Source organism: Bos indicus, chromosome 4, assembly GCF_029378745.1.
Source record: "Bos indicus isolate NIAB-ARS_2022 breed Sahiwal x Tharparkar chromosome 4, NIAB-ARS_B.indTharparkar_mat_pri_1.0, whole genome shotgun sequence".
NCBI classification, from domain to species: Eukaryota; Metazoa; Chordata; class Mammalia; order Artiodactyla; family Bovidae; genus Bos; species Bos indicus.
This window is the reverse complement of record NC_091763.1, coordinates 25,572,740-25,716,918: the sequence shown is the minus strand read 5'-3', so window position 1 is coordinate 25,716,918 and position 144,179 is coordinate 25,572,740. Positions and strand designations below refer to the sequence as shown.

Sequence of the window (144,179 nt, the reverse complement as noted above, 5' to 3'; positions counted from 1 at the left end):
CACGGATCAATGGGACAGAATAGAGAGCCCAGAAATAAACCCACAATTAATCTATAACAAAAGAAGAAAGAATATATACTGGAGGAAATACAGGATCTTCATTCAACAAGCGGGGCTGGGGAAGCTGGACAACTACATGTAAAAGAATTAAATTAGAACTTCTCTAGCATCATACACAAAAATAAACTCAAAATGGATTAAAGGCCTGAATGTCAGACTGGATGCTATAAAACCCCTAGAAGAAAACATAGCCAGAAACTTCTTGGACAAAAATCACAGCATTTTTTTTTAATCTGTCTCCTAAAGCAAAGGAAATAAAAGGAAAACTAAATGAGACTTAATTAAATTTAAAAACATTTGTATAGCAAAGAAAATAAACAAAACGAAACACAACCCATAAATGGGAGAAAATATTTGCAAATGACATGACCAATAAGTGGTTAATATCCAAACTATATAAATAGCTCATACAAAAACATCAAAAAACTAAACAACTCAATTTAAAAATAGGCAGAAGACATATTAATAAATAGACATTTCTCCAAAGCAGATACACAAATAGCCAAGGGGCACATGAAACGATACTCAACATCATTAGTCTTCACAGCAATGTAAATCAAAGCCACAAGATATTGCCCCATATCTGTCAGAATGGCGATCATCAAAAGGAGCACAAATAACAAACGCTGGTGAGGAGGCAGAGAAAAGGGAATTCTCATACACTGCTGCTGGGAATGTAAATTCATGCAGCCACTGTGGAAAACAGTATGGGATCCAAAAACAAAAAACAGAACTACCATATGACCGAGCAATTCCACTCCTGGGTATATTTCCAAAAACACTCATTCAAAAGAATACATGCACCCCAATGTTCATAGCAGCATTACTTAAAACTGCAAAGGTATGGAAGCAACCTAAGTGTCTATCAACAGATGAATGAATAAAGAAGATGTGCTATATATACATTACAGAGCTGTTAGGCATAAGGAAGAAATATTATGAAGGCAAAAAGGCAAAATGGTTGTCTGAGGAGGCCTTACAAACAGCTGAGAAAAGACAAGACATGAAAGGCAAAGGAGAAAAGGAAAGATATATCCATCTGAATTCAGAGTTTCAAAGAATAGCAAGGAGAGATAAGAAAGCCTTCCTTAGTGATCAATGCAAACAGAGGAAAACCATAGAATGGGAAAGACTAGAGATCTCTTCAAGAAAATTAGAGATATGAAGGAAACATTTCACCCAAAGATGGGCATGATAAGGGAAAGAAATGGTATGGACCTAACAGAAGCAGAAGATATTAAAAGGTGGCAAGAATACATAGAAGAAGTATACAAAAAGATCTAACCCTGTATGCGAGACAGCAAAAGAGACACAGACGTATAGAACAGTCTTTTGGACTCTGTGTGAGAGGGCGAGGGTGGGATGATTTGGGAGAATGGCATTGAAACATGTGTAATACCATATATGAAACAAATCGGCCAGTCCAGGTTCGATGCATGATACAGGATGCTTGGGGCTGGTGCGCTGGGATGACCCAGAGGGATGGTATAGGGAGGGAGGTGGGAGGGGGGTTCAGGATGGGGAACACGTGTATACCCATGGCAGATTCATGTTGATGTATGGCAAAATCAATACAATGTTGTAAAGTAATTAACCTCCAATTAAAATAAATTTATATTAAAAAAAAAAAAAGATCTTCATGACCCAGTTAATCACGATGATGTGATCACTCACCTAGAGCCAGACATCCTGGAGCGTGGAGTCAAGTGGGCCTTAGAAGCATCACTACAAACAAGGCTAGCAAATGTGATGGAATTCCAGCTGAGCTATTTAAAATCTTCAAAGATGATGCTGTGAAAGTGCTGCACTCCATATGCCAGCAAATTTGGAAAACTCAGCAGTGGCCATAAGACTGGAAAAGGTCAGTTTTCATTCCAATCCCAAAGAAAGGCAATGCCAAAGAATGCTCAAACTACCGCACAATTGCACTCAATTCACATGCTACCTTCCCTGGTGGCTCAGACAGTAAAGGGGTAAATCATCTGCCTGCAACGAGGGAGACCCAGCTTCGATCCCTGGGTCGGGAAGATCCCCTGGAGAAGGAAATGGCAACCCACTCCAGTACTCTTGCCTGGAAAATTCCATGGATGGAGGAGCCTGGTAGGCTACAGTCCCTGGGGTCACAAAGAGTTGTACACAGCTGAGTGACTTCACTTTCACTTTCACATGCTAGCAAAGTAATGCTCAAAATCCTTCAAGCTAGGCTTCAAGAGTATGGGACCCGAGAACTTCCAGATGTACAAGATGGATTTAGAAAAGGCAGAGGAACCAGAAATCAAATTGCCAATATCCTCTGGATCACAGAAAAAGCTAGAGAATTCTAGAAAAATATCTACTTCTGTTTCATTGACTACACTAAAGCCTTTGACTGTGTGGATCACAGCAAACTGTGGAAAATTCTCCAAGAGGTAGGAATACCAGACCGCCTTACCTGCCTCCTGAGAAATCTGTATGCAGGTCAAGAAGCAACAGTTAGAACCGGACATGGAACAACGGACTGGTTCCAAATTGAGAAAGGAGCACAACAAGGCTGTATATTGTCATCCTGCTTATTTAACTTATATGCAGAGTACATCATGAGAAACGCTGGGCTAGATGAAGCACAATTTAGAATCAAAACTGCCAGGAGAAATATTAATAACCTCAGATATGCAGTAACACCACCCTTACAACAGAGAGCAAAGAGGAATTAAAGAGCCTCTTGATGACTGTGAAAGAGGAGTGTGAAAAAACTGGCTTAAAATCCAATATTCAAAAAAATGAAGATCATGGCTTCCGGCCCCATCACTTCATGGCAAATAGATGGAGAAACAATGAAAACAGTGAAAGACTTTATTTTCTTGGGCTTCAAAATCACTGTGGGTGGTCACTGCAGCTATGAAATTAAGACACTTGCTCCTTGGAAGAAAGGAATGACCAACCTAGACAGCGTACTGAAAGACATTACTTTGCCTCCAAAGGTCTAAATTCAAAGCTGTGATTTTTCCAGTAGTCATGTACAGATAGAAGAGCTGGACAGTAAGAAAGGCTGAGCACCGAAGAATTGATGCCTTTGAACTGTGCTGGAAAAGACTCTTGAGATTCTCTTGGACAGCAAAGAGATACAACCTGTCCATCCTAAAGGAAATCAACCCTGAATATCATTGGAAGGACTGATGCTGAAGCTGAAACTCCAATACTTTGGCCACCTAATGTGAAGAGCTGACTCAATGGAAAAGACCCTGATGCTGGGAAAGATTGAAGGCAGGAGAAGAAGGGGACGACAGACGATGAGATGGTTGGAGGGCATCACTGACTCAATGGACATGAGTTTGAGCAAGCTCCAGGAGATGGTGAAGGGATAGGGAAGCCTGGTGTGCTGCAGTCCGTGGGGTCACAAAGTGTGGGACATGACTGAGTGACTGAACAACAATAACAATTCCAAAAATCATATATCAATAAAATTGATGTAAATTATATGGTCACATTCCTTGAAATACACAAATTACAATGACTGACTCAAAAGATAGAAAACCTGAACAACATTACACCAATTAAACAAAACTGATTTTGTAATTAAAAAATTTACATTCCACTTTTGGAAACATGGAGTAGAAATACTCTTTTCCATTATTTCCACTAGGCACAACTAAAAACTGTGCATATTATAACAGATAAGCTAATGAACTCAGGCCCTGAGAAATGACATGGTAATACGTTTTTCGGATTGTCTCTTTGCCTCTTGTATCGCAGACTTAGTGCCCAAGAAGCTGGCAAGCAAAAAATATCAAAAGGTATAAAGCAAAAAGAGTCTCAACAAAAGACAGTTCACTCCAGCCAAAAGCAGTAGAGGGGAAACCTGGCTAGGGGGAAAATATCCATTTTACTCCAGCCAAACATCACAGAAAAAAAGGAAAAAAGAAAAAAAAAAAAACTACTCCTACCAACAAAAGCTGAGTGAGGAATTAAACCATGCCAGATGGGGAAAAGGTACCTCACCTCACCTATCAGAGTGATGTTAGAGAAAGCCAAGTAGGGACCTGGATTTTGATATCCATGAAGTGAGAATGAGGCTCATTCCTACAGTGTTGGTGGATATCACACAGGGAGTGTGGACCTCCATACCCACCAGGTGGTAATGAACTACTCCTCCCACTCCCCGTGGGGTTAGCATCAAAGGCCTACAGTTAGGACATTCACTGTCACCCAGTGATGATGAGCCCATCTCCCCTGGGGCGTAACTGAAACCCACAGGCGGAGGCGTAACAAAGACCTCCCGCTCTTCCCAGGCAAGATGCTGTTAGTGGAGGCGTTACAGAGAGCTGGTCCTCTCAACTCAGTTGTCAACTGGAGAAACTGGATTTCCATCTTTCCCTGGAAATAAGGGGCATTATTCCTGAACTCCTGCCCCCTTTTGGAATGGAGTCAGAGAAAAACAGCTAGAGCAGAAAATTGAATATGGTGAAGGTTCTCAAATACCAAATACCTCCGTGTTTCAGAAACAGGGAAATATCAACCTGAATTGAAACAATCCAAAGACATCACTGAGATGACAGATGTTAGAATTATCTGAGAATGATGTTGAAGCACTGAAAATTATTCAAACTGCAATAGCATGAGAAAACAAGTGGAAAAAGTAGAACTACCTAGCAAAGAAAGAGAAAGCCTCAATAGACAAATGGAACAGAGAAAACCAAACCCAAATGCTACAGTTGAAAATTACAGTAGTGCAAGTAAGAACTAACTGGAGAGCCTAGTAGAGCAAACTGGAGAGAAAGAGGAAAGAATCAGTCAACTTGCTGACAGACTAAAAGTAACTACTTAATCTGAAATACCAAGAGAAAATGAACTGGGAAAATAAAAATGAGCAGAGCTTAAGAGATTGCTGAGACCATAACAAAAGATCTAATATTCATGTCACTGTAGTCTTGGAAGAAGAGGGCAAAGAGAGTGAGGTTGAAAAGTTTTCAAAGAAACAATGGCTGAAATTTTTCAAAAGGGGTCAAGACATAGATTCAAGATAACATTGAGTGAACCACAAACATAGCAGACCAAGAGAAATCCATCCCAAGACATATTGTAGTCAAAGTTCTATACAGGGACTTCCCTGGTGGTCCAGTGGTTAAAATCCACCTGCCAGTTTTCCCATACAGCTTCAATGGAAAACATCAGCTGTTCCCAAAGGAAGCTCTGAAACTGGGGTGACCCCTCTGTCCCATGCTGGAGTAAGGAGGCTGGGCCTTTAATCCTCTGTGTAGAACAGTTATGTGATTCTGGTTGCCAGGGAATAAGGATGCTAGCAAGCAAGCAAGTGAAAGTTGCTCAGTCATGTTCAACTCTTTGTGACCTCATGGACTATACAGTCCATGGAATTCTCCAGGCCAGAATACTGGAGTGGGTAGCCTCTGCCTTCTCCAGGGTATCTTTCCAACCCAGGGATCAAACCCAAGTCTCACACATTGCAGGAGGATTCTTTACCAGCTAAGCCATAAAGGAAGCCCCTCAAGGATGCTGCTGCTAAGTTGCTTCAGTCGTGTCTGACTCTATATGACCCCATAGACAGCAGCCCACCAGGCTCCCCCGTCCCTGGGATTCTCTAGGCAAGAACACTGGAGTGGGTTGCCATTTCCTTCTCCAACAAGGATGCTAAATTTGGCAAATAAAAACACCAGCAACATACAGTTTAATTTGAACTTCAGATCAACAAGGATTCTTTTGTTTAGTATAAGTGTATCCTATTTAATATTTGGGGCACACCTTTATGAAAAATTATTTCCTGTTGATCTGACATTCAAATTTAACTGGGTGTCCTTTATTTAATCCAGCAACTCCTCCTGAGGTGGGAGCATGGTCATTCAGAAAAGGAAAGAATCTGGAGAGCCCTCTGGAAGAGGGTGGTATCTGAGCAGGGCCCTGATGGGCCGGCTGGATTTGGACAGGCAGAGAGCACAGCAGGGGGAGCCCGGGGGTCACTGCACACTGGGGCCAGGCACACATTGCCTCAGTGATTCCCAAAGAGGCTGACAGTTGAGGCAGGAACATGGGCAGCACTTCCAGGAGAAGAGGGGCATAAATCCTTCAGCCTTTAAGAGGATCTAGGGGCATGGTCAGAGAAGGCAATGGCACCCCACTCCAGTACTCTTGCCTGGAAAATCCCATGGGCAGAGGAGCCTGGTAGGCTGCAGTCCATGGGGTCGCGAAGAGTCGGACACGACTGAGCGACTTCACTTTCACTTGTATGCATTGGAGAAGGAAATGACAACCCACTCCAGTGTTCTTGCCTGGAAAATCCCAGGGACGGGGGAGCCTGGTGGGCTGCTGTCTATGGGGTCGCACAGAGTCGGACATGACTGAAGTGACTTAGCAGGGGCATGGTACAGCATCCACCACAGACACACGTCACTTCCCACTGTGTGCTATTGGGAATTATTTGGACCTGAGAGTCAGGTTGGTGGGCACAGGCTTTTATGAATCAAATCATATTTGGCAGGAGTAAAACAGAGAGGTTTTATTGTTCCTCTCACTTCAAAAAAGAAAAAAAAAAAGGACCCATTCAAGTTGAGATTGGTGAAATGACATCCCCAAATCCAAGCACTAGAAAAAGATAATCTCCTGGATGCTCAACATATAGTTTTATTATCAACAACCATGACTGACTTTAACTGACAACTGATTCTGTTATATAATAGTTTCAGGAAGAACTGCTACAGAGCATTGTTTATCAAATTAATGTTTTTAAATACAGAAACATCTCTCCACATTTAAATTCCTTATGGAAAACATCTCTATCTAGCCAGGTAACTCATTTGCTTATTTAAGTGTACATTTTGTGATTAGAATATACTGAAAGGTTCTCTCACTTTCTGGGAGTCTTACTAAGATGTCATATGGCTCAGATGAACATATGGGTATCCTGCTTTAAATTTTTTCCAGGTGAAGTCTTTTAGGGCTATTAATCTATACATTTGGGGCCAACATCATATTTCTGTTCAGTCACTCAGTTGTGTCCAACTTTTTTCAACTCCATGGACTGTAGCACATAAATGTCTTTATGTTTACATGGGCACCTAATCTCTTTCAGAGAAAAATCTTGGCTCTGGATGGGGTTTATCTCTTGGCCTGTCTCTGCAAGTATCAAAACTTATTTTCAGGAATACCTCATTTTTAGACTCCTTGTTCTAATCCCTAACTCAGCTTAGTTGAAACAAACCATATTGCTGTATCCTTCACAAGAACATAGAGGGGCTGTTTGCAACCACTTTCAGGAAATACAACCCCAACTTGTAGCTTCATCATAAATCCTTATTTAAGAAGGGTTGTCCAAAAACATGCAGTTTATTGATTCCTTTAGGTGTTTTGAAATTCATATCTTGACTGCCGAAAGCTACATTCTCATGCCACATTATTTTGACTTCCATAAAACTGCTTTTACAAAATTGTGTTTTAATTTTATCCTCTGTTCATCTTGAAGAATATAATACAAAAGAGTTCTGTGAATTCTGCTAATATCAATGATATGTTGATAATAATGGTAATACTCATTATTAGTTATATGATGACAATTCATGAATTCACTCAGTCAATAAATATATATCAAGCAAAAGAAAAGAATCCACCTGTCAATTCAGAGGACATGGGTTTGAGCCCTGGTCAGGGAAGATCACAAGTACTGAGGGACAATTAAGCCCATGCACCACAACCACTAAAGCCTACGTGCTCTAAAGCCCTTGCTATATAACAGGAGAAACCACTGCAATGAGAAGCCCCCGCACCACAACTTAGAGTAGCCCCCACTCGCTGAAACTAGAGAGAGCTGCACAGGGCAACGAAGACCCAGAGCAGTCAACAGATAAATAAACTAAATACAAAGAAAAAAACCTTGAAAGGAGAAAAACATTACATAAAGGTTAAAAAAACTGAAATGACAGCAGACTTATTATCAGAAACCATGGAAGTCAGAAGGAAATGGACATCTTTCAAGGTAGAAAAGAAAACTATTAGTCCAGAATCCTGTATCCAGTGACATACCCTTCAACAATTAAGGAGAAATCAAGACTACCTCAGATAAAAGCAAAGTAAGAGAATTTGTTGCTGGTGGACTGACCTTAAAAGAATGGCAAAAGGAAGTTTTTCAAACAGAATAAAAATGATTTAAAAGAAAAAAAGGAATATTAGAACATCAGGAAGGAAGAGAAAACAACAGCAAGAGTAAGAATACAGCTAAATTCAATCGACTTTTAAATTGAGTTTTCTAAGTTACATCTGAAGGTTAAAACAAACATTACAAAACTCCTTGCAGTAATTCTCAATTTACTTATAAGATAATTATTAAATTAATATAAGTAGGGAGGGGAGAATAAAGGGCTATAAAAGGAGATTAATGACTGGATACAGACAAGGAGAGCCCTCTGTGACTACAAAAGGGCAGCACAAGGGAGATTTTTCTGATGGGATATTTCTGTGTCTTGACTGCAGTAGTAATTACACAGATATACACGCATGATAAAAGCACACAGTACTATACTGCACACTTTATAAGCCATGTCAGTTTCCTGGTATTGACACTGTACAAAGTAAGTAAGAAAGAAGATGTGACTACTACGCGAAATGGGATGAAGCCTACACAGAAACTCTCTGTACTTTCTTTGCAATTTCCCATAAATATATAATTACTTCAAAATAAAACCCTGAAACATTCTTAAAACTTTCCATTTCAAAGTTCCAGGTTCAGGAGGATTTATGGTGAGTCCTACCAAATATTTAAAATAGAAAAACAATACCAGTTGTTTGCAAATTTTTTCCAAAAAAAATAGAGAAGGGAATATGTTGATTCTTTTCTATGTTTTACTCTACACCAATACTAAAAGGAACACAAAATTACTAATCATTACATCTTATAAGTGATGCAAAAATTCTTTAAAATATATTAACAAATTGAATCCAACAATATATAAAAATAATATATCATGACCAAGTGGAGTTCATACTAAGAATGCAAGGTTGGTTTACCATTTGAAATTCAGTGTCACATATTTAATAGAAGAAAAAACAAAACACTTAACGATCATCTCAATAGATGCAGAAAAAGGTATGTGAAAAATTTCAACACTCATTCCTTATGTAAAAAAGTTCTCAGGGAACTAGTAATAAAAGAGTAGTTTCTTAATCTGATAAAAAGCCATCTATAAAAAATGTATGGCTAACATTTTAATTATGAAAGCCACTATGTTCTACCTTAGATAAAGAGCAAGATAAACATATCTGCCTTCACTACAACCATGCAAACACAATAAAAACTAAAAGGAAATAAATTGAAAAGGAATAAGTAAATCTGTTTTTTCATAAATCAAATATTTATGTGGATAATTGAATTATCTACCAAAAAGCTACTAAAATTACTAAGTGAATTTGGCAAGGTCACAAGGTTATAAAGCCAATATCCAGAATCAACTGTATTTCCATATTCTAACAACAAGTAATTGGAAAGTGAACTGATTTTTAAAAATTTTTTTCAATGTCTCCCACAAATATGATATATTTTATATGTGTAACAAAATACATACAAGATCTGTATACTGAAACCTGAAACATGAGCAGGTAAACTCATCGAGGTATTTTATATGATGGAATAATATGCATCAATAACAATCACTCAGAGAAATGAAGGAAGAATTGAGGACACAGAGATGAACAATGTTTCTAGATTAGAAGATTCACTTTTTTTAAATGCAAATCCTTCCCAAATTGACGCACAGATTCAAGGCATTCTCAATCAAATCCCCACAGGTTTGTTTTGATTTGAAGTTTTGCTTTGCTTTGTTTTTCATATGTGTGAAAATTGACAACCTGGTGTTTATATGGAGAGGTAGTTTCTAGAAAGGCCAAAACAACTTTGAAAAGAAATAAGATTTACAGTGCCTGATTCCAAGACTTCCTGTATAGGTACTGCAATCAAGAGTATAAACATACAGACCAGCGGAGCAGAACGCAGCGTCCAAAGACGCACCCGCGTCTATATGTTCAATCCATCTGTGACAAACATGCCAAATTCAACAGAGAAAGATTAGTCTTCAACAATGATCCTGCACCAACTATGTGAAGAACAGAAACCTCCACACGTCCCTCACACCAACTCAAAAACCAACTCACAATCGGTTATGGACCTAAACATAAAAGTCAAACCTACATAATTTCTAGAATACAGAAAAAAATTGCAATAATGAAGTGGACAAAAGATTTCTTAGAAAAAATATAGAAAACAGAAAAATTTAAATAATAGATTAGAATATACAAAAATTAAAACTGGTTCTAAGTATGACATAGGAAACTGAAAATGCATCTACCCACTGGAAACAGTACTTCCTCTGATAAAGAAGCTATATCCAGAACATAAAACTACTCTTTACAACTCAATATTAAGAACCTAATTTTTTTAATGGAGAAAATATTTTAATAGACTTTTCACCAAAAAAGACACACAATCAAAAAAGTACAGGAAAAGATGTTTAACATAATTATTAGAAAAATGAAAAGTAGAAATACAGTGAGACATCATTAAATATCCGTGGAACATATAAAGTTAAAGATCCACAAATGTTGACAAGAGTATGCAAACTAGTTCAACAATTTTGTAAAAACCGTTTGGTAGTTTCTTACTAAGTTAAACATACTCTTATCCATATAACTCTGCAATTCCACTTGCAGATATCTGTCCAAGAGAAACAAAAACATATCCATACCAAGCCCAATACTGGATAGTCATAGCAGCTTTATTCACAATAACCCGAAACTAGAAACAACCCAAAAGTTCAGCAACAGATGAGCAGGTAAACACACCGAGGTATTCTATATGATGGAATAATATTCAGCAATAACAAGGAGTGATTTGCTGATGTACTCAAAAACATGGATGAATCTCAGAACCATGGTGGTTAGCAAAAGAACCTAACCTATAGTGACAGAAAGCTGATTAGTAGTTGCCTAGGACTGGTGGTGGGATATCAGCTGTAAAAGGGCATAAGGGAATTTTCTGGGCAGATGGAAATGTTCTGATTTAGAGAAAAACACTTAAGTGAAAGTGGGTAAAGAATGCTAAATGGTGGGATTAAAAGTAATTTCACATAAAGAGAAAAAAATACACTTATTGTGATATCAAAAGGTGTGCACGTGGGGGAGACAAGGTCCCCAAACACCATGATAATCATTAACTCTAAGAGTCATGGTGTCACAGTTGAGGTTCATACTTTTTAAATTGTATGACACATCCATATTTTGGCAGTGAACATAAATGTTGAAACAGGTTGGCAGAGACAGTGTGAGACATATGGAGATAAGTCACTTCTCCCTTTTATGGAAAATTATGTTTTAAGTCATGCTAATATAAAGATTAATGGAAACTGGCTATTTTAGCTGTAACTTTGCGTGTGAATCATCAAGATAATGATACAAGTGCCAGAAGAACTAAAATACTAAATACTAAAATCACTGGTCTATGTCATACATTCATTTCTTTTCCAATAAGGACAATCAAAAGAAGCAAAAGTATCAGTTTTCAAATTGATTGTCCAATTGTCCAACAATTGGACAATTACTGTGGACTCATAAACTCACCACTGCAAATGAGGCAGAAACACCTTCACCATGACTTCTGCCTGCCCACCAAGGCTGTACAAATTCAGACGTCTTTCCTGTCCATCCAATATAAATGCAACAGTTTGTATATGATACAAGCTAGCATATTAGTTACCAAGTGGAACAAAGAAAAGAGATCAGTGTTGAAGACATTTTAGGACAAATGAACATGTTACCAATATTATACTGACGGAATCCCGCACCTGTCCCCAATATTAGCATACTCCCTGCGAACATCAAGGTAGTATGGTTATGTCAGATTTTAATCATGATGCCCTTCAGAATCATGACAGAAGATGAATCAAGGCCTTGATCACAACTTGGGAAAGGATGATGTTGTAGAAATGTATAGACTAAGCTTCTTCCTGTGTCTTTCAGTTTTTCCCCAATTGCAACCTGACCAATGCTAACGCCATTCCTATGCAAGGCTAGGGACCTCTACCAAAAGAGAAATGAGACTTAACTTTGATACTTGTATTGTGAGTCTAACCCAGAGATCTTATGGGCCCTTGATAAGCCAAGTTATTAATGCATATGTGTGTGGGAGGGGACTTGATAGTGACCAATGGAAACAGCGCCTGTTTATCAGCTAAGGGAAGAGGTGTTTCAACAATTTAACAACTGAAGTGACTGTATGAGTACCTACTAGTTGAGTATCAGCTTTGAGTGTATGTATATATATATACACATTATATTTGTATATTTGTGTATATATATGTATATATATACACACACATTAGATTTGTCAGTGCCTGTGGTGTATCAATTGCTAAATACTCTGAATCTATTCCAACAGTGTGTGCCAATTCATATACATGGAAAAATACATTTAACGCATCTTTTGGGAGGATGGACAGCTCACTATGTGCTCTAAGAATAAAAGCAAACGAGGTGGGCACCATGCTCTCCAACTGTTTGCATATATTTTGTTTAAATAAACACGTATGAACACACCTGGTAACTACACTTAACACCCAAATGTCAGTAATGTGGAAGAAACAAAATAACCACTTCTTTCCAAGCATGAAATAAATTTCTAATTTAAACTCACTGAATCTGTTGATTCTTCACATTTTTATGAAACAAATGACTAGGGAAACATCTGGTAAATTCTATAATTTTAAAAATATTTAAAGTTTAAGCTTAAGTTCATCAGAGCTAAACTCTCCATGAACTAGTCTGTGAAAATCTCATTTGTAACCTTTTGGGGTCATTTCACTTTAAAAACCCTTGGAGGCCCCTCTCAGTTTTAGCATTTTTAGGGGGAAAAAAGCAAGATATGACAAGTAGTTATTTGTTGTTTCTAATCAACATTTAGGAAAATGGATGCTGTTGCCATACATGTATCAAGATGTTCTTTTTCACCAAGGCAATGTAGTCATGTAGGTTCTTGTCCAGGTACTTCCTACCACAATTGAAATTTGTATTTTTTCTTCCTGCAGGTTCAAGGTCCACTTCACTGCTCATTTGCATGCTCTGTTTTTCTTTGATTGTAGTGACACCTAACGTCAGAATCAGAGAGTACCTTCAGCTCAGCCCAAGCTTCCCAATTCACAGGGCTCTTCAGATTACAACCTTACCTTCTCCACAGATGGATTTTGCTAGAATCATCTGTGGGGCCATGAAAAACATGAGTAAGGGTTAAACTTGTTTAAAATGAAAGTACAATTGTATGTGAAACTGTAAGAATCACACATCCTCAAAATGGGCCATTTCTTGAGGGACGCCTCCCTTTTATAAAAGTGTACATTTTTGGAAAATACCTAAAACATGACATCAGTTCATCCTACTGATAAAGCACTGTCTTCGTTACTGGGCTTAGTGGGCTCATGTGAATATAGTTATAATAACAATGGAACTAATACTAATGGGGAAGTCATCAAACATCATTTTAAAACATTTATTTTTTCTTCCAAAAAAAAAAAAGAAACTCTCATTGACATTATACATTGCCATGGATAAAACAGACAGCTAGTAGGAAGCTGCTGCACAGCACAGGGTGCTCAGCTCGCAGCTCTGTGATGACCTAGGCGGGTGAGACTGTGGGGGTGAGAGGGAAGCTCAAGAGGAAGGGCATCTATGTACACAGATAGCTTATAGATTCACACTGTCGTATAGCAAAAAAAAAAAAAAAAAACCTAAACATTGTAAAGCAATTATATTCCAAATTGAAATAAATTTTTAAAAATAAGAAAAAGAAAGCAACTCTCTATACTGTCTTATTTCCAGTAACTATAAGAAAGTCCGATAGCCACATGTTTGGAAAGATACTATCTATTTTTCTGTCCCTTTTCATGTTTTCTCTAATTTTCATAACTCTGTAAGATGAACATTATTTCTATTTACATTAATAATTCATTTGGCTACTAATCAAGTACGTGAACTCAGACACCAGGTCTCTAGAGTATAAGGGCAACTAGAGGCTGTTCAGGAGAGGACAAAGGGTCCATGATCACTGATCCTTAAGTGACTCCTCTAAGTAATATACTAAACCATGACAACTGCTAAGGAAATGTGACAAGGTTAGAGAGCACATTATAAAATACATGATTAAAAATCAAAAAAAGAAGATTCCCCTCTCAAGTTCTTGCTTTCCCTCCGTTAGCACTGGAGAACCAGTTTCCCATTCTGCCTCCTCATGAGATCCCTGTTTCAAGCTGTTAGAACCAGCCTCTCCTTCGGTAGGACTTCCACTCTTCACCTCCGTGTATGACGCCTCCCCGAGTGGGAAAAACACATCATCTATATTCAAGAGATCAAAGTTTGAAACCAGGCTCTGTCACCATGAGCTTGGGCAAGTCACTGAATCTATCTTGGGTTCAATTTAAGTGCAGTAAACTGTAGCTTTTGGCCCAAGATGGCAACCTAGTAAGTCCACATTCTTCTAAACTCTCCTTTGAATGGAGTAGGGAAAAGACTATACCTCCTTGTAAACCAGCAGTCCCCAGTCTTTTTGACACCAGGGACCAGTTTCGTGGAAGACAGTTTTTCCATGGACCAGGGTAAGGGGGTATGGTTTTAGGATGACTCAAATGCATTACATTTATTGTGTATGCGTGCTAAGTCGTTTCACTCACATCCGACTCTTTGCGACCCAATGGACCATAACCCGCCAGGCTCCTGTATCCATGGGATTCTCCAGGCTAGAATACTGGAGTGGGATGCTGTGCCCTCCTCCAGGGGATCTTCACAACTCAGGGATGGAACCTGCATCTGTTATATCTACCTGCACTGGCAGGCAGGTTCTTTACCACTAGCGCCACCTGGGGAGCCCACATTTATTGTGCACTTTATTTCTATCATTATTACACCAGGTCCACCTCAGACCATCAGGCATTAGATCTCAGAGGTTGAGGACCTCTGTTACAAACTATAGAAAGGCATACTTACTCAAACTGAAAATTCAAAGAATCTAAGGTAATACAGGCAGGATCAGAGTGAGAAAGGACTGGTATGCCCATAATCTAAAACATATAAAGCAAAGCTTTCAGGGGCAGAAGGGAAGGGCCCCCTCCAGCAGCTCTGCAGTGGGGCCTAAAAATAAGGCTAAGTCACGGGATGGTGGGTGGGAGTAACTTTCAACTTTGCTGGAGTTTCTAGGAAGTGCAATAAAACATGGAGTCTTCATAGAGTGGGGGGCCCCAAAGGCACTCACAGTATAAATCAGGCAAGACACTGACTTCAGAAAGTGACGTCATTCCCAGGGTTTAGTATCTGGCTGCACACACCTCTGCAAAGGCATCTTGGCTTGTATACACTGCAACAAGATTTGCAGTCATACACAGAACACTTTGAAAACAGAAAGGAGGTTTATAATTGAAAAGTGTGACTGCTAACTTTTTAACTGTAATAGAAGCAATAAATAATAAATTGAATACGACAGGAATCAAATCAACAAGTTAGAAAGCAATCTTGAGAAATTCAGGCCTCCGAGGAAGAGGCTAAAGAGATGAAAATCATCAAGGACACATGGGTAACAGTATCTGAAATTCAGTATGTGCAAAACAAGTTTTCCAGAAAGAAAAACATAAACAGAATGAAAAGCAATACCCAGCTACAGAGCAAGAGAAAACACTTCTAGGAACTCAGTGCAGGCTTAGGTGTTTACATTAAACAAATTTATTGAGTCCTCAGCAAAATTAGGGAGTAGAAATTTATAATACTCTTTTTTTTTTTCAATGTTAAGAACAAGCAAAAGACTCGCACAAGTATCTGGACAGAAAAATAAAGTCAGACAGTACAGTCAGACTGGCCTCAAATCTTTCCTCTACATGTAACAGAAAATGCTGTACACTAAACAAGCAGAACATTAAACAGCTACATCTAGAATTTACTAAACCACCAATAACTCAACATCCAAGCAAGCTCTCATTACCATAAGAGTAACAGACATTTTAGATTTACACAGATCAGTAAATATCACCCACACACCATTGCTCTAAAATACCACAAAACAAAGAATTCTGATGAGAAAGATAAGACAAAACAGAAACGTCATAAGAAATGAAACCAATATAACTAAATGTCAAAAATGGTCAAAAGTTTTCCTATAAAACAAATAAATGCTAAATAATTTTGTCAACTAGGATGCTGTTGACTAAAAGTAACAGGACACTGACTCAGCTATTTTAAACAATAAGATATATATATCTAGAATGAGCCCTAAATTTCAATGGCTCCAAACTGGTTAAAACAGTGATGATGATGTTTACACACACACACACTTTCCATCCGTATCAGGCTCTTTTAAGATATAGCCACTTTGTCCTCCTTAACCACCCTCATGATACCAAGTCGGCTGCCACAGTTCCATGTATTACATCCAAATGTGATGATATACAGTGAAAACAGGAGACATCTTTTTTACATTTATTCATTATCATTAATAAAAAAAAAAACTTTCCCTAGACTTCCCCTCCTAGTTCTCTGGCCAGAATCCCGTCACAAGTTTATGCTAAAACCAAGGCTGGTTGAGAATGGGACCACCATGACTGGGTTAAAACAAACTTGGAGTTCTCAACATCAGCACTTTCGCCATTTGGGGCTGGATAAGTCTTTGCTGTGAGAGCCATAGTGTGCATTACAGGGTATTTCAAATCATCTTTGGCGGTTACTCACTAGATGCCAGCAGCAACCCCTCTCAGTTCAGTCGCTCAGTCATGTCCGACTCTTTGAGACCCCATGGATTGCAGCACGCCAAGCTTCCCTGTCCATCACCAACTCCCAGAGCTTGCTCAAACTCATGTCCATTGAGTCAGTGATGCCATCCAACCATCTCATCCTCTGTTGTCCCCTTCTCCTCCCTCCTTCAATCTTTCCCAGCATCAGGGTCTTTTCCAATGAGTCAGTTCTTCACATCAGGTGGCCAAAGTATTGGAGTTTCAGCATCAGTCCTTCCAATGAATATTCAGGACTGATTTCTTTTAGGATGGACTGGTTGGATCTCCTTTCAGTCCAAGGGACTCTCAAGATTCTTCTCCAAGACACAGTCCAAAAGTATCAATTCTTTGGTGCTCAGCTTTCTTTATAGCCCAACTCTCACATCCATACATGATTCCTGGAAAACCATAGCTCTGACTAAATGGACTTTTGTCTGCAAAGTAATGTCTCTGCTTTTTAATATACTGTCTAGGTTACTCACAGTTTTTCTTCCAAGGAACAAGTGTCTTAATTTCATGGCTGCAGTCACCATCTGCAGTGGTTTTGGAGCCCAAGAAAATAAAGTCTGTCACTGTTTCCATTGTTTTCCCATCTATTTGCCATGAAGTTATGGGACTGGATGCCATGATCTGTTTTTTGAATGTTGAGTTTTAAGTCAACTTTTTCACTCTCCTCTTTCACTTTAATCAAGAGGCTCTTTAGCTCCTCTTCGCTTTCTGCCACAAGAGTGGTGTCATCTGCATATGTGAGGTTATTGATATTTCTCCCAAAATCTTAATTCCAGCTTGTGCTCTTGCTTCTTCAATATTCTTGCCTTGAGAACCCCATGAACAGTATGAAAAGGCACCCTCTCCAGCTGTGTCAATGAAAAATGTCTCTAGACAGTGCCGATGGTTTAAAGTCACGGGAATAGAGTAATCAAAAGTTCCCTTTGGGGCTACTTGTGAAGTCTACCCCTCCTAAATATATAGCCATACAGAGCCAAGGCAATATCTGAACTAACAAGTTTCTTTCAGAAAAGAGACTTGTATTAGAGAAAATAACCTTAAGTAAGCAATTAACAGTATTTAGTTCAGTAATCCTATAAAAGGGATATGTGTGTTAGTCGCTCAGTCACGTTCAACTCTTTGGGACCCCATAGCCTGAAGCCCACCAGGCTTCTCTGTCCATGGAATTCTCCTGGCAAGAATACTGGAGTGGGTAGCCATTCCCTTCTCCAGAGATCAAACCTGGGTCTCCTGCATTGCAGGCAGATTCTTTACCATCTCAGTCACCAGGGACATAAGCAAATGTAACACAAAATTAAAATCTTGTATTATCTGAAACAAAACAGAGGAAAGATGAACGAAGAGCTTTAGCAGGCCTGAGGATGCTAGTACCTTGTTTACTCATCAAGCACACAAAATATCAGTCCCTATTAGAAGAACTATAATATGCAATTTACTTGCCTTAAAGAAATTTATCTTTGAATATTAATTTTCATTGTGGATCTGTATGTACAATATTTAGCCCTAAGAACCGTGACCAAGAACTGGCTATGTGAAGGGGAAGATCAGCTGTATCCTTTTCAGGGAACACGCCTCAATTAATTCCTTTTGAAGTTATACTCAAAGATGTATACTTCCCCTAGAAACCTAATTTATTGCTTGTCTTGGTGCTTTCACCACTGCAGCTTATAAATATAATTTAGATTTTACAGATCAAACCATAAGCTGTGAAACTCTTATTTATCCTATTACAAACATTATGTTTGCTGTCTTAAGACCCTTCGTCCTCTAATCTCATGATAATAAGGCCATATCTGCACTTTCTCCAGTTTTTCAAATGAAGCCAGCTCTCCTAATATGATCCAAGAGCTCTGCCCCCATCCACCCCAGACCCATTGGTTACTTCTCTCCTTCCCTGGGTCTGTGACTCACTCACTCCTCTTTCTTCTTCCTACTCTCTGTATCTGTTCTTCATCCATTTGAAAACTCTTCTTAGATTCCTCTGAAGTCATGCCATGGCTGCCTCCCAATTCCGCACATTCCACTATAACTTCATCCACAATTTCCAAAACAGGTTCTCTCCAAACTAGATCTGGGGACCCAAGCGGCCAGTCTAGGTCTCAGATCTCCCTCCATCAGAGGAAAAATGTGTTGTCTCTTTGTAGGCGGAGAAGGCAATGGCAACCCACTCCAGTACTCTTGCCTGGAAAATCCCATGGACGGAGGGGCCTGGTGGGCTGCAGTCCATGGGGTCGCTAGGAGTCAGACACGACTGAGCAACTTCACTTTCACTGTTCACTTTCATGCACTGGAGAAGGAAATGGCAACCCACTCCAGTGTTCTTGCCTGAAGAATCCCAGGGACGGGGGAGCCTGGTGGGCTGCCGTCTATGGGGTCACACAGAGTCCGACACAACTGAAGCGACTTAGCTGCAGCAGCAGCAGAACATTTTTATGGATGATAAGGAAAAAGGTTGCCTTCAAAGGTTACAGGTAAGAGCCTTAACTGAAGGACTGAATGGTAATGCAAAAGCAACCTTTGTAATTTTAATCTTATGTAGCCCACAGGACAAGTACTAAAGAATAAATCCCATTTATACCCGTACTGTGAAAACACTGCGTGTTTATCAAGTGTTTAATTGTAGCAGCCTCCAAGTTCAGAGACTTGAGATACTTAATGGAAATGAAAGGGGTATTGTTTTGCATTGGGAAATGTAACTGCTCTTGACAGAGCAAGAATCTGCAGACACTGACCGTGAGAAGTTCATAAACACACTATGCTTTTAAATGTCTGACATAAATTAACATGGCTCAATAACAAATTCTGGAGATACCTATTCCTTTAAAGTAAAGGTGCTTTTTTCTAGAAATCAATATTTTTAAAATAAATATTTGCCTCTACAGGATTTAGAACATAAAGACATATAAACATTTTCCACAGTAGATTCTTTTCTCTTTGAAACTGGTTTCAAAACTTCCTCTTCTTATATGGCACAGTATTCAGTATTATTAAATGAAAAAGAGAGAATTAGAAATATTGATAGAATGGCAATATTTGTTCTAAAATAAAAAATACATAGATATATACAAAGATGATAGATAATAAGTGGAATGGGGACATGCTTGAATATTGAGAAAATACTTCTAGAAAAAAGCTGAAGAAGCTGATAATAATTATTGCCCTAAGAAGATGGAAAATGGAGACCTACTTCCGACTGTCAATATATTTGTACTGTTTATTTTTCATATATCCTCAGAGAAAGACAACTGAAACACAGAGAGACCGACACACAAATGCATGTGCACACACACAAAATAGACAGATATTCCTAATTCTAAATTCAATTTATGATTTATGTGACCTATTAATCTTTTAAAAATATAGGTCACTGCCCTTAAAAGAATTAACAAGGGTAGACTATCTTGACTGATTAAAGTCTTTTAATTAGATAAATGTATATACTATTCCCAAATGGAATGAAATGGTGGTGAAGAAATGACTTGAAACAAAACCTAAAAAAAGGTATTTAGGATTTTTCAACAAAACTAAATTATAAGATTAAAAATATCACATGCCATTGAAGTAAATCTTCTCAAATTTAACAGATAACCAAGCAACAACAGAAAGAGTTATTTTCTTAAAAACAGTATGGTCTACAGAGAAGTAGCAGTTGAAGCTGATGACAATCCTAAATATACTAATCATAAGGGCAACTTTAAAGATGATTGCAGGCAATGTTATGAAAAAATATAAGATCACACTGAAAAATAAAGACCAATAATACCAGAAAAACCTTCAGAAAAATACCAACCACCTGGTATATGAGACAAGTATACTTAAGAAACTGATTAATGTTTATTAAAGAATTTTTAAAATTTTTGCTATAATGTACATACATTTTAAGTATTTTTACTTTAGAGAAAAATCTTCAATAGAACTATTTGTGATCTACTGTACAATAAAACCAATTTTGGCTGAAGTGTATATGTTTCAAAATATCATCTAAAATTACCTAATTCCAATGACCTTTATTACCTGCTTTTACTCTCAACGGTGGCCTAGTTTACAAGATAAACTACATGGTCACACTCGTAGGGAAGAAACAATGGCACTGATCAGCTCACACACCTTGGGGCCTCATTCCATTACTCCTCAAGTAGCTGACTTTCCTATTCTCACTATTAAAACAGATCATCTCTGAGGCATTTAACAGCGATGTCCTCAGAATGTTTTAAGATTTTTCTATAAACCACTACCAGTCAAGAACAAGGTGAAAGCTCTCCCACTCTACTAAGAGGAAAACTTAAGGATGACTGCCCAACTGTTTCTCTGCTTGTAAGTACTGGATGTAAAATGAACACTATACCTCAGGTTTCTGGATCTTCAGCAGGAAGGGTTCTATTTCAAAACCATGTTCCAAGGAAGGTTCCCTTTGAGGATTCTATAGAAAAAAGAAAGTACAATTAAATGAATACATGAGTCAGAAGTATACTAAAAGAATAATAGAACCTGGCTACGTGGGGTTTCTCTTAGGATCACAAGGAAAATTTAGCAGGAAAACTATAAACTTACTATACAAAAGGAATACATTTACCATATAAATTTACTATCTCATATACATACATACGTCTTCATAAAATAAAACTGAACCTTCCTGCCTTTAAGAGACATGATGTAGGAACAATGACTACTTTCTTAACATAATAAAATCAAGCCAGTACTATATCCAAAGTTAAAATACTAGAAGGACACTCTTTAATGTCAGAAGATAACCACCACCTCCACTCTTTAGCAGTACATTTATTAATATAAGTGAATAATCAAAAAAAAAAAAGAGAGAGAGAAAGACAGGGAGGGAGGAAGGAAGACAAAAATTTGTTGAACAACCACCTAAAGATCAGCCAACTTTTTCTATAAAAGACCTGAGAGTAAATATTTTAAGACTTCACGGGTCATACAGTCCCTGTTTCAGCACTGCACTTCTTTGTTAGAATGCAAAAGTAACCAGACACAATAGCAAGGCAATGGACACGGTTGTGCTTCATCCAGTCATTTCTATTTATAGACACTGACATTTGAATTTCATACAATTTTCACATGTCACAAATTATGATTCTTTGGATTTTTCACCCAAAAACATTTTAAAATGTAAAAACCACTCTTAGCTCTTGATCTGCACAAAAACAGGTGGGCCAGGTTTGAAGACTCTGCCCTAGATCACTTTAACAACGAAAGTCCAAGAAGTAGAAAGTGGCGGGGTAGGTAGATGTGTGTCTGTTGGGGAGGGGGTGAACTGAGAAAGACAGGCAGTACTGGGGAAGGGCAAGAGATGCTTTTCCATAATCATAGATTAATTACAAGAAAAAATTTTAAACTATTAGATAAATATAGTATCTAATTACCTGCTTTCCTTTTTTTTTTGGGGGGGGGGCATGGTAAGGTAAGGGATTTTATACAGAGTCAAATTATTAAAATGTTAAATTTTAAAACAGCATATTTCTCTTTTGCTCTTCTCAGAAAAGAAGGGGGGATCTGCTCTCTTCAGCTATCAATTCCAGTTCTGTAAAGAGAGTAAACCTCAGGAATTCCTCTTTGTTTTATATCTAATCTCAAGCCTCACTGACCTTTCATCGAGAACAATAGTGTGCACACAGTTCCGACATTCAGACCAGTTCCTCCCCGCTCGCCACCCCCCCCTCCTTTTCCTGGTGCTGAGCTCTAGCCAAACATTAAATTACGCTGGGAAGTAAAAGGTAGATGAAAAAAAAAGTACAAAGGTGGCATTTGGCCTCATTCTATCAGGACACTCAATCTCAATTTAGAGAAAGAAAGAAGACACTTTCTTTCTTAGTGTGAGAGCATGAGAACTGGAGAACTGCACAGATTTTTCAGACAAGCCCATTTTTGTAAGTTTGCAGGTGGACTGTGCTCTTGTTTCAAGGCAGGTGGGGCTCTAGACCAGGTGTGTGTGTGTCTATAAATCCACACCCATTTTTAACCAGAAACATCCAGAATACACTTCCAGCAAGAGCACTATTTCAGGTAAGCAAGCAAAATTTCCAGATTATTTAATCAGTGGTCAAGCTCAGTTATATTTAAAGGATCACCTTTTCACTGCATAAAACTGAGGCCTTCAGTAAGTCAGAGGGAAGTTCAATGAAATTTTTCTTCTTTTAATAAATGACATTTTCTTTGTTGGCTTCATACTTTTGTCAGGCAAGTGTAGGCTCCTCGGTTTTTGTCTCGTCACAGCAAAAATTTGGAGTGACACTTTTATTCTCTACTTGTATTAATGTTACTATAATAAATTAACATTGATCAAAAGCGACCCTTTAAAAATTATACTGCAAGTAACAATTGTTCCTCTGTTTTCTTTTTTTAATTTTCTTATTGAAGTATAGTTGATATACAGTATGCAAATTTCTGCTGTACAGCAAAGTGATTCAGTCATAAAGGATATATATGTAAGGAATATAAAGAATATATACATATATATATATATACATTTTTATTTTAAATATTCTCTAAGGGGCTCTCTTCCCCAGAAAAGAGAACAGAGGGATAGAGTGAAAGTTTGGGGTTAGCAGATGCCAACTTACATATAGGATGGAATAACAACAAGGTTCTACTGTTTAGCATAGGGAACTAGTTTTAATATCCTATGAAAAGAATGTAAAATTTCACTCCCTCTTTTCTTTTACAGAGACTTTTTAAATATTTAAGTAAATGACATATGTTAAATTACTTTTGAAAAGTAAAGTACTGTCAGAAAATGCTGCCAGTGTTTATAACACCTAATTGTAGACATGTGGCTATTGGCCTCTGAGTGCAGAGCGAGCTGCTCCCGGCACATGACCACATCATGTTCATCTGTGTCCCCCAATTAGATTAACCCAGGCATCTGATACTGGAGGACTGTAAGTCATTCATGTTCTATTCACCAGGGAAATTACTACTCATCCAAAACAGTAATATATAAATTGATTGTCTTCATTATAGAATATATTTAATACCTCTTTTACAATTTATCAGTGTCAGACAGAAAACAAATATTTTTATTTTTTTAAGTAGAAGTCTGACAATCATACCTAATAACTTGAAATCTGAAAATAAAAAGTCAGTTCCTATTTAAATTTGGCAGCTTTAAACCAAGCAAAAGGTGAAGTTATAACTTCTTTTGATAGAGATTCTACCTACTTATCTCTGTCTGTATCATAAAGAATTTTTTCTCATGCTTCCTCCAGATTAACTGCTTCTTAACTCCTTGCTTCTAAAGATACCTGGAAGAATCCTAAGGCACCTGGGGGCTTTCTTCCCCAGAAAAGAGAACAAAGGCTCACAAAATTTTACAGTCAAATTCAGGGATTTTGAGACTTCAGGAGCTCAATCACAGATCGTCTAGAAGCTCCCTGGACCCAAGTTAAGACCCCGCCTTAGACGGTTGCTTCCCTTTCTCTACAGCCACTTCCACCCCCACAAAGCCTGCCCTCCCCACACTGGACCCTGTGTTCCAGATTCAACTGTCTTTATCCCCTACTGAAATCTACCCTTTCCTTGTTCCAGCCCTTACAGTACACGATGACATCCGTAAGGTAAAAGATGGCATTCTGAAATGTTTTACAGTATCACCAAGTTATAAGAACTTAAACTGTGATATTTATCAGCATCATGATTATTGTTTAACAGGGTTTCTCAATAGAAAGAAATTTACAAGTGTGTCCTTTCCAGATTAGGAAAGAAAATACTTTAAATAGAACCAAAGCAACCATTTTCAATCCAGGAGAGAATCAAAGGGATGCACCACTGGCAAGAGAAAGATACTGAAATGAGAGGCCTGGTTTTTAAATAGGGCAGGGTTGCACACAGAAGAGCAAAAGGCTGAGTAAATGATGGGAGGATAAAGATAAATGACTATCAAAGAACTGAAAAACAAGAACCTCCGTATTCCATTCCTCCTCCCATTTCCATTTTCAGCACTAATTGTTCATGCCTCATCTTACTGTCTTGGCATAAAGTTAAAATGGTGTTTTAATCAAAAGGCAAAGATTATTTATGCATGACACTTGTCACCTTCCCACTGCATTCCGCAGGGGCAAGCCCTTTAATCAACATGATTTTATCTGAGATTTAAAGCAACGCTGTAAGCACTCAAATGCTATCAGAAATAGGCTTTGGGTGCCTATTTGGGTGTCAACGTCATTGTACCGCCCCCAGGAAGCCCAAACACTGTGGCTTTTCATCAAGTGGACTTTTATTGAATTGACTGCATTTTTACAATAACTTACAAATAAAATGTGAAAGTTCTAGATGGTTGTACCATGTCAACTCACACAAGCAAAGCAATCTGTCAGCCTAAATTTGGTCTAACTCTTAACAAATGTCTTGATGACAGCCTGAGGTAACCTCCTAGATTCTGACATTTTTTACCATCCAGTTCTGAAGGATTCTTGAGAAGACATGATGTCACACTCAGTTCTGGTCCTCTGCCTCTTATCCATCACCGTTTCTTCCAACCTTGCCATTGCTATCAAAAGGGAAAAGAGACCTCCTCAGACACTTTCAAGAGGTACTGGAATTTTATTTTATTTTCTAAACTCAGTCATTTGGATTGTTTTAAAGTTATTCATCTCTTGCCCACAGTCTAGTTATAAAACCAACTCAATTAACTGGAATTTTTTGTTGTGTGTCATTTGAAAACAGGGGAAAAAGAATCCCAGAAAGTATCAGTTAATTTTAAAGAGTGAGCCAAATCAAATGAAAAAAAAAAAAAATTGCTGCATCTTCTATAGAAATAGTGGGAAGCTAGTTTCATTGCCTATAACTTTGGTAACCAGAGTCCTAGAAAATTCTGGAAAATTCTATTGATTGATATGTCATATTGATATCCTAAATGCAATCAGGATTTCCATAGAATCTGTTCCAGTGCTCTGTCCAATACTTCTTCAGGCAAGAAAATAATTTGGAATGATTTTATACTGGGATCCCACAAAAATTATTTTATCTCCATCCTTCAAGAATTCTGGTTAACCAAGTGTTTGCTATGCTGACTCTGGGAAACCGCTATAGTATTTTTAGACAACACGATCTACATTTGCCATGGGCTACACTGTTTAGAAAACATCTATTTTGTACCAACTGCTTTACTTCAGCCTAAGAAACAATTATATCTTTACCTGTAAAGAAATATAAATAAGATTCACAAAATTGATTCCTACATTTCCAGTTATCAGAAGTGTAAAGAAAATCATTCATCTGCACATCAGATCAGATCAGTCGTTCAGTTGTCTCTGACTCTTTGCAACCCCATGAATCGCAGCACGCCAGGCCTCCCTGTCCATCACCAACTCCTGGAGTTCACTCAGACTCAGGTCCATCGAGTCAGTGACGCCATCCAGCCATCTCATCCTCTGTCATCCCCTTCTCCTCCTGCCCTCAATCCCTCCCAGCATCAGAGTCTTTTCCAATGAGTCAACTCTTCGCATGAGGTGGCCAAAGTACTGGAGTTTCAGCTTTAGCATCAGTCCTTCCAAAGAACACCCAGGACTGATCTCCTTTAGAATGGACTGGTTGGATCTCCTTGCAGTCCAAGGGACTCTCAAGAGTCTTCTCCAACACCACAGTTCAAAAGCATCAATTCTTCGGTGCTCAGCCTTCTTCACAGTTCAACTCTCACATCCATACATGACTACTGGAAAAACCATAGCCTTGACTAGACAAGTCAAGTTGGCAAAATAATGTCCCTGCTTTTGAATATGCTATCTAGGTTGGTCATAACTTTCCTTCCAAGGAGTAAGCATCTTTTAATTTCATGGTTGCAGTCACCATCTGCAGTGATTTTGGAGCCCAGAAAAATAAAGTCTGACACTGTTTCCCCATCTATTTCCCATGAAGTGATGGGACCAGATGCCATGATCTTCATTTTCTGAATGTTGAGCTTTAAGCCAACTTTTTCACTCTCCACTTTCACTTTCATCAAGAGGCTTTTGAGTTCCTCTTCACTTTCTGCCATAAGGGTGGTGTCATCTGCATATCTGAGGTTATGGATATTTCTCCTGGCAATCTTGATTCCAGTTTGTGTTTCTTCAAGTCCAGCGTTTCTCATGATGTACTCTGCATATAAGTTAAATAAACAGGGTGACAATATACAGCCTTGACGTACTCCTTTTCCTATTCGGAACCAGTCTGTTGTTCCATGTCCAGTTCTAACTGTTGCTTCCTGACCTGCATACAAATTTCTCAAGAGGCAGGTCAGGTGGTCTGGTATTCCCATCTCTTTCAGAATTTTCCACAGTTTATTGTGATCCACACAGTCAAAGGCTTTGGCATAGTCAATAAAGCAGAAATAGATGTTTTTCTGGAACTCTCTTGCTTTTTCCATGATCCAGCGGATGTTGGCAATTTGATCTCTGGTTCCTCTGCCTTTTCTAAAAGCAGCTTGAACATCAGGAAGTTCACGGTTCACATATTGCTGAAGCCTGGCTTGGAGAATTTTGAGCATGACTTTACTAGTGTGTGAGATGAGTGCAATTGTGCGGTAGTTTGAGCATTCTTTGGCATTGCCTTTCTTTGGGATTGGAATGAAAACTGACTTTTTCCAGTCCTGTGGCCACTTCTGAGTTTTCCAAATTGGCTGGCATATTGAGTGCAGCACTTTCATAGCATCATCTTTCAGGATTTGGAATAGTTCAACTGGAATTCCATCACCTCCACTAGCTTTGTTCATAGTGATGCTTTCTAAGGCCCACTTGACTTCACATTCCAGGATGTCTGGCTCAGTGATCACACCATTGTGATTATCTGGGTCACGAAGATCCTTTTTGTACAGTTCTTCTGTGTATTCTTGCCATCTCTTCTTAATATCTTCTGCTTCTAATTCTAAATTAGTAGCGCAACCCAAAAAAACACTTGACCACTACTTGGAATGGCAATGGGAACTAAGTAAGAAACAAATAGAGATAACTATAGCATAATTTTAAATTTGAAAATATTGCCTTTCTTTCCAAGTTAATTTATCCCTTAATAAATGTACAGGAGAAGGCAATGGCACCCCACTCCAGTACGCTTGCCTGGAAAATCCCATGGACGGAGGAACCTGGTAGGCTGCAGTCCATGGGGTCACTAAGAGTCGGACATGACTAAGTGACTTCACTTTCACTTTTCACTTTCATGCATTGGAGAAGGAAATGGCAACCCACTCCAGTGTTCTTGCCTGGAGAATCCCAGGGATGGTGGAGCCTGATGGGCTGCCATCTATGGGGTCGCACAGAGTCAGACACAACTGAAGTGACTTAGCAATAAATGTACTGGATGCCAGCCAACTGCTCACCAATATTCAGCCAAAATAATTAATTCTACATTAGTTTAAAATCACAGAAAGCCGAAAAAAATCCATAAGCTTTTGCAAAATAAAGAGGGAAATATTTTCATTAAGTGTAATTTATCATGTTATCTCCATATATACACATAAATAGTCATAAAACAATGAACTCATTAGCCTTAAATTGCCAAAGACCAAACTAGTCACTGCCCTTAAAGACCCTCAAGGGCTGAATTAAACACCACGTGTAACATCAAGTAGTATATGGAGCTGCTTGGAGTGGGGAGCAGCACCAGTTAAACACAAACACTGTTAGGGAGAAGAGGGAATATTAATTGGAAAAAGTTAAGAAATGGTTCAATATAAAAGTGAACCCCAAAACCTTAACTTTCTTTGGAATCAAAAGAACTGCTCTGCAACCAGCACCTGGCATACAGTAAGTACTCAATAAACACATTTTGAAGATGAATGAAATCTCAGATGACAAGTAAACATAGCCAGTACTGAATTATGAATTATGGTAACTAAGATCAAAGTAATGCTCAAAATTCTCCAAGCCAGGCTTCAGCAATATGTGAACCATGAACTTCCTGACGTTCAAGCTGGTTTTAGAAAAGGCAGAGGAACCAGAGATCAAATTGCCAACATCCTCCGGATCATCAAAAAAGCAAAAGAGTTCCAGAAAAACATCTATTTCTGCTCTACTGACTATGCCAAAGCCTTTGACTGTGTGGATCATGATAAACTGTGGAAAATTCTGAAAGAGATGGGAATACCAGACCACCTGATCTGCCTCTTGAGAACCTATATGCAGGTCAGGAAGCAACAGTTAGAACTGGACATGGAACAACAGACTGGTTCCAAATAAGAAAAAGAGTACATCAAGGCTATATATTGTCACCCTGCTTATTTAACTTATATGCAGAGTACATCATGAGAAACACTGGGCTGGAAGAAGCACAAGCTGGAATCAAGATTGCCAGGAGAAATATCAATAACCTCAGATATGCAGATGATACCACCCTTTAGCAGAAAGTGAAGAACTAAACAGCCTCTTGATGAAAGTGAAAGAGGAGAGTGAAAAAGTTGGCTTAAAGATCAACATTCAGAAAATGAAGATCATGGCATCTGGTCCCATCACTTCATGGGAAATAGATGGGGAAAACAGTGGAAACAGTGTCACACTTTATTTTTTGGGGCTCCAAAATCACTGCAGATGGTGATTGAGCCATGAAATTAAAAGATGCTTACTCCTTGGAAGGAAAGTTATGACCAACCTAGATAGCATATTCAAAAGCAGAGACATTACTTTGCCATCAAAGGTCCGTCTAGTCATAGCTATGGTTTTTCCTGTGGTCATGTATGGATGTGAGAGTTGGACTGTGAAGAAGGCTGAGCGCCAAAGAATTGATGCTTTTGAACTGTGGTGTTGGAGAAGACTCTTGAGAGTCCCTTGGACTGCAAAGAAATCCAACCAGTCCATTCTAAAGGAGATCAGCCCTGGGCGTTCTTTGGAAGGACTGATGCTAAAGCTGAAACTCCAGTACTTTGGCCACCTCAGGCAAAGTGTTGATTCATTGGAAAAGACTCTGATGCTGGGAGGGATTGGGGGCAGGAGGAGAGGGGACAACAGAGGATGAGATGGCTGGATGGCATCACTGACTCGATGGACGTGAGTCTGAGTGAACTCCAGGAGTTGGTGATGGACAGGGAGGCCTGGCGTGCTGCGATTCATGGGGTCGCAAAGAGTTGGACATGACTGAGCGACTGAACGGAACTGAAGATCATGGCATCCAGTCCCATCACTTCATGGCAAATAGAAGGGGAAAAAGTCGAAACAGTGACAGATTTTATTTTCTTGGGCTCCAAAATCACCATGGATGGCGACTGCACCATGAAATTAAAAGACACTTGCTCCCTGGAAGAAAAGCTATGACAAACCTAGACAGGATATTAAAAAGCAGAGATACCACTTTGCTGACAAAGGTACATCTAGTTAAAGTTATGGTTTTTCCAGTAGTCATGTATGGATGTGAGAGTTGGACCATAAAGAAGGCTGAGTGCCAAACAATGCTTTCTAACTCTGGTGTTGGAGAAGACTCTCGAGAGTCCCTTGGACTGCAAGGAGATCAGACCAGTCAATCCTAAGGGAAATCAGACCTGAATATTCATGGGAAGGACTGATGCTGAAGCTCTAATACTTTGGCTACCTGATTCGAAGAGCTGACTCATTGGTAAAGACCCTGATGCTGGGAAAGATTGAGCACAGGAGGAGAAGGGGGCAAAAGAGGATGAGATGGTTGGATGGCAACATCGACTCAATGGACATGCATTTGAGCAAACTCAAGGAGATGGTGAAGGACAGGGAAGCCTGGCATGCTGCTGTTCATGGGGCTGCAAAGAGTTGGACACGACTGAGTGACTAAACAACATCAATGAACAGAGACCCTGAAGACAGTTTAAATTCTGTACCACCTTTGGCCTATTGTGATTATGGGGTAAAGTGTATAAAAACAATTATAATACAATATGACTACCTTGCCAAGCTATGAACAAACTGAGAACAGGGACTATACTCCCCCACCTTTGTACACCCAGTGCCAAGTGGAGCAAGGCATATAGCAGATGTTCCTTTAATGTTTGCAGAACTAAGTTCACCAAGGGCAGAGACCAGTAATTTTTCCCATTGCTGACATTCTGGCATTGAATGGTATTTGCAACCATTCAATAGGGAATAGGGAAATTAAGTAGGAGCCTAGTCTCACTGGCTGATTTCAAAGCAACTTTTATCAAATGCTAAACATAGCATAAAGTCACTACATATGCTCAAGCAAAGAAAATCCTTCAGGATTACTACAGACAGGAACGATTCTTGCTAAGGTGGGGGTACTAAGCTAACATAAGGTGTTCTTCCAACGCCCAGCTTCTATAATCAGGCAAAACAAACCAACATTTCTGGTAAGGGAGTAAAATAATGCAGTCACTTTGGAAAAAGTCTGGTAGTGCCCCCAGAATGGTAAAGGTACAGTTACCATTTGGTCCAGCAATTCCACCTCCAGGGATAAACCCAGGGAAGATGAAAACACATGTTCACACACAAGTCTTGTACCCATGCGTTCACAGCAGCAGTATTCATAAAATCCAAAATGTAGAAACCACCCAAATGGTCATCAAATGATGAATGGATAAACAAAATGTGGTATAGTGTTACAATGGAATGGCCCAAGAATGAAGTCCTAATACACGCAATGACATGGATGAACCTTGAACACTTTGTACCGAATGAAAGCATCCAGCCGTAAAACACGTCACATCTTATATGATTCCATAGACACAAACATCTGGAGGAAGCTAACCTACAGACTGAAAGTGGATTCGGTGTTTCTTAGGGTTGAGCAAAGGAAAGGATTAGGTGGTGATAACTGAATGGTAAAGGGTTTCTTTTTTCAGGTGATAAAGATGTTCTCTAATTACTGCAGTGATGGTTGCACACTATGTAAATATACCCAAAAAAGTATCTACTTTCAATAGATGAATTACACTATTAATTATATTTAATAGTCTCTATTAACAAACCAACTAAAACCTGACAAAAATCATACAATCATATTTATCTTGCTCCATAACTCTGCTTCATAAGTCCTGGCCATCTTCTAAGCCATGGTATCAAAACAAGAAACTCCAATCTGACACAGTTGAAGCATACCAAAAAATCTGAGTACAAACTAGACTGCACATATTTCTATTTTCAAATTAATTCAATCTTTTCCATCTGTAGACGGAGACATTTCCAGAAAATACTTTGAAGTACTTTGTGCATTCTCCTCGACAGTCATTCTTCAGTCACTGGTATACATCCCCAACTCCTCCCATCGCCTCTTTAAGGACCAGTAGGTTCTCTCTCTGGAGAGGGCGATGGCAGCCCACTCCAGTACTCTTACCTGGAAAATCCCATGGACAGAGGATCCTGGCAGGCTGCAGTCCATGGGGTCGCTAAGAGTCAGACACGACTGAGCGACTTCCCTTTCACTTTTCACTTTCATGCATTGGAGAAGGAAATGGCAACCCACTCCAGTGTTCTTGCCTGGAGAATCCCAGGGACAGGGGAGCCTGGTGGGCTGCCGTCTATGGGGTCGCACAGACTCAGACACGACTGAAGCGATTTAGCAGCAGCAGCAGCAGCAGCAAGTTCTCTCTCTACTCCTTGTGTTCGGTTTCCCTCTCCTCCACTTCTGGATGCTTCCAAAACAACTGTGTTTTATTAGTTTATCTCTCAACCATGAAATTTCCACAGCAGAATTTTTTACCTGTTAAAACGCAAAAGCAAAATGTGAAATTCTGTTTTTTCCTGATGTATTCTGATTTTAAAGGCATCAACATCTCTCAGTACTCAAGCTTCAAGGGCACCAGACAGTACAGCCCAACATATTCCTAATAGATTTACAAAGTATGCATGGGATTCCCAGGTGGTGCTAGTGGTAAAGAACCCACCTGGCAATGCAGGAGATGCAAGAGACTTGGGTTCAATTCCTGGGTCAGGAAGATTCCCCTGGAGGAGGAAAACAGCAAACCACTCCAGTATTCTTGCCTGGAGAATCCCATGGACAGAGGAGCATGGTAGGCTACAGTCCACAGGTCACAGTCAGACATGACTGAAGCAACTTAGCACCAGCACTTACAAGGCATGCAGATTAACTAGTCTTCTCCTGTACAATCTGAAAACCAGAGTTTTTGCGTGGTCCGAAGATATCTTATCAGTCACCACTAAGCATAATAGCATCTACTGAACATTTACTAGGTTCAAGGCCATGGGTGTTGAGATGTGAAACAGAGTTACAAAACCTCAGCACTCCATCTAAAAGGATACAACCTCTTCCTATCTAGTTATAATCATGTATCCTCTATACCAAATTTCACATGTACATTTCAGAACTCTTCAGGGGTCTTGAGTTGATACACTGATTTCCCTCTTCTGTTTTAGGGTGGGGAGATGACATCACTTGGGTGCAGACTTATGAGGAAGGTCTCTTTCATACTCAAAAAAGGTAAAATACCTCTCATTCAGCTTTGACAGATGATACACATACCTCATCAAGAGCCAAAAAACTAGCAAGTTAGCTTTTGAAAGGACACAGTAACAATTTTCTCTGATATTGAGTGCTGTTTAACCTAAGAGTTGCTATTAGAATTTTTTATAAACAAGAGTTCTAAATATCCTTGTATTAATTCTTTAATAACCCAGCCAAGCTTTTATACTGAGGAATAACTGACTTAACATTATAGTAGGAGAAGGCAATGGCACCCCACTCCAGTACTCTTGCCTGGAAAATCCCATGAACGGAGGAGCCTGGTAGGCTGCAGTCCATGGAGCTGCTAAGAGTCAGACATGACTAAGTGACTTCCCTTTCACTTTTCACTTTCATGCATTGGAGAAGGAAATGGCAACCCACTCTGATATTCTTGCCTGGAGAATCCCAGGGACGGCAGAGCCTGGTGGCTGCCGTCTATGGGGGTCGCACAGAGTTGGACACGACTGAAGCGACTTAGCAGCAGTGTCAGACATACAAAATAATGATTGGGTATTTGTACATATTGCAAAATGGTACAGCAATAAGTCTAGTTGAGACTTATTAAAGACTTATTTAGACTTAAACAACATCCACCAAGTAAACTTTTGAATATAAGCTGCATATACAAAACAGCTTTACACACTGGGTATTATACAAGCTTAAAAAGAAATCTGGTTGACAGCAGTGCTTCTTAAGGCTGTCTGATTATCAGAACAATTCAGAGAGCCTTGTTTAAAATCCACATTCATGGTCAGTCAGTCCAGTACTTACTGAGTACCCACTGCCATGTGCCAGGCACTGTTCTATACTCAATGACCAAGAGTGACATGCTTTTTATCCTTGACGATCTACTGACTTTGAGGGGATAGAGCTGAAGACACTTATGTTTTTAAAAGCACCCCAAATATTTATCAAATATCAAAAGAACATTCAATTCAACTCTTCAAAGAAAAAGGAAAGATGCCAAATAATTGAGCAACACACTCTCAACACTGGACAAACATTACCAAAAAACACAGAAAAATTTACAGAATAATCTTATTATCAAAGAGAAATGCAAAAAGTAAACAACATATTAGCAAAGAGCAGCCAGCAGAACACTTAAAAAATATACTCTGATAAAGTGAAATTCAGTTTGGGAATGCCAAAAGATTCAAGATTTAAAAACCTATTAAAATAATCTAATATTCATAAGGACACAAATCATACAAGTGTCTCCTATCAACATAAATGGTGAAGGGGCATTTACAATAATGCCAAATCCATACTGGAGCTTTTTAAACTTTTATTTAACAATATCAATTTATTTTTATTTATCCTAACAAAGAAATATCCATCCCAGTAAAAACAAAAAAAACAAACCTAAAATCCCAGTATCATGCTTACTGGGAAAATCAATTAAAGTATCCCACTGATGGGATTCTTTAATCACCACAATGACTAACATTGTTCTCAAGACACCAATCAATGCAATTAGATGAGAAAAACTTAAGAAGAGTGTGAAAGTATCTTCATTTGCAGATGTTGACTGTGTACATGAGAAACTTGAGAATCAACTCTAAGTATTCAGAAGTATGAAAATTAAGTTAAATGTGAAGTCTCTCAGTCGTGTCCGACTCTTTGCGACCCCATGGACTGTAGCCTAATACCCAGAAACCAAAGGCATATATATATATAAATAAAATTAAAGGACTTCCCAGGTGGTGCCAGTGATAAAGAACCTGCCTGCCAATTCAGGAGATGTAAGAGACATGGGTATGACCCCTGGGTCAGGAAGATCCCTTGGAGGAGGGCATGGCAACCCACTCCAGTATTCTTGCCTGGACAATCTCATGGACAGAGGAGCCTGGTGGGCTACAGTTCATCGGCTGACAAAGAGTCGGACACAACTAAAGTGACTTAGCACACATGCATATAACATTAAAATGGTTAAATAGGAAAAAAAGACAAAATATCTCAGGATAAATGACAGAAAATGCACAAAATCTATATGAACTAAATGTACTACTGAGAAAATTACAAACCTATGACACGAGTTCTGTGTTCTTATATAGGAAGACTCATTATAAAAATGTCAATTCTCTTTATACTTCAAATTTTTTAAAGACAATCACAATATATTAGTACAATTTTTGTTTAAAAAATAATTCTAAAATTGAAATGGGGACATAGACACAAATAGTTAGGAACATTCTGAAAAAGAAACCAGTGGGGACTAGCCTTTAATCAATATGTAACATTTTACCAAACTACAATAAAACAGTATGTTACTGGTAAATGAACTGAACATTCTGAAAGGAGAGAATAGAAATAAAACCAGATACAACAGAAACTGTATGTGATAAAGTAGCATTTTAAATCAGGAATAGGGGACACAGCCTATGTAAAACAATTATTAGAATTTTAGAATCATGTGGAAAATAAACTTGGATTCATACCTCATATTTTACACCAAAACAAATTACAAAGACTAATTATAAGGATGAAAGCATTAAGGTACTAGAAGATACTATTGCAAAATTTTATCTCTTTAAATTCTTGCAGTATGGAAGGGCTGATATCAACGGTGAGGCATGAGGGACGTCTAGGATGCAGAAACAAAGCACTTAATTTTTTGCCCTCGGTGCTACTGTTGCCTCACTTTTTTATTTCTTTAGGCTTGAATATCTCCCAAGTTAAAAAGGAAAAAAAAAAAAAAGGAGACGTGAAGTTGGTAAATATTAGCTTTATATGTTATAAATTTTAAAAGTTGTAGGATTTATTTTACCTAAAATTAATGTAAATTCTAAGTTGGAGGATTAAATGAAATTATTAACAGCTCAAAGTTTGTTATTTTCTTTGAGGTGTATTTCATATAATTACCTCTGTTCTTTTAAAGATTTATGATTTATATTTTTACATTAGTCTCTTTTTGGACCCAACATTCTCTCAAAATTAAACATTAAAAAATATCTTATGTATCCAAATCATAATTCATTTATCTTTTACTATAGTCAACATTCTAACTTTTCTCTAATTCTAAACAGCAGTCAATTAACTACCATAAAAAAAATTTTTTCCAAGAGTGAAAATCAAAATGACACTGAAAAATATAAAGGAAGGGAACTCTCACTGAGATTGCTTATAGAATTATGACAAGAGTGAAAGTTGGTAAAAATAACCAAATATTAATAGCCTTTTTGCAAACTAAAAACAGAAGAAAATAAGTAAAAACTTTATTCTCCTACAATTTTATACCACATGTTCACTGGAAATGAATGCCTTGTTCATATCCTTTCAACTTTGGAGACAGAATTGACTCTTTCTAACTGTACTACAGTATATGTAAGAATGACCTGGTCAACTTCTTAAGCTGTGATTCCTGGACCCCAGCCCCAGAGATTCTGATTGAGTGGACCTGGAGGGAGTCAGAAAATTAACATTTCTAATGAGCTACGTTTCTGGTGAGACTGATGCTTCAGTTCTGAGGTCATTTTATGACTAACACTACTACAGATTACAATGCTGTGATGTGTCAACCTGTGAATTTTAATGTCTTACAGAAAGTATGAAAACCTTAAATCTAATTTCCCTGTACAGTTTGACTCGAATGAATCACTTGACTCAATTTCACCCTCTCTCTGTTTAGTAACAAGCCACTGATGGTTATTCATCACTTGGAGGACTGTCAGTACTGCCAAGGTAATTTATGCTTTTGAGATCGTACTGTATTTTCAATATGAAGTAAGAAAGTGACCTAGTTAAAAATTAAGAAGGCACTCGAAATTAAAAAAAAAAAAAAGACAACTGATGGAGTACCACCGTTTTACTAAGGAGCTTACTGACTACAACGATTGTTAGCAATCTACTGAATATATTTATATTATGTGTCCTTCAGGATTTTATATCCCTCTGCATCCTCTGCCCCCCAGAAAGGTGGGAAAACTGGCTGAAAAGATGATGCTTTAACCAATGAGTCAATGAATTAAGTAACATTATAAAACTGGTGATTTCAATGCGATTATCCCTTGATGTTCCCCCCGACCTTGGATAGACTGTGTCCCTCATTGCTTTCCAATGAGAGACAGAGTAGCAATGGGCCAATCAACTATTAACATCCAAGTTATAGAAGCAAACAAATGCAAAATGTTAGCTTTATTTTGCTACATTATTTTAAAGTAATCTTAATCCATGAAACTAACTGGCATTATATCTTTCCCCACAGCACTAAAAAAAGTGTTTGCCCAAAATAAAGAAATACAAGAAATGGCTCAGAATAATTTCATCATGCTGAATCTCATGGTACATGATCTCTACAATTTTTTTTTAATATTTCAATTCAATGGAAAAGTTTAATCTCTTTTAGTCTTTATTTCAAGGCAAAAAGAGCTATATAGTATTAGTGGACATAGAATGTTATATAGAATTGTAAGAGGCTAAAATATACAATTTACTGAAAACCTGTTTATGTAAAGTATTTTTAAATCAACTGTTAAAAACAATCCAATCCAATAACATTTTTTTTTCTTCTTTTGCTAGCATGAGACCACAGATAAGAATTTATCACCTGATGGACAGTATGTGCCTAGAATCATGTTTGTGGGTAATTGTGTAATCTCTTTCCATCAGATTTACAAAATCAGTAGCCTTCTTGCTTTTATTTACTTTCAAATGTTAGTTCATTTGAAACTATTCCTTTTAATACTATTTGAAGTACTATTCCTTTTAAAGGGGAGTCATTAGTAACCCAGTCAACAACAGCTCTTGTTCAACAATCAAACTCATTATATCTATATTTGCAACTTATAAATATTGAAGTTTTATTTTTAAATTAACTCATGCTATTAAATCAATCCCCAAAATACTTTCAGTACAGTTCTCTAAACTATGTTGATAGAGAGCTGTAGCACACTAAAATGGAAATTCTGATTAACTCATCATGAATTAACATGTATGAAAACTGATTTAGTTTGTAAATATGCTTAACGTTTGTTTCAGAGCTAGAGGCATGAATGATTTTCAGAACTCTTAAAAAAATATGTAAGTACCTTATTTTTTGTGGGCAGATCCTTCTTTAACAGTCAGAGCTGATATAACTGGAAGATACTCGAACAGATTATATACATATGAACCTCAGGATTTACCACTATGTAAGTATTTTCAAATTATCTTAAACAGTGATGCTAGCAACACTTGACAGTTAGAAGGGTGAGTGATGCCCTCCATCAGCACTTTCCCTCAAACAGTGATTCCCACCCATCACAGTTCCTGGGATTGGCAGTGGTGGTTGTGGTTAAAATGCAAACTCTTAGCTCCAATTGACATCAGAATTTCTGGGACAACTTGGAATCTATTTTTTTAATGGGGATCTCTAACAGTCCTTGTGATCACTAAATGTTAAGACCATCAAACAGGATAGAGTACACATTAAAATTACACTTTAAGAAAGCCAGTCCATTCTTCTCATATCAAAGATCATATGTGATTTCCTCAAAGTGATTAACAATTAAATCTCTTCCTCAGTCTGACTTGGGACTTTCATTCTTAACAACATTCACAATCAATCAGCTATGCTTAATAAGATAGCTATGCTTGCCATGGAGAAGGAAATGGCAACCCACTCCAGTAGTCTTGCCTGGAGAATCCCATGGACAAAGGAACCTGGCGGGCTACAGTCCATGGGGTTGCAAAGAGTCAGACACGACTGAGCGACTAACACACAACACACACACATGCTTGTCATATCCAATGAAACGAACACAAAATAATCAGTTAACAAAACAGATACCCCCTCAAATCCCTCTGATAAAATTCTTTAACGTAAAGTTAATTAATCAGCTCTTAAAGGTCTAATCCCTAAATTTATGCGTACACATTTATATAATAGTTTTTAATATTGCAGATAAATCCCCACATCTTTATAGTTGTTAAACAGGTTGATTTTAGATTCACAGTTAATTGTAAAATTTTATACTCTCATTTACTAATAATATATATTTACTTTATTACAGTGATAGAAAACATGAAGAAAGCATTAAAACTTATTCAATCCGAGTTATAATATATTACCTCTAAGAGGTTAAAAGTCATGAAGAAAAACTTCTGGTTAACTGACTAAAACTAAATGGGTGGGTACATGAATTCTGTAACATTATCATTTAGATTCTTAATGTGCTTGAATATTCTTATGAAGGTAAAATGATATTTCAATAAAAGTCAAAACCTGAGTCAATGTTGTGGTTTGCCTGCACTGGTAGCAAAGAAAGCCTTTCACGAGCTGATAGTTACAGTGGAGACCTAAGAAAAAGGCATCTACATTGGTTGTTTCTATTTTCTGATCTATCATTCCTTCCACCAAATAATCTAATCTTATTTCTGACCCTTCTATTACATAGAACATGCAAGCTTAGGTCATGCCTGATCTTCATGTCCCCAAAGCAAACAGATTCATCTCTATCCATTTATTGTTTAAACTTTTAGCAGCGCAACTCTTAGAATTAACCATTTACTTCTTTTTATCTCTAATTATAATAAATTTAAATAATATTTTAAAACTTTAAATATATTTTTTATTAGGTGGATATTTAACACAATAATTTTAAGAAGAACAAAACTGTCTCCAGAATATTAAAGAATTCCTCCAGCTAACTAGCTGAAGAGGAATCTATACACTCTGAGATTATCAAACATTCAACCACCAACTTAATTCTTCACAGGAAGCTCCTGGAGGATCATATCCATGTCTTCTATTCCTTCAAATAACAGTCCCCCTAAATCCTAATTTTTTATGAACAAAATTTCCATCATCAGTTGGAGTAATTCTAATTACTGATGAAAATCTCTTAAGCAGCTGAGATTAATATTCAGAAAGGTGAGAATGTTTGAGATGGGCAAAAATTATCCTAATCCACAGGATTTTGCTGCATTTAAATAACTTGAATTATTTTATATACAAAGGTACACTATCTTATGAGATAGATATATATTTATGATATTGATATCTAACTAATTCCAATATTTCATGAGTCAGAGAAAGAAAAGTTTCTTTCAGATATTACTTGATCATTATTCAGTTCATTTTAAGCAGACTTTTAGCAACTTATCTATTTAGATATAAATAGGTTACTCTTCAGTCAGTTGCTCAGTCGTGTCCAACTCTTTGCCATGGACTGTAGCATACCAGGCTTCCCTGTCCATCACCAACTCCCAGAGCTTGCTCAAACTCATACCCATCGAGTCAGTGATGCCATCCAACCATCTCATCCTCTGTTGTCCCCTTCTCCTTCTGCCTTCAATCTTTCCCAGCATAAGGGTCTTTTCCAGTGAGTCAGTTCTTCGAATCAGGTGGCCAAAGTATTGGAGTTTCAGCTTCAGCATCAGACCTTCCAATGAATATAGAGGACTGATCTCCTTTAGGATGGATTGGTTGGATCTCCTTGCAATCCAAAAGACTCTCAAGAGTCTTCTCCAACACCACAGTTCAAAGGCATCAGTTCTGCAGTGCTCAGCTTTCTTTATAGTACAACTCTCACATCCATACATGACTACTGGAAAACCATAGCTTTGACTAGACAGACCTTAATTGGCAAAGTAATGTCTCTGCTTTTTACATAACCATCAATATTAGATATCCATGTATCCTCTTTGCAAAAGAATATTAAATATCCTATTTTTATTTTGGATCAAAGTCTGGAGTTGTTTTTTTAATGCATTCTAAGAAACCAAAGTATATGTGTATTCTCTATAATAATTTAATATATGAAGAATAATATAACGATTTCATTGTTGCATAAATAGTACAGAGGCAGAAAATGTCAGTGGTTATTTGCAGTGAACTAAGAAGGAATCAGTTGATAGTTGCAGTCTTAAGAACTAATAAAGTAGAATATTCACTTGTTTTTCTTCAAGTAGTGTAAAAATGTTACTAAATGATAAACTGATTATTCTTTACCATGAAAATATACGTGCCTTTATATGTTTTCATATATATTTAAATTATATAAGTATGCATATAATTACACATACAAGAACATTTACTATACATATAATGTAACTTGTTTTCAAATAATGTGTATAATCAATGTAATCTTGCAACCAATTTAGTCTCCTTCTCTAACAATTAAAATTCTATATCCTAGCTGATATTTCTGATTTCTTCATTTTATAAACTCAGTGTTTTAGACTCCATCATTCGTGGTTGCCCCAGATTTGAAATGCAGGACTAAGCAGAGAACACATGTGTACATGTAACTTTACTTCCATAACTTTTAGCCTTGTAACCTCTAAAAAGGTATATATATATTCCATCTTTAATACACCCAATGTTAAGAATTATACTACTTATGCTAACTATCTGAAACAATATGCACAATTCCTTGTGTACAGGCATTTTCATAGAGGAGTCTGGCGAACTTTCATTTACATTTCAAAGAAATATAAGAGTTTTTAAAAGTTACATATTCAAAAAGAGATTAGGATTGTCAGTAAAGAACATCTAGTTGAATTTAAATGAGGGATTAGCAACCTTTTTTAAAAAATAAAAGTATATCCTACTCAACATGTAGGACAGTTATACTAAAAGCATATTTGTCGTTTATGTGAAATTCACATTTAACTGGGTGACCTGTACTTTCATTTCCTAACACTGGCAACCCCTGTCTAGAGTTACTGTACAAGCTGCCCCTTCTCATTTTTTGCTGAAAACAGCAACATTCCTCTTTTTTTGCAACATTTCTTTTATATTTCAAGTCAATCAATTTCTAAGTTCCAGAAAGTAACTTCAATTATTGTATAGCACTTAATCTGTCCCAATTAAGCTTCTACTCTGTGCCATACACTGTGTTTGATATTATGGATCCAAAGATAAAATAGATAAAAATAAGGCAATTCTGTTCCTGAGAGTTCCTAATCTAATGGTATGATCCATCATGAGGATGGCCCTGACTCCAAGTGGGGCTTCACACAAGATGCAGCATCCATGAATCTCTGAACAAGAATATATCCCACCATTACAGAAATCGACATGATTAAAAAATAAAGCACATTATAGGGGCTAAAGAAATTCTGGTCATTGGTTTAACTTTAAAATACAGAAGTGCCCAAGGTTTCCTTAGTAAAGTCCTTCAGAATTTTAGATTAGGTTAAGATTCTGTGCCAAGCTTCAGACAAACTTTAACATCAGATCAGATCAGATCAGATCAGTCGCTCAGTCGTGTCTGACTCTTTGCGACCCCATGAATCGCAGCACGCCAGGCCTCCCTGTCCATCACCAACTCCCAGAGCTCACTCAGACTCACGTCCATTGAGTCAGTGATGCCATCCAGCCATCTCATCCTCTATCGGCCCCTTTTCCTCTTGCCCCCAATCCCTTCCAGCATCAGAGTCTTTTCCAATGAGTCAACTCTTTGCATGAGGTGGCCAAAGTATTGGAGTTTCAGCTTTAGCATCATTCCTTCCAACGAAATCCCAGGGCTGATCTCCTTCAGAATGGACTGGTTGGATCTCCTTGCAGTCCAAGGGACTCTCAAGAGTCTTCTCCAACACCACAGTTCAAAAGCATCAATTCTTCGGCACTCAGCCTTCTTCACAGTCCATCTCTCACATCCATACATGACCACAGGAAAAACCATAGCCTTGACTAGACGAACCTTTGTTGGCAAAGTAATGTCTCTGCTTTTGAATATGCTATCTAGGTTGGTCATAACTTTCCTTCCAAGGAGTAAGCGTCTTTTAATTTCATGGCTGCAATTACCATCTGCAGTGATTTTGGAGCCCAAAAAAATAAAGTCTGACACTGTTTCCACTGTTTCCCCATCTATTTGCCATGAAGTGATGGGACCAGATGCCATGATCTTCGTTTTCTGAATGTTGAGCTTTAAGCCAACTTTTTCACTCTCCACTTTCACTTTCATCAAGACGCTTTTTAGTTCCTCTTCACTTTCTGCCATAAGGGTGGTGTCATCTGCATATCTGAGGTTATTGATATTTCTCCTAGCAATCTTGATTCCAGTTTGTGTTTCTTCCAGTCCAGCGTTTCTCATGATGTACTCTGCATATAAGTTAAATAAACAGGGTGACAACATACAGCCTTGACGAACTCCTTTTCCTATTTGGAACCAGTCTGTTGTTCCATGTCCAGTTCTAACTGTTGCTTCCTGACCTGCATACAGATTTCTCAAGAGGCAGGTCAAGTGGTCTGGTATTCCCATCTCTTTCAGAATTTTCCAGTTTACTGTGATCCACACAAAGGCTTTGGCATAGTCAATAAAGCAGAAATAGATGTTTTTCTGGAACTTTCTTGCTTTTTCCATGATCCAGCGGATGTTGGCAAGTTGATCTCTGGTTCCTCTGCCTTTTCTAAAACCAACTTGAACATCAGGAAGTTCACAGTTCACATATTGCTGAAGCCTGGCTTGGAGAATTTTGAGCATGACTTTACTAGCGTGTGAGATGAGTGGAATTGAGCAGTAGTTTGAGCATTCTTTGGCATTGCCTTTCTTTGGGATTGGAATGAAAACTGACCTTTTCCAGTCCTGTGGCCACTTCTGAGTTTTCCAAATTTGCTGGCATATTGACTGCAGCATTTTCACAGCATCATCTTTCAGGATTTGGAATAGCTCAACTGGAATTCCATCACCTCCACTAGCTTTGTTCTTTGGTCATAGTGATGCTTTCTAAGGCCCACTTAACTTCACATTCCAGGATATCTGGCTCTAGGTCAGTGATCACACCATTGTGATTTTCTGGGTCGTGAAGATCTTTAACATAGAGGATCACATACTATAAAGACAGACAGATGTGCTTGAGAATCTACAGTAGCACTCCTTGAACACTACTGCACTGAAAGTCTCATAACAGGAAATCTGTGCATTCACAAACATCCTTACTGTGTAACAAAAGATAACCTCCCCTCTGCCCACCTAGGTTTTAAACATTGTTTCTAATGCAACGTTTATTTTTTCACAAAACTAAAAGCACTTGGCTGCTGAAAGGCAGCCTCTCTCACATCCCTGCATGCACACACCCCCATAAAATACATCGTGACTGCTTCAGGGGGAGGCAAGACGGTGGCAGTCACCTAGAGTACGATGCCATTAAATGTGTAATTCCCCTGTGGTTACAGTGCTGAACTTTATGAACATCAGTTTATGAGCATTTGTTCTTAAAAGATGAAATGAATCCACTGCCCACAGCTTTGAAATCAGGCAATTGGATTTTTGCTGAGTAGTGACTGACTCCTGCAACTTCTTGAAGTACCTTACAGTGTTTTCAAGGACAAGATACTGTTACAGGTTGTACTGGGTTCCCCCAATATTCAGGGGTTGCAGTCTTAAATCCCCCAGTTTCCAAATGTGACCTTATTTGAAAACAGAGTCACTGAAGGTATTATTGACCAAGATGAGGTAAGACTGGAGGAGCGTGGGCCCCTAAACCAGTATGGCTGACATTCTGACAAAAAAGGGGACTTTGAACACAGAGTCATGCACAGAGACAGAATATCATGTGAAGAGGAAGGCAGAGATCCCGGTGATGCTACCGAAGCCAAGGAATGCTGCAAGTTACATCAAACTGCTAGAAGCCAGATGAGAGTGAACAGATCACCCTTCACAGCAATCAGAAAGAACCAGTCTTGCCAATACCTTGATCTGGGACTCTAGTTTCATCTGTGAGAGGATAAGTTTCTGTTGTTTTAAGTTAGCCTGTGTGTGGTCAAGGTTGTCAGGACAACCCTAGCAAACCAATCCGCGTGCTGTCCCCTCCCCCACCCCCAGTCTGGGGGTAAGGAAACACCAAAGCTTCTACAACTGAAAAATCATTTCTCCCTGTAAATTTGCCTGTTACTCACCTAACCTCCCAGAGAAGGCAATGGCACCCCATTCCAGTACTCTTGCCTGGAATATCCCACGGACAGAGGAGCCTGGTGGGCTGCAGTCCATGGGGTCGAAAAGGGTCGGACATGACTTAGCGACTTCACTTTGACTTTTCACTGTCATGCATTGGAGAAGGAAATGGCAACCCACTCCAGTGTTCTTGCCTGGAGAATCCCAGGGACGGGGGAGCCTGGTGGGCTGCTGTCTATGGGGTCACACAGGGTCGGACACGACTGAAGCGACTTAGCAGCAGCAGCACCTAACCTCCAAACAAATTTCTGCCCAGCAAAATGTTACTTTAGTACACAAAGACCTTTACATAATTGGTCAAGTCAGGTTTATGAAATATGAAAACTAACGCTGCGGTTTTAATGCAGAAGCAAAAGTCACACCGAGATGGAGCTGATAAAGCAAACATACTAAACTCTCTAGTTCCGGGCACTGAGCTGAGATCTTACTCATTAATACCTCACCACAAATGTGCAATACCGTGCCCCTCACTTTACTTATGATTAGCTGGGGCCTGAAGATGTTCAATAACTTGATGGGAAAAAAAGAAGAAAAGAAAGGTCACAAAGCTAATTAGCAGAGCCAGTGCTCAAACCCAGCAAGTTTGGCCCCAGGGTCAACACACTTAACCACCATATTATTCTGCTTTAGAGCTGTATGTTGTGAAAAACAGGATTTAATCAAAACTGACAGTGTGCAATAACGGAAAACATGTAGTGTGTATTCTTTATAAAAGAAGGGCAGTGCACATTGATTCCAATTAACATTTTATAGAAACAGTCCCGCTATTCTCGGCTTGGAGATTTCACCCCCAACAAACCAAAGAACTCGCTTCCACCAGCTCTCGGTGATTCTGCAATTCATTCCCAACGTGGGCATCTAAGGGAACCAAGAGAAATGGACAGGACGGTGTGATTTCCGGTCCCAAACACACCACCCCGTGAACAATGGCGGATATAAATGACAAGCTATTCCTACTTTATCACACTACTGCACCGTACCCACAGGAAACTTTCCAAGAAAGCAGCTTCCTTTTGGCAGAATTCTTCATCCTTAAAGACATCCTTCCAGGCACGACTACCACCGAGAGCGCAGCTTGCGGGACCAGCTCTCCGTCAGTTCTGACGTCACCAGCGTTTTCTCCCCGCCCCGCCCCACCCCCCGCCCCCAAGACGTTTGTGGTTAGTATTCCCACCTGTCGTTTCCACCGTTAACCCTGGAACAGAGGCTGTTGAAGCATTAGTGCTTCCAGGTACTAACAATAAAGGGGTTTCAACGACTTAAGAACACCTGTCTACCTGAAACCTAGAAACTGTATTGAAGCTCTCTCTTCTGACTTCATTAGCCCTAAGAGGAACTTAAGAACTGCGTTCACATCCATCATATAACTTTCTCGTATCCTAAGAAAAAAATGCTGATTAAAGCAACACAGCCCAAAAGAGCCGATATATGTAGCTAGAGTTGATTTCATACCTAGATTTGGCAAATAACTTGTATATATCACAGAGGAGTCTTAGCCAATCATGTTTCTTAGGTCAGACCTGCTAATACCACTCTAAAACCTTCATAAAAATTACACGGCTGTTGGTTTGTTTCAAAACCTTCAACCTCTAAAATACAAAAATCAGTCATCTTTCTGTATCCATTTTGTATTAGAGTCTTTTCCAAAGGAGGACAACCTCAGAGGTAAGCCCTTCAGGGGAATACTATGCAGTGTGATCATCCTGAAACTTTTGTTTTCTGGGGCGTGGGCAGGTGGGTAGCTTTTCTTTAAGAAAGCAATGGCAATGTGCTGTACATCTGAAATTAACGTGATATTCTAAATCAATTCTGTGTCAATTAAAAAGGGTATGCAAAAACGTTAAAATAAGAGTAAAAACAAAGCAATGACAGCTGCTTCAAGGAAAAACCACTCCACTACAAATTCATTTTCTAGATTCTGTAAGCTTATTGTTAAGTAGCAAGAGCAAGCTTTTCAGGAAGAACTCTTAAGGTCAAGTGTCAGCCAAATGTCTGTAGTTAAAATGAGGACTTCTGCTCATTTCAAAAGATAAACCACTGTGAGTAGAGGGTCCTTTTTTGCTGTCATCCTCTCCACCAAGGATGATTTCTTTCTCTCAGCTAATGTGGGCCATCACACCTGTTGCTACTCAGAACAAGAGGTGATGTATTTGTTGATTTTATCCCTTGCACATGAATGATCTCCTGAAGAATTCACAAATGCACTCACATACCCAAAGCCGAGGGTCTTTTTTAGCCTCCGTTTGACCCCACTCCTGTAAAAACATTTCTCTAATAGAACCTGAAAGCAATCTTTATGGGTTGCAACAAACAGTACACACCCTTTGTAACTGGATCAGGCAATCCTAGCATGGGGCAGCGCAAACAAACCGGGGCTCCACAGCGTCAGCGGCCTCCACTTAGGAGCTGGAGGAACAGGATGCCAGCCTGCATCCGTCTCCTTACAGGTGGGTGTTGGCTTACTTTAGGCAGATGGTGGGTTTATGAGTCTAATGTATTATATATTTCTCAATAGACAAATATTTGCACTGGACCAGAATGAATAAGAAAAAATTCCTCAGTTTAGTTTCCAAAGTATATCCGAAGTTTTAGGACACCTCAGCATTTAAACTACTGTAGGAGGTGGGGGAGGGCTTCCCTGATGGCTCAAGCGGTAAAGAACCCGCCTGCCAGTGTAGAAGCAGGTTCGATCCCTGGGTCAGGAAGATCCCCTGGAGAAGGAACTGGCAACCCACTCCAGTATTCTTGCCTGGGAGATTCCATGGACAGAAGAGCCTGGTGGGCTACAGTCCAGGGTTGCAGAGTCAGACACAACTGAGCTACAAAACGACAGCAAGAGGGCAGGGGAACGAGTCACAAGCCCTGGCTTTCTTTTTCCTTCTGCTTAAACCTGACCCAGTCAATAAAGGAGTGGAAGGGAGCCATGTAGTGAGGTCTATTGGGGACTGACTAGATTTTTCCCATTTGGAGAGTTCTTTGATATGTAAGTACATACTAATTAATAAAAGGGTACTAATCAGGTTCCCAACTTGAATCAGAAAGTGTGGCCTATCTAGTTGTCTTTCTCTAGTAATTTATGTTGTTCCTTCCACAGTATGATAGGGTCATTTTTTATCTTAAATGTGAACTGCACTGGTGAAGAAATCTGAGTAAATGTTCAACAGGTTTAACAGAATATTAGTTTCACATTACACCTCTAGAGCAGGAGTATACGTACCTGTCTCTTCCCTATAGGCCTGTTTTTTTTTTTTTTTCACTTTTGTTTTTTCTATACTTACTGAGAAGATGGAGGTTAGTATTTAATTTGGCTTCCCTGCTGAACCTGAAAGAGCTGCCTCACTGCAGGGACAAGGAGACAGATGGATTTCAATGGATGATGGCATTATGGAGAACACATCACCTTCTCCAAAGCAGCAACCCAAGGAAAGCCGGAGTTGGCCACTGGAATGAAAATTAATTTCATAAATGCAGTAAATGTTTTATGTCCTCTAAATGTGGTGTTTTGACTTTTGAAAATGAGTCACAGTGGGAAAACTTATTTAAAAGAATACTCCCCCAAAAAGCAAAATAGTTTGACTCATAAACTTTTTCATATAGCATGACTGGAAAATTTGATTTAAGAAGGAAGATAATTTGATTCATCTGATTTTTCTCCACAAGGAAAAAGCAATCAGAGTAAGATAAAATTTCCAAAGAACTTCTTGCATTTACTTCCAGAAGAAAGGTTCAGAGAAATACAGTAATTGAGTTTTCCAATTATGCAAGAGTGTCCTGATATGGCTTGGAGTAGGACCACAGACGAGTATCTGGGGGATATTTAGTGAAAATATCAAGGAAGGACTATTTTTCTCTCCCTTTTTTTTTTCTCTCTCTCTCTTATAAATTTAAAATAATTAGAGGAAGACAAAAATGACTTAAAAGAAGTGTCATGACATAAATATCCATTAATGTTCTTTAAGAAGTATAAGTAAAAAATAGGAATAATTTTAAATTATTTTTGTTGGATGGAACCTATACAGCCTGAGAGTTTTCTGAGTTAGAATAATTATTTTGATCAAATACTCTGGTTAATTATGACTCATAATACATGAAATATCTTCAAAACATAGATTTTTAAAACTGTCTTAAATAAATAATAAAATTAATCTTTGACTATTGAGAGCCTTCTAGTATCTCCGATTTTCATCATACCCAAACAAATAGTTCCTTCTCTCCCTATTGCTCAACTCTCAGGAGGCTTCCACAGGCCTGAAGCCTCTCTTGAAATACTTCCCTACTTTTGTTACGTCAACCCTCTATTGTTGTTGCTCAGTCACTTAGTCGTGTCTGACTCTTTTCGACCCCGTAGACTGCAGCATTGTAGGCTTCCCCATCCTTCACTATCTCCTTCACTAACTTGCTCAAACTCATGTCCATTGAGTTCTATGCCATCCAGCTATCTCATCCTCTGTGATCCCCTTCTCCTCCCACCCTCAGTCTTTCCCCACATCAGGGTCTTTTCCAATGAGTCTGCTTTTTGCATCAGGTGACCAGAGTGTCAGAGCTTCAGCATCAGTCCTTCCAATGAGTATTCAGAGTTGACTTCCTTTAGAATTGACTGGTAACTCCATACTGCAGATTTTCTACCTGCCTTTCTAGTCAACTTTTTCTAATGTACTCCCTAAATCTCTGATCAACCTCCTACTTGGCAAGCACAAGGGCTCCATCCAAGGACCTTCTTTACTTTTTATGTATAATCTCCCCATAAGTGATCTCATCTAATTCTATTTATTTAAAACCCACAGATAAACTGATGACACACATTTTATCCTGACCTGATTTCTCCACCAGACTCCTTATTAGTAAATAGCACCATCTTAATGGTTCAAACCAAAAACTTCCCATGACTTTGGAAGACTCACCCATGACTATTCCTATTCCTCATTCCCCTCAACTAACCCTTCAACAAGTCCTATTGACTGTACTGCCGAAATATATTTCTTTGCGTATGATCTTTCTTCTGTCTCCAGTGTCACCCTCTGGTTTATTCATTATAAACCTTTCACATAGACAACTGCAGTCGCTTCTGAATGATTCTTCTTGATCCAGTTTTTTTTTTTTTTTTTTGTAAGTCAATAAATCTGCTTTCTTAACCTAGAATAACCTTTTTAAAAAAATGGAGCAAGGGCAAACCACTCCCTGGCATAAACCGACTTAATGGTTTCCCAATGGGCTATGTCTCTGCATGTTAAGATAAGAAAACCCACTTGAAATTGACGTAAATGATAAAGGGAATTTACTGACTCACACCAGGAAGATCCAGAAATAGGGCATCTCAAAAATGTCATCAAAGTTCCTCTTTCTGCTTTCTTCTGCCATCTATGGTGTTGAATCTCTCACAATAATGGCTCATAAAATGTCTGTCAGACACAATCAGGATAAGAAAATTTTTGTTCATGTCCAAAAGGAGGGAACAAGTGTCCATGATCTCCCCTAACTGGATGTCTTGGGTCACAGACACACTCCCGACAAAAATGACTACAGACAGAGGACTGGGAAATGCTGATTGGCCTGAGCCAACAAGGACCCATTCATGGAGCTGGAGATGAGGTCAGCTTCTCACTGAAGAATAAGGGCAATGCATGAAGATGTGTAAAGATTCACACATTCAGAAAAAAAGGATGTCTTAGTTTGGGTTGCTGTAACAGAATATCATAGTCTCAGTGACAATAATCATTTATTTCTCACCGTTCTGGAGGCTAGAAATGTGAGATCAGAGTATAGGCATGGTTGGGTTTTTGGTGAAGGCGCTTGTCCTGCTCTGGGCTTCCCCAGTGGTTCAGTGGTGAAGAATCTTCCTACAATGCAGGAGACCCAGGTTTGATCCCTGGATCAGGAAGATCCCCTGGAAGAGAGCATGGCAACCCACTCCAGTATTCTTGCAGTGAAAACCCCATGGACAGAGGAGCCTGGCAGGCTACAGTCCATAGGATTGGAAAGAGTCAGACACAACTGAAGCGATTAAGCATGCACACACACTCTACAGAGAGCTGTCTTCTCCTTGTATTTTCACATATGAGAGACAGACAGACAAAGAACTCTCTTGGTCTCTTCTTATAAGTGCACTAACCTACTCATGAGGATTCCACCCTCATGACCTAATTACCTCCCAGAGGCATGCATGCATGTTAAGTCACTTCAGTTGTGTCTGACCCTTTGTGACCCCATGGACCATAGTCTACCATACTCATCTTTCCATGGGATTCCCCAGGCAAGAATATTGGAGTAGGTTGCCATGCCCTCCTCCTGGGGATCTTCCTGACCCAGGGATAAAACCTGTGTTCTCTTATGTCTCCTGCATTGACAGGTGGGTTCTTTACCACTAGCGCCACCAATCTCCACATTCTAATACTATCACATTTGGGAGTTAAGATTTCAACACATGCATTTTTGGAGAGATGCAAACATTTAGTCCACAACAAGGAGAAAAGGAAAGTAGGCAAGCAACAATGTCCATGATTCATGGCCTATAAGGTGCTACTGATCCATTTCTGCTCTCCCAGCCTGCTCTCCAGCAGTCTTGTACCAGTCTTCCTTTTGTTTGCTGTGTCCACACAAACTGGCACTTATATTACTCTCTCATGCCAAGAATCTCTTTCTCATTTCAGATTATTTTAACTCATATCTCCTGCCTGAAACAGGCTTCTCACTCAGCTTTTCAATTGGTTCCTTTTAATCCCTCTGATCTTAACCCAGAGCACTACCTACTGCCTCTTCTGCTCTGGGCTGTTTAAAACCATGGCAGTTGTACACACCCCCATTCTAACTATTGAGCCTTAGATTTCACTACATCTCTGAGGGATTTCATCACAAGCAGCATAATGGCCTAAAAATTCATTTTACCTTTAATTATTACAATTTGTATGTTATGAATTAAAATAGAGGTTTCATTTAATTTAAAAATAGATACTTGTTACTTTTCCCTTTGAATCAAAAGGAAACTCTCAGAGGAGTATCAAAGAAACCAATCTGGAAACCTTGCTTCCTCAGCAGTCAAGAAATCCTATTATTTGAGAAATAGCCCCAATCAAGAAACTAGCATATCTGGAGTTCCTGAGTCAGGGATCATATCTGCAATGGCCACAGCAGGCGCACCAGTCCTGAATACACGCAGCTGTTCTGCCAACCTGGTCAGTGCATTGTCTTCCTTTGAAAGCACCTTCTCCAAGAATCCCAGCTCCTACTGCACTATGATCATTCCTCCAATGAATATGAAGCTCTTAGACTGGTTTGTTGGAGTGTATAAAATCACTAAGGCTTTAGGAACACGTCTGATCTTTGAAAATTAGATACTGTGACAATAACCAGCAATATTTAGCCCAGTTACCAAAAAAAAAGAAATATTTAGCCCAGTTACTACTACAATGAGTTCAAAAATACAAATTGACATAAAAGCTTGCAAACATACTGTGATAAATTAGAAAAGATAACTGTATGATAACTGATTTATAAAACATAAATTTGATAAGAGAAATGTCAGGATGAAGTGAGGTACTGGAGCTCTTGAATGCAAATGATGCCTTTATTTGCAGAAGAGGAAAATATTTGGCAACACCAGCAGGTACCCTAGGAAATTTCTCTGGATTCTGGTTGTGAAAATCAAAACCAGTCGTGCGTGCAACTTAGCACGCACGTAAGGGCTGAATTTTGGTTATGAAACCTTATTCCAGCAGAGACCCAATTAAATACTGATTACCAAGTGTCTATCTGTGATGACAGTTCTCTGGGTAAAAATACATGTATTTCCAAGACAAGTATTAAAAGGCTAATGCTGGCCTCATTTCAGAGCCTGTTAGATTTTTGACAATCCTTGACTTTTCAGTTTAACACTGCATCAATCATTTAGAAGGATTCTTGGGTTATTTGTCATTTCCTGTGTGTGTATGCCCTTGTTACAACAATAATGTTTGCCAGATTCTATCATCTCATAGGTTGAAAATGTAAAATACATACAATTTACTAAAATAAAACAATCTGTTGTAAGATCATTATTTTATATAAAACACTAAAAATGATTTAAAGTGTTGCCAATTTAACTATGATACATGATCCATTGTAAAAGCATTATCATTTTTAAGCTGTTAAAATGCTGAAAAAATGTGCATCTTAGAGGAAATGTGTTTGTAAAAGACATAAGGTAATAATAAATCTTGGTTTTTAGGGTTAGATTTACTAATTCAGAGTTCCCTGAATCCCAGCAACTAGTTAAGTTACTAAAAGAATACGTAACTTCTTATATTTTCTTTAAAGTTCAAAAGGAAGTAGTCTTAAATGAATAAAATGTTTTTCGTGTGTTTGCAACCTATTATTTTCAATCTATGTACCTATGAAGTAAGCCAAGCTCTCTCTGACCTAGAATTATGATTACTACTTTCACTTGCCTCTGTAATTTTAAATGTAAAATGAGAGGTTTGGAGCCAACAATTAATAGATGTTTGACCTTGGACAAATTATATAACCTCTGGATTTTTCTCCTTTATAAATTCAGATAATAATAACAGTGGTTCTCTTATAGTATCATTGGCATTGTTACAGTATTCTCCTAGAGTATCTAAGTAAGATGAGTATTATGGCTGTTTCATGTTGTACAGCAGAAACCAACACAACATTGTAAAGCAGTTATCCTCCAATTAAACATAAATAAAACGTAATCAGGAAGAATGCTCACACACACACACACACACACGAGGTGTAAAGTGCTTGGACCCAATGGTGCCCAGCACAGTGCAAGCACTGAATAAATTATCATTTCACATCTACTCAAACATGTAAGTAATACAGAATTAAGTTCTATCGACATGCCCATGGGAAGGGGAGTAGGAAAGGAAAGTGTTCTAACTGCTACTGCTAATTTATAAATCACCTCAAAATTTAATATCTTAAAAGTACTGTTTTATTATGTGTACTGATTCTATGGGTCAGGACTTCATACAGAGCACAGATCCATAATGTTGAGAAGACTTGAAGGTAGCCAACAACTATAGCGCATGGCAACCCTCTCCAGTATTCTTGCCTGGAGAATCCCATGGACAGAGGAGCCTGGCATGCTACAGTTCACAGGGTTGCAAAGAGTCAGAGACAACTGAAGTAACTTAGCACACACCTAAGGGCTGTGATAATCATCTTAAGGTGTCTTCATCTGGAAGTTGATGCTGGGCTCTGAGCTGGTGGTCAACCAGAAAATGTGTGTGTGTATTTCTCTCATGGTCTGGAAAGGTTAGGGCATCCTACACCATGGTGGCTGGGTTCCAAAGGCAAGCATATTCAGAGACAGGCAGAAGTTGTATTGCTTTTCTGACCTAGCTTTAGAAGCCACATAACATCACACAGTATCACCAAATTGACAAAGTAACAGAACCAATGATTTAATGGGAGGAGTGTCAGAGTTACATTGAAAGAAGAGTATGTGGAATGGGAGATTTTGTTGCAAAGTATCTGGAAACAGTCCTTCAGAGAGAGTGAGAGAAAGTAAGAGAGAGAAATTTTCAAGACAACCTGAAGGATGAAAACCTCTTATGGCATAGCTTTGCAGCAAAACAATTTGGAAAGACACTTAATTTTGAAGTGCCAAATAACTACTGCCTAAATATAGAAACTCACTGAAAACTGTCAAAAGTTTATTAGGCTCATATACTTTGAAAGAGAGCAGACTATAACAAAAAAATTTTCCAAAAGTTTCTTCTTAAACTGAGCAGAGCAGAGATAATGAAAAAACATAAAGTTATTGTTAGATATATAGATACTCAGGATTCATCATAAACTAGGTGAGAGCAGAAATTCAGTAGTCAGCATATGCCTGGGAAAAAGAGTAAACAAAAACAGCTCAGTTCATAAAAATTCTGTTAATTTTTAACATTAAATTGTAGAATTCTTATGATTTAAAATTAATTGACCCTTTATTATACAGATGCTTGCTTCTTGGAAGAAAAGCTATGACCAATCTAGACAGCATATTAAAAAGCAGAGACATTACTTTGTCAACAAAGGTCCGTCTAGTCAAAGCTATGGTTTTTCCAGAGTCATGTATGGATGTAAGAGTTGGACTATAAAGAAAGCTGAGTGCTGAAGAATTGATGTTTTGAACTATAGTGCTGTTCAGAGTCTTGACAGTCCCTTGAACTGCAAGGAGATCAAACCAGTCAATCCTAAAGGAAATCAGTCCTGAATATTCATTGGAAGGACTGATGCTGAAGCTGAAACTCCAATCCTTTGGCCACCTGATGCAAAGAGCTGACTCATTTGAAAAGACCCTGATGCTGGGAAAGATTGAGAGCAGGAGGAGAAGGGGATGACAGAAGATGAGATAGTTGGATGGCGTCACCAACTCGATGGACATGAGTTTGAGCAAGCTCTGGGAGTTGGTGATGGACAGGGAAGCCTGGCGTGCTACAGTCCATGGGGTCTCAAAGAGTCAGACACCACTGAGTGATTGAACTGAACTGATGCAAAGTACCAGATTATTTACTTCATATCTGAACTTTGCAACGTTATGAAGTTGGTATAATTGCCCCCCTTTTACAGGTAAAAAAGTTGAGGCTCAGAGAGAGACTAAAAAAATTTGGCCTATTTTTTCTGATTTCTCACTGTATGCGTTTTCTACTACCACACAATGCTTTTGACTTGCTTATAAAATTAACTTCTTGAGGACATTAAGTTAAAAGAACCAGACAGACATTTCTGGCCAGAACTGGAAACAGGAGGAAATCCCAAGTATCACAGTAAGCTTTTTACTTGAAATAGACTAAAAAAAAAAAAATCCGAAGAAGAGGGCATTTAAGGTTCCCAGCCAGCCACAGACCCAACGGCTCTGCAGAGCAATGTGCTTTAACAGGAGCCCCATCACACAAGGCCTAAGTTGATTTTAAGTATTTCTGCAAAGAGTATGAACCAAGAGGAAAAAATAAACTAACTTCAAACAGGAAGAAAGTAGAAATCTTCAGGGAGATGTCTTAATGGGCCAAAACACAAATTTTGAACAAAAAATTATAAATGTTCCAAAGGTAGTTCCAGAAATCAATAGGGACAAACAAATGACAAAATACAAATCTGAAGCTGGCTGTGTTAATTAGCTAGAAAAATAAACATAGATGTTACATCAATGTTTCTGGAGCTTACTACAGCCAGTAAAAAATAGACTGACAGGAAACTGTTCTGGAAGCTTTAACGTGACAGTTCCCCTAAGCCCACTTTCCCGCTTATTCTTCGTAGGCTGTATCCTGGACTTTCCTTAGGGACATTGTTAGATTTGCATTTTTCTCACTGTCTGGACTAACATGCCCTTCCAGACTTCTCTCAGAAAATAAAGTAGTTTATTGAGCTACTGAAACTTTTTTAATTTGGAAATATTTCTTTTAAGATAGTGTGATAAAGTCATTTTATTGAGGTTTGTTACTTGAGACAAAAAGAATCCTGGGTATTTTTTTAAAATGTGTGTCACAGCACAAAACCAATTATAGGACTGAACTTTATAACTGATAATCTAATATTGATACTTTCATCTAAGCAGTACATCAAGTTCTCATATGAAGTTCGCTGTTTACCTGAAATCTCACAGAAGAAGGTAGGGGAAAATGTTCATTCTTAAATTGGAAAGTGAAAACAACTCAATGTATTGGCCCTAGCAGAAAAATGTAAAAGCAAATTAAGAGTATTCAACTACATTCTTTCCACAAATAAGGAAGTTCTAACTATTTAGAAAAACAAAGCCCTTTGTTGGAACCTCTCCCAGTAAGTTTATATATCACCATTTATAATAAAATTCATTCCAGTTATTAATTGCACATGAGTAATTTTAAATTCACACACACAGACATACATAGGCACATAGACACAGCAGAATGGATCAAGAAACAAAAAGGACTGGTATCGTCCCTGTTTAAGTGTCTTTCTATGGTACCTAAAGCTAGTTACTGGTGGTTTAATTCCTTTCCTATTCAGAAGCATCTATATCTGAAACCTGCTTTTTTAAGTGTTAAACTAAAAAGCCAGAATAAATCATTAAGACTATGTTTCCTACCACTTTACCAGAGTGAGAATTATTATTTAGAGATAATTTAGAGAAAAACTACATTTAGAATATTTCTGCAGCTCGCAAGGGATTCCAGGAGATCATCTTAGCATTCATCTCTAGATTATCTGACCCAGGATGGATGGGCTTGAACAAAGCCAGAGACTAATCCAATGTTCCCTGGCTTATGTAAATGAATTGGCTGCTGTAACCTCATCCCTAAAATGGGAGATAGTTTCAGACCCTGATATTTCATAAACATTCACCCTCCTATAAATAATGACTACTCAAAGGGCCACATTTTAGCATCTTCAACTTATCTTCACAAATAGGAAAAACACTCTCTTTGAAAATGAACATCATTATTCTTTTGCACCTAAGGATCTAGATTTAAATTCATTATTGAGTAGGATGTAATTTGAGACTTTTCCCTCAAGCTTTGATTTGGAACTATAATTAGGATCCTGAAGGAAGGTACCTAATTAGCAGAAATCCATCCTTATATACCAGGAACAGCTTCATAGAAGGCTAAGGAGTTTTTAGAAGGAACTGTATAAACTAAAAGGATATGGAAAACCCCTTTTAGAAACAATCCCATGCCTTCCAACCCATTCCCTACAAACAATATTCGATGTTGTTTTGTTACCTTCAAAATGCTCCAAGCCTCATAGAAGCCCATCAATACCATTAGAATCTAGACTGGTATAGATTGTTAAGCTGGTTAACAGAACTTCAATTCCCCCAAATGCTCAATGAATACCCCAATGAAAGAAATACAGTTTATTTTCATATTTAGACAGTAACTGGATAAGTTTCAGTGAATGGATAAAAGTGATCTGTTTTAAATATATAAGACAAACTGCATAAGAAGCATTTAGAAGCTAGTGGTAAAGAACCCTCCTGCCAGTGCTGAAGACATAAGAGACCTGGGTTTGATCCTTGGGCCGGGAAGATCCCCTGGAGGAGGGTATGGCAACCCACTCCAATATTCCTGCCAGGAAAATCCCATGGACAGAGGAGCCTGGTGGGCTACAGTCCACAGGGTCGCAAAGAGTCAGACACGATAGTAGTGACTTGGCATGTATGCATAGTAAGTTTTATGTCAAACTGATTAAGTTTTTTATTAGCTTGTTGTCTTAAATAAGTAAATATTCCCACCTGAAATCTTATTTACACCACTTTTTGGCACAGACCCACACTTCCAAAGTCATATCAAAGTTTAACGTCAAACCAGCCGGATATCCACTATCATAAAGTCACAGTCAGTGATAACTGACAGTGAGACTCCATGCAACAAAAAAAGGCACTGTTCCAAAGTGGTACTTACCATCTACACAGTTGCATTATTAAAAATGTTGAAAGCAAAGTTAACATTCTTTTCCCTCTGCTATACCAAGAAATTCAGACTCATCAATGGCAAAGATTTGAATTAACAAAACAAGAAGGGGCTAGACAGAAATAATGTTATACAGTAATAATTCCCTCTTCTCGGGAGTCATAAGGCTACCCCTAGGGCTTTCCAGAGAGAATGAACAAACTGGGTAAACTTGGGGCAAATGTCTTTGAGTCTAAGGATCAAGACAAACCAACAGCACCCCTAAAACGGCAGACTTGAAGGGCCTACCTACACGGCTCCACTGGCAGGTTTAAGTAAAAACATAATTCGATCTTTGATTCAGATAAAGGACTATTTACAGGATGCTTCTGCTCAATTCCCTGGTGCCTCAGGCAGTAAAGCATCTGCCTACAATGCTGGAGACCTGGGTTTGATCCCTAGGTTGGGAAGATCCCCTGGAAAAGGGAATGGCAACCCACTCCAGTATTCTTGCCTGGAGAATTCCATGGACAGAGGAGCCTGGCTGGCTATAGTCCATGTGGTCACAAACAGCTGGACACGACTGAGCAACTAACACACTTCTGCTCACTTGTTCCACCCAAGCAGTCAGGTTCAGTTCAGTACTCCTTGGCTTGTGGTCAAGCACCTAGGCTTTGAGTGGTGCTGGACTCAAATCCTAATTCAGTCATTCAAACCTAGACAGCATTTTAAAAAGCAGAGACATCACTTTGCCAACAAAGGTCCATCTAGTCAAAGCTATGGTTTTTCCAGTAGTCATGTATGGATGTGAATTGGATCATAAAGAAGGCTAAACACCAAAGAATTTATGCTTTTGAATTGTGGTGCTGGAGAAGACTCTAGAGAGTCCCTTGGACAGCAAGGAGATCAAACCAGTCAATCCTAAAGGAAATCAACCCTGAATAATCACTGGAAGGACTGATGCTGAAGCTGAAGCTCTAATATTTTAGCCTAGAACCAACTCGCTGGAAAAGACCCTGATGCTGGGAAAGATTGAGGGCAAAAGGAGAAGAGGATAGCAGAGGATGAGAGGTTGGATGGCATCACCGATTCAATGGACAAGAACTTGGGTGAACTCCAAGAGATGGTAAGATACAGGGAGGCCTGGTGTGCTATAGCCCATGGGGTCACGAAGAGTTGGAGAAGACATAGCAACTGAACAACAACAACTAATCCTGGCTGCTTGAAAAACATATTTATAGATTCATTGGCTTCTGGGTTATTGCTCCATGTTCAGAAATTTTTGCGAAAGTAAACACAACTTCACAATGACCAATCTCTATCATTTTTTTCATGCTTTAGTGTTATTTCAACTGCTAGAACACACATGACTACCTCTGTTTTCTCCTAGTGTTTCTTTTTCTATTTTCAGTTCCATAGCCATTAATGTCTCTTTCCACATCAGTCAGACATCTTCCTAAGACCATTAATGGGAACCACTGCAAAGGAGGTTGTTAGATCAAGCAAAAGCAATCACCACGATGAAAAATAAAACTCAAAGCCCCAGCACCCCTAAATGATTCAACACATTTGTGGAACAAAGCAACAGCCATCAGCACAGCTCTGGGTATCTGAGGAGCTAGAGTGACTTCTACATTTTCGAGCCACATTCTTATGTCAAGTGGAATAAGTTTAGCTGCCCTACTTTATCTCACAGCGGTTTTAAGAGGCAAATGATGTGATGTGCATAAAAGAAACTTGTGCCCACAGAAGCACGTTGCCGTGGAAATGTGGAAGTAGCTCTATCTTCCTAGAAATAGGTTGTACATTATCATCTCAACTAAGCAGTGGTCTGATTTTCCATAAAATATCTACCTTGGTGAAAGATTTTTTTGAGATTTCCTAAGGTTTGTTCCATGGAATATTAATAGATATTATGCAAATGAAATGACAATGAAACCCCTTCCAAATTTTTTTGATCAGATAGTCTGAAAAAAATGCTTGGTTAAGCAAAATTAAACAGACTTCATTCCTGCAGAACTTCTGAATGCCTTTAAGATGCTAATATGCAATACTTTGTGGGTGCTGTATAATGTGATTTCTAAGCCTCTTTGACTATAAAACTGTTTTCTTAGGGAACATCTCTTGGCAATAATGCCCAGTGAGTATCATTAGGAAACAGAGCACTAATAATTTTTTTTTTTCTTGTACAACTTGCTGAACGAAGCAGAACTTATTCAGCATGTATCTCAAACCTCCAATTCCAGACAGACACATAGAAAGAAGCCAAGGGAGTTAACACTGATTCCAGCTGAGTTCATCCCTTTTCTAATAACATTAAGATAAATAGGATTCTGAACATCAGATATTTTAGAAATAAGTCAGGCTTTTGCTTGCCAGGTTTCAAAGTAAAATCATTGGTAAGCGGATATCATTAGGCCTAAACTCACCCACCTGCATCACCAGAGCCGTTCTTCCACCCCACCCACCCCCACAACCATATTCTAACATTCTAGGTTCTAACTTTGTCCTTCTCTTTTCCATTCAAAACTTAAGGTCCTAAAATTTCTGGGACACAACTAGGGGTCCTAGTGAAAGAGAAGCTGGATAGCCGTAGGCAAGTTACTTCACTTTTCCCGGCCTCGGTTTCCTCTAGTATAAAGCAGATATAATAGCATAGACATCCTTGTTATTTAAATTTAGGAAGTGAAAAAATTTGAGTAAGTCCCTTGCTATGGAAACGCACTGGAGAAGGGACTGGCAACCCACTCCAGTATTCTTGCCTGGAAAATCCCATGGACCAAGGAGCCTGGAAAGTTATAATCTACGAGATTGCAAAGAATCGGACACAACTGAGCAACCAAGCACATACACACACGGAAACTCCCACTACCTGCCGTCTGAAAACCAGGAACCAAATCGTTTTAAACAGTGTAATATGCCTTGTTATCCAACTTTGCTATCCACACTTGCTAAACTAAATAGATGTGAGACTAAGGAGTATTTGTGGTACCCACATCACAGAGTCATTGTGCAAACTAAATCAGTTAATATCTGTAAGGCATTTTGAGGCTGTCTGGCAGAGTATTTGCTATTGTTATTATTTTGGCTACTATAACATAATATTCTATGAGTATTAATAATAGGCCTCTTCTAGGGAATTTATTTTTACTTAACAGAAGCTCTCAGTGTTTTAATCCAAAGTTTTAACAAAGGACTGACCCTCAAATTTTATTTATGTACTCATTTGTTTTTATCAGATGATCTTTTGAGGGGAAAAAAAGAACACAAAGATATGAATCAGGAGACCTCATTTCTGGCCAAACTAATTTCTAGCAAAGTACGAATCATAACATATTAGGTCAGGGCATAATCTGTGAGGTTTCAGTTTCTCCTTGAGAAAAGTGGGACTAATGCTTATCCTCCTTACCTCATGGAATCAAGAGAAAATGAATATAAAAGTATTCTGCAGGAACTTCCCAGGGGTGCAGGGGTTACCTTCACCTTCCAATGCAGGGGGCACAGATTCCATCCCTGAGTAGGGATCTAAGGTTCCGCACGGCTCCTGGTCCAAAGACTGAAACGTGACACAGAAGCAATGCTGTAACAATAAAGACCTCAGAAATGGTCCAAATCAAAAAATATTTGTAAAAAATAAGTACTCTGCAAATGATAACATGGAGCACTCAGGAGGGGACTGCTTGCCATTCTACTTACATCCCTGCTCACCATGTTTCTGGGATGTAACCTCAGAATTCCAGTCCTCAAACCCATATGAAACTCAGAGTCATGAACAAATCTGCTGGAGAGGAAATCAGAGCATAGTTCACACCGATTAGCAGACTGTACAGCAGATTAGCAGGCTGTACATTCTGGAAACAACATTCTATCAAGCAACAAACATTCATGGAGCACCTATTAGGTTCCAGAAGGTGTTCTTAGTGCAGCTCTGGCTGAATCACGGGGTATGTGACTCTACCTACCGAAGTAGGTGCTGATGTAAGTTTCCCCTCTCTCCTGCCATATTGCTGATCCTTATCAAGTCACTTATACTACTGGCTCAAGCTTCCTTCTTTGGAAAAATGGCCTCTTGCTTCATGAGACTAGAACTATTTGCAAGCTCACGTTACTAAAGTGTTTGCATTTCTTCAAAAGGAAAGTCTGACTGAAAACCAGTCTACTTATCAGGAAAGTATCAGGGGACTGATTTCCAACTGCAATGCCTGCTTTGTTATTCATTTATTTTCTTCCCTTGGAAATTTAATAAACTTTATCTAAAAGGTCATGAGTCCTTCCTGAATAGCACTCCAAAGGTATTTGTATAGCATTTAATATTTAGCCAATCCTTTACGATCAGACTGTTTATTTTCCTCCTAGCAACCTAAAGTAGTTCATTACTATCACATTCTGTATAGAAATGAAGAAGCTGAGGCCCCAAGGCATATACACTTTATTATACTTACTCTATCAGTCAAGTGAGAATCAAGTCATCAAGTTGAATAACACTTTTAATTTCTTTTTTATTTTATCTCCTAAGTATAATTGACCATACAAAGAAGATTTAATCCTAGCAGGAGGGGAAAAAAATCTGAGATAAAATACGAATCTGGTGCTATACAATAAAAAATATTACTGTGCTTTTTTCCTTTTCTCTCTTCAATAACCTTTCCCTTTATCCCAATTATCTGCTAAATTACCCATAAAATATGCTATCAGCTTATTTTAGACTAATAAAATATTGCAAAAAGAAAAACCCACAGGTGACTAAAAACCTTAGGTTAAAAAGAAAGGGTAAAGTCACTGAGATTGAATTGCAACTCCAGAGCCTCTATCCTGTGAACTTCTCTAGTTCAAAAGCAATTTGTTTTTCTAAAGAAATAGCATAAACCCTGACTGTCTGAGGAAACTTCAAAGTCATGTTCTCCAACCTCAGCTGGGCCGTTACTGTCTGACGATTCTTTCATACATCTTTATTAAGACTCTTGAGAGTCCCTTGGACTGCGAGGAGATCCAACCAGTCCATTCTGAAGGAGATCAGCCCTGGGATTTCTTCAGAAGGATTGATGCTAAAGCTGAAACGCCAGTACTTTGGCCACCTTATGTGAAGAGCTGACTCATTGGAAAAGACTCTGATGCTGGGAGGGATTGGGGGCAGGAGGAGAAGGGGACGACAGAGGATGAGATGGCTGGATAGCACCACTGACTCGATGGACGTGAGTCTGAGTGAACTCCGGGAGTTGGTGATAGACAGGGAGGCCTGGTGTGCTGAGATTAACGGGGTCGCAAAGAGTCGGACACGACTGAGCAACTGAACTGAACTGATTGAGTCTCAGCCCATTCACAACTTTAGCTTCATCTTCAACACATAGATTCCACAAGTTATTTTGATTTTTGGTAAATGGATCTATTACCATTTATGAATGAATGAATGAATCTTTTCCTTTTTCAATTCCCAACTTCACTTAAGCAAACAAAACTATCTTCTCCTTTAATTCTTCTCACACTTTGGGGCCCTTTTCCTGTTATCTCTAACAAGCTTAGATGGACTCCATTCTAAAGTGAACTTTCATCAGCCCTGTTATTTCCTCAAATTATCTCCTCTCTTGATCCTAATTTCTTGAGCTATCAGTATTTGGTTTTCCATAGCTTATTCTCTCTCCAACCATAACCCCAACCCCTAAAAACTGGCTTTTGCTTTCAATTACCTCCTTTTATGTCATACACAGGGCACATTTATTCACTCAGCAAATTCTTTTGGAGCATCATTATACTTGGTGCAAGAAACACAATTGTAACTTGGATTTTACAATCTAGCAGGGAAGACAATTAAGTAACAGGTGAACAAAAAATACTTGGAAATAACAAGGTATGCTACAAAGGAGATGAACAGGTAGACTGCTGGGTGAAAGCAAGGGAAGATTACCTACTGGGGTACCGTGGTCAGGAAGGCTTTTCTGACATGGTGGCAAAAAAATAGCCGGTTGTTCCATAGCCTGTAGAATGACCCTTTAGAACAGACCAATCTATAAAGATCTGAAGCAAGAAAGAACTTGGTGCCTTTGAAAAATGAATCAGTTCAACACAGTAAGTAGGATGTAAAGTAAGGGACGATGAATCCTGGAAACAGACCCACCGGGGTCAGGAGTCATTGCAGGCTCAGATTCTGAGGCTATTTCTAGTAAAACTCCAGACTGCTAGGCAGAAAACATTACCTGGAAATGGCAGTTCAGTTTAAGCAGACACTTCCAGCAGAGAGTTCTATCATGAATGATCAGGATGCCCTAACAAATAAACAAGGCATGCAAATATCCAGAAACAGGCCACATTCAGAGATTCCAACAGCTAGCATGAGGGGATTCTCTGAGCAGAGCTCTGAGCCCCAGTTATCAAAAGCCAGTTCCAAGATGGCTCTAGAAGAGGAAGGCTAGTGCCCTATTCTGGGGGTCAGGGGAACCAAGGCAGGAGGTGAACCTTAGGCAAAGGCACTTCAGTGAAGATTCAAGGATAGACTATAACACAGAAATCCATACACCAGAATCAAGGCAACTTGCAGAATGGACGTGTTGGTGATGAAGCACGGGTCCAGTCATCATGGAGGACACAAGACAAGGGACCTCAACAGCAATGTGACTTGATTCCGAGTGTCAGTGTGCTCAGCTCAAACTGTTTTCCCTCGCATTTGAGGCCAGGATTTCTCCTGGAAACCAGGGTGCGGCTGAGCTCCCCACTCTGAGTCTTTGAACTGCAGAGAGCAAATATAAGCAAGTTCCTATAAAAGAAACTGTTCTTTCAAAGATTTCCTTGCTGCCAGGTCTCATGGTCAGTTTCATCTTTTTTCCCCACCACTTCTTGGACCCAATATGTCCATCCCATATTTACTGCCTTTCTCTTAGCTTAAGGCTCAAAAATCTTTTAGTAAAATCCATCTCCTTCATTTTCACACCAAAGCAGTTGCCAATCCAGTCTACTCTACCTCTTCTGTTCCCCTTCTCTTCAATTCTACCAACATAACCCAATTGAGCTGTCATTAAAGCCTCATCTAGAATCCCAAAGTGTCTTCTCTATTTTTAAAATAATATAACTGATTATTTGTCTTGGTTAAAGCCCATCTTGAACCATACGAGCCTCCCACCAAATGGCTTGCATGCATGTTTCCATCTCCTCTTAGTCACTCACTGCATATTTATTGCATTTCTTCTGGGTGCCAGGTACTGTGCTAGGTACTGATCATTCAGTAGTGGACAAAACAGAGTAGCAATGAAAGGCTTGGCTTACACCAGTGGCTTTCAAACATTTAGTCCCTAAAATCATTTTGTCCAAAAGAAATTTCTACTTGGAAGCCCAGCGTGTAAGACATACAAAATGAGAGTTGTTCTGACTGAGACAGGAACTGCCTACTTTTCTCTCACATCACAGGATCCTTCAGAGACTCTTGCAAGATATCTTAGACTTCCTTGGTTTTCACATACTATGCTTTGAAACACACACACGCCTGTGCACACACGTGCACACCCCCATACACACACATGCAAACACCTCTGGTCGGAAACCATAAGTTTCCCCAATTTTTGCTAACTGCTTTCTGTGTTTTGCCTTCTTTCAATCACAAGTCCCATTATGCAAACTCGACCACATTTTATTTGACAGTAGTTGTGCTACTGCGAAGGGTTTAATTTTTGCAAACTCAAGCATACGTTGAATCAGCGTATTCATAGACAGATGATTTAGTGATTCTCACACTACAGATGCAGTGCAAGTGGAGAAGCCTACAGTGGTAACGTAGCTTCTGAGCCAATCACACATTCTCAGCTTCCTTTTATGCTGTATATTACAGATTGTAAGACAGACTCTAAAAATCCTCTACTGATGTGGGTCAGATGGAGATAAAAAATTAAGTTCTAATTTACAAATGAATCGAAGGCATGACAAATATTATTTATATACATTATAAAGATATTCTTCAGGCACTCTGTCTATCAGATCTAATCCCTTGAATCTATTTGTCACTTTCCCTGCATGATTGTAAAGGATTTGATTTTGGTCATACCTGAATGGCCTAGTTGGTTTTCCCTAGTTTCTTCAATTTAAGTCTGAATTTTGCAATAAGGAGTTCATGATCTGATCCATAGTCAGCTCCCAATCTTGTTTTTGCTGACTCTATAGAGCTTCTCCATCTTCAGCTACAAAGAATATAACCAATCTGATTTCTGTATTGACTATCTGGTAATGTCCATGTGTACAGTTGTCTCTTGTGTTGTTGGAAGAGGGTGTTTCCTATGACCACTGCGTTCTCTTGGCAAAATTCTGTTAGCCTTTGCCCTGCTGCATCTTGTACTCCAAGGCCAAACTTGCCTGTTACTCCAGGTATCTCTTGACATCCTATTTTTGCATTCCAGTCCTCTGTGATGAAAAGGACATCTATTTTTTAGTGTTAGTTCTAAAAGGTCTTGTAGGTCTTCATAGAACCGTTCAGCTTCCTCAGCATTTGTGGTTGGGGCATAGACATGGATTACTGTGATATTGATTACTGGGTTAGCCTTGGAAATTAACAGAGATCATTCTGTCATTTCTGAGACTGTACCCAAGTACTGCATTTTGGACTCTTTTGTTGACTATGAGGGCTACTCCCTTTCTTCTAAGGGATTCTTGCCTGCAGTAGTGGATATAATGGTCATCTGAATTAAACTTACCCATTCCAGTCCATTTTAATTCACTGATTCCTAAAATGTTGATGTTCACTCTTGCCATCTCCTGTTTGACCACATCCAATTTACCTTGATTCATGGACCTAACATTCCAGGTTCCTATGCAATATTATTCTTTACAGCATTGGACTTTACTTTCACTACCAGACACATCCCCAGCTGGTCACTGTTTCCACTTTGGCTCAGCCTCTTCATTCCTTCTGAAACTATTTCTCTGTTCTTCTCCAGTAGCATATTGGGTACCTACTGACCTGGGGAGTTCATATCTCAGTGTCATATCTTTTTGCTTTTTCATACTGTTCATGCCAACAAAGGTCCGTATAGTCAAAGCTATGGTTTTTCCAATAGTCATGTATGGATGTGAGAGTTGGACCATAAAGAAGGCTGTACACCAAAGAACTGATGCTTTTGAACTGTGGTGTTGGAGAAGACTCTTGAGAGTCACTTGGACCATAAGGAGATCTAGCCTGTCAATCATAAAGGAAATCAATCCTGAATATTCATTGGAAGGACTGATGCTAAAACTGAATCTCCAATAGTTTGGCTACCTGATGCAAAGAGTTGACTCATTAGAAAAGACTCTGATGCTGGGAAAGATTGAAGGCAGGAGGAGAAGGGAATGGCAGAGGACGAGATGGTTGGATGGAATTCCCGACCATCATGGACATGAGTTTGAGCAAGCTCCAGGAGATGGTGAAGGAGAGAGAACCTGGCATCCTGAGTCTATGGAGTCACAAAGAGTTGGACACAATTGAGTGCCTGAACATCAACAATATATATTCTGGCTTATAATAATTTTTTATTTACTAAAATATTTCCTATAAATAAAGACAGACTGATAGACTGTCAAATAATACCCATAGAAGTAAAATTTTAGAAGATACAGAAATCCAGACATTTCTCTTGCACTTAACCTCTGGGGAATAAGAACTTTTTTCCCAGGGCTTAGAGGTTCTCCCCATATATTATCTTTTACAGCCTCCAGATTATTCTTAAGGGGCAGAAAGTTGCGTTATTTGTTTAAGCAAGTATCATTTGTCAATAAAGATAGTGTGCCGGAGAGAAGGAATGGCTAGAAGAGCAGAATGAGTTTGCTCCTTAGGATAATATGTAACATTTGCCGAGGACTGATTGTGTTTCAGATGCTGTTCTTGGTACAAGTTAACTCATTTCTCTTAAAACACCCTGTACCATAGCTACTACTTTTTCCATAGTACACCCACTAGAAAGCAGAGCTATAAAAGATTATGAAATTTGCTTCAGGTGCTTCAACTAGTAGACAAGATTCAAAGCCAGGCACTTTGTGGTTGGCTCTTGGTGGTTCATGCTCTTAGCACTGCCCCCCGACTGTTCAGCAGTGCTGCAGACTGTCCAGTGTGAGCGGAGGACTGATGGTCACAGCTCAACACCAGACTGATTTTCACAGTTGCTATAATCTTACATTTTAAAAATTACCACTCAGCTTCCCCTCCCCAACAATATCTCTTCCCTCCGCACTTTATTTAAAGTACAGACGCCCACCACCAACACCCCAGGACCCCCTCTCACTGGTTTTGTTTTCCTTTATCCTACTTACCTCCATCTAACAAACTTTATGTGTTGCTAACTTATGTGATTAACTGTCTGCCTTTCTGTCAGTTCAGTTCAGTTCAGTCGCTCAGTCATGTCCAACTCTTTGTGACCCCATGAACTGCAGCACACCAGGCCTCCCTGTCCATCACCAACTCCCGAGGTTCACCCAAACTCACGTCCATCGAGTCGGTGATGCCATCCAGCCATCTCAGCCTCTGTCGTCCCCTTCTCCTCCTGACCCCAATCCCTCCCAGCATCAGGGTCTTTTCCAATGAGTCAACTCTTCGCATGAGGTGGCCAAAGTACTGGAGTTTCAGCTTTAGCATCATTCCTTCCAAAGAAATCCCAGGGCTGATCTCCTTCAGAATGGACTGGTTGGATCTCCTCGCAGTCCAAGGGATTCTCAAGAGTCTTCTCCAACACCACAGTTCAAAAGCATCAATTCTTCGGCACTCAGCTTTCTTCACAGTCCAACTCTCACATCCATACATGACTACTGGAAAAAACATAGCCTTGACTAGAAGGACCTTCATTGGCAAAGTAATGTCTCTGCTTTTGAATATGCTATCTAGGTTGGTCATAACTTTCCTTCCAAAGAGTAAGCGTCTTTTAATTTCATGGCTGCAGTCACCATCTGCACCGATTTTGGAGCCCAGAAAAATAAAGTCTGACACTGTTTCCAGTGTTTCCCCATCTATTTCCCATGAAGTGATGGGACCAATTGCCATGATCTTCGTTTTCTGAATGTTGAGCTGTAAGCCAACATTTTCACTCTCCTCTTTCACTTTCATCAAGAGGCTGTTTAGTTCCTCTTCACTTTCTGCCATAAGGGTGGTGTCATCTGCATATCTGAGGTTATTGATATTTCTCCCGGCAATCTTGATTCCAGCTTGTGCTTCTTCCAGCCCTGTGTTTCTCATGATGTACTCCGCATATAAGTTAAATAAGCAGGGTGACAGTATACAGCCTTGACATACTCTTTCCCTATCTGGAACCAGTCTGTTGTTTCATGTCCAGCTCTAACTGTTGCTTCCTGACCTGCATATAGGTTTCTCAAGCGGCAGGTCAGGTGGTCTGGTATTCCCATCTCTTTCAGAATTTTCCACAGTTTTTTGTGATCCACACAGTCGAAGGCTTTGGCATAGTCAGTAAAGCATAAATAGATGTTTTACTGGAACTCTCTTCCTTTTTCCATGATCCAGCAGATGTTGGCAATTTGATCTCTGGTTCCTCTGCCTTTTCTAAAACCAGCTTGAACATCTGGAAGTTTATGGTTCACATATTGCTGAAGCCTGGCTTGGAGAATTTTGAGCATTACTTTACTAGCGTGTGAGATGAGTGCAACTGTGTGGTAGTTTGAGCCTTCTTTGGCATTGCCTTTCTTTGGGATTGGAATGAAAACTGACCTTTTCCAGTCCTGTGGCCACTGCTGAGTTTTCCAAATTTGCTGGCATATTGAGTGCAGCACTTTCACAGCATCATCTTCCAGGAATTGAAATAGCTCAACTGGAATTCCATCCCCTCCACTAGCTTTGTTCGTAGTGATGCTTTCTAAGGCCCACTTGACTTCACATTCCAGGATGTCTGGCTCTAGGTGAGTGATCACACCATCGTGATTATCTGGGTCATGAAGATCTTTTGGTACAGTTCTTCTGTGTATTCTTGTCACCTCTTCTTAATATCTTCTGCTTCTATTAGGTCCATACCATTTCTGTCCTTTATCAAGCCCATCTTTGCATGAAATGTTCCCTTGGTATCTCTAATTTGCTTGAAGAGATCTCTAGTCTTTCCCATTCTGTTGTTTTCCTCTATTTTTGCATTGATCGCTGAAGAAGGCTTTCTTATCTCTTCTTGCTATTCTTTGGAACTCTGCATTCAGATGCTTATATCTTTCCTTTTCTCCTTTGCTTTTCACTTCTCTTCTTTTCACAGCTATTTGTAAGGCCTCCTCAGACAGCCATTTTGCTTTTTTGCATTTCTTTTCCATGGGGATGGTCTTGATCCCTGTCTCCTGTACAATGTCACGAACCTCCGTCCATAGTTCATCAGGCTGTCTATCAGATCTAGTCCCTTAAATCTATTTCTCACTTCCACTGTATAATCATAAGGGATTTGATTTAGGTCATACCTGAATGATCTAGTGGTTTTCCCCACTTTCTTCAATTTAAGTCTGAATTTGGCAATAAGGAGTTCATGATCTGAGCCACAGTCAGCTCCATGTCTTGTTTTTGCTGACTGTATAGAGCTTCTCCATCTTTGGCTGCAAAGAATATAATCAATCTGATTTCAGTGTTGACCATCTGGTGATATCCATGTGTAGAGTCTTCTCTTGTGTTGTTGGAAGGGGGTGTTTGCTATGACCAGTGCGTTCTCTTGGCAAAACTCTATTAGCCTTTGCCCTGCTTCATTCCGTATTCCAAGGTCAATTTTGCCTGTTACCCCAGGTGTTTCTTGACTTCCTACTTTTGCATTCCAGTCCCCTATAAAGGCAATGGCACCCCACTCCAGTACTCTTGCCTGGAAAATCCTATGGACAGAGGAGCCCGGTAGGCTGCAGTCCATGGGGTCGCTGAGGGTTGGGCACGACTGAGCAACTTCACTTTCACTTTTCACTTTCATGCATTGGGGAAGGAAATGGCTACCCACTCCAGTGTTCTTGCCTAGAGAATCCCAGGGACGGGGGAGCCTGGTGGGCTGCCATCTATGGGGTCACACAGAGTCGGACACAACTGAAGTGACTTAGCAGCAGCAGTAGCCCCTATAATGAAAAGGACATCTTTTTGGGGTGTTAGTTCTAAAAGGCAATGGCACCCCACTTCAGTGCTCTTGCCTGGAGAGTCCCATCGGCGGAGGATCCTGGTGGGCTGCAGTCCATAGGGTCACTAGGAGTCGGACACGACTGAGCGACTTCCCTTTCACTTTTCACTTTCATGCATTGGATAAGGAAATGGCAACCCACTCCAGTGTGCTTGCCTGGAGAATCCCAGGGCAGCGGAGCCTGGTGGGCTGCCATCTGTGGGGTCGCACACAGTCGGACACGACTGAAGCGACTTAGCAGCAGCAGCAGCAGTTCTAAAAGGTCTTGTAGGTCTTCATAGAACCGTTCAACTTCAGCTTCTTCAGCATTACTTGTTGGGGCATAGACTTGGATTACTGTGATATTGAATTGTTTGCCTTGGAAACGAACAGAGATCATTCTGTCGTTTTTGAAATTGCATCCAAGTACTGCATTTCAGACTCTTTTGTTGACCATTATGGCTACTCCATTTCTTCTAAGGGATTCCTGCCCTCCAGTCCATTTTAGTTTGCTGTTTCCTAGAATGTCGACGTTCACTCTTGCCATCTCCTGTTTGACCACTTCCAATTTGCCTTGATTCATAGACCTAACATTCCAGGTTTCTAGGCAATATTGCTCTTTACAGCATTGGACCTTGCTTCTATCACCAGTCACATCAACAGCTGGGTATTGTTTTTGCTTTGGCTCCATCCATTCATTCTTTCTGGAGTTATTTCTCCACTGATCTCCAGTAGCATATTGGGCACCTACTGACTTGGGGAGTTCCTCTTTCAGTATCCTATCATTTTGCCTTTTCATACTGTTCATGGGGTTCTCAAGGCAAGAATACTGAAGTGGTTTGCCATTCCCCTCTCCAGTGGACCACATTCTGTCAGACCTCTCCACCATGACCCGCCCATCTTGGGTGTCCCCACACGGCATGGCTTAGTTTCATTGAGTTAGACAAGGCTGCGGTTCGTGTGATTAGACTGACAAGTTTTCTGTGATTATGGTTTCAGTGTGTCTGCCCTCTGATGCCTCTCGCAACACCTACCATCTTACTTGGGTTTCTCTTACCTTGGACGTGGGGTATCTCTGCACAGCTGCTCCAGCAAAGCGCAGCCACTGCTCCTTACCTTGGACAAGAGGTATCTCCTCACAGCTGCCCCTCCTGACCTTGAACGTGGCACAGCTCCTCTCGGTCCTCCTGCACCCGCCTTTCTGTACTAGAATATAAATTCCAGGAAGATAGGAACCCTGGTATTTTTAGTCACTTCTGGAAATGCTAGCAAGTCACAACTATTTTTTGATTGAGTGAAGTTTCCTTCACCTTTACTAAAGGTTCATTACCACCAAAGATACTTAAACATCTCATAGTGTGTATACATACACAAACAGAGAGGTATCGATATATGTTGTTGTTGTTGTTTAGTTGCTAAGTTGTATCCGACTCTTTTATGACCCTGTGAACTGTAGCCCTCCAAGCTCCTCTGTCCATGGGATTTTCCGGGGGGGGGGGGGGGGTGGAGTGGGTTTCCAATTCCTTCTTCAGGGGATCTTTCCGACCCAGGAAGATCCTTCCTGAACCTGCATCTCCTGCATTGGCAGGCAGATTCTTTATCACTGAGCCACCATGGAAGCCCATACAGATATATACACATATGTGTAGATATACGTTATATATGTACACTTTCACTGTATATACATGCACATGCACACACATACACCTGGAGGGTATATTAAATATTTTAAGATCATGGTTAATAGTAAACACTGGCTGTTCTTGGAATAAACATGGCACATCCTGGGACGTTCACACTGGATCCTAACTCACCCTCTATCCCATTAGCTTATTTTCTTAGATGTTTACACTGGGGCATGTGCATCCTGAATGTTATCACTTCTCCCTGTAAGGATACATATATAGATGCAGGAAATAGAGGCCTTTTCCTATTTCTCCGGAAAGAATTAAGTGGCCCTGTCGTTCTACCCACCCCAAATCAGGCCTCTGTTGGGGCACCCATCTGCTGCCACTGCAGTTATAATCACCACCTGAACCACCCCAGGCTTGCTGCCAGCTCCCCACCTCACCAGTTTCCCTTCCCTGGTTCCCCTCTCACCAGTCAATATGAGTAAAGCCCAGGGCCGGCTCCACCAGGACCTTAAATAAAGTCACTCCCACATCTCCATGGCAATAATCACCCCTTGGACAACACTCTCTATGCTGTTTCACTGCATCCTCACTTGCAGGAGGCGAATGCTGTGTAAAAAGGAATTCCACGAGCTCACACAAATACAAATCAACTCAGACCTGGATGCTGCAGGAGACTGGGTTGATTTTATACCCTGCTCAGCTCCCACTCACAGCTTCAGGAGCATCCAGGAGTGCCAAATGGGTTTAGGAAATGTGGTTTTGGTACAAGGAAGAGAGCTAAAAGTTGAGACTCTGCTGAAATGAGGGCCCTGGAGAAAGTGGTTCAGAAAACTCAACCCTGTGGCCAAGAAACACAGGAAAGCAACTTTTTTTTTTTTTTTTTTTGCAGAGATCTGGTAGAGAAAATGCAAATAAAACAAACCTGGTCTTGTACAAAATAAAAACTCCACACCTGTCCTATGTGTGGGTGTGGAAATGAAGCTGACACATCCTCACTGCGCTGGAATCTTCCAGAGGAAAGCCAGTAACATCAAAACGGTCCCAGATCAGAGATACCACTCAGGCACCTGTCAGACACACATTCAAAAATCCTCCCTAGAAACTTGTCACCCACCCAGCACACTGGACTCCTACAGAAGAAGAATGTCTAGAAAAGATGATTTCACAAAGTGTATAGATCACTGGAAAAAAAGAATCTGCTCCCCACAAAGAGTTAGCAAGCAAACCCAGTAGGTTTGTTTAGTACTACTAATTCAAATAAGTTTAAAATTGTTAAAGAAATGGTTAAAAGGAAAGACTCAATAAGGGTGGAATGCTAGGAAAATAAATGGGTAGATCAAGAAAAATGCAGTAAAACTTCTAGAAATGCAAAACAAAACCATTAAAATTGATCAGAGCATCCTAGCTTTATGAAATCGGGCAGAAAAAGGGATGAAGCACCCCAGGGCTCTCTGAAAGGACTGGAAATGATTGCATTTACATTAAAGGGAAACGTAACCAGGATAGCACTTTGCCCTGGTTCTAGGGACAAGAAGACACAATAATTCTCTCAAAAGCCCCAGGGCATTATGCTAACCCAAGAACAACACAGAAGGATCCTAACTCTTCTGATTTACACACCTTCCTGTCATAGTGCTTCCCTGGTGGCTCAGAGGGTAAAGCGTCTGTCTGCAGTGCAGGAGACTTGGGTTCAATCCCTGGGTGGGGAAGATCCCCTGGAGAAGGAAATGGCAACCCACTCCAGTACTCTTGCCTGGAAAATCCCATGGACGGAGGAGCCTGGTAGGCTACAGCCCATGGGGTCGCAAAGAGTCAGACAAGACTGGGCGACTTCACTTTCTTTCTTGTTGTCAGAGTGCAGTGCTCTGTCTAGAGGCTCCCTGGCGGCTCAATGGTAAAGAATCTGCCTGCAATGCAGATTCTTGGTGACTAAACCACCAGCCACCACCTGATGAACACACTGGCATCCTTGGAAGAGGTGCATAGAGACAGCAGAGAGTATAAAAAGGGCAGAGGGTTTCCTGGGTCATGTCATTAGGTGGAGGACGCACTATTTTATTTCTTTTCCTCTTACATTAAGCACTGAAGATAAGTATGACCCTGAACTACCTTTTTCTTGGATTTTAGATAACAATATAGACTCAACAAGGCATTTTGAGGCCATATCTTTGGCATTGACCTGTGGTTGGAAGTAGAATATAAAACTCTTTGTTCCTATCCAGTGCTCCAGAATTCTAGCAATTAGCGAGCACTGACTGGCCCCCTGGGCTCCACTTTCCTATCGGTAACTTCCTTCTTCTGAGCTTAATAAATCTTTGTTGCATTATTACCTAACCCGAAACATGCCTCCAGAATGCCTTGTAAAAGGAAAAATGGCCACAAAATCAGAATCTGAGAAAGGGTGCACAGAGCTCTTTCATGAAATTTATTTTAAAAAAATTATGAAATAGATCTCTCTTTAGTTCCCCTGAAACTGGTAGTGTTTCCAAGGGACAAAATCTCAAAGGGTGTACTCTTTTTTTCTGAAATTGGTTTCTGAAGTTTAATCTTTCTTGGACCACATGTGCCAGAATAAATATTCTATCATTTCATACATGATTGCTGGTTTACTCTAGCTCAGAACATGGAGTCAGTCAACAAAGGGAAGCAGCTTTGCCAAAATTCGGTAACGTATACTGTTTGCAACAGTAACAAAAGTAACACCCAAACCACCAGGAATAAACTTTTACTTGTAAAATTTTTGAGAGTGATAATTTTGTAGGGAAAAAAAGTCTCCGTTAAAATTCATGTGTTAGTTTAGAAATCGCAACGCAGCTATTTTAGGCCCTTTTATCCACTTCTCCATCTTTCAGTAGCTCTGAAGTATCTAAATACCTCTAACAGGCAAAACTAAAGAGGAAACTGCTAAGTCGCTTCAGTCGTGTCCAACTCTGTGCGACCCCACAGACGGCAGCCCACCGGGCTCCCCCATCCCTAGGACTCTCGAGGCAAGAACACTGGAGTGGGTTGCCATTTCCTTCTCCAATGCGTGAAAGTGAAAAGTGAAAGTGAAGTCGCTCAGTCGTGTCTGACTCTTACCAACCCCATGGACTGCAGCCTACCAGGCTCCTCCATCCATGGGATTTTCCAGGCAAGAGTACTGGAGTGGGGTGCCGTTGCCTTCTCTGTAAAGAGGAAAGACTTACGATAAAAATTGACTAATGGTTTTGGAAGGAAAGTGCAATTTACTACCAGTTTACTACAAGGCATAAAGAGGATATAAAACAGGAATGGCCAATTACATTTTCAGGGTATTGTGCTTGATAAATCAGCACTATAATAAAACTTCAGAAATCACAGCGAGAGTTACCAATAATAAGACATACACCGGAGTGAATGATTTTAGAAATTTTAAATACTTTCACAGTTTTATTTTCTCTCCCCATCTTTAAGAATTCATTAATCTAAGTGTTCTAAAGGAATCTGAGCTATAAATGACACATATTTTGGACATGTCACATAAAACTTGTTTGAAAGCACTGTGAGGAAATGAAGATTTTCATTTAAGACCATTATAAAATGAGCCTGAGTAGGGCAGCTAGTGAGGTGAATCAGATGAGACTAATCTTTAAATTAAAATAAAATGTCCATGCACATATTTTTAAAAAAAAATCCTATTCCTATTTTCATGCTTAAAAAACAAAAATCATCCCGGTACTAATTCTAATTCACAAAGTGACCTGAATGATTCCATATGGAAATCTCTGTATAGAATACCTGCATTTCGTGCCCTGGATACATTCAAATATCCCTCAAACCACCTGGATAGCCTCAGGAAATTTACCAAATTCACCAACTGCTTTAACATTTATAGTAATCTATTGGTAGAATTTCTTGTATTGGGAGACTTTTATTTAGCAATGCAATATGAAATAGAAAAAATAGAAAACTGATTTAACTGTAATTAAGATACACTTCTAAAATTACATCTTAAATCTCACTGAATTGGAACATTTTTCCACATCATGCAGAGTCTAAAAGCCTATAAGTAATGAGCAAATATGATCTTTTCCTATAAGCACGGATTAGACAAAAGTGTGATATGGTGAACACAGCCACAGCTTAGTACTGAAATGATGACGAGGCCTTACAGAAATCAGGAAGAAAGTGAATGTGACAAGTTTCCTTTCTGTTTGCTTTCAGGGCTGACCTATTGCTCCGGACTAGGAGAATAATTATTACAGAATGAGTCACATAGAAAACACAGGCAAACAGAAGAACACTGAGAATGTAAGTACGTGTTATTCTTTCATTGGTACCTAACTTTAAAGCAAAGACATAAAAATTGTATAGTAAAAACTGTCCCCAAAAGATCAATTCCTGAATGTGACTGTATTTCCTTAAATAACAATCACAGAAGCTTTTGGAAAGCCCCCAAATCACTCAAACCCTGATTTTTTAAAGCAATTATTCCATTATATGGAAAAACCATATAATGGAGTTAATTGGTATAAAACATATACACAAGCAGACTCAAAGTAAATTTGGAATCATACAAAGATTATTTTCATCTTCCAAGAAACACACTCAATTATATGCACAAAAAACGGAGGTCTTAGGAAGTTACTTAGTAGTATTTATCAAATGCAAAAATCATAAGCAAAACAACACTTATTTGGAGCTCAATTGCTAAATAATAAAGTATGTTTTATACTGTGGATACAAAATATTAAAATGTATACTTTTTTCTTATTAAAGAAAACAAACTTTGTAGTGTTATGTTACATAACAGAACAGTATATTGTGCATTATATTTACCAAGATGATATTAATATGTATTTGTCATTTCCACATTACTTTGGTATTCACTTACCACTGTCCTTCACAAAACAACAGCCACTTCAGTATATAGATGGCTGGATAATAAGACAGAAAACCTAGTCATGACCACAAGACAATCCTTTCCTACCCTTACATTGGGTAGGAAAATAATGATGTAATGGTGTTTAAAGAAGTAAAGGTTTTCCCAAGTGCCTCAATGGTAAAGAATTCGCCTGCCAATGCAGGAGATGAAAGAGACAGAGGTTTGGTTCCTGGGTCAGGAAGATCCCCTGGAGAAGGAAATGGCAACCCACTCCAGAATTCTTGCCTAGAAAACTCCATGGACAGAGGAGCCTAGCAGACTGCAGTCCACGGGGTCACAAAGAATTGGACGTGGCTGAGTGACTGAGCACACACACATACACACAAAGAAGTAAAGGAGAAAGAATTACTAGAAGAAATTTATAGAATTTAAGTCAAAGTAAAGCTACCTCAGAAGGTAGGACTAAGCTTTTTCTTTTTAAGTCACTGGCATCCTTAAGGACAGACAAGCTTTTGACAGCATCTCTGCTTGTTCAAGGCTCCACCCCAAGGAGTGTATTTGTCATGTAACAATATTGACTCTAGGTCAGACTCCAACCGCTAAGGACACGTCTCCTTAATGCACGTGAAACCCTTCTTTCATATATAGCCAAAGTAGTTGCCAGATCCAAACATATTTGTTTAAATGACCCCTGTTTCCCACCTTCCAAATTCACTAGCAGCAAATCACTTCAACGGCAAGTTCTAAGGATTCGTGAGATTATTCCCTTCAGACTCCAAAGAATGATGTCCACGTTCCCTTTAAAAATACCCATCTTCTTTCCGGGTTTCCTGGGTGGCTCAGTGCTAAAGAATCTGCCTACCAATGGAGGAAACATGCGTTTGATCCCTGGTGTGGGAAGATCTCACATGCCACGGAGCAACTACGTCTGTGCACTACGACTTCTGAGCCTGTGCTCTAGAGCCTGTGTGTTCCGCAGCAACGGAAGCCGCCGCAGGAGAGAGAGTAGCCCCCACTCTGTGCCACGAGAGAAAAGCCCACATGGCAACGACAACCCAGCGCACTCAATAAACAAGCAAAACTTTTTTTTTTAAATACCCATCTTCTAAAAGATAGAGTTCATGGGGAAATAATTTATCTACTTTGGATGTTCATATATTATAAATTACTTTTTGTATAATTCTTATGTTCTTTATTCTCATTTTCATACCCAAATTCTCTCTCTTTTTTTTAACCCCCTCCCTCTGGGCTTGCATGATCTTAATTCCCCTACTGAGGATTAAACCTGGGTCCCGGCAGTGAAAGCACCAAGTCCCACCACTGGACTACCAGGGAATCCCCATCAATTACTTTTTATTCCTCCTTCCCTCTAAGCTCCACTTCCACTAAGATCTGAAAGGACTTCCGACTGTGGGCCTTTATTCGGGACAACAAAAGACTTGAATGACTGTGAGACTAGGACTCTTTCCAACTTAGGCCACGGTATAATATTTCTGATGGGAAGAAATACAAGGTGCTGCTATAAAACAAGGCAGAGAGCTAAATGCTAAATTCTAAAGCTGGGGGTCCTTGAAATGGCCACACTTAGAAGCTCCAACATTCAGGCAATATTGTTTTTAACCTCAGTCTATGGGTCCCACAAAGGGGTCCTCTGATTAAGTTCAGTATATAAGTGAGACCTCTGTTAGTCACTCAGTCATGTCCAAACTCTTTGAGATCCCATGGACTGTAAACCGCCAAGCTCCTCTGTCCATGTGATTCTCCAAGCAAGAATGCTGAGTGGGTTGTCATTCCCTTCTCCAACAGATCTTCCTAACCCAGGCATCTTGCATTTCAAGCAGATTCTTTACTATCTGGGCCACCTAAAATTATATGTGTATAAGCAATTATTTTCCTACAGAGAACATTGGTAGATTTCATCATCGAGGCTATGTAATTTATTCCCCAAATCACTAGAGTTTTTAAAGTAAAGGGGGATGTTCTCAGTTAATATGCTCAACAACAGGCTTAACCTGAGAATTTTCTGGGCAAACTGAGAATATAGTCACTTTACTCATGACCCAAGAAAGTAATACATAGCTGCTTAACATAAACAAAAGATAATTTGGCTTGTCATTACTTCCACCCAAGTGCCATTCATGAATTTTGATTGAAGGCAATCAAGTGTATTCTACAAGTGTCTTGGCTACATGTCAGAGAGCTCTGGAAACCATTCAGCTGCTTCTCTTCTCCAGTTCTAAGCCCTACCAACCTGCATTTGATGCTGGTTGTTACTTTGTGCTCTGCAGTTACTACTAACCCTGGATTCAGGAAATGGTGCGGTCCTGGAAATGTATGTCTTTATACAAAAAGATTCTTTCTTGTGCTTTAGAAGCACTTCTTTTCCTCATCTTCCTAAATGGATAAAAATTACCAAGGTTTGGTAATGAGTCTTCCTCTCTACACTTTCCCTTGAGATACATCTAACTGTATCTATAACATCAAACATATCAATGATTGGGTCACAGTCTTTGATCCATATCAAAGTCCCTAATCCTAGACTCAGGAAATAGGTCCAACCTAGAGGTAAATCTGCTTCCTCTTCACTAGTCCCTAGAAGGAATAGAAAAAAATGTTTCTATTGATGAAGTAATTCAAATCTGTAACTGATGAAGTAACTCAAATCTGTAGTATTAAGACTTCCAGGTGAAGCTGAAGAATAAGTTTTGAAAATATTGGAAAAACCTTTATGTGTTTGTTAGTGAAGTGCTTGTATGATATAACAGAAACCTCTTTTAGAGAAGCTGAATATTGGTCTGTGACTCTAATTAAGAATGTGACTAGAATTAGGATTTTTAATTTAGAATTATAATGTATTTGGCTGTGATAAATATGTGTAAGATTAATATAACCTGAATTGCTAATCAGTAACTTTGATTTGTGATATTTACAAGAATTGCTAAAGTGCTTAGAAAAGTTTGGGTAATTATGTTGGCAAATGTACCCTGTTAAACATTTTAAAAGTTTAAAAGAATTAGATGTACTAGTATTAACTCTGGCCTGAAAAATCCCATGGACGGAGGAGCCTGGTGGGCTGCAGTCCATGGGGTCTCGAAGAGTTGGACACGACTGAGCGACTTCACTTTCACTTTTCACTTTCATGCATTGGAGAAGGAAATGGCAACCCACTCCAGTATTCTGGCCTAGAGAATCCCAGGGACAGCGGAGCCTGGTGGGCTGCCGTCTATGGGGTCGCACAGAGTCAGACATGACTGAAGCGACTTAGCAGCAGTAGCAGCAGCAGCAGTATTAAATTTGTAAATGTAGGTTAAAAGAAGAATTTCATTAAAGAAATTTGTAAAAGGGGCTATTTCATACATCAAATTTAGCCTATTGAAATGTAATCTGTCTGATTTAGGTCAGTTTAATTTGATGGTACTTATTTTACTTAAACAGCAAGAAACAAGTTCTAGGACTTCCCTGGTGGTGCAGTAGATAAGAATCTGCCTGCCAATGCAGGGGACACGGGTTCCATCCCTCGTCCCAGACGCTTTCACCTGCCACATGAACAACTCAGCCTGTTCACCACAACTACTGAGCCTGTGCTCTAGAGCCCAGAAGCGGCAACCACTGAGCCGATGAGCACACCCCAGAGCCTGTGCTCTGCAAGAGAAGCCATGGCAATGAGAAGCCCACACACTGCAACAAAGTAACCCCTCCTCAGCGCAACTGGAGAAAGCCCACCCAGAGCAACAAAGACCCAGAGCAGCCGGCTGCTGCTGCTGCTAAGTCGCTTCAGTCATGTCCGACTCTGTGTGACCCCATAGATGGCAGCCCACCAGGCTCCCCCGTACCTGGGATTCTCCAGGCAAGAACGCTGGAGTGGGTTGCCATTCCCTTCTCCAATGCATGAAAGTGAAAAGTGAAAGTGAAGTCGCTCAGTCTGTCCGACTCTTAGCAACCCCATGGACTGCAGCCCACCAGGCTCCTCTGCCCATGGGATTTTCCAGGCAAGAGTACTGGAGTGGGTTGCCATTGCCTAAGCAAATAAAATTCTTTTAAAAAAGAAACCAGTTCTAGATATCTGATTACAGCATTATGCTTATAGTTTAAAATATCATCTTGTACACTTCGTTGATTAAGAGGATAGCTATATTTCATGTGATTTTTTTTCTCACTATAATAAAAAAGAAATTAAAATAGATTTTGAATTTTATGCCAAACTTCTCTGTGCTCAGTCGCTTCAGTCGTGTTTGACTCTTTGTAACCCCATGGACTACATAGCCTGCCAGGTTCCTGTGGCAGGAACCTTGCCTGATTCTCCAGGCAAGAATACTGGAGTGGGCCACCGTTTCCTTCTCCAGCCAAACTTCTCTATTCAAAACCAAATTATTTTTGTATACTTTATACAAAGAAACAAAATTTGTATATTTTTAAACAAACTTTTAGATCTAGGAAGAACTAGGTGTTTACATTTTACTTTTAATACAGTATCAGTTAAACCCCAAGAAATGGGAAACAATTGTATTTGTACACAAAAGCCCCCATTCAGCTAAGTGACTTTCATAGAGAAACAAGTTCTGTACCATCGATAGTATATTCCAGTGCTTACTATACGCTATGGACCATTCTAAATATTTTTTCTCAATTATTTTATATAATGTTCCACAGATCCTATAAAGTGAGTCTTACTGTTTCCACTTCACAAGGAAGACGACTCAAGTACAGAGAGGTTAGGCAATTTGCAGGAGTTAGAAGTGTATGTAGTAATCATCCCACTAAATTTGAACTCAAACCAAAGGTGAATCTACAAAATGCCCCCTTCTCCAGCGCAGGACACTTCCTCTTGAGGATGAAGTCTAAACTCCTTAAAATGGTATTCAAGGTCCCAGGTAAATCAAATAGCCCCCAAACAACTTTTCAAACCTATTGTTTATGAGTTGCCCAGATGTATCTGACTCTAGCCAGGGGTGGTTCCACTAAATATCCAGCAAACATATTTTGGAAATTCTTTATCACTGTCTCCATCTGGAAACCTTGCTGTCTAGCATCAATCTGAGCATTTTCAGGACTAGCAATCTCTATTTCCTCTGAAAAATAATAACAGCTGATACCTGTACCACTTGTTGTTCAGTCGCTCACTCGTGTTGGACTCTGTGACCCCATGGACTGCACCATGCTGGGCTGCCCTGTCCTTCACCATCTCCTGGAATCGCTCAAACTCATGTCCATTGAGTCGGTGATGCCGTCCAATCATCTCATTCTCTGTCACCCCCTACTCCTCTTGCCCTCAATCTTTCTCAGCATCAGGGTCTTTTACCCATCCATTATGGCATGTTCTTCTCATGCAGATGATTAATTTTTAGTGTGGGTTAATCTTAACTCTTCAGTCAGATCATTAATAACCTTACAGCAGAGGTAATGTATTCAGTGTCTTTGTTTTCCCATGGTATGGCTTACCATCCTGAATTGCAACTGTCCATGAAGGTGTCTGTCTACCTCCATAACTGACCATGTCTTTTTCATTTTCCTATCTTTAATGTCAGGCATAGTGTTTGCTACATAATCAGGCTCAATGAATATTTGGTGCAGTGGGTGCTCAAGTGTGTCCAACTCTTTGCAACCCCATGGACTGCAGCCTGCCAGGCTCCTTTTCCATGGGATTTTTCAGGCAAGAATGCTAGAGTGGGTTGCCATTTCCTCCTCCAGGGGATCTTCCTGACCCAGGGATCAAACCCGTGTCTCCAGTGTCTCCTGCATTGGCAGGCAGATTCTCTTCCACTGAGCCACCTGGGAAGCCCATATAAAAGCCTTACTGGTTTTCAAAGTCGAGCTCAAATCATTATTTTTATTCAAATTCCTAAAGAAATTATTTCTGTGAATTAATTTCAAATGAAAACTCACCATTTTTGAAATCACTTCCTATTTTGCCCATAGAAACTCAGGCTTTATCAAAAAATTCACCTACTTGAAAATATTTTGAAATAGTATGATCTCAACTCATTTCAAATTTTATTTTTATAGGGCTTGCATCTCATTAGCTAATTTTCTGTTGTTAAAGATTTTTCTGTTCTGAACTTTTAACGATTACACATAGTTTTTACAGGATTAAATTTTTTTTACAGAAAACCCAAGTCCAGTCTTAAAATGTTGAGTGAATTATTGCATAAATTTAAATGAGAAAGTAATTGCACATCTTAGTTTATAGGTCTGAAAAATGATGGAAATAGCTTCCTGCTTTGCCTAGCAGTAAAGTTTGCCATTGAATGAGAGAATATCTGCGAAATACCTTTGAATTCTTTGGAGGGGAGTTCCTGCAAGACAATTAATAAAAACTCAGTGTTAGGATATCTTTTTTTCAATAACTTCCTTAGTTTTAATATATTATAGGAATTCTTGGTTTGGATTACTTTTGTACCTACAGTGAATACACATTTTGTTTGCCAAGAAACGGAAGTACATTGTGTGAAATAATTTATACCATAATAGAGGACAGCACCTTATATGAGTGTAGGGGTTAGAACTGTGAATCATCTCTTGTGTGTTTCTAACTAAATAGAGGCAATCTGCCCAAGAGAGAGAAAAAAAAAAAAATTCTACAAACCACAAATTCCATCCAATCACATAAAGACAAATCAGCCTTCAGGCAAATCAAATGTCTTCATTTAAACCGTACCTGGATTTGGCACTCTGCCCACCTTTCTCAAATCTCTTAACAATATGCTTTCACAAAGAGTTAAAGGCATGCATACTGAACGGTACTCCCTCTGCAACATTATTTTAAAAAGTAGGGAACTCTTTAGCCCCGGGAAGACCTGGGGAAAGAAAAGTTCCTTTCAGAGTCTGCACCGTGTGAATACAGGATTAGTGGGTGGGATTGAGGTGTGCCCAGGCGCATAAATAGAGGCGTGGGCTGAGCCAGCATACTAGGAAGCTTGGACTGCATCGAGGCCGCCTGGCTCACACAGACAGGTGGGTGGGGAGATCCAGGTAAGGCTCCTGACAGCATTGTTAGACGGGCACCTGTTAGAATGAGCTTTGGCCTCTGGTTACCATGTAAAGGTGTAGGCAATCCACAGGCAGAGGAGTGTGGGGCAGTTCCAGGAGCAGCAAAATGGGATTTGGAGAGGGAATTGATGGGATTTCCACCAGAGGCTTCCTGGAACCTCTCTGTGAAGCGATGTTCCTGAGCTGATTCAAGGTAATGCTTTCTCCCCCAGAAAACAAGAGGCTTAAGAGTGAGCCAACTCCTGGAGTTTTCAAGCCTGACACACAGCCCAGGGTCTCCTGTCTTGGTTACTGAGCCCTGATCACCATCTAATGCTTCTTTCTTACTGGCAAAGCAAAGACCCGCAGGACTGTGAAACGTCAGCTCGGATTAGCTGCTGGGGATTACAGATCAGAATATTATTGCAAATCAGGAAATAGCTTTCCTTCTGTGTCTGATATAAAGATATCCTTATTGCTTATTCAGTCTTTAAATTCATAAGACAGAATGTAAAAGGAAAGATCTGGTTACTTTCCTTATGAACAAGGACACTGAAACCTCCTGCAAGGCATTCATTGATGAAGACAGAGATATAATGACCAGTGAAAAGTGCTTGTTTCATAGTGTGTGTGTCTCCAAATTATCAATGTCCTCCATGGTTAGCTTTCTGTTTTGAGGTGGTTTATGCATGCAATATGCAGATCACAGTCAATTCAGGACTAAAAATTGATGTGTTGAAAACAGTACAGTGAATCTCAGAAAATCCTGTTTGTACAGCAGGAGTTATATTCGGCTCCCTTGAGTCACCCTGCCATAAAACATGTATAAGGTATCAATAGTTCCAATCTGAAAGCTGCAAAGCTATAACAGGAGGTCCTAATGGCTACTTGCACAAGAATTGTCAGTGGCTTACATAAATACTTCACCACCTGTTTATTACTTTTTTTTGCTAATATACATTTGTTGCCATACGTAAAATATAAAGTCAAACGTTTGTCGATAAATTTCAAGTCATTACTTGCATGATATTTTCTGAATCAACCATAATCCTGAATAGTGTAATTATTCTCACATAAGGGTTCTTGGTTTTTAGTGTTGTTGACATGAAAAAGAAGTCTTTGTAACAAAAAGGCTAGAAGAATTGTAGCACAGTTGGGGTGCTTGTGCAAAATACTGGATACAAAAATTGTTACTGGCATTTCTGTATCTTTATGAATATTGAAAATGAAGACAGTGTATCCCTGTTTTTTGCTTATGTCTTTTTTGTGAGACATTGCCTGGCTACTACATACTATGACATAGACAATAATTGGTCATATTAATACAAGGCATCATCTGGATTTGGTAACTTAGCAATACCTTTTTTTTTAATTGGCTAATGCTTAACAAGGGCTTCCCCAGGTGGCTCAATGGTAAAGAATCCACCTGTCAGTGCAGGAGATGTGGGTTCAATCCCTGGGTTGGGAAGATCCCCTGAAGAAGGAAACGGCAATTCAATCCAGTATTCTTGCCTGGGAAATTCCATGGTCAGAGGAGCCTGGCAGGCTACAGTCCAAGGGGTCTAAAAAGAGTGGGACATGACATCAATGCTTAACACAGGTTTTCCCTCAAGCTATCAGAATATGAGAAAGTTTAACCCTTAAAAACACTGAACATTGATGGTCCATCCCATTTCTCTTGCAGAGTTCATTTAATTTGAAACACACCAATATTAGAGTTAGGTGTTTCTTTTTAACCAATTTCAGTCTTTGGCTTTACTAGCATTTACAAAGCTTTTACTAACAGCTTTGCATGTCATGGTCCCTGGATAGCCCTAGTGATTTGCTAGTGCAATTCACTTTGCTAGCTCGCTTACTTCCTCACTCACTCATGGACCTTACCTTGCTATTTCTCTTTCCCACTCAAAAGCATCTGCTTCAAAATAGTACAACATTTCCTGATATTTAAATTTGGAATACTGGAAAGAAAAAAAAATCAACAGAGACATTCACAAGGTTGGTCTCTCTGTGTGATGAGTCCCATAGAATATTTTATGGGATAAAATAGAAATATTTTGTGTACAACCACCTACCTATACAGGCCCACACTAAGGGTCAAACAATTAGTTCACTGGAAGAAAGTTCCACTGATGTATTTTAACCAGTTCAGAACCAATATAGCTAGAGTTTGAGTAAATGTTACACTAGGGAGAGAGCTGTGTGTGTGCAAACCTTTAGTTAAAAGATAAAGTTGGTAGTTTCTAAATGAAATACATCATTTCACTCGGATCTTATTTTTCAATGGCAGTGTCCCCATTTTAACAAAATGTTAAAGAAATATGTATGTTTAAGGCAACTTTTTCCAAATGGGAAGATGGGAGCCAGCACTGCAAAATGGCAAGATCCAAAAGCCTTGGTTCTATGCCCATCTCATTGGTCTTCATTTCTCTGAATTTCAGATTCTTCATATACAAAATGAGACACTGGGGAGGTGGGGAAAGAGGATATAACCCCTAAGTTGTCTTCTACTATGACGTTTTTTAGAAAAATATAAAATTTAAAAGCAAATTCCTTTAACTGTAAGAATATATACATCTATCTCCTTATTTTCTTAAAATATATCTGTATCTATTTCTACATTGTATATTTCTATGGAGATCTTCATCAGTATAATTTTTTTCTATACAGATCTTATATAGAGGTGGATAGATAGAAATTTATACTATGCATTCTTAGGAAAGTTCTGTGGAAGGTATTTTTCACTCCAATTGCATGTGTTCAATCCCATCTAAGCCTCAATTCTCGAGTTCCACAGTTGTGTTGCAACCTAAAGATTTTGAAAAATTTCTAATTTCTTTTTGTTTTACTGGCTTCTTGCTAATTTGTTTTCCATATCAGATTTGCCATGGAGAAGATTCCAGTGTCAGCATTCCTGCTGCTGGTGGCCCTCTCCTACACTCTGGCCAAAGACACCACAGTCAAACCAGGAGCTAAGAAGGACACGAAGGACTCTCAACTCAAACTGCCCCAGACCCTCTCCAGAGGTAGGAGTCACATTCTCATTGGCCTCCTATTATACTTAACTGGGAAGGATTTAACTCTCAGAGCTGAGATCTGTGTGAACATATTTTTGTACGTGTTCTTTCTACATTTATCAAAGTTTACCATTATTTCTGTTTTCTCTGGAGGTTTTTGCTTTTCTTTAGTATCAAGTATATAATGATCCCCGTTTTACAACTGTTTTTCAACAGCTCTGGGTCTGAAAACATAACAGTTTTAGATACACTGGGTTTTTTTGTTCTAGGTTGGGGGGACCAACTCATCTGGACCCAGACATATGAAGAAGCTTTATATAAATCCAAGACAAGGTAAAGACAAGCTTTAGGGAACTCTCTCAAAGCTCTCAAGAGAGCCATCTAGCGATCTTTAGTGACCCACAAAATTCTACTCATTAAACATGATCCTATATCTCTTTGTCTCTTGAAGCAATAAACCCTTGATGATTATTCACCACTTGGATGAATGCCCACACAGTCAAGGTAATTTATACTTCTAAATATAATTTCTTTTATAGATTTATAGCTTTAGGGGTGGGTCCAGATCTCTCATCTTTATACCCTTAGTACCCAGCACAGTTGAATTAAAAAGAATATTTTATGTAGTACACACATATTTTGAAGTAACTTCAAATATTTCCACATTTTGTGATAACCATTGGCTCACAGTTTGAAAACACCAGCTCTAGAATTCATCCCTGACTTCTTGCTTTGTCTTTTATCCCACATTCAATACATCAACAAATACCACAGCTTTACCTTCACAGTATGTCCAAAGGCCAGCACCAGCCTCCTGCAAACACCACCTGTGCAATCACACAGGACACAGTGCTTCGAAGGCTCCTGTGCTTGTTGTAAAGATCAGCTGTTGTCATCTTAAAAGTCATAGTAATTTTTGAACAAAGGGCTCCATATTTTCATTTGGCACTGGTGACGGTGGTTTAGTTGCTGTCTGACTCTTGTGACCCCATGGACTGTAGCCTGCCAGGCTCCTTTGTCTGTGGGATTTCCCAGGCAAGAATACTGGAGTGGGTTGCCATTTCCTTCTTCAGGGGGATCTTTCCAACCCAGGGATCAAACCCAAGTCTCCTGCATTGCAGGTGGATTCTTTACCTCTGAGACAGGCACTGGGCCCCATATATTACATAGCTGCTTCCCAAATGCAGCCACTTCCTACTACCTTACTACTACTGCCCTGGTCCAAACCTAGATGAGATCTTGCCTAGATCTGTGACAGGCACCTACCTGGCTACCCTAGGATGCATCCCTAATATCTTTGAACGCATCTGCCTCTCACTTCAATGTCATTTCCTCAAAGAAGTCTACCCTGAACACTCTATAGCTTTTAAACCTCTTGTTTTGCTTTATTTTTCTTCAAAGTGCTTATCTCCACATAAAACTACTTGCTTATGATCTGTCTCCTACACAAGCATTTCAGTCCTATGAAGAAAGCACATTTTATTTTTTTCCCACTGCTATATTCCAGTACATGAAACAGTCTTGCCACATAGTAACCACTCAGTAGAACTGAGCAGTAGAAACAAAGCTGGTCAATAGTCTAGATATTTCTTCGTTAATCATTTGCAGAAAGGGTGGGGTTCAATACTGTATTAAAAATACAGTTCAGTTTAAAATCTAACAGAGAACAATGGTTTTACCTGGTGATGAGATGAATGCTTAACTATTTTTCTTTGCCTTATAGCTTTAAAGAAGGCATTTGCTGAAAATAAAGAAATCCAGAGATTGGCAGAGCAGTTTGTCCTCCTCAATCTAGTTGTAAGTTAGCTCTTCATCCTCACTACCATTTCTCTCAGTATTTGAAGTGGATGGTTCCTTTTTCCTATGTCTTAATCATACTACTTTAACGGGGATCTGTTCCGAATACCACATCTCATAGACTACAGAGAGAAGAGATTTTCCTTTGCATCTATCTTTCATGTCTACATTTTTGTTTATATATGTGCATATATATGTGGTCACATCATGCCCAGTTGCTCAGTCATGTCTGACTCTGCCATCCCATGGACTGTAGCCTGCTAGGCTCCTCTGTCCATGGAATTTCCCAGACAAGAATACTGGAGTAGTTGCCATTTCCTTCTCCAGGCAATCCTCCAACTCAGGGATTTTGTTTAGTGACTAATAATTTTAAACTGTCTGAATAACACTCTCCTGTGGTCCGGGATTTCTTTGTTGCTGTAATAAGTGGGAAGTTTTTGTCATTTACCAATTCCTTGCTGTGCCCCTTTCCCCTGCAGTCCTGGCTGCTCTCCACCCATTCTTACTCCCTGTGCCCTCTCTCTCTCCGGAAGAGACAGCTTTCTGGGTGGCCAAATCTAATCACTTCACCACAGCTTCCCTATCCTAATTGGCCATCACCACCTCTCTTCATGGTAAAGCTTTCTGTTTTTATAAGTTCTACTCGGTGTAGAAACAGGATCCACTTCTGTTTCAAAGGCAAGTGATCAGTAAACAACTCAGAAAACTCTTTCATAACCCTGTGTCCCCGGGGCTTCTCTCTCTCTCTCCTCTTTCTGGGTTGACAGGTGGGCTTCTTCAAGGAGCATCCACACCAGCCATTCTTCTTCACCTCCTTCCACAGGCTCCTCTTCCTCCATTTACCCCTTAGTATAAGTGACTTCCTGATATCTATTCGACCTACTTCTCTTTTCATATTTTATATTCTCTATGGACAATTTCATCCAGACCTGCTCACTGGTAATTCTGTCTTCCTTGAATACACAACAGCTTCCAATCTGTGTCCACAACCAAATTTCAGAAATCTTGCAATCAGCTTTAACTTGGTATGTTCAACACTGAATTTATCAACATAATAGGTTTTCAAAAAGCTCTTTTTTCTCCATTCCCTACTCCGTTAGAGTGCTATTCTAGACTTGACTCTCTGGCAGTCATGAAGGCCTGTGGTTCTGACTTGGAAATAGTCTTACTATTGGTCACTTCCCTGTAAATCCAGGACCGCTGTTTTAGTGTAAGAGTTTTTCACTTTACTAGCTTACAGTAAGTGGCTCTCTGACTGCAAAGTAAATCCTGTCTGATTCCACATAATTGTCAGGGTAATTACTCTAAAAACTAAATCAGGATCATGGTTCTTCTACCATCCCTCCAGTGGTTCTCTATTTACGGGCAAATCTAAACACTGTGGTGAAGAGTGCAAGGCCACTCGCGAGCCGCCCCTGAAGGAACTTTCTAGCATCATCTCTCACTACAGCCTCAGCATCCCTATCCTTTGTATGTGTGCTCAGTCACTCAGCCCAACTTTTTTCGACCCCATGGACTGTACACCAAGCTCTTCTGTCCATGGAATTCTCCAGGCAAGAATACTGGAGTGTTTAGCCATTCCCTTCTCCAGATCTTCCCAACCCAGGGATAGAACCTGCGTCTCCTGCATTGCAGGTGGATTCTTTATCACTGAGCCATCCAAAAGCCATCCCTACCCTTTAGTCTCATCCAAATACTTGATTATAGAAACTGCTAGGTCTTTCACCTGCCTTTGTATCATCGTCCCCCATCCTCTGCCCAGAATGACCTCCTTTTCTATGTAACTGACTCTTATTCATTTTCTAAGGATTTCTCTTCACCCGCTTCAGAAAGTTCTATGGAACCTGCAGACAGGGTTAAATGTCCTACTCTGGGCACTCGATGTGCCTGCATATCCTTCATCGTAACATTTCACCCACTGGATCCCCAATATTCCTTCTCCTTCTCTGTCTCCCAGTGTGTGCTAAGTCACCTCAGTCGTGTCTGACTCTTTGCAACTCCATGGGCTGTAGCCCACCAGGCTCCTCTGTCCACGGAATTCTCCAGGCAAGAATACTGGAGTGGGTTGCCATTTCCTACTCCAGTGATCTTCCCGACCCAGGGACTGAACCTGTGCCTCCTGCATTGGCAGATGGGCACCACTAGTGCCACCTGAGAAGCCCCTATCTCCCAACAGACATGCATTAATTCAAGAGAAGTGCAATATACTGCTCAGTAAAGTTCTGAATTAAAAAATGATAGATGAATTCTCAAGACAATCCTGTTTGTTTTGTAGTTTCTCCAGAAATGACTTCCATTTTTTTTTTTCATTGATCTATTTCCTCCTACCTCATCCAAGATGGCTTCCCCGAACACCATATGCCTCCCGAATTCTCCCTTATTGAATTCTGGGGCTCCTTATCCATCAGCTCTTTACCTCCTGTTCTGCATCACATTCTCCTCTAGCTTCTTTATTATTTCATGCATGTAACTAGCTTCTACATCTGTATCACAAACTCTCTGTGTTAGAGATGTGCCTTACAGTGTTTTAAAGTCCTTAGTCCAGGAATGGACATGTTTTTATAACAAGTTTGAAAATAACTGAAGGATAAACAAACTGAAAGTTGCTTTTTTTCATCCTTAGTATGAAACAACTGACAAACACCTCTCTCCTGATGGCCAGTATGTGCCCAGGATTTTGTTTGTTGGTAAGTAAAAGTGACGATGCGATAAAGCACACTCTGAACCCTACACAAACACTGCCACACCTTTTCCTCTGTCCTGCACACCCTCACCTGTTGTTTCCCCACAGCCAAGGAAATGACAAAGCTGGGGTGGCAGGTGGTGGGGGTGGCGGGCCAGCTGTTAACTTTCAGTTTCACAAACTATTTTCATTAGAAAATGCAAGCTCCTACCTATTTTCATACATGACATTTTTTTCATCTGCTAATTTGAACTTCTCATTTTCTGCCATAAGAACACCTGAGATGGAAGTACCCTATTCATTGTTTAAATGTATTTCCCCGAATTATATCATGCCTGTAAATATTTAATCAGGCATCCTTCTGTTTTGTGTGCTGGATTTTTCTTTCTGATGCTTTTGATCATTAGTTTTAGGTGTGTTATGAAAAAGAGCTGAAAGAAAAAAAAAAAAATCAAAGGAGCCATGCTCCTTCCTGCTACTGGTACTTTACCTGTGCCGTTTCCTGCCCGCCCCCACCCTGCCTCAGTATCCCCAGGCCACCTGGCTAATCACTGTCATTCGCAGACCTGCTCAAAGCCCATGATGTGTTCTTGTTAGCACCATATTCCTCTCAATGGTCACTCTTTCCTCAGTTATACTTTTGCATTTACTGGGTGATTGTTGAATAATTATTGACCCCCAAGTGGCAGAGACTAGATCTTTTTCTGCTCATCATCATATTTTCAGAATGACCCTGTGGTAGGCTTACAGTAAATATTTGTTAAATGACTGAACAAATGAATTGAGTTGGGCTTTGATCAAAGTGGCTCAGATGGTAAAGAATCTACCTGCAACGTGGGAGACCTGGGTTTGATCCCTGGGTCAGAAAGATCCGCTGGAGAAGCAAATGGCCACCACTCCAGTATTCTTGACTGGAGAATCTCATGGACAGAGGAGCCTGGCAGGCTGCAGTCCATGGGATTGCCAAGAGTCAGACACAACTAAGCAACTAACACTTTCACTTTGATCAAGGTGATACTGAAAAAAAAATGGAAAAAAAAATCCATAATTAAATTCATCATATAGCACACCTCACTCTAAGTGAGTAAGTAAGTGAAGTCGCTCAGTCGTGTCTGACTCTTTACGACCCCATGGACTGTAGCCCACCAGGCTTCTCTGTCCACGGGATTCTCCAGGCAAGAATCCTGGAATGGGTTGCCATTTCCTTCTCCAGGGGATCTTCCCGACCCAGGGATCAAACCTGGGTCTCCCGTATAGCAGAGAGACACTTTAACCTCTGAGCCAGCAGGGAAGCTGACCAAGTGTAATTCGTCCATGTTCACACTAACCTACAAAATAGAGAGAAAAAGTGAAGGGAGGAAAGGAACAAGGTTGAACCAGGGCTAATCTTACAGATTTGGTCTTGCTGGGATTTAGAAGATTTAGAAACCTTACTTTTTTTTTTTTTTTTTTTAAACTTTACAATATTGTATTAGTTTTGCCAAATATTGAAATGAATCCGCCACAGGTATACCTGTGTTCCCCATCCTGAACCCTCCTCCCTCCTCCCTCCCCATACCCTCCCTCTGGGTCGTCCCAGTGCACCAGCCCCAAGCATCCAGTATCATGCATCGAACCTGGACTGGCGACTCGTTTCATACATGATATTATACATGTTTCAATGCCATTCTCCCAAATCTCCCCACCCTCTCCCTCTCCCACAGAGTCCATAAGACTGATCTATACATCAGTGTCTCTTTTGCTGTCTCGTACACAGGGTTATTGTTACCCACTGAAAGGGCCTTTAGAGGTTAGCGAGCCACACCCTGTGCAGAAATTCTCTTCATTGCTCCTCTTAAGGGCAGTTTGCTGTGCTGTGCTTAGTCGTTCAGTCATGTCCAACTCTTTGTGACCCCATGGGCTATAGCCCACCAGGCTCCTCTATCCATGGGATTCTCCAGGCAAGAATACTAGAGTGGGTTGCCATGCCCCTCTGCAGGGGATCTTCCCAACCCAGGGCTGGAACCCAAGTCTCCCAAATTGCAGGCGGATTCTTTACTGTCTGAGCCACTAGGGAAGCACAAGGGCATTTTAAGCCCTGTCTAATTCCTCTGGTCATAAGAACCAGGTCCCAGGCAGCTTGCTCTTCCAGCTCAGTAGTTCTCCACAAGGCCTGAGTGTTAGAATTGCCTGGAAGATCTGAAAAATCAAGTTGCCCAGGCTACATCTCAAACCAGTTAAATTAGAATCTCACAGGGTGGGACGCTGGTGGCAGTCTTTGAACGCTCTGCAGGTGACTTCCCTGGGCAGCCACGGATTGTGAGCCAATGGTTGGGAGACTTAAAAGCTTTTCTTATGTTAATATATTATGAAGGTGAGACCCTGTGTGTACACCAGGCAGAAGTAAGAGTCGATCTTAAGTCTTTCTTGAGCAAACACATGTCAGTTTCCTGTAATTTACGTCTGTTGGTCCCAGTCCAACATTCTGAAATGACAGGGATTGTCCATCGAGTACCAGTGACAGACTTGGCATGCAAGAGGCTGGGTTTCATGTGTCCTCTTCATCTAATTCTCAGGTAATGGACCACAGGCTCCTTTAACCACTCTCTTAAGGAAAGGCTGCTAGGCCTCTGTATATCTTAATACCTGCCTTTTGGATGTATCTTGTTTATACCTTTTTTTCCTCATTAATTGATAACTTCAAGTTAAATGTAAAACATGAAAAATAGAAAGACTTAAACCTAGAGGAATATATACATAAGGGACTCTCAAATCTCTATTTTTAACATGTAGCTTGTTAACAATAAAGCAAAAAAAAAAATCATAGAGGACAATACACAATTATTTTACCTTGGCTGCTCTTAAGACCTTGCATTCTTCTATTCATTAAAAAAAAACAAAAAACAAAAAACTTTGGTTTGGAAAACTATCATTTGATGTGTGTTTCTAATTATCTAGGCTGCTCTTGGTAACATATTTCAATTATAACATAATCATTTCAAAAGTTTAAAATAATTCTTTAGTAGAGAATGCCATTGCTTTCACCAAAAACAAAACACCACTTCAACAATGTATATTACCCTGCTTTCAGGCTGCTATAGACAGAACAACAGAGTTTGTAACCTTTTCCACAAATACCACTGCCAGGCTACTGAATGCTCCCAGTTTGGCTCTGGGTACCAGCTGCGGCAGCTGGGTTGCAGACTGGATGGAGGAGAATCCCATACAGCAGGACACATCATGTTCCTTTCATGGGATGTGAATAAATATGTAGGCTTTCATGGGATGCAAATAAACACATAGGCTTCCTCTGCAAAAGAGGTTCCTTTGAAACACAATACTTCACTCCTTTTGGCTTTTTCTTTGTAGACCCATCCCTGACCGTTAGAGCTGACATCACTGGAAGATACTCAAACCGTCTCTATGCTTATGAACCTTCAGACACAGCTCTATGTAAGTGTTACCTCCTTGGAATATCCATAGAATTGCTGTTGTGATGGGTAGAGAATCTACATTGGGAAGGGAAAAAAGCCGTGCTCAGAGACTCCAGAGAAACAGTCTGACCATGTCCAGTCTTGTGTTCTCCATCAAATCACATTCATTTTGATCTCATTTTTTAAAACCTCAAAGAAGAATTATTTACATTAGGTGTCTTTCCCTCCAGGAGGATCCTAGGACCATATTACCTGCTTTTCACATTTCTCTTCAGCACAAATAACTCCTTCTACCACAAAACTGAGTACAATAGTAAGAGTACCAGGGTAATAGTAATAATCTGCATGCTTTGTTAATTTTTTTTCCCAAACAACAAAAGTAAAATCATTTAGTCCAGCTTATTAAAGCTGAATTTGAGTTCAATTTTAAAGATCAGTAAGAAAGATGGTTCCAAATAGTTGCCAAGATACTGAATTCCCCTGGGGTTGCCATAAAATGGAAAAAAAAAAAAAAAGTTTGAGACTCAAGGCAGAAGAACCTCAATGGGAGACTGTACCTAGCTGTGACATGTAATTAGTCCTTCTGGGAAGAAAACTGGGCTTGTCCTAAGGATCAATTTGCTCAATGACTAATGACTGTATAGACTGGCATTGTCCAATTTGTCAGCCATTAGCCACATGGAGCTGTTTAATAGTAACTTTAATGAAAATTAAACAAAATTCACCAAAAGAAAACTGTATTTCAAAAAGACACATGTACCACAATGTTCATCGTAGTACTATTTACAATAGCTAGGACCTGGATGCAACCTACATGCCCATCAACAGATGAATGGATAAAGAAGTTGTGGTACAAATATATGATGGTATATTACTCAGCCATAAAAAGGAATGAATTTGAGTCAGTTCTAGTGAGCTGAATGAATGTATAGCCTGTTACACACAGTGAAGTACGTTAGAAAGAGAAAAACAAATACAGCATATTAACACAAATATATGGAATCTAGAAGAATGGTACTGGTGAACCTATTTGCAGGGCAGGAATAGAGGACTCGGTCACAGAGAACAGACTTGTGGACACAGTGGTGAAGGAGAGGGCGGGATGAATGGAGACAGAAGCCTGGAAACATAAACATTCCCATGCGTAAAACAGATAGCTATTGGGAAGTTGCTGCATAACACAGGGAGCTCAACTCGGTGTTCTGTGACAACCGAGAGGGGTGGGCTGGGGTGGGGGTTGAAACAAGGCTCAAGAGGGAGGGGACACATGTATACTTATGGCTGATTCACCCTGTTGTGTGGCAGAAACCAACACAACATTATAAAGCAATTATCCCACAGTTAAAAATGAAAATTAAAAAAAATTTCAATCTACAGACACAGTGACCACATTTAAAGTACTTAATGAACAAGCACTGAATATTTTCCATCATCACAGAACTTTCTATTGGGTGGCATCGACCTAGAACGTTATTTTGAGAAGGATTGTGAGGTCGTGTCCAGCAGCAGGAAAGACGTCCCAGTCCATTAGCAATGCCTCCAATGAGTGCTGAGAGAACCAGGGGATGCACATCCCAAGTGTATTGAACATTCTTGAGATAATAGTATAAAGCTTAATCTGCTAAGTCACTTCAGTCGTGTCCGACCCTGTGCAACCCCATAGGCGGCAGCCCACTAGGCTCCTCTGTCCCTGGGATTCTCCAGGCAAGAACACTGGAGTGGGTTGCCATTTCCTTCTCCAATGCATGAAAGTGAAAAGTGAAAGTAAAGTCACTCAGTCGTGCCCGACTCTTAGCGACCCCATGGACTGCAGCCCACCAGGCTCCTCTGCCCATGGGATTTTCCAGGCAAGAGTACTGGAGTGGGTTGCCATCGCCTTCTCCAAAGCTTAACCTATTAAGTCTTAACTTTGGGCTCCTTAAAGGCAGATATTCTGCACAGGTAATATCACCATGCCTTGTAGAAAAGGAATTTAATAAACATTGGAAGAGATCTGGATTATAATGAAAGCCATTTCACGTACTTTTAGAAAAAATTTACAAGATTACCAACTATTCACCCTATGATAAAACAGCACCTATTAAAATAAGAAATAGAATACTAGAGTTTAGGGATAAACTATAACTATTAATATAATTCTGATGATGTGTTGACTCTTGTAACTTTTTCCTCTATTAGTGCTTGACAACATGAAGAAAGCTCTCAAGTTGCTGAAGACTGAACTCTAGAGAAAACACAAAATCTACAAGATCCTCCCTCTGTGTTGGGCCTCGAGACTGAGAACCAGAGGAGGTTTTGAAAAACTTTGGAGAAGGCTGAAGCACTGGTGAACCTACTGATTAGATGATGGTTTCATGTTACAACAGCTTTTTTTTTAAATTGGTTTTACATATACATGTATGAAAATAATATCATATGCTTCCATAGTGAGCTGTGATTTTTAAAAAAAATAAATCCTTTTAGGGGGTGTTTAAACTGTTCATTTTTTTCCCAACCTGGTCTTTCACGAAAAGCTATTTGGTTTACTCACCAAATAGGATTTTTAAACACAAAATGTTCAAAAAGGGGACAAGACAAACCCAGTTCAAGCAACAAAGATAGTTTCTCACTGGGTGACAAAAGTAGACGTGAGCTTGAACAACAGAAGTATCAAACAATATGCTCTAGGGTGACAGAGTATCTAGAAAGGCATCCCGAGCAAATCAGTATCTAACTGAAGATGTTCTCTGGTGGCTCAGTGGTAAAGAGCCTGCCTGCAATGCAGGAGACACAAGAGATGTGAGTTCGATCCCTGGGGCTGAAAGATCCCCTGGAGAAGAAAATGGCAACCCACGCCAGTATTCTTCCCTGGAGAATCCCATGGACAGAGGAGCCTGGCAGGCTACCGTCAATGGGTCATAAAGACTCGGACATGAGTTAGCAACTGAGCATTACACTAATTGAAGACCACCTTGCCTCACTCTGGCCAGAAACTCCTATGGACACACTGGAATTTAGCAATTCATTTTTACCTCTGACAGGTAGCTTTCTCCTTCAGAAGGCTAATTTTGTGAAAAGGTCATTCAGAGAACATCTGTATCCTTGAACACACTCCAACCACATCCTGAGAATTCAGCCTCATACTATATTTGGTTTCTTAAGATTTTAGAGTACTGGTGTGAAATAAATTCAGTAAGAGCAAAGGGCAGTGACATCACCTCTATGGGGTAAAGATCAGAGGTCACTATCTCTCTTTGGATGGTTAAGGGGGAAGGTGGCATCAGAAATAGGAGAGCAGCTTTACCTATTTTTAACTCTGTATTCTGCCTGACAAAAACTGTTGTTGTGTTGTTCAGTCGCTCAGTTGTGTCCGACTCTTTGCAACCCCATGGACTGCAGCATGCCAGGCTTCCCTGTCCTTCACCATCTCCCAGAGTTTGCTCAAACTTCACGTCCATTAAGTCAGAGATGCCATCCAACCATCTCATCCTGTCGCCCTCTTCTCCTTCTGCCCTCAATCTTTCCCAGCATTAGGGCCTTTTCCAATGAACACAATGAAAAGACAAAAATTAGCAATGTGTATTCCTATGTACTTACTAATTAATACTAAGTATCACTAACGTACTTAGTATATGTGTGCTCAGTTATATGCAATTCTTTGCAACCCCATGGACTGCAGCCTGCCAGGCTCCTCTGTCCATGGGATTCCCAGGCAAGAACACTGGAGTCGGTTGCCATTTCCTTCTCCTGGGAATCTTCCTGACCCAGGGATCCAGGGATCGAACCCGCATGCCCTGCATTGGCAGGCATATTCTTTACCACTGAGCCATCTGGAAAGCCCATTAATGACTTCAATACATATTTAATCTCACATTCATTATTATACAAAGTTCCTTTATCATCCAACCTCCACTGCCTTCCTTAGCCCCGAAATGGTTGTGGTGGTCTGTGCCATGCTTTGTATATTGGTTATCTATTGCTTGTCTTAATTAACTTTTTGTTTGTTTGGATAGAGCCCTCCTTCTGAGTAGGTCCTTCGGCATTAGTAACTTTCCCAGTTAGTACTTTCTAAAATACTTTCTCTCACACAGTACTGTCAAAGAGCTCTGCATTAATCTGTTCTAAGCCTATGCTGATGATTTAAATCCTTAACAAAACTGTCACCAGAGGGACTGGGTGCCCTTCTTGTAAGTAGGTAACCTACTGTGCTTAAAAAGGTAAAACGTTCCATTTAGAAATGTCTCTGAAGGTTAGCTGGAGGAAAAAAAAGAATTTCTACTTGAATAAACAAACATTTTGAGTAACAACTTCTAAGCTATTCAGGTTTCCCTTATTGTACAATAAAGTGGTTGTTGTTTTTTTTCAGTTGGGCTGATATGAAATATGATTAAGTCCTTAAAATTTATTGAATGTTATTTTAGCAACCCATATAATTTATAAAATACAAATACATCTCTAAGAAGTCTAATGTTAAGGTTGCAGGGAAAATAAGTCTCCTATAGAAAAATGACAGAGCAATAGTCATTTAAAAAAACTGATCAACTTTGACCCAGTTTCCTCTACTTCCAAGAATTTGTCCCAATGAAATCATTCAAGAGAAATTGTTCTGTGAAGATGCCTATGGCAACATTATTTAAACGCCACCTCCAAATCTAATGATTACTTAGTTCACTAACACAAAATGCACTGTATTGTCATCACTAAGTTATAAACATCATATAGAGAAGCAAAAAAGACAAGTGAAAGAGAATTTTTAAGAGTTTCTATGCTATAACTGCAAGTACAGGAAATGTGTCTGTACACAGGTTAGAAAGAGAAGTTGCAAACATAAAATCCGTTGTTTTAGCTCATGGTAATGTTAAGAGTGCCTGCTCTTTCTACCAAGTCCTTTACTATCATCTCACAATCTTTCCTTTGTGTTTAAATAAACTTATGTGAACATACCTTTGGGGAGAAACGGAAGACTGCTTTAAGACTAGAGTCTTATTTCAAAGAGCTGAATAAAACTGTAAGCTAGACAGGATATAAAATGGTGCAGCTACTATGGAAAAACATATGACCATTCCTCAAACAATACAGAATTATCATACATCGGTAAGTCCACTTCTGAGTAGGTACCCCAAAGATATCTATATACTCACATTCATAGCACCACTGTTCACAACACCTTGGAGGTGGAAGCAAACCAAATATCCATCGATGAATAAACGGGTAAACAAAATGTGTGATATACATATAGAATGGAGCATTATGTAGCCTTTAAAGGAAGGAAATTCTGACATAGGCTATAACATAGATGAATATGGAGGACATTATGCTAAGTGAAATAAACCAGCCACAAATTCTGCCCCATTTCAATATGAGGCACGTGTATTAGTTAAATCCCTAGAGTCAAAGTAGAATGGTGGTTGCCAGCTGCTGAAGGCAAGGAGGAATGAGGGGTTATTATATAACAGAGTTTCAGTTTGGGAAGATGAAAAAAATTCTAGAAATGAGTGGTGGTGATGGTTGTGCAACAATGTGAATGTACTTAGTAACACCAAACTACACACCTGAGGGTTAAAATCATAGATTTTATGCTATGTATATTTTACCACCTTTAGTTTTTTTAATCAGTTTTATCTGAGGCCCCACAGCATGCAGGGGAGAGGGCAGGGACAAATGCTGGAAAAAAATTAGTAACAAAAAGCATCTGTAAAAGTCATTTATGTAGACGATGAACATACCTGACTACACCCGTTTTAGAACTGTGGTCTTCAAAGGACCATCTAGGACCAGCTAACTCTGCTCTGGTTTTCTGCTTGTCTTATGCCTTCAGTAATCCTAGGTAGCTACCGAGGTCCCATATTTAGATAGAAGCTGAGGGGGAGAAGAAAGAGAGCTCAAAGGCAAGAACGGAACTTCCCAGGGCCCCACCAACGAGCAGACTTCAAAGGCCAGACAAATTCAGCCGACTGACTAAAAGGCCACTTGTCAAGCTGTGACCTCACCGACCTGTCAAAAGCAAGATCCCCAAAGTAAGCAGAGTGGTTTCACCCTCCAGGTGGTGGCAAAGCCCATTCTTCGACATATATTTTAACTCACAGGCAACTCCCTGAAGCCCTTCTCTGCAAAAGAACTCCAAAAGCTGAGTTTCCTGAGGGGAGGGGAGAGAAAAGAGAGAGGAGGGGAGGAGCAGGGAGTGGGGAGGAGAGGGGAGGGCCGGGGAGAAGCAGCTGGCACTTGGAGGGGGAAAGAGGGTCTGCTTTTCCCCTTTTCCACTGTCTCAAGAGTCATTTCAAAGACTACAACTGTCATTGACTACAATTGTGATAGTGACATTCCAGAAACATTTCAACATGAAAAGCTTTGTCTGGTCTCTATTTTTTCTTTCTCCCTCTCCCTCTGGGGTCAGGTGGAAGTGTGGGGCGAAGGGTGCTGCCCCTTTAAAATTATCCAGAAAACATTCTCTGAAAATTAATTGCACCTGGCATAGAGAGCCTGGTGTAGAAATCAACTGCTAGCCTCAAACATACTGAGGGCACAACAGCTTTAGACAAACCCCTTTTCTGATCCAGACACCTGGACAACTTGGTCTTCCACCTTATTGTCGTCTCCAATAAAACAACTGACGTGTGAATGCCCCTATCTGCATAACCATGACGTCTGAAAGTGTTTTTCCCCTAGAAAATACTATGTAGAAACATGATTCTACCTTTCTCACTACCAGGTAAATGCTGCTGCTGCTGCTGAGTCGCTTCAGTCGTGTCTGACTCTGTGCGACCCCAGAGATGGCAACCCACCAGGCTCCCCCATCCCTGGGATTCTCCAGGCAAGAACACTGGAGTGGGTTGCCATTTCCTTCTCCAGTGCATGAAAGTGAAAAGTGAAAGTGAAGTTGTTCAGTCGTGTCCGACTCAGTGACCCCATGGACTTCAGCCTTCCAGGCTCCTCCATCCATGGGATTTTCCAGGCAAGAGTATTGGAGTGGGTCACCATTGCCTTCTCCGGTAAATGGTGAAACAGTTTCATATATTCACACAGTGCATTTTCAGAAGGATGAATAAACTTAAACAGGGCTAAACAAATATTTAGAAAAACAGCGTGAGGTTGTTTCCGGCTGAAGGAAATGAAGAACTAAAAGCCTCTCTTCTGGTTTCTTTTTCCTCTGAAAAGTTCCATTCAGCAACATATTCCTGAGGTTGAAAATGTATAACTGGTTTTCACACCAAAATCACAGTGGCTCAGACACAGGAGCTGAGAGGAATTTAAGCTGTATGAGCTGAGATTTCTAGAATGTATAGCCTCAAAATTTTCCATTTGTAGTTGCATTACATTTTTCTAAAACATTTCTCTACATGAAATACATATACAGAGAACGAGAGAATTTTTTAAAGCCGAGTTTCTGTTTGTCTTTTTTAATAAGTGCTAGGTTTTTGAAGAAAGAAGCTCTAGAGTCTTTAGTCTTCAGTCTGTTGTCGGTCAAGACAGACCCTGATTTGACTCGCACCTTCCTCTGAATTCACAAAATGTTTTTGTGGCAAAATTTCTCTGCACACAGGCAGCGGCCCTCCTGTCATCCTAGGATCAGCCAGACCTCAGCAGGTTCAGCAACAGCCATCTGGGACTCAGAGGTTAGTGGGCCTAAAGAGTCATGCTTCTCAATCCCCGGGCTGTAACTGAGTTGACCTAAATAATGCTGTTGCAATTAGAGCACAAACCAAAGCTATGGGTTGCTTTCCTCTGGAATAGCCCCTTTCCACAAAGAATCATTTGTACCAAGAAAAACTATTCTATTAGGAGATTCCAGAACCTCATGGAAACTTCAAGAGGCAACAAAGCAAATGGGGAAAATACAAAATGCTCTAAAGGAAGACAGCGTCCAAAAAATCTCACTTCCTTCACGTGTCACAATATCATGGTACAAGTGGGAACATTTTTAGGGTTGCCCTGAGCCCTGTATGACATTGAGGGAGAACAGAACAGGTCACCCCAGAAAGTGCCTCTTTGGCATAAAGATCATTGTGAGCTGATTATGTGAGGGGAATCACTGACTGAAACCGCCCACCCTGCTCAGGCAATCACAGAAACCATCTGCATGAGTTATTTTATAACAGGAGATCCTGGTAAGGAACACGGAACTAACAGGTCACCACCAACCAGAAGAATTCGGGTCGAAAGGTTGGAAGGCGACAGGAGATGCGAGTCCATATGTCGTCCCAGAATCCTCCTCGCTGGAATCCATCTTGACTGAGCGACGTGTCAGCCACTGGGAAGGACCTTGAGTCAGAAAGATCGGCCAGAGACAGCCCGGAAACTAATCGCATCACCACAAAACCCAAGACAGTGAGCCGCACGGCAGAAGAGTCCTCTTGGGCTCCCTTACCCTGCTGCTCTCCACCCAGGTGGCCCTTCTCAACAAAATCTCTTGCTTTGTCAGCGTGTCTCTTTGGACAATTCACTTCTGAGTGTTAGACAACCGTCCAACTCTCGAGACCTGGAAGGGGTCCCCTTTCTTGCAACAATTATTTTGGAGAAACAATAGACAGGAGAAGCTCTGAAAAAAAGAGTAGAAACTTACTCTTCTGTAAGATAAACTTACATTTAAATCTCCATCTGTAAATACATCTCCTTCTCTGTACCAGGATGAGAAGCATGATTCCAAATCACCAAAACTCGTATCAATGGCGCTGGCTTAAAACTGCTGTCAAACCTCATCCTTGTTTACGGTGCCTTTCCTGGTAACTTTCCATAACTAGCTTCCTCACACACACACACACACACATACACACACATACCTGGTAACTTCCCATAACTGGCTTCCTGACCAACACACACACACAACACACACACACAGGCTTCCTGACCACCACCACCACCACCACCACACACACACACACACACACCTCGTAACTTCCCATAACTGGCTTCCTGACCAACACACACACATACACACACAAACACAGGCTTCCTGACCACCACCACCACCACCACCACCACCACACACACACACACACACACACACACTTGGTAACTTCCCATAACTGGCTTCCTGACCAACACACACACACACACACACACACAGGCTTCCTGACCACCACCACCACACACACGCACACACACACACACACACACACATACACACACGCGCGTGCTTCCTGACCACCACCACCCCCTCTCACTCACACACACACCTTTCTTTTGCCCTTAGCTAAAGATGGTATTAAGACAATGTCTGGAGCCATCTCAAAGAGTTAATCGTTTTTCTGGATATTTCCTATATGTACATGAGGTATACATGTTAATAAACGTCTGTTGTTTCTCTTGTTATCTGTCATTTGTTAAGTAGGGTCTCAGTTGAGAACTCAGGAGAATAGAGGGAAAATGGTTTTTCTTCATCTACAATAGCATGGGAATTGCACCTAGAGAATTTAGCTTTCTTAAAAGATGAGCCAGTCTGTCAGAGGCATGTAAGTACCCACCAACAAAATGCTTTAAAATTCTATATATAGGTCAGCCATTTCTCCTCTTTCTTGGTCTAAAAGCATCAGAACAATTACTAATGAAATATCATATACTACATAAAATATGACAGAAAATTAGTAATTTTTAGTGATAGGAAAGAACTTCTATATTTCCCCCCACCAAGATAAGCAACTTCTCTTTTAAAAAACAATTTTCATGTGGAGAAAATATTAGACACTGAAACATTTCAAGAAAAGATTCTGGCATGACTACTGGTGCGGGAAGTTAATTCCATGGTTGGATTACAGACTGAAATAGCAACTCAGTTCTACGAACCCAAAGCAAAAAAGAGAAATCCACTTCACTTAATTCATTTATCAACCCTTCCATTACTTTCTTTTAATTCAAACATCCAAAGACAAAGAAAGGTTTCCATACTTTAATTTTTTAACATAATATACAGAACCACAATACTATTTAAATTTCAAATTATAGGAGATCACATTTAAATATGCTTGGATTTGACAAGCTGCTGTGACAATACTGAGAAATTTCATAAGAAGGGTATTTAGAATTTGTAAGATAATCAAATATCATTTTACTATAAGGGCCAATGCATTAATAGTAACTTCTTTAAAAAGGCAATCTTTGGGACTTCAAATTATTATAAAACAATACCAAGATTATATATAGATATGCTTTCTGAATTTCTCAAACTCATTTCATTTCGAAGGCTGAAGGTAAATGTTACACATTAGGACATTCAGGAAATCATTTCTCCTTTGCACTTACCTGTAAAAATCAAAACCTAAACCATACTTTCCTAAAGACACGACTATTTCTAGACTACATTAGTGTGATCAGAAAGACTACTAGAACTAACATCACTTTTATATTAACAATATTCACCACATCACTTCTTTCCTAAAAGGACAAAAAACTGGGGAGTTTAGATTTCCCTTGTTGGACTTATAATAATCTCATACTTTCTGGCTTTAATAAACTTCAACTCTTTTTTCCAGTGAGAACTAGCTATACAGCACAGTGCCACATAACAATTATTCCAGTGAGATGTACATTAAGAGTCACAATATGATCAACACAACAGTGCCTTACAAAGTTTTTCTGCAGGTAAAAATGCTAAGAAAGGCCACAGTAGACAGTGCCAGACACTGTGAAAACCAGTAGATTACAGCTACCACTGAGGTTCAGAGGAGACCACAAGTTTCAGATTTGTTTCAGCAATGGAAAAAGAAAAACATTTAGAGAAACATAAAAATATATAATTCCACTGTCAATAATGTAATTTTTCAGGTACTGTTTCCTTAAACAGGCAAATGAGCTTAACTTAGAGGAAATGTACAAGATCAGCATAGGAAAGATGTTCCTTGTTTTCTCATCAAAGGAATGCGCTGGGATTAGCACGAGGGTCTTTCTGGTTCCTGTATCTGTAGGTCAGCCAAACACCCAGGATCTGGAACGGGAAGGAAGAAAGAAGAAAGAGAAAGTAACAGTTGTGCGTGTTTACTCAGTTGATCCATAAAATAATCTGAACTCTCTGAAGCACTTGGTATTGTGTGTTCAAAGAGGAAGAGATTTCTTTTTAAAATGTAGTAAGTAACCCAAATTAGATGCCCTAAGAAAAACCGAACATTAGGGCAGGCCTACTAATGACGCTCGTCCACACCATAATCCTCAGAACCTGTGAACATGTTCTCTTACACCGTAATAGGGACACTGCAGACGGGACTGCGTTAAAGCTCGTGAGATAAAGAGATCACAAGAGTGAACTCTGTGATGTAATCACAAGGGCCCTTGAAAGAGGGAAGCAGGAAGGACAAAAACCAGAGATAGAGCTCAAAGGCAATGTGACAACAGAGGCATTAGCAAGGAGAGTCAGAAGAGGCCATGCTGCTAGCTTTGAAGACGGAAAAATGTCAAGTTGGAATCGAGCCAAGGAGCGCAGGCAGCCTCTAGAAGGCAGAAAAGGCAAGGAAACAGGTCTCTCCTAGAGCTTCCAGAAACAGTCTCCAGTTTAAGCTCCTGACCTCCAGAAGTTTAAGACGGTAAATCTGTGTTGCTTTAAGCTACTACAAGTGTGATTACTTATTAGAGCGCAAAAGGAAACAAATACAAACACTAACTTGTCTTAACAGCTAATATATTGTATGTTTTCCTAATTCAAACAGAGTTCAGTGAAAATTAAGCAATAACAAAAACCCTGCAATAAATACATTTTCCAATACAGATCATAAAAAATGTAATTCCTACCTCTCCAAAGGTGGAGGGATGTATACTTTCAGAAAAGTAATTAAATAGTGATTGCCACATTTCCCACACTATGTTCACTAATGAGATAACCAATAGAACCTATTATTTTTTAAATTAAGAAATGTGTTCATTCTGGTGGTCCTGCTACCTCAAAGCTGATTTATTTAAAATACTCAAAAATTCTTAGACAAAATTTAATGGGACAAAATGAAATTCAAATTATATTTCCATATTTCAGACCTAGGCCAACTTTTAATCTAAATTTTGTTCGTTCGACTTCATAACTACTCATTAGCTGTTGAAACTCAGAGAAGGCAATGGCAACGCACTCCAGTACTCTCGGCTGGAAAAGTCCCATGGACAGAGGAGCCTGGTGGGCTGCAGTCCATGGGGTCGCGAAGAGTTGGACACGACTGAGCGACTTCACTTTCACTTTTCACTTTCATGCATTGGAGAAGGAAATGGCAACCCACTCCAGTGTTCTTGCTTGGAGAATCCCAGGGACGGCGGAGCCTGGTGGGCTGCCGTCTATGGGGTCGCACAGAGTCGGACACGACTGAAGCGACTTAGCAGCAGCAACTGTTGAAACTACCTCTAGACAACAGTGGTAAATCCAAAATTTTCTCCATTTACCACAGTAATAATTCCCAAGTTACTGTAAAACTCATGACTGGCGGAGGAGTTCCCTGGTGGCCTAGTGGTGAGGATTCTGGGCTTTCACTGTCACGGCCTGGGTTCAATACTTGGTCAGAGAACTGAGATCCCACAAGCTGTAAGCATGGCCGAGAACAAAAAGGAAGTTCATGACTGGCAATGTTTATATAGTTGTTACAACATCTAAGGATATAGGGGCTGCTGGTTTGTGAGTTGAATCAAGGAAAGATAGGGCTAATTTAAGGAAGTGGAAAGTCTGGTTTGCAGTCTGTATAACGAGCCTGGGATGGGGGGAATTTACTTAAACATACAAAGAGTACTTTGTGTCTAGCTCTGTTCTTCACACTTCACAAATTCATACCATTTGATCAAAAACTCTATATGATAGGAATTGCCATTATCCTCATTTTACAAATGAGGGAACTGAGGCATGGAGAGGTTAAACAACTAGATAACAGTCACCCAGGTCATGAGCGCTAGACCCAGGGTTCAAATCTGGGGTCCATGCATCTAATTATTTTGTTGCTTGGGAGAAGAATCTGATGTGCCATTCTCAGGCTAACAACATTCCATCTGCCATTTCAGCCGCATTCATATTACAGGACTGAAATCCTTTCACACGGAGTTAACTTCTCTACCACCTCTCAACCTGCCCGACCATCATTTCCCTGCCCGTGCCTCAGAAACACGGGCACACAGGGAACTTCTGGTTAGAAGTTTTGAGATTGCTAAATACTTTTATTATCAACCCAGGATACAAGCTGATAGTGCAAGTTACAGTCCTTAGGGGAAACAGGGCCATCGAGTAAATTAAATACTTGTAACCTGGAGCCATATTCTATCAAAGTTTAATTCCTCCAATTCAACTGTGACAAAACAAGACATCTGTGTCCCACTGCCAAACCACCATCTCCTTGCAACCAGGGAGGACGTGACAGGGAGGTCATGTCCAAAATACAGAAAGATCCAAGTTGGATAATTATGTATACTGGATTTTTAGACTACAAAGGTGCTCATGATTTAAAGATTTTCAATGGCAACTTTGACTAGACCTGATCATGAACTCTGCTGATTCTAGAACCTATACCCAGGACATGGTAGGTCTCCAAAGTACAGTTTTATAAAATGTCTATGTAGAGTGTGCAACAAGTGTGTCCTTTGCTATTTATTTTTATATTTATTAAATGTAGAAAGATGTAACATAACATGCCAAATTATTAATGTTGATGATTTGAGTAGGTAACTTCAGTTAGTAGATCCAGTCTTTCAGCTTCACAATTTTCTGTATTTTCCACAAGTTTCTAAAAGGATATGCACTAACTTTTAAAACTTCTTTTTTTTAATTTTAAATCAATGTTTCTTTGATGGCTTAAATTTATTTTCATGTGTTACAAATAGTTCAAATGAATTCTATTTCTTCTACGACAAGAAATCATCAGCTAGTTAGACTCATCCCTTCAAGTTCTGAGAATTGCTGATTCTGTGAAATACTGAATAAAAATTTAAAACGTGAGACAGTGGATACATCCAAAAAATATCAGATTGGATAAAATGTTATTAAACTCTCTAGTTAGGTTTCAAAAGGAATTGGTGTATAAAATATAAAGAAGGACTCCATGAAAGAATACTTGTGAAATCTAAGACACAGGAGTTTATACTGTTAAATAATTAGTATTTTAAAAAACAGTGGGGGCTGGCAGGAATGAACAGAGCACAGAGGACTTTTAGGGCAGTGAACATACTCTGTATAATACCACAATGACGGATGTATTTGTCTGAACTCATAGATTGTACAACGCCAAAAGTCAACCCTGACGGAGTTATGCACTCTGTGTGCCTGTGGTGTGCCAGTGTGGGTGAAGTGTGACAAATGCACCATCTGGTGAGCAGTCGTGATAGTTGGGGAGGCTGTGCATGGGCGGGAGAGGGCAGGGGGATCCTGGAAATCTTTGTTCCGTCCTCTCAGTATCATTGTGAACTTAAAACTGCTCTAAAAATACAATCCTCTTTAAAAAAATATGCATAGCTGAAGGCAGTGTGATCTGATGAGAAGAAAATGGAGCTGCTCAAAAGGACTAAATTCTCAAAATATATCCCAGATATAAAAAAGAAATCATGTGGCAATATTCTCATAATCGTTGACTCTGGCTAATGAAGCATATTCAGATTGGTCATTTTGATTTTTTTCCCATCTATATTTTCAAGTTTTTATGACAAAAATCTAATTTTCTTTTAAAGGAAAGAGGAAACAGAATTGTTTTCAAGTAGCATATGAATTTTCGTGGATCAATGCCATGACCAACCCAGAAGTAAGATGGCTCTTTCCTCAGAAAAAGTAAAACGAAAAAATGCTTAGATTAGAAAGGGATGTCAGGGGAAACTTTCTTAAAAAAGTGAATACTCAGCTTGGTCTTTATCTCCACTTTGATCATTATAGCTGAGTGGACTTTTCATTCTTGAAGGAAACAAAAATTGAATTAGAATAAAATATGTAAAATACACACATACATGTATATAATGTGCTATCTATATTAATTATACATTTTATACATATGTATGTATACATCATATACATAAATGCAATACATGTCACACACAATTAAAATGAAACCTAATATGTAACATGGCGACTGTAGTTGAAAGCACCATATTGTACAATTGAAATTTGCTGATACAGTAGAATTTAAATGTTCTCACCAAAAAAAATAGGTAAATATGGAAGGTAATGGGTGTGTTAATTAAATTGATGGGGGAATCTTTTCACATGTATAGTGTAGCGTAGTAACATTAAGTCGCTCAGTTGTGTCCGACTCTGTGATTCCACAGATTGTAGCCCACCAGGTTCCTCTGTCCCAGGGATCAGACTCGGGTCTCCTGCATTGCAGGCAGATTCTTTTACCAGCTGAGCTACAAGGAAGACCTTCCACATGTACACATACGTCAAATCACCGTGATGTACACTTTAAATACCTTACAATTTTGTCAATTATACCTCAATAAAACTGAGATATATGTATTTTTATATTTAGTTGTACAGAGAGAAATAAACTTCTAGGCCCAAGATGAAGCTGCTATAATATTATCCAGGGTGCCACATCAGCGAGTAAAAGTACTTGGGGAACTTCTGTGTCCCTGTAAATGCTCCGCTTCACCAGAAGTGCAGTATATTCGGCCAGCCAGTCCCCAAAGGCCAAGTGAGCTCTAGACCTTCTCCTCCCAAACAAGACTGACTCTGTGACCCCAGCTAACCAGACATTTTTTATTAATCTCTTCCTTATTCCTTATCCTATAAAAGCTCCTTGCCTTCTGCCTTATTCTGCAGTTCTCCAAAAGGAGACTTTCCACGAAGTGCTGAAGTTTGTTCATATCATCTATAGTATCTACTTTAATCATTTTTAACATATATAATCAAAATGAGAAAGGCCTTTCTAAACATACAAGTCAACTGGGTAAACCATACAGGTAAAAGCAATAAACCTAACTACATAAAAGTAACATCTATAAATTTTATTTAACAGTCATAAAAAAGTGAAGTCAATGCCCAAGAAACTGCAAGCAGAACAAGCAGAACTGCAAGCAGAGTGACAGACAAGAGGAAGAGGGGATGGGAGGGAAGGGAGGAAAGAAAAGCAGAACCGCCACCTTCTGTGTGGCTGCTGAGCCCCCAGCCCTGGGCGCTCCTTTCTAGACACTTTCTGGGCCCTGTGGCCCACTCTCCTCATCTTTTAAAAAAATTTCCCCTTTTTGGCATAGACTGGGTCACAGGGGATCCAAAGGGCCTTGACCAAGACAGAATTTAGGTGGGGAACTGACAAAAGAAGAAATGCCAGTGGTCCCAAAACACATGAACTTATTTTCAGATTCACTAGTCACATTTCCAAAAGAGCAAACAGAACTGTAATACTATTTATACCTATTAAACTGGCAAGCATCTTTTAAGATAAAAATATCAAGAATTAGTGCTTGAATCAAAAGTTGGTAGAATCTCCCCCAAATGGCCATTTGGCAATATTTAGCAAACTCTTTTAAAATGCCCACATACTGAATGTGTCATAGTTTACTTTTGGAGGTGTACTCAAAGAAAAAAGCTAGAGAATATAGATAAAAAATTACATACAAGGAAGTTAACCATGGAATTACTTATTATAGGGACATACTGAAGGGGAAATTGAATATCCAAGAAATTAAATGACAGACTTCAAACATACAAAACATTTAATATTTTTCTGATTTTCTTTTAAAGATAAATGCTTATTCCTACAATAGCCTATCATATGTTTCTATAGTTATGTGCACAATCTCACCTAATAGCATGACTATACATGCCACTCTATTATATGTCTAAAATAGGGGAGTTACATGAGCAATTAACACAACAGTCATAGGGGTCCCAGCATCTTTTTTTAAGCGGGCATAACATGTATAATTTACTCATGTCTACAAACCAGTAGCTAAACACACAGCACCTGCCATATATCAGGCATTATTCTAAATATTGCAAGCTTTATTAATATATATACTAGCTCCTTTAAGTATCACAACAACTCTATGAAATAGAGGCTTTCCGTTATTATGCCTGTTTGAAAAGATGAAGAAACAGAAGCGCAGAAAGAGAAAGTAACTTGCCCAAGGTCAAATAGTTAGTAAGCAGGGTAAGTAGGTTTCTAACCACACAGTGCATTTTTTAACTATTGGCTCTTGTCTAGTAAACTCAAATTTAACCAGCTCCTTATTGGAAAACACAAGCTGGCCCAAAGGTCCACTGTTAGAAACAATAAACATTTTTGTGTATCCATTTTAGAGAGTTATATTAACGTCTCCATGAAATACAGCACTGCAGGCAGAATTTATGAATTAAAGAAAAAATTTAATTTTAATACGTATTGACAGTTCAGATGCATCAAAAATGTCCAGGGTTATCAAGCATTCAACAAAGATAATGAGGAATTCTGCATTTCTCAAAAATTACCAAAATAATATGTATGTGGTTTTGCTTAAACGTATGTCAATATAATAGTATACTAACATAATATAAATATTATATAGATAAGAAATTAATAACAGTGGTTACTTACAGATTTTATAAGGCTAGGAACAAAGGGGAGTGAGGGATGGAGTTGGAAGGTAATTTTCCAAAGTAAACTTTTATGTAAACGCATGTGTATATACTACACATTAACAGATATATTAAACAATGTGAAGGTGCTACCTATGCCGAAATTATATTTAAAATTATAATTTATCATACAACTCTAGAAATAGAAGAGACCCTAGAGCTGACTCAGTCTAGCCTCTTCATTTCATCTGTTTATTTTATTTTACATAATTTAATGATCAAGCATTTCCTTACAAAGGAAGCTCTAAATTCTGATTTCAAGCCAGGGGTCCTCCTACTGCAATATTAGTTCTCAGGGAAAACATCCATCAATACGTTCCAAAAGTTCAATGCCATGCTAAGGCAAAATGCCATGCCCTCGTGCCCTAGAAAACAGAAACCCCTGTTTGTCCCTGTGACAAAGGTGTGAAGATACTGAGTTAAGCGCACATACCTCTGTAAAACTGAAGAAGAGGCCAATGCCACCGACAAATCTCAAAACCTCTCCTGCGTATCTTCCTATTATCGGAGCACAGGGTGAGCACGGGTGGCTGCTTTTCACACAGCTCTGTATCAATTAAAAAAAAAAAAAAAAAAGAACTTGTATTGAAAAGTACATTTATAATGAGCAAGTTTAAAAAAAAAAAAAAAACACCCACATAAAAATTAGTATCTGGAATATCATATCCAACTGGGGACCACTCTTCTTTAGCAGTGTCCAAAATCCTAAGCTGGCTCCCAAGATCCCCATCCCTGAATAATCACCCCTTGGAGGCTGGATGGGTCCTCTCTCCCACGTTTATGTGGCATTACATAAGTCACTGTCTTCATAAAATGAAGCTGTGTTGTGAGATGGCTGTATAGTTAAGACCTGACCACAGCTTCCAGGAGCTGGGAGACACCAGCAAGAAAATGGAACTTCAGTCCTACAACCATTAGAAGCTGAATTTGACCCACGATAGCTTCGTAGGAGACCCCAAACCTCAGATGAGACTGTAGCCCTGGCTGACACTTCATTCCGGTGAGATCCTGAGCACAGGACCCAGTCAAGCCAAGCCCAGACTCCTGACTTAGGAAAAGTAAAGTAATAAATGGATGTTGTTTTAACCACTAAAATTGTGATAATGTAATACACAGCAGTAGAAAACTAAGAATCCCACAAAGGAGGCCTCAATGAGGGGATATCCAGCTCAGGGCTCAGCAAGGAAGTAACAGAAGTTTCCCCAAAACATAACACATCTGAACTACCAGGAGAGCCAAGCTCCAAGTCTATCCCCATAAGGGACTGGGTTGGACCTGCAAGGTCAGGAGTAAGGTATGATCAACAGGATGGCTCTAATTGGTCCATTGCTAGCTTAGCTTTAGACAGAAAGGGCATGAAGTTGTGATGGGGAGGAAGGGAGAGAGGAAAGAGGATGGTTATAGGTGTCCTCCACCCTGGGGATGTATAGCTGGTTGACAAGCCCAATTTAATACAGACCACTCTCTTCTTCCCACCCGGATAGGCTTCCAAATGAAGATATTTACTCACTAACCTACTATTACTTCCCTTTCACAGCTTGTTCTGGGAGGAGCTGAATGGGAAGGAATTAGAGGCAAAGAACCCAAATCATCTTTGGTGTCTGTCTGGGCCCTGGGATATTCAGGACCCTCAGGAATGGATACTTGAGAACAGACAATCGATACAATAGTGTACATAGAATGGAACACTGGTATATTAAAAAAGTTTTTTTAAGTACAATTCAGCATCAGAAGTCCATGTCTTCCACATTAACCATTATTTATCTGTATGTGCTAGTGTGAAAGTCGCTCAGTAATGTCCGACTCTTTGAGACCCCACGGATAGTCTATGGAATTCTCCAGGCCAGAATATTGGAGTGGGTAATGGTTCCCTTCTCCAGGGGATCCTCCCAACCCAGGGATCGAACCCAGGTCTCCCACATTGCAGGCAGATTCTTCACCAGCTGAGCCATCAGGGAAGCCCAAGAATATTGGAGTGGGTAGTCTATCCCTTCTTCAGGGGATCTTCCTGACCTAGGAATCGAACCGGGGTCTCTTGCATTGCAGACAGATTCTTTACCAGGTGAGCTACCAGGGAAGCCCATCTGTATGCAATATGTCTCCAAAAATATTTTATACTTTGTACTTACTGCCAGACAGGTATCATTCGGGTTAAAACTTCGGAACCCACAGCAGTTTAAATTTCTCTGGATGTCATCCCGAGCACTTGCTGTATTGTTCCAACCAACTTCCAGGAGCTGAGCCTAGAAAAACGCATTTAACATATACATCAAAATATGGGACTTCCCTGGCGGACCAGTGGTTAAGACTCTGTGCTTCCACTGCAAGGGGTACATGTTTAATCCCTGGCTGGGGAAGATCCCACATGCCACACAGTGTGGCCATCAATAAATAAATAAAATGTGTTACCCCTGCATAAAGTTTATAAAGCTGGGGCCTGCAACTCTTAATACTGTGTGTACCTAAAACAAATACTCTTTATAAGACCATCAAAACTTTTCAAAGGGTTATACCTCAATCTGCAACAAAAAGAAGGCACCATTTCTATCTCAAGAATAAAAATTGATGTTCACATGCAGTGTCAAAGAAGCACTTGGTTCAAAGTGCTTAGTTCCCAGAATGTAGCAAGACAAATTTTCCATTGCCCCAAAACTGAGACCCATATTCTTCAAACAAATTAAAGCTTAAAAAGAATAATTGCCAGAATGAAACTGCAAACATTCTGGAGTGCATGTTTCATTGCATATTGGCAGGGGAAGACTGGGTGAACACCCATTAGCAAGAGCACTTTTTGACCCTGCGAGGGCAAAATTCTACTCCAAAGATGCAAAAAATAGCAACATCTGATGTTGTAGGGTTCAAATCAGCCCCAAGAAAGCAATCAGGCACAAGAGACTTTGGCTATATAGAGGGAAATGGCATTCTGAATAAGAAGAAATTACTTTATATTCCAATCATTCCTCCCGCCTCCCTCTTTTTCCCATACTATGTGGTATAATAAAGCAGCAAGAAAAAAAAAAAAAAACCTTGCTTACCTGTTGCTCCTGGTTCAGGGCTAAACAAGCACATGATACTGAAAACTGGACAATGAATACAAGCAAGAGAATAATCATGTACTGAGAATCAAAGTTAAGTATATTTCTGGAAATATTTAGAATAACATCAAACAGAGGTACTGACAACTTCACATGCACCAAAAGGAAGCCACCTAGAACACAGAATAAGGGCACTTGGAGAAACTTCAAAAAGAAAACATGTAATTTTTATTTTGATAAAACACTGCAGGTATAATTACCTAGAAAAAGACTAACTTCAATAATTACTTAAATGCTTTCTGTCATAGAGAACAGACTTGTGCTGCCAAGGGGAAGGGGAGTACAAAGGGATGGCTTTGGAGTTTGGGATTAGCAGATGCAAGCTGTTACCTACATAAGAATGAATAAACAACAAGGTCCTATTGTATAGTACAGGGAGTTATATTCGATATCTTGTGATAAGCCATAATGGAAAAGAATGTGAAAAAAAATACGTATGATATGTGTATAACTGAGTCACTTTGCTGTACAGCAGAAATTAAACACAACATTTAAATCAACTATACTTCAATAACATTAAAAATAAATAATAGCTGATCCATTGTAATTTCATTTAGATTAAAATAAAAATTGTTACATAGAAAAAGCAGGAAGTAAGTATATAAATGTATGCAAGCTTTCTGAATATCGAGTCTTAAAAAATCACTGAGAAATTCTCAACCTAATATTAAAGACTTGGAAAGGACCTAGAGGCCCCTGAATCAGTTAAATGTAATGCTGAATTTGCAACATACACGTAGGACGATACTGAACTTGCAGGATACATTCTTCACGATGTGAAAAGAAGAGAGCATATGTAAACATACAGTAACTTAACTAAGAAACGTTCCTAATATTGGTTGAGCAAATACACATAATGCTGGCCAGGAGCCGCTGTCTGACAATTCGTCTCCTGATGGTAATTTTAAGTTAGGGTTAAAAAAAGAGTAATCGACAAGGTAAGAACAAACCCAGTGGGGGTAAAACTCCCAGTTGTAAAAAAGGATACAAAAAAAAGCAACACCTGATGGTGTTTCACAGCTCCAATCAGCCCCACTAATGCGATCAGGAACAAGAAGATGCCAACTGCGATGACCACGCCGACCACACGGAGACTGGAAATCAACCCGAAGCCAATGCCCCATGCAGCAATTCCAATCAGAAGCAGGCTAACCAACTGCAAAAATCACCACAAAGGGCAGTGAGGAGGGAGAGGAAGGGGCAGGAAAAAGAAAGAGGAGAAGTGCCAACTTATATATTAACATCAAGGACATCCTTCAGGCATCTGCTTAGTATCTTACGAATGACTGCTAACACTCGATACTGGAATACACATGTGATCTCATTATAGTGCTGTTTTAACAAGTATTAATCCTCAGACATGCTTTTAAAAAACAATCATCTATATAGTGTGGAGCCTCAGAGGCCATCTGGTTTACTAAACCTAAATGATTTCTACTTAAGCTTTTGAACTAATAGCATATTTAAAACTGCTAGACACCAATATATCTCCGTCTGACACACTTGTTTCCTCATGTGGAAATCACGTATCTTTCCTTCAAAGCCCAGAACAAGTGAACTTCTCTGGGGTGTCTTCCTAAGTCCCCAACAAACCAAATTCATTTCTCAATTCTCTGAGCAATCTCTGTTCTTCCAATGTGGTTCTACTCTCTTCATCACAGTAACACTCTGATTCCAAGCTTGTCTCTCATAGGGGTCTGTGAACAACTTAGAGACCCCATCTTTTCACCTCTCTGTATTGCCCACACCTATCACAGAACTTGACCCTTGGAACAGTCAAAAATATCTTGCAGAACTGTCGCTGAAATGAACTGCTTTAGATATCATTAGCATTCAAATATAGAGAGAAACTTTTAAAACTTTTAGGACGAAAAGAGTGTTAAGAGATTTTAGCTACATTACTTAAACATGGCATTCTGAGTAAGAAGAAATTATTTGACATCCCAACCACTTAATTTGTATTATAAAACAAAGTCAAGTGTAAGAGGTAAACACATGCCTCAATCGGTCATTACCATTCAAAGTTACAGCTACTTCTTTAAAATAACACTTAAATAGCATGTCATATTAAGATTATAATCAATTGATAGAAGACACAGCTTCAGTAGGTATGTGGGAAGGGTGGGGATGGGGGTGGAGCAGGAAAGAGAGAGGATCTTCAAGTCACTCAAGTGCTAACCATTTCCTGGAGCAACTTGACAGTTTTTAATACCTTGCTGGGAGAAATAGAAGTATGTAAAATAAACTTTCTAGCACCACTTTGAGGCCTAATAAACTTTGTCTTGAAATACAAAATAAGTCAATACTCATTCAAATGATTCTTTACTGAAACGTATAATTTTTTATACATGTAGTCGTTTATCAGACACACATTTTAAATATCTTGGTACATAAAAATTCTTAACATGTGTAGACATATGAGTAAAATGGCTAAATAACAGCAGCTGTTTGTATTTTTATCCACTTATGATAAAGCAGCAAAACTTGGGAACAAAAGCAACCATCTGTAGTACCACAGGACTGAGTTACGGAGTTACATGGACCTGGTGGTCTCCATCATGTACACACAGGAAGCTTTGTTTTCAGAAGGAGAAAAAGAGGAAAAACTTCTCACAAACACTCATTTTCTCAACTGCTGCTTCTCAGCAGATCCATCTGCATCTGACTCTCTTATCACCTCATTCGCAGCCTTCTCAAACTTCAGACTCTCTTGGATGGACAAAAAGTCCTCGGCCCCATCACAAGTGAGCTTATTTCTGACTTTGTTGTATCCAAATATAACACATTTCCTTTCACGAGGTGTGAAAGGCAGAAGCCTGGAGGAGGTGTCAAGGAAGGAGAGGGCGATGCTGCTGGAGGGGCCTCCCCTCCATGAGGGGAGAGGGTGACGCTTAGCATCCACATCGCATGGTGGGAAGAAACACTGAAGATGGTCCACATGCTCAACACATCAGACTGACCTGCTGCATCGGTCGGGGTTCTCCAGAGAAACAGAACCAAGAAGATACATATCGAGAGAGAAACAGAGGAGATTTATTACAAGGAACGGGCTTATGTAACTGTACGGGCTAGAAAGTCCGCAATGTGCAGAGCAGGATGACAGGTTGGAAATTCTGGCAGGATTTCTAAGATGCCATTTTGAGACAAAATCCCTTCTCCTTTAGGAAACCCAGTTCTTGTTCTTAATGCTTTCATATTTCATATCATACATGAGGCCCACAATTACTGAAAGTCAACTGAGTGTAAATGTTAATCACCTCTAAAAAATACCTTCAGAGCAACTTCTAGACGGATGTCTGAAAAAAACACCTTGCAATCACAGCACAGCCAAGTTTTCTGTAAAATTAACCAGCACTCACCAGCTTCAAGTCCTGTGTGTGATGCCTGTTTATTCAATTAAATTCAGGGGCAGGACATTTACTCTGTATTTCTTCGAGTTTTAGGGCCAAAAAGATCGGAATCATGAATAATATGATACATAAAATTCTTCTAATCCATAGTTTTGAAGAATCCTTTTGGGAATCATCCCAAATCCTTAATGATATTAATGAAATTCTTGCCACAAGTTAAATATTCATCAACAAATGCTTGGTGCCCACTATATACCGGAAGCCAGAGACAAGATGCCCCTACAAAAACAAAGGTTGGCAAGCTTACTCTGTAAAGAGCCAGAGAATTGCCATCTGGCTTTATGGAACACACAGGCTCTGCCATAATTATTCAATCATAACACAAAAGCAGCAACTGATAATACATAAATGAAACAGCAGGGTTATGTTCCAATGACACTTCATTTACAGATACTGAGACTTAAATTCATATTATTTCCATGTGGAACAAAATATTCTTCTCTTGATTTTTCTCAACCATTTAAAAATGTAAAAACTTAACTTTATTGAGGCTTTCAAGGTCTAAGTCAAAGATGTCTCTTGGTAAATGTCACATAGCACTTGAAAATATGTGGGTTATTTTCAAACATCTTTTGATATTGATTTCTAACATAATTACACAGTGATAAGAGAATAGACTCTGTATGAGTTCAAAACCTTTAGGCCATGAAGTCTTTGCACCTTGTTTTATGGCCCTGGATATGTTCCAGTGTCTCTTGGCTTATAGTCTATGGGAACTTAAAATAGAATCTGTATCCTGCTGTTGTGTGAAAAATCTTAATTATGTTGAATTGGGTCATAGAGCTTTTCAAGTCTACTATATCCTTCTATGTTTCTGTCTATTCACTCTTAGTTTTTGAGAGTTTGATATTGAAACTCCAACTAAAACAATCTTAATTTATCTACTTAAACTGTAATATATAATGGAACTATATGTTACATTGTTCTGTATTTTCCAAGTCTCCTGTAAATGTGTTATCATACTTTCATAATTTAAAAAATAAAAAGAAAGAAGAAAAAAATTGTTTTAATAAAATAAAAATGTACAATCATTCTTATTTGGCAGATTGCACAATTACAAGCACTGTAATGGATGTGACTCACGGGCTGCAGTTTCCTGACTTTCATTCTAGAATTCAACATAGGAGAGAATGAAAAAAATCACAGTGGTACAGACCATTGCTATGTCAGAGATAGTTTACAAGGTGGGCCAGAATATAGAATAATCAACAAACAACAAAAAAATCCAGATAGATAGAATAAGCCAAAGATTGCAAAGAAAGAGTAAGGCAGCAGATAGTAGGCCAAAAAAAAAATGACCCCAACTGAATACTACCATATGAAGCAAAAGAATGAATATTATATCGTATGGCAAAAGATGTCACTAAGTTAAGGGTCTAAAAAGGAGAACCTTATCTTGGATTATCAGGTGGTGTCTAAACGTCATAACAAGCGTCTTTGTCAGAGAGAGGCATATATGTATAATTATGGCTGATTCACACTGTTGTATGGCAGAAACCAGCACAGCACTGCAAAGCAATATTCCTCCAATTAAAAAATAATGCCCCCCCCCCAAAAAAAAAAGAGTTGCAGAGGGAGATTACAGAGACACAGAAAGGAGACAGCAATACAAAGAGGCAAAGGGTGATGAGCCCACAAGCCAAGGAATGCTGGCCTCCACCAGAAAATAGAAGAGGCAAGAAGGCAAGTAACGGATTCTCCCCTGGGGCTTCAGAGGGCGTGCAATCCTGTTGACTTTAAATATCTGGCCTCTCGAACTGTTAGAATAAATCTTTTGTTTTTAAGCCACCATGTTTGTGGTCGTTTGTCACAGCAACCCACACAGCACACACAAAACAATTCACACATTTGGAAACAATAAGTCAGGAACATCTGTTAAAGAAATCTGCCTGATATTTTATCACTAACATAATCCCCACCATAGAGCTGGAGTGAAGTATTTAGCTATTCCTGTCAGGACCCTCCCAACAAACCAAATCCTTTATTTAAAACACCAGCATTTTAGCAATAGGAGAAAACTGTTCTCTGCTCTCTCAGCTAGCCAACTTACAAGCTCATTAACAATGAGAATCTTTTGCCCTTTGGAAAATAAAACCTGCAACTAAAAGGGGGTGGGGGTGTGGTGGGTAGAGCACTTTATCACTTCCATAAGAAGTTCTAACTCCCAGACTAGGCATTATGTGGTTACTGAATATATTATCTAGAACATTCACAAGCATCTCTGCTCTGGTTTTTTTCCTCTAGATGTGTGCTCAGTCATGTCTGACTCTTTGTAACCCTATGGACTGTAGCCCGTCAAGCTCCTCTGTCTATGGCTTTCTCCAGGCAAGAATACTGGAGTGGGTAACCATTCCCTTCTCCAGGGTATCTTTCCAACCCAGGGATCGAACCTGTGTCTCCTACGTCTCCTGCATTGGCAGGTGGATTCTTTACCACTGCACCACCTCAGAAGCCTTCTATGAACCACTCTGTCAAGAATATTCCTCACCAAGTTCACTTTGCTGTATCTTTAATATAGTTTTAGTCTATCTTCATCACTGACACTAGGCACCTCTCCTTCAAAAACATTTGAGAGGGTATATCAGTTTCCTATTATTGCTTTAACAAATCAGCACAAGCTTAGTGGCTTAAAACACCACAAAAGCACACTCTTATAATTCTAGAGGTCAGAAGTCCAACATGGGTCTTACTAAGCTAAAATACTGGTGTCAGTAACACTTCATGCCTTCTGAAATCTCTAGGGAAGAACCTGTTTCTTTGCCTTTTTCAGATTTTTTTTCAGTGACATCTTTTATTTCACTGTTGCTTCAAAATTGTCTTTAAAACTAAGCACACAGAGAAACAAAGCCTAGAAATGAATGGGCTGTGTGTTCACAGAAATAAAAACACCGCACGGTATGTGCTAGTAGGTTTGCTCGGAAGACAAAGAATGGAAGTCACAAGATCAAGTAGCTATCTTATGGAGTTCTAAGAAAAAAAGATTATTCTATATTCAAATGCAAGTTTAAATATTTCCTCTTCAGTTGTCATTCTAGCAAAACCAATGCAGCAGCACAAAAGAAGAAAAAGAGAGAAAAAAGAAAAAACAAAGAAAGAAACAAAACAGAAAAACACACATTAGCATCAAAGGTCAACACAAGGTCAAAGGTGAGAGTTCAAGCATCAGAGAAGCTGAAGAGACAGGGATTCTAGAAGCCACCTGAACTCCCTGGCCTACATATTCTCTTCCTCCATCTTCAAAGCCAGCTGTGCTGTATCTTCAAATTTCTCAGACTGCAACTTGCTTCTCTAAGTATATCACCTTCTTTGAGTATAAGCCACCTATATCCCTCTTATACAGACCTTTGTGATTACATAGGGCTCCCCCAGGTAATCTAGAATAATCACTCCATCTCAATATGCTTAATTTAATCACATTTTCAAAGCCTCTTTTGTTATACAAGGTCACATAGTCACAGCTTCTAAGGATGAGGATGTGTATCTTGAGGGCAGAGGAGTATCAGCCTTCCACAGAGGGTTCTGGGAACAGGGGCAACTGAGTCACCCACATAACTGAATCCTTCCTGCTACACATAATTTAAAATATCAAAAAGAGACGTCACATTTTATTTAAATATATAGCTGACTGCTGAGAAACTATGGGAAATTCCCACAGGCCAGAAAGAAAAGGAGAACTGAAAAGCAGAATAGCAAGCATACAACTGGCACCATGGGGCCATGAGAAAGTGGAAAGGAATTCCCAGATCAGAACATCACTGAAGGGGAAGGACCTGGGTTTTAAACCAGGCAGACATGAGAAGTGGAACCAAGACCCAGGTTTGTCTAGACCTCCAGAGCGCTGTATTTTCAGTATAAAAGGTCACAGAAAAATTACACCACCACCCTCAGGAAGACAGTAAAAATTTTTGAACCTCTTCAAAATCTGCAAGAAAGAGAAACTCCAAGGCTAAATGTACATTCTCTAGGAAGGCAGGAATCTTCAAGCCCAGCCATTCACATGAAAGCAGATCACAGGCAGTGATGGCATTTAGAGGAGGAAAATCAAGAAAGCAAATTCAAAATGACTCAGGAGGGACACTTTTGAATCTCAGCCCTCACACCATTCCCCAAAAAATAAATAAATGAAAACTTTGTTGTCAATCTAAAACTCACAAAACATGTAAGGAAAAAAAAATCTATCATGAGAGACGCAACAAACACAGCAAAAGGCAAAGAATTAGAGCTCCAAAGAACTTGGGGTAATAGGACCAACTGAATGAGATTAAAATTCATATGTTTAAACTACATAAATAAATAAAAGAAGGAATAAAAACAATATGGGAAAAGCAAAGCTCTATTTAAAAATGCAGACTTAAAAAAGAGCCAGACAGAGCCAATCTAAAGAAAGCAGAAAGAAGTGAAACATACCATACAAAGGATAAGTAAAACTTCATTTGTTGACATGCCTTCAACAAATTGTTTTTTAAGAAAAAGAACAAGAGTAAGTTCCTCCAAATTTCCTTAACTGAAAAGAACAGCTATCAAGAAAGCAAAGTAAAAATCATACTCAATGGAAAAACCTGAGAAACATTTCTTTCAAAATTCAGGAGACAAGGGTGCCAGCCATCGCCACTTCTATTAAGCACTGGGGTAGAGGTCTTAGGAGGATTCATTTCGATGTTTGGCAAAACTAATACAATATTGTAAAGTTTAAAAATAAAATAAAATTAAAAATAAAAAAAAAAGAAAACAGAGCTAAACAGAAAAAAAAAAGAGTGAAAATGGCACAAAGATGAAGGATAAACACAGCTGTGGTTATTAAAATTAATGAGAATATCTATACAGGAAATCCAAAAGACTGTAAATACTATTAAAATTAGTAAGAACCAGAAAAGCTGCTAGAACTAGGATCACCATCACAAAAATCAACAGCATGCTGATGCACCTCCAAATCTTTTAATGTATTTCTTTAAATGCAATTTCTAATAGGTTCCCAAAATATAAGGTGCATACAAACAAACAGGGAAACCGAAGGTGTTGCAATTCATGGGGTCACAAAGAGTCAGACATGATCTGGTGACTAAAGAACAACAACAACAACATAAACAAATCTAACAGAAGTGTTAAAAGACGTCCATGGAGAAAACCGTGAAATGAAGAACATGAAAAAGACCTAAATTAAATGGAGAGATGTATGTTCACGGTTGGGAACACTCATTATAATAAGGCATCAATTCACCTCCTATTTAGCCTACAAATTTCATGTATTTCTAGTCAAAGTCTCACTAGGTTTTAGATCATTTATACCATGATCCATCAAGTTACATGGAAGAATAAATGTCATCAAAGAGCTAGGAACATTTTTAAGATTAAGGACCAAGCCTGTGGCTGTTGCATTTTTTCTCAGCCCAGCTACAGTATCACTAGCACAGTGCATAAGAAATGCTTCTAGTGGCAAACCAACCTTTGTCAATGGCTACATTTAACTGTCCCAAATTTTATCTTTGTTATTGCTTTTACCATGCTCTGCAAAACCTGAGCCTGGCTCTACAGTTTTTGGATCTATTTTAATTAGTAAATTTAAATACATAAACAAAACTAAAAGGACTAAAGAAGTTAAAAATAATCCAAACAAATATCAGAATTTATTATAGTAGTTTGGTAATCAAAATCAAGTAACTAAACAAACAACAATGCAGACTTGAAGAGATATGGAATTCTAAATCAATATGGAAATAGTCATTAATTAACAGCTTTTTCACAATTACTTTCCCATTTTGAAAAATAATAGTAGGAATCCCTACCTCACACCATAGCTTTAAAGCCCAAATCTAAAAAGCAAAACTTAAACTTTGTGGGGGAAAGTACAGAATAATGTTTTGCCTTTGTGGTTAAAGACAATTCTTAAACAAGACTGCCCAAAAGCACATATAATACAAATATGGCATTTACTATATACAAGAAGTATTCAAAATGTTTTACATTTACTAACTAATGGGCTTCCCTGGTGGCTCAGATGGTAAAGAATCTGCCTGGAATGCAGGAGACCTGAATTCAATCCCTGGGTTTGGAAGATCTGGAGAAGGGAATGGCAACCCATTCCAGTATTCTTGCCTGGATAATCCCATGGACAGAGGAGCCTGATGAGCCATAGTCCATGGCGTTGCCAAGAGTCAGATATGAGTGGGTGACTAACACACACACACACACAATCTTCACAACAACACTAAGAGGTATGCAGTACTACTGCCTCGCTTTTCCAAGTGGGGAAAGTTGTGCACAGAGATGTTAAGAAAGTAGCCCAAGGTTACACAGCAAGGAAGACACAGAACTAGGATATGAATCCTTGTTCTTACCTACCAAACTAGAAATCACATTAAAATTGTAAATTCTATATAATAAAAAAACACCAGACAAATGTAGGATATGCCTAGGACTAGAGGATATTTCCAGCACACACATATATATTAAAGAACACCTACAAATCAATTTAAAAAAAAACAATAAACACATTGAAAAATGGTCAAAGATAATAAGAGGCAGTTCACTGTAGAAGAATCCAAAAGGCCAATCAACAAATGAAAGATGTTAAATCTCATTATATATCAGGAAAACAAAAATTAGAACAATGAGGTACTCACTAGTGAACTTCATAGCAGATCTCACATTCACTAGGTTGGTAAAAATTAAGCCTGATGACATCACAATGCAGAGACCCTAGAACTTACATTCAAGCAGAAGTGAAAAAAAAAAAAAAAAGAAGTGTAAATTATTGCAGTCACTTTACAGAACAACTTTGTGGTACCTCAAAAGGTTACACAGCCTTGACGTACTCCTTTTCCTATTTGGAACCAGTCTGTTGCTCCATGTCCAGTTCTAACTGTGGCTTCCTGACCTGCATACAGATTTCTCAAGAGGCAGATCAGGTGGTCTGGTATTCCCATCTCTTTCAGAATTTTCCACAGTTTATTCTGATCCACACAGTCAAAGGCTTTGGCATAGTCAATAAAGCAGAAATAGATGTTTTTCTGGAACTCTCTTGCTTTTTCCATGATCCAGCGGATGTTGGCAATTTGATCTCTGGTTCCTCTGCCTTTTCTAAAACCAGCTTGAACATCAGGAAGTTCACAGTTCACGTATTGCTGAAGCCTGGCTTGGAGAATTTTGAGCATTACTTTACTAGCATGTGAGATGAGTGCAATTGTGTGGTAGTTTGAGCATTCTTTGGCATTGCCTTTCTTTGGGATAGGAATGAAAACTGACCTTTTCCAGTCCTGTGGCATGGAACAACAGACTGGTTCCAAATAGGAAAAGGAGTACATCAAGGCTGTATATTGTCCCCCTGCTTATTTAACTTATATGCAGAGTACATCATGAGAAAGAAACGCTGGACTGGAAGAAACACAAGCTGGAATCAAGATTGCCGAGAGAAATATCAATAACCTCAGATATGCAGATGATACCACCCTTATGGCAGAAAATGAAGAGGAACTAAAAAGCCTCTTGATGAAAGTGAAAGAGGAGAGTGAAAAAGTTGGCTTAAAGCTCAACATTCAGAAAACGAAGATCATGGCATCCGGTTCCATCACTTCATGGCAAATAGATGGGGAAACAGTGGAAACAGTTTCAGACTTCATTTTTTTGGGCTCCAAAATCACTGCAGATGGTGACCGCAGCCATGAAATTCAAAGACGCTTACTCCTTGGAAGGAAAGTTATGACCAACCTAGATAGCATGTTCAAAAGCAGAGACATTACTTTGCCAACAAAGGTCTGTCTAGTCAAGGCTATGGTTTTTCCAGTGGTCATGTATGGATGTGAGAGTTGGACTGTGAAGAAGGCTGAGCACCGAAGAATTGATGCTTTTGAACTGTGTTGTTGGAGAAGACTCTTGAGAGTCCCTTGGACTGCAAAGGAGATCCAACCAGTCCATTCTGAAGGAGATCAGCCCTGGGTGTTCTTTGGAAGGAATGATGCTAAAGCTGAAACTCCAGTACTTTGGCCACCTCATGCGAAGAGTTGTTTCATTGGAAAAGACTCTGATGCTGGGAGGGATTGGGGGTAGGAGGAGAAGAGGACAACAGAGGTTGAGATGGCTGGATGGCATCACTGACTCGATGGATGTGAGTCTGAGTGAACTCCGGGAGTTGGTGATGGACAGGGAGGCATGGCGTGCTGTGATTCATGGGGTCAGAAAGAGTCGGACACGACTGAGCGACTGAACTGAACTGATGTGTCTCTTACTAAACTAGCAATTCTGCTTTTAGGCTAATATCCAAGAAAAATGCCCCTGTCCCCAGCCATACATATATGTATCAGGATTTTGCTGCAGCCTTGTTTGAAATAGTAAAAAATTTTAAAAAATCTCAAACACCATAACTAAGGATTTCACAAACTCTAGTGTGATCACACAGTAGAATACAAGTGTTAATCTATTTCTAGTAAATCTAGAAATGCCAAACATAAAAATGGAACAAATTGAATATAGATAAAACAGATCATTTATAAAAATTTTCAAACACAGAAACAACACTATATAGTCTTTGTGGTTGATTAACAGATCAAATGGTCATATAGTTATATAAACGTGTGTAGAAATGACATATGTAGATTTTAGGGTAGTAAGTACTTTTGGTGAGGGCTGGGAAAGGAAATGGACAGTGGGCCTTTAACTGTACTATAGCTTTTAGCCTTTTAAAAAGAGAGAGGGAATTCCTTGGGGCTCCAGTGGTTAAGACTTCATTTTCCAATGCAGCGAGTACAGGTTTGATCTTGGTGGTCAGGGAGCTCAGCTCACACATGCCTCATGGCCAAAAACCCAAAACATAAAGTGGAAGCAATACTGCAACAAATTCAAAGAAGACTTTAAAAAGGAGAGAGAGAGACAGAGCAAAATACTAAGTTTGTAAAATCAGTCTGTTGGGCTCAGGAGAGTATACCATATTATTTTCTGTGCATATGAAACATTTCCTAATTAAAAGTAGCTTGAAGATGTAACAGCCCCCTTCTTGCTGCTGCTACTGCTGCTAAGTCGCTTCAGTCGTGTCCGACTCTGTGTGACCCCACAGATGGCAGCCCACCAGGCTCCTCTGTCTCCGAGATTCTCCAGGCAAGAACACTGGAATGGGTTGCCATTTCCTTCTCCAGTGCGTGAAAGTGAAGTCGCTCAGTCGTGCCCGACTCTTAGTGACCCCATGGACTGCAGCCCACCAGGCTCCTCCGTCCATGGGATTTTCCAGGCAAGAGTACTGGAGTGGGTGCCGTTGCCTTCTCCGGCCCCCTTCTTACTGTGACACTAAAACTAAATTCTTCTGCTTTGCTTTCTTCTGTCAATTGGTCCAATTTGCCTCATGCAGCCTTCATTCACACTATTCCCCAAACACAGCTACTTATATCAAGGTAGTCTCATTTGTCTCAAATATTTCACATCAGTTCCCATCTGCGCATCTCCAGGTACTGTCCACATCCTCCCCTACAAAGTGCTGCCATTTAGGAAAATGGAAGCCTTGCAAGTGAAGGTGGTACAGAAGTCAAGGCAGCAGGCAGCCGCTTGTTGAATCTTTACTTGTCTATCACACTTTGGTAGACGCACATGTGAAACTTGATACCACCTATCATTTCCCTTAGGTACCCATATCCTAAACGCACACACATGCACACACACACACACACACAAATATACACTCTCATTTGTAACATGGAAGAGCACTTAGATTTAACTATCCAACCTAAAACAAGTCTGGGATTTATTACTACAAAGGTAAAACTGTCCAAACATAAACTTATTTAAGTGACTCAATTTTCTGATAAATCCCCAAAGTATGTGTTTTTTTAATTAAAAAATTGAGAACAACATAAATGTTTTCTTGTGTGTGTGACTGTAGTTTCCAATACATTATAGCAAAAATCCCTCAAGTCCTCATAATTAACTGTTTAAATTAGAAATAACATCTAAAAGTTATGATATGCTTCTAATTAGATTTGATTACCAGTGTGTCTTTAACTTTTAAAGATAATAAAGAAGCAATTTATTTCTGAGTAGTAGTAATTGCATGTTATGGTTGGTTTGTAATTTTGAAGAGAATGGGATTATGTAAAAGTCTACCGAATGAGTGATATAAAAATTATTGATTCCCATAAAACTACTTCTAAGTGTATAATTAAAAAGCCTATTTGTCACTAGAACCTGGTAGACAAAGGAACTGCAAGAATTTTTTGTTTAACAACAACAACAGTTTCCTTATGAGATCAATTGTAATAGAAAGTAAATTTAGACCTATGACAAATAGTTTCCTTCCTTTGGGAGACAGAAAGCTGATAAAAACAAATTACAGATCTGTTAACTTGTTGATAGTGATTTTTTTATGAGCAGGAAGCGCCAACCTTTCCTGTTTTCTCTTTAAAACAAAGAAAACTGAATACACAAGAAAAGCTTTTAAGAGAGTGCAAAGGCTAAAATGAAAGGCCATACCAAGGCAAGATTATAAAAGTGTCTACAACTGGCATTGCTTTCTGAAGCAAATGCTTAAAAGAGGAGGTCGTGGCAAAACTTCTAGCGCACACATGGACAGATTTTGATGAAGGAGGGTGTCAGTGGCACAAAGTTATCTGGCCAGTGACCTTAACCAAGTCTGTTCATTTTATAGCTGAATAATCCGAGTAGCAAAATGACAGGCTTGGGGACAGAGGCAGAACTGGGGCACACTTCTGTTTGGTGCATTTTTTTATCCCGGTAAGACAATATCATAGTGCCTACCGGACATAGTAGGCATTATGACATAGTGCCTAGGTCATCATAGCAACACAGGTCATTTTTAACTCTGAGATATAACGGCAAAGACAATATTATAATGCATAAGAAATTGTAGGTCTTGCTTCACAGCCAGATCAATATGGGTTTGATTAGCATGTCCTTAACTTACTCCCTAGCAGACCTGGTTGCACAGTTATAAACCAATAGTAAGGTCCTCACTCATACAGCTTTGCTATTAGTTAATTACCAAATCCCGGCTTACTAATTTTGTGATTATTTTTCTTTTACCCAACCTGGAGAATTTGTCATGTATGCTGACATTCATATACAAGTTCACAGTGCATTGCCTGGAGTAGGGGAGCAAAAAATTCTACCCAGCATAAAGAGTTCTCATCTCTGAGATCATTCTAGCAAATAAAATTGCTTAAAACTAATAAACATGCATTTATGCACTTTTTTGGATCAATAACATACAATGCCACTCCAGTAGAAATGTCATGCATAATGTTCTTTATAATCTAGTTTAAGTAGGTATTGAGGCATTAAACCACTGAAACTGAAACTGTTAGTCGCTCAGCTGCATCTGACTCCTTGCAATACTTTGGACCGTGGCCCACTAGGCTCCTCTGTCCATGGGATTCTCCAGGCAAGAACACTGCAGTGGGTTACCATTTACTTCTAGAGTAAGCTTTTCAAATGATGAAGAAGTTGCTAGAACATTCTAGAATTAAGAAGATTCAGGCAAATTTCTGCTCAGAGGACAAAGGATCTTGGTAGAGGACATATGAGGTTTTTACAACCAGCACATATATTTCTTATGAAACTCTTAATCCTGGCGTCTCACTGGCCCTCTCCAGCCAATTCTAGTAGCAGTCATGGTTACTCAAACTCCTGCTCACAGTAGTTGGTCCATGGATTGGGCCCATAAACCCACATGGTTAACTAGTATGTCCCATATGATGATACAGGGATATTGAAAGAGCAAAATAAGGACAATTAAAATTGATTCTGCCAATGGCTTGTCTTATACATGGAAAGTTCCAGCCTTAAAAAGAACCTATGCAGAGGCAAGCTGGGCTGAGAAGTGGACAGAAGGAGCAAGAATTCTGACCTTTTTTGAGCCCCTTGATCCAGCCATACTTGATGATATAATCACTGAATCTCCCAATTATATCTTTTAGGAGTTTGTGCTATCTTCAGTTCAGTTCAGTTCAGTTGCTCAGTCGTGCTCGACTCTTTGCGACCCCATGAATCACAGCATGTCAGGCCTCCCTGTCCATCACCAACTCCCGGAGTTCACTCAGACTCACATCCATCAAGTCAGTGATGCCATCCAGCCATCTCATCCTCTGTCGTCCCCTTCTCCTCCTGCTCCCAATCCTTCCCAGTATCAGAGTCTTTTCCAATGGGTCAACTCTTTGCATGAGGTGGCCAAAGTACTGGAGTTTTAGCTTTAGCATCATTCCTTCCAAAGAACACCCAGGGCTGATCTCCTTTAGAATGGACTGGTTGGATCTCCTTGCAGTCCAAGGGACTCTCAAGAGTCAGAAACACATTAAGTTCATTTATAACTTATAGAGAATTCAGCCTAATACAAGCTTCATCTTGCAAGTGTTTATCATAACTTTTTAATACTTGCAAACTTGCAGTGACTGTCTACCTTCCCTACTATGACCATCTTCCCCACCTAAACTAACTCTAAATCCTTCACTTTGTCAATAGGCTTTAAAAAAAAAAAAATTAGTACTCCCTTTAAGCCTAAAAGACCTCTCTGAAACTGGTCCTCTTGGGACCAAACAAGAAGGGAATCAGTGAGCCAGAGAAATGTCCTAGGCCATCATCCTCCTGCTCACACCCTCCCCAGGCCTGAACTCCAGCCTCAACTTTACTGCTGAGCAGGTCAGTGGTTGCCTATAAACTGGGACCAAAGGCTATGTGACAGAAAAGAGGGATCACAAAGGAGGATAAAGAAATCTGAGGGGCTATGTGCAAAGTTTTGAATATGATGAAGGGTTGACAGGTCACGTGTGTGTCACAACTTTATCTCATTTGTACTTTAAATACATGCAGCTTATTGTATTCCATTAATACCGCAATAGAACTGTTCTCTCTCTCACACACACAGCTTTATAAGGAAAAGCATTTTACAGCATCATCCTTTTTCCAGCATGGAACAAAACCTTATACCGAAAGCTGCAAATGTAATTGGGTGACAAGGAAGAAAGCCACACACCAAGGATGGTAGAGCAGGATGACAGAGGAAGACTGGGATGTTGATAACATGCTCACACTGTACACTGGCTCCAGACTACCTCCTTCTAGAGATCTTGCTCCATGAAGACAATAAAGCTTAATTATTATATGAAGCAGAGCAGCTGGGTTTCTGTTAGCTGCCTCTGGACTCTACTCCTAATATGGTGGTCTTTAAAGCCAATAAGATCAGGTCATTCCCATGCTAACTATTTTTTGTTTCTAATCTCAAAATAAAGTCCAAATCCCAGGCTACCTGGGGGCTTCCTCAGGGGCTCAGAGATAGAGAATCTGCCTGCAATGCAGGAGACACAGGAGACGGGGGTTCAATTCCTGGGTTGAGAAGAACCCCTGGAGTCAGACATGGCAACCCACTCCAGTATTCTTGCCTGGAGAATCCCATGGACAAAGAAACCTGGCAGGCTACAGTCCATGGGGTCACAAAGAGTCAGACACGACTGAAGCAACTGAGCACACACACCCAGACTGACAAATACAAGGGTGTGAAGGGTCTGGATGTCTAGAGGTAATTCATTAGCAACCACTCCCCACCTCCAGCCACACTTTGCATTCTTCTAATGAGTCCTCTCCACTTTGAGTGCCACACAGGCATAGCACATGGTGCCCTGATACTCCTAGCACCTGGCTAAGCGCCTGGTACAGAAGAGGTACTCAAAATATCCTGCGGTCCTAAAGAGCTCATGATCTCACTTATTATACATTAGAGATGCTTATTGCCAAATCTAATCAACAGTTGAGAGGAAGAAATCCAGCTTAGTGATCTTCCAGATTATTCTATCTCTATACAATCTATAAAAGAGTTTCATTCTTTCATCAAATATCCACCACATTGTAGAAACAAGATGCAAAGAGAGACCTGAATCATTTCTAGAGCCCCTACATCTTTTTGAGCTTCCAAATTCTATCAGGGTAAGTGAACTGCTCTGAGGATGAAAGAGGAATGTAGGACCTTTGAAAAAACTGGATGTAACTCTGTAGTTAAATTATTCAAAAATGTTCTGTCAGCACTAGAGCAAGAGAGAGGTTGTGATGATAGTGGAGGGTAAGAAACTTAAAGTGCTAATAAGATTTAAAGGGACTATACCACCAAAATGTAACATGGCATCCACAGATACATGGAAACTAAGGCCCCAGAACCCTCCCTCTCCATGCTCCAACAGTCAGAATGAGGAATTACACTTGACACTGAACTCTCCCTCTGAACTTCTGCCTAACGTGGACAACTGAAGAACAATTTTGTGATGACTGAGCATGTATTTCTCTGATGCCAAACATCTGGACACAGATTTGAAAATTCTATAAAAAGTCTGCATATTGCAAAACGCTTAGCTAAATGTTAAGTATTTTGCAATATCCAGACACTTAGTGCTGAAGCCAAGACCTCAATTCTTTGTTTCATTTTCATTCCTCAAATGACACAACGAAGGCTGACGTGCTTTTTGTAACGTTTTTCTTCTCTATGTTCTCCTTGGTGCCGAGCACACTGCTTTATACTTACAGGGCACAAAACAGATAGCATATATGTTATCTGCTGGGGAGAAATTACATAAAGAATTCTAAAGTATGGGATCCTGACTTGCCATCTTCCAAGGATAACTAGTTTAAAGTAGCTCTCACAGCCACCAACAAATTTCCACCACAACTTATATCCTCCTTCTTCAGAATGGTTCTGGGAGACAAGAAGCAGAGTTTTGGGCGAAACAGCCCTTTACTGACTCCTCCATTCAATATACTAGATACCAACCATATGCCAAGGTGGTGCTGTGCATTCAGGAAGGCAGAAGTGATTGGGACATGGTCCTTATTGTTGAGGGGCATACAGTCTAACAAGACAAAATAAAAGGGCAATTGCTTTTTTCAATGACTTCTTCATTGATCAACTTAAGAATCATGTCTGAGCAGCATCTGACACAGATGCTCAACTCTGCCTCTTTAAAACAGCATGCACTTGGCTTCTAAGACACCTGCCTCAACAAGGTTTTCTTCCTACCTGACCAACCATTCCTTCTTAGGCTCCTTTGCTGGCTGCTCATCTCCTAAAACTGTTACCATAACAGAGTCCTTGGTTCAGTTCATGAATCACTACCCTTCTTTACCTCTCCTCCCTAACTGGTTGATTTCATCCAGAAGCAATGCTAAATACTACTCTCTACAATGATGACTTGCTGAATATAAACCTCCAGCTATTCCTCTCCCCTGAACTCCATCATTATTAGTCTACCTGCTATCTGATATCTCTACCTGGGTATCTAATTGGCATCACATCCAATACTGAACCCCTTACTTGCCTTCCAAAGCCCATCCAACTGCAGTCTCCCCATTCCTGTTAATAGCAGATTCAGCCAGCCAGTTGCTTGACTGGCCTCTCTCTCACCTCAAGCTCATCCATCAGGAAATTATATTGGCACCACCTTCAAAATCTGACTCTCTCTCTTACTTCCATTGCTGTCTTATTGGTCCAAACCTCCGTCATCTTTGCTTAAATTACTGCAATAGCCTCACATGTGGTCTCACAGCTTCCACATTTATCATCTATAATCTGTTCTCGATTCAGGAGCCAGACAAACTTTTAAATGAAAACCAGACCTGAAGCCACCAATGAATGGCTCCCCATTTCCCTTGGTGTAAAAGCTCAAATCCTTCAAACTCTCTGACTCAACTTGAACCACTCTACCCGCCCCTTGCTCGCTCTGTCCCAGTGCTAGTAGACTCTTCTCTGTCCCTTGCATACACGAGAAATATTCCTTCAGGATCTTTTCAAAGTCATTCCTTCAGCCAACTTTTTCCAGATGTCTGTTCATCTCCTTCAAGTTTCTGTTCCACTGCTGTCTTCCAGAGAAGGCGAATTCTGACCACCATATATAAAAATATGCCTTCATCCTCCCCTACCCACCACACTCCCCTCCAATCCGTGCTTCATCCTTCTTACTCTGTTTCTCTATTTTTCTCCATAGCACTTGTCTTTTTGTTTTTTGTTTGGTTTTTTTTTTTACCTTCTTTTCCCAGGTGGCATTAATAGTAAATGCCAATACAGGATACATAAGACATGAGGGTTTGATCCCTGGGTCAGGAAGATCCCTTGGAGGAGGGCATGGCAAGCCACTCCAGTATTCTTGCCTGGAGAATCCCATGGACAGAGGAGCCTAGTGAGCTACAGCCCATGGGTTCGAAAAGAGTCAGACACGACTGAGCGACTAACACTTTGACTTTGATGATGTATAACATTTACTTCTTTGCTTATCATCTATCTTCCCCTTCAAATGTAAGATCCATGAAGGTAGGACATTTTGGTTTGTTTTGCTCACTGTTGCCAATGCTCAATTAATATTATTGGAATAAATAAAATAAAAATTAGTTGGGTTTATCTAATAATACATTTATACTAGATTAATAATAAACTGTATTAGACTAATAATGAGCCCTAGACAACTATGACTACAACGTAATTTTACAGGAAGTTTGTTTGTTCAGGGGAAATGAGACAGGAAAAACCTCAGACATATAGATTTTGACCAACAATGGGAGAAGAAAATAGTATTTCAAGAAACAGATTCTATAGTAGACTGATAAAAGCAATTCATATTTATTATTTTTAACTATATTTTAATGCTAATTTTCATGTCTTAAAATATTTGCTTGTCTTCTAGATTTGATTTTGATCAAATTGCCATGTTTATGCAAGTTTTCATTAGGTATGTTTTACCTCTGGTGAATAGGGAGCAGCCAGTTCTGCAAATTCATTTCAAGAAGTTATTTAGAGTATAAGCTCTCTGTTACAAGAAAACAATGTCAGGAACTGCAGGATGCAATATAGAGAACGCTGTGATCTCCGCCAACTACAGGTGGGAAAAAACAAACACAAATTGTCTACAATATGGAGCATTAGTATGGTTCAGCAGAAAGGACAAAGTAAAATAAAACCTTACAACACTAACTCTCAGCCCTCACTGTAATTTAGAATTAGCTAGAAAGCTTTAAAACAGGGTTTTCTAACCAAAAAAATGACATGCCTCCTCCCTCGCTCTGAATCCTGATTGAATCACTCTGGGGTAGCACTCAAGTGTTACAACTCCCAAGTGAAAATTTAAGGAAACAGTTCCTTCAGACTAAAGAAACAGGAGGCTTTGGGGAACTTTACAAAGACAGAGCAAGGTATGCTCGGCCAAGAACAGAGGATCAGCTATGACAGGCAACAAAGCACGAAACGTCTGGGAAAACCTCTGTGGCTGAAACACATGAAGAGACGCACATGGTGAAAGATGCTGAACAACATGCTAAGGAATGTGGGTTTATTATCTAAGAGTTTTCATCCATTATTACAAGTAGGTTTGGATTATTCATTCTTCAGTGACAAGAGAATATGGAGGATCAATTCAGATGAAATGGGATATGAAGGAAGGTGAACTAGCCCTAGCCTGTCTTCACCAGTAATTCAAATGTGTTTGAGGTGTTGATGGCCCACTTTTAAACTACCTAAAACTGTATGAAAATTAAACCACTGAGATGTTGAAAACTCACTTTTCAAAAGTAGGCTGAAATACAACTATTCCCTAAATAAATTTTCTTTGTTTGTAAAAGCCTCTTAATTACCTTGTTAAACTTGGTGAAAGAAAATAACCTCATTTCAAGTGAGAAAGGACATACATGGCACATTCTGGTCACTCTATTTTAAAATCAAAACTTGGGAAATTTCATAGACATATTTGGCACAAAGGCCAATTATAAATGCCAGCTCAACAGCATCATGTGAAAATTTCAGGTTCTGTAAACGATGAATCATTTTAAATTCAAAATCCAAGTAAATATTCAGCAACCACTTACATATTTTAAATTCACTCAGTAGTTTGAACAAGTGCCGGGAAATAACATAAATCTAACTACACGTTAAAATATTAAATAAGAATAATTTGAAAAATAATGAGAATTTTGAAAAATAGCAAATACAGTAATTTGAAGGCAATTACAGTAAGTAGATTTTTTTTCTTTGGATGAAGTGCTAGTCTGTTTTCATTTATTTTAGAGCACAGACTGAAAAAAATTATACTTTTCCAGCCCTCCATTGACCAGAATAGGACTCAAAATAATGTCCAGGTAAGTCATTCCATGTTTATACTCACCATACCTCAGCCATTTTTTTTCTTACAACTGAAGGATTAGTATTACTATTTTGAGGGTAGGACCTCTTGTCTCTGTAGGCCTGCTTGAGTTAATATCAGCCTGTAAGTGTTAGAAACCCCAAAAGCTTGAAAACCTTTTCATTATAACATATAGATTTGTAATTCTGAAATTTAAAATAATTCAACTTTTTACATGAAGCTGTAACAACTTTTTTTTTTTCCTATAGTGCATCCAAAGCATTTCTCCACATCTCTCCTTTTATCCTAAAAACTCCTTGAAGCAAAAATGAAAAATATCATCCACCAGTCTATAAATGAAAAACTCATGGAGACATTTGCCTGAAGTTAAATTCCAAGCAAGCTGTAAAGGTGAAATTCAAACTTAGGTTCTCTTCCTGAATCTAGTTCTTCTCTCCATAGACTGTCCAAATATATGTATTTTATCTGCTATGTTTTATCTGTTTTAAGACAATTTCAATTTCAGAGACACTTAAAATGCAAATAAACATATATCTTGGGATGGATGTAAACAGGTATAATTTTTGACTGCACAGAGGTTTTTTTTCCCCAAAGCAACCCAAGGTATTAGGGGAAAAAAAAAAAATACTGCAAAAAATATCAGTAGAAACAAACTTAGAAAGATTTTAGGAGAACAAATTTAGAATAAGAAACAAAACTGAAACTTCTGAAATGACCCTTCTCGTTTAAAGACTACAAGTTATTTTCTGTTCTTACATTCTTAATTAAAACTATTCACACACACATACACACATACACACACATTATAACCAGCAGTCCAGTTCCTAGAAGTTTTTTCTTTTTTGCTTGAGAAGCAGGAGATATAAATCTTCAAAATGTTACATATTTTAAGATAACGCTTACCTCACACTTCCTAAAATTCCCCATCAAAAAACTAGGAATAATTTTTAAAAGCTGTTTTTCACTTTTTTATCAAAATATTTTCAATCAAAATTATTTTAAAATAAACTATTAAAAATAAAATAGACCATTTTCCTGAAGCAGTTTTCACTTTATCTATATCCTGAACAGTATTAAAAAGACCTGAGCTATCTCCACACTTCCCCAATTCATCATACTTTCTGTACCCAACAAGGATCTCCCTTAGTCCTAAATTTTATGGCTCCTAAAGTCAGTCCTTCCTTTACATAGCATTCATTTTCCCACCTCATAAATCCTAACTAGATCTTGTCTTCACTGAGTAGGTATTTGCCTTTGTGTGTGTTTATTATTTCCTACAGTTCTCAGCAGAATACACACAATGGGAAAACGTTTACTGACTGAAGAAAACTCTTGAGATCATACGTAGAGAAGATAGTGAATGAAAAAGAGGCTTTATAAGGCATGCTTATTTCAAAGCCATTCAGCTCATTGCTGTATTCCCAGATTGAGAACAATGCCCTGCACACAGTAGACACTCAATAAGTATCTGGTGAGTGAAGAAACATTGCTTCTTCAAATGGAGAAAGTTCTAGAGCAAGTCACTCATATGACATCATGAAGGTACATGAAGAAACCATAGCTTCTGCCTTTCCTCCTGTATCTATAAACTTGATATTCACTCAGTTCAGTTCAGTTCAGTTCAGCCGCTCAGTTGTGTCCGACTCTTTGCAACCCCATGAACTATAGCACACCAGGCCTCCCTGTCCATCACCAATTCCTGGAGTTCACTCAAACTCACATCCATCGAGTCGGTGACGCCATCCAGCCATCTCATCCTCTGTCGTCCCCTTCTCCTCCTGCCCCCAATCCCTCCCAGCATCAGGGTTTTTTCCAGTGAGTCAGCTCTTCGCATCAGGTGGCCAAAGTACTGGAGTTTCAGCTTCAGCATCAGTCCTTCCAATGAATACCCTGGACTGATCTCCTTTAAGATGGACTGGTTGGATCTCCTTGCAGTCCAAGGGACTCTCAAGAGTCTTCTCCAACACCACAGTTCAAAAGCATCAATTCTTCGGTGCTCAGCTTTCTTCACAGTCCAATTCTCACATCCATACATGACTACTGGAAAAACCATAGCCTTGACTAGACGGACCTTTGTTGGCAAAGTAATGTCTCTGCTTTTTAATATGCTGTCTAGGTTGGTCATAACTTTCCTTCCAAGGAGTAAGCGTCTTTTAATTTCATGGCTGCAATCACCAGCTGCAGTGATTTTGGAGCCCAAAAAAATAGTCTGACACTTTTATTCACTGTACTAATATAAAATTGTTCAGTACAAGCATGTGTGTAGACGCACTTAGTCGTAAGTAGTAGTCATAACTTTTGCCACCGCATGGACTGTAGCCAGCCAGGCTCCTCTATCCAAGGGATTTCCTAGGCAAGAATACTGGAGTGGATTGCCATTCCCTTCTCCAGGGGATCTTCCCGACCCAGGGATCGATCCTGAGTCTCTTGTGTCTCCTGCGTTGGCAGGCAGATTCTTTACCACTGGAGCCACCTGGGAAGTGCAGTACAAGGGATTCTATTAATTGAAACAACCAAACCATAAACAACAACAAAAATCAACCACACCTTTGGCTAGTGATCAAAAGTCCATGACAAGTTAGGAGGATGTTCCATCCAACCAATTTAATGACAGGCTTTTCAGACTGATCACCAGTTCTGCTCTAGTCTCAAAGCCATTAGCAGGCCACCTGCACATGTAAACTGCACTGGGCAAGTAAACAGCCTGCTGCTGCTAAGTCGCTTCAGTCGTGTCCAACTCTGTGCGATCCCATAGATGGCGGCCCACCTGGCTCCCCCATCCCTGGGATTCTCTAGGCAAGAACACTGGAGTGGGTTGCCATTTCCTTCTCCAATGCAGGAAAGTGAAAAGTGAAAGTGAAGTCGCTCAGTCATGCCCAACTCTTAGTGACTCCATGGACTGCAGCCTACCAGGCTCCTCCGTCCATGGGATTCTCCATGCAAGAGTACTGGAGTGGGTCGCCATTGCCTTTTTCGTAAATAGGCTGATTGAGTCCTAAGTTCCTGAAGAAAATACTTCAAGAAATAGAGTGATAACTCTCAAAGCAGGCTGTGGCCTTTCACTTGCCACTTCCACATTCAATGTAGGCTTCAACAACACTTTTAGAAATGATCTCAGATCTAATCCCACAACTTTGAGTTTATTCCAGAAGCAGTAATCCAGGTGGAACTGAAACCTATAAAGGGTCCTCCTCTTTATGTCTTAAAAAGAAATGTCTCCCAAGTCTTCAGCCTTTACCCTGTCCCCAACCACTTAACATGCCCCATCTTAAAATGATGAGGAGAGACCAAGAAAGATACAGAACCTAAATAATAGCAGCGGTACATTTTCAGCATCTATTTAAGACTTTGTTCAAGGTTAACCTTTCATTTGTTTCCAATTTAAATTGCTGAACTCATCTAAACTTGTTCACAGTTTATAAGCAGTAGACATTAATTCAAGAAATATCCTTTCTCTAAAAAGCCTTAGATTTAAAAAGCTAACCATTTGTACAGTCCTGTGAATTCCCAATTAATTATGTTTTACCATATAGCTATTAAAAAACAGTAGAATGCCCTTTGAAGGTCAATCCACTTTGAAGGTTGGACAGATAACAAAAGTCTTACAGCTTCCCTCGTGGCTCAGTCGGTGAAGAATCCACCTGCAATGTGGGAGACTTGGGTTCGATCCCTGGGTTGGGAAGATCCCCTGGAGGAGGGCATGGAAACCCACTCCAGTATTCTTGCCTAGAGAGTCCCCATGGAGACTGGCAGGCTGCAGCCCATGGGGTCGCAAAGAGTCAGACGTGACTGAGAGCCTAAGCACACATACACATGAAAGTCTTAGTATGTTCCTTCAGAATCACCTTTCTCCTTGCTCTCCTGATACCACAGTAGATACAGCTAGAAATGACGTATCTGGAAAGCAAGAGAACTAGACTTAATAATAATTTGCCTTTGGAGAAGCATATATATATGGCACATTAATCTATATAGACCCCTCAATCAATTAAGTATGTAGCTATTCTACTGTAAGTAAGCAGATACTATAAGGTTAAATGTCTGGTAAACAGGTGACTAAATCATGAGGGGGAGGGGTAGAAGTCAGAGCATAAAGTGGGGAATATGAAGTTCTAAGCAGGCCATTCAGGCTAATAAAAGAAAATACCTGGAGAACTGGTCAGAATTTATTTACTTAATAAACAATCAAAGTGATAGGCATGCTTCAGGGAACACAAAGGTGAATTCTGATCTGAAATTTGACATGGACCTCCAATTACAAGCAGCTGAATCGCCAGGTGTTCAGAATTTTCCCAAGTGTATCATTAGTGACATGTTGATTAAATTCCTACTAAGACACACACAAACTAGCCAGAAAAACATACTTTACACCATTTATGTTTCTTTAACATATGCTTCTTTATGTCTTGTTTTCAAAGCTTTGCAATTACATTCACATACACAGGAACAGTAATAGTCAAATGACCCAGCTCTCTCTCCTGTTGGTGACCACAAGGCAGTCTCCCCACTCTGAGGATGTAACCTAAGCTTACACAGATGGCCTAGCTCTCAACTAACTAAGAGGAGCTGGGTTTGTTTTCAGGGTGGGTGCTGCAAAAAATGCCAGGTGTATTTATAGAAAGGAGCAAGACTATGATAGAGGCATGACGACAGAAGTCTGTTTCTCTCACCTGGTAAAGAAGCCTGCAGAAAGATCTGGATCCCATAGCCCGGTTTCCACTCCTGACTCTCCAACTACCATCTCTGTAAACTTAATTAAAGCCCTTTCTGGTCTATCACCTTATGTACAAAATTTACACAAGGCCCCTTGCCTCGGATGATTGTCAGAAAAAGGAACGAAATCGGGTATGTAACATCTGGGACGTGGGAGTCACTCGATAAATGGCAACCTCCTCCTCTCCCATCCTCCTGTTCACCCAGAATTGCCCCTCAAAAATTACAAAGATACGGACGGCGGGGTTAAAACTAAAAAGCTGGTTGGCAGGGAAAGAACAATTTGGGTGGAGGCTCGCTTATTTACCGGAGGCTTTCGTTTAAAATGGAGTTAGGATATTGCTAACAGGGGGACACATGGAAAAAGCATCAGGTATAAGCAGAACTACCCCCTCCCCGCCCCACACCTCCCCCAAAGACATTCCTTTAAGTAAGCACGAAACAAACTTCGGAAGCTGCGGATATCCTGTGAACCTACTCGGTGGCCTCAGTGAAAATCACAGGCACACGTAGAGCTGAACACGACGTACACCATCCATAAGCCGCCTTGTCAGTTTCTGATCACGCTATTTTTGCAAAACTGTCCTCAAATCCGAGGCTGCTCTCTCGCCTCCAAATTCGCTCCAGAGGCGGCTGGGAGCCAAGAGCGAGTGGCGGAACGAATAATGAGGATGGCAAAGTGGAGATGTCTGGTCAAATGACTGAAAAACAGGGCGGTGGATGAGGGGGTGGGGTAGAGCAGTGGGGCAGGGACGCGTGGCCACCGAGCCAGAAAGACGGCGGCTTCACAATGAAAGGAAGAGACTGCGACAGTCGCCGGCTCCTGGTCCCCGGCGGATACCGATGGCGAGGCCGCGGGCGCACAGCAGAGCGTGGGAAGACGGGAAGAGGGGGCCGGAGGAAGCGGCCACGGAGCACCCGAGCAGGTGCAAAGCCCCCAGGCGAAGAGAAACGGGCTCGGGATACTCACTGTGTAGAGTAGGTTGAGTGCGCACAGGCAGTTCTTGGAACACGCGAAGCCCCCGCAAACCATCTTGAAGCCTGTGATTCCAACTGCAGGTAAAATCTGGCTCCGGCGGAGCCTCCAGACAGCCTCTTTGTCCTTGCCTTCAGGGCCTAGCCAAGGCGAGGCCGCAGCCGGGCTGCGAGTGTGGAGCCCAAGGCTTGGGCTGGGGCTGCAGTGCGCGGCGCGCCCGCGGCGGCTCCAACCCGCTCTGGAACCTGCGGCCGCAGCACTAGGAGCCTGAGCCCGAGCCCCGCCCAGCACCCCCGTCCACCGCCTCGCCCTACGCCCTGATTGGCCGCCGGCGGGGAACAAAGGTAGAAATATGCAAATAAATGCGCTCAGCTAGCTGGGATCCAGAAGGGGAGGGGCGAGGCGGCCCCTGGGAGAGTTGGGCAAGGGGCGGAGGCCGTGGGGGAGGGTGCCGGAGGCCAGAGTGTGACAACGACCTCGCCTCGGTTCCTGGGGAGCAGGTGAGGAGGAGAGGGCGGGGCTCCGCGGAGATCCACGCTGGCAGGGAGGAAGATGACAGCACCTCCTGGTTCTTGGCC

The 144,179-nt window shown here is 39.7% G+C and overlaps 3 protein-coding genes and 1 long non-coding RNA gene across 6 annotated transcripts; 2 read left to right on the top strand and 2 right to left on the bottom strand.

Annotated features, from left to right (window-relative positions):
- Positions 1-25,248: 25,248 nt before the first annotated feature.
- Positions 25,249-53,811, bottom strand: LOC139182675 (uncharacterized). The gene is made up of 2 exons (XR_011566191.1): positions 46,063-53,811; positions 25,249-25,341 (listed from the first exon to the last, which is right to left on the bottom strand). It is a non-coding gene; the product is annotated as an uncharacterized lncRNA (long non-coding RNA).
- On the top strand, positions 25,252-39,409 carry AGR3 (anterior gradient 3, protein disulphide isomerase family member). Its single transcript, XM_019958502.2, has 7 exons — positions 25,252-25,383; positions 33,116-33,179; positions 36,832-36,884; positions 37,408-37,484; positions 37,722-37,785; positions 38,249-38,332; positions 39,194-39,409. The coding sequence occupies exons 1-7, from the start codon at positions 25,275-25,277 to the stop codon at positions 39,241-39,243; spliced, it is 501 nt and encodes a 166-aa protein (XP_019814061.1). The 5' UTR covers positions 25,252-25,274; the 3' UTR covers positions 39,244-39,409.
- A 31,013-nt stretch (positions 53,812-84,824) lies between the features above and the next one.
- Positions 84,825-98,325, top strand: AGR2 (anterior gradient 2, protein disulphide isomerase family member). Of its 3 annotated transcripts, none has more exons than XM_019958500.2 (8): positions 84,825-84,923; positions 87,816-87,961; positions 88,222-88,285; positions 88,404-88,456; positions 89,676-89,749; positions 92,373-92,436; positions 95,781-95,864; positions 98,024-98,325. In XM_019958500.2, exons 2-8 carry the CDS (start codon positions 87,823-87,825, stop codon positions 98,071-98,073), a joined length of 528 nt encoding a protein of 175 aa, XP_019814059.1. In that variant the 5' UTR covers positions 84,825-84,923; positions 87,816-87,822; the 3' UTR covers positions 98,074-98,325. The 3 variants fall into 3 exon arrangements, with proteins under 3 accessions (XP_019814059.1, XP_019814058.1, XP_019814060.1); XM_019958499.2 differs by having other exon boundaries at positions 84,828-84,941; XM_019958501.2 differs by lacking the exon at positions 84,825-84,923 and adding an exon at positions 84,988-85,152.
- A 7,367-nt stretch (positions 98,326-105,692) lies between these two features.
- TSPAN13 (tetraspanin 13) lies at positions 105,693-143,861 on the bottom strand. Its single transcript, XM_019958498.2, has 6 exons — positions 143,596-143,861; positions 117,393-117,560; positions 116,345-116,425; positions 115,439-115,552; positions 113,743-113,856; positions 105,693-106,742 (listed from the first exon to the last, which is right to left on the bottom strand). Exons 1-6 carry the CDS (start codon positions 143,656-143,658, stop codon positions 106,668-106,670), a joined length of 615 nt encoding a protein of 204 aa, XP_019814057.1. The 5' UTR covers positions 143,659-143,861; the 3' UTR covers positions 105,693-106,667.
- Between the last annotated feature and the right edge of the window lie 318 nt (positions 143,862-144,179).

What these genes read in the sequence shown, in the direction of transcription:
- AGR3 (XM_019958502.2), top strand. Translation starts at nt 25,275, where the DNA reads ATGATGTCACACTCAGTTCTGGTCCTCTGCCTCTTATCCATCACCGTT. An exon ending in TCCTCAGACACTTTCAAGAG is followed by an intron (nt 25,384 to 33,115) that starts GTACTGGAATTT and finishes CTTCTGTTTTAG; the next exon opens with GGTGGGGAGATGACATCACT. An exon ending in GGACTGTCAGTACTGCCAAG is followed by an intron (nt 36,885 to 37,407) that starts GTAATTTATGCT and finishes CTTTCCCCACAG; the next exon opens with CACTAAAAAAAGTGTTTGCC.
- AGR2 (XM_019958500.2), top strand. Translation starts at nt 87,823, where the DNA reads ATGGAGAAGATTCCAGTGTCAGCATTCCTGCTGCTGGTGGCCCTCTCC. An exon ending in TTATATAAATCCAAGACAAG is followed by an intron (nt 88,286 to 88,403) that starts GTAAAGACAAGC and finishes TGTCTCTTGAAG; the next exon opens with CAATAAACCCTTGATGATTA. An exon ending in TGAATGCCCACACAGTCAAG is followed by an intron (nt 88,457 to 89,675) that starts GTAATTTATACT and finishes TTTGCCTTATAG; the next exon opens with CTTTAAAGAAGGCATTTGCT.
- TSPAN13 (XM_019958498.2), bottom strand. Translation starts at nt 143,658, where the DNA reads ATGGTTTGCGGGGGCTTCGCGTGTTCCAAGAACTGCCTGTGCGCACTC. An exon ending in ATCAGGTGTTGCTTTTTTTT is followed by an intron (nt 116,426 to 117,392) that starts GTATCCTTTTTT and finishes TTTGATTCTCAG; the next exon opens with TACATGATTATTCTCTTGCT. An exon ending in TCTTCTTCAGTTTTACAGAG is followed by an intron (nt 106,743 to 113,742) that starts GTATGTGCGCTT and finishes TTCCCGTTCCAG; the next exon opens with ATCCTGGGTGTTTGGCTGAC.